At 39.3% G+C, this 117,838-nt stretch overlaps 1 protein-coding gene and 1 long non-coding RNA gene across 3 annotated transcripts; one reads left to right on the top strand and one right to left on the bottom strand.

Annotated features, from left to right (window-relative positions):
* Window positions 1-22,746: 22,746 nt before the first annotated feature.
* EIF3E (eukaryotic translation initiation factor 3 subunit E) lies at window positions 22,747-45,664 on the bottom strand. The gene is made up of 13 exons (XM_063171025.1): window positions 45,540-45,664; window positions 43,706-43,820; window positions 40,622-40,739; window positions 37,840-37,882; window positions 37,263-37,367; window positions 35,258-35,383; window positions 33,696-33,820; window positions 32,849-32,975; window positions 30,803-30,904; window positions 30,020-30,129; window positions 24,542-24,644; window positions 23,955-24,089; window positions 22,747-22,912 (listed from the first exon to the last, which is right to left on the bottom strand). Exons 1-13 carry the CDS (start codon window positions 45,627-45,629, stop codon window positions 22,874-22,876), a joined length of 1,338 nt encoding a protein of 445 aa, XP_063027095.1. The 5' UTR covers window positions 45,630-45,664; the 3' UTR covers window positions 22,747-22,873.
* Window positions 45,665-45,885: 221 nt separating this feature from the next.
* LOC134430473 (uncharacterized) lies at window positions 45,886-73,148 on the top strand. 2 transcript variants are annotated; one of them, XR_010030834.1, is made up of 4 exons: window positions 45,886-46,012; window positions 59,979-60,148; window positions 62,129-62,278; window positions 71,903-73,148. It is a non-coding gene; the product is annotated as an uncharacterized LOC134430473 (long non-coding RNA). The 2 variants fall into 2 exon arrangements; XR_010030835.1 differs by lacking the exon at window positions 62,129-62,278 and having other exon boundaries at window positions 71,903-73,146.
* Window positions 73,149-117,838: the final 44,690 nt, after the last annotated feature.

Raw genomic sequence — 117,838 nt, 5'->3', positions numbered from 1 at the left:
CAGAATTTTTTACTGCATTTATTGTATAATATTCCTCTGGAGCAGAGAAGGATCAGTATCATCAGTTTCCATACTGAAGACTGGCTTACAAAGGGGATGACTTGCCTGAAATCAAAAGGGTCATATGACAGTGTCCTGAATTTCCCAAGTTCTCAGATATTTCTGTAATCCCTGTGCTACACTTTTTATATTTTTCTAGTGTAGAATAGTAGCACTACATTAGTTTAATCACTACTATAAATTACAAAGATTTTTTAAAATCACATTCCAGTAGGAATTGGGTTAATCCTCAGCAATTTTGCGGAAGATACCAAGCTGAGTGATGCAGCTGACACACCTAAAGGGTGGGATCCATCCAAAGGGACTTGAACAAGCTCAATAAGCAGGCACATGGGAATCTCATGGGATTTAACAAGACCAAGTGCAATGTGCCCCCTGGATTGGCAGTACCAATATGAGAGCAGTCCTGCCAAGAAGGGCTTGGGGGTGCTGGCAGATGAGAGGCTGGATATCCAACAGCAATGTGCACTTGCAGCCCAGAAAGCCAAACATGTCCTGGGCTGCATCAAAAGCAGCATGGGCAGCAGGGCAACAGAGGCAATTTTATCCCTCTACTCTGCTCTCAGGAGAACCCACCTGGAATGCTGTGGGGTCCCCAGCACAGGAAAGACGTGGACCTGTTGGAGTGAGTCCAGAGGAGGCCACCAAGATGATTAGAGGGATGGAGCACTTTTTCAAGAAACCCCAGGAGAATTGGAATTATTCAGTCTAGAAGAGAGAAGGCTTTGGGGTGACCTAATTGCAGCCTTGCAATACCTGAAGGGAGCCTACAAGAAAAGAGAGAATTTTTACAAGGGGCTGTAGTGACACAAGGAGGGATGTCTTCAAACTGAAAGATAGTAGTTCTATATTAGTTATTAGGAAGAAATTTTTTACTGTGAGGGTGGTGAGACACTGACACAGATTGCCCAGAGAAGCTGTGGCTGCCCCATCCCTGGAAATGCTCAAGGTTGGATGGAACTCTGAGCAACCTGGTCTAGTGTCCCTGCTCATGGCAGAAAGGTTGGAACTAAATGTTCTTTAAGGTCCCTTCCAATCCAAGCTATTTTTTCATTCTATGATAAGAGTATTTTCTGATGTAAAATATTTATTTATTATAATGTCATGATGGGGTTACAGTGTGTGAGATTCCATTGTGCTATGCAGAACACCAGCATCTTTCAGTGTTGTCATAGTGTAAGAATTACAAAGGTGTGACCTGTCAACTAATTAACACAGATCTAAGAACTCTGTCAGTGAAGGTCAGTCTAGCTCAGTGTCAGTGGTATCCAAGCGGATTTGGAGTGGATGCTAAGGAAAAGAATGCCAAAAAAAGGCATGTGTATATATGGTTTATGGTCTTTATTTTCCCCAATCTACTTACACAAAGAAACTTTTCTGTAAAACCTTTCACAACTGATGTCATAATTTATTTCAGTCAAGTGTGTTCAGTGTCAACTGGAGCTCTCCAAGATGTCCCTGTATCCACTCGTGTTTCATGTGACATGTTGTGTACCCTAGACAGCTAAAAGTGAGCCTTTTTGCTCTAGTACTATCTTTAGAGTATGTGCTTGCAATTTTCTGATGCAGAAATAAGAATTGTACCAGCACCCAAAAGATCTCCCAAGTTTTAATGCCAAGGAGAGAGATTTCAAAGTACAAGAGGGGGAAACCAAACATAGGTGTTAACTACACTTTTGTGAGGACTCCAGGAACTAATCTCCTTTACTGTTTCATGTCTACAAACCCGTAATTATGTGTCTTTGACTCTACAACAGCTTTCTAGAGTTTTGGAGTCCTTTTTGCAAACAATGATATCAGGATCTCCTCACAAACACAGCTCCACTTCTGGAAGAGTCTGAAATAAAAGCATGAAAGGACTTTATGACAGGTGTCCTGCTGGCACTGAAGGTGACTGATGTCTGTCAAAGTGTGGTGTCAGTGGCCTGGAAGCCAAACCAGAGTCTGCAGAGCCCAGAACATTTTTACAGTCAGAGGGAAAAAAGTCAGGGGCTCCAAGAGATTAAAAATCAGAGGAAGGAAGAGTGCTGGGATGAGTTCTGTAGGGCATGGTAGACCTCTGTCTCTGCAGCTTCACGCCAGTTACCAGAGAGGATTGAGTGTAGGTCAATGGCACCTTGTGTACCATGGCTCTAGTGAGCACTGCACTCACTCTGAGGCCAGCTTTGTCACAGGCAGGAACTGGGAGAATTATCTGAGCATGTTCAATTAACAGTCATAGAAAGAATGCTTTAGGCAAGGCCCAAGTGGATGATGTGGCAATGATTGAAATATCAGATGATGACAGTCTGGGCAACAGCTTTAGCAATGGGGATAGCTAAGAATAGGTGTATTTTACATAGATCAGTCAAAACTCTAAGCAGCCAAATTAATGCATTTGAATAGTGCTGAGATGATTCATTACACACTGTTCAGAAATCATATTATTTTCTAGAACTAAATTTCAGTTACTAGAAAATTTTTAATTTTTATGTGTTGTGCTCCACAGAGTTTTCACTGACTGTAAAAGATCTTACCTTCTACATTTCAGCTGTATTAAAGCCAAAGCACTGCTGCTTTTGCGATATAAAGTAATTGTAATTGAATCTTTCCATTCTTTATTTGGCTCCCTAAGATTTGATCTGTAAGTATTCTAACTTCATCATCTCAAAATGAGCAACACTAAGGTTTATTTTAGAAGAAATTTCTCCATATTCTTATATCTGGGCAATTCATTGCTATGTGAAAGTCATGATCTTTCCTAAGACCAGAATCTCAGCAATAACATGTAAGTCTTAGCAGCCTTACATTGCAGTAGAAAAGACATATCTTTATTTTCAGTGAAAGAAATGGACGAATCTGACAAGCTTTATATCTAATCTTCAAAAAGAAATATATCTATATAAAATCCAGCTTCAAACTTTTTATTTCCAAGTCAATTTTTACCTTCTTTAAATTCTTAAAACACAATTCATTAGTTTTTCAAAATGTCATCTGAAATAATAATAACAATAATGGAATATTGTCTCCCCAAATCAGAGCAAGACAATTGGAGAACCACAATGTTTGGGGGCTGGAGCACTAGTCCTGTGAAGGAGAGCTGAAGAAGTTGGGCTTGTTCACTCTGAAGGAGAGGATTTAGAGGAGACCAAACAGTTCCTTTCCACACCTATGAGGAGGTTACTGAGCAGGAAGTGCCAGGATCCCCGTGGAGATGCTGGACAGAAGAACAGGAGACAGTGGTCATGTACAGGGGAGATTTGTGCTGGATATAATAGAAAATTATTTTTTCTGAGGATGAACAAGAACTGGAAGCAGTTTGCCCAGACAAGTTGTGGACTGTCCTTGCTACAGCAAGGCCTTAAGCAGCCCGGTCTGGCCTCTGCTGATTGTGCTTGCTTTTAGCAAGGGCTTGTACTCAGGACCCGCCAATGTCCCTGCCAGGGTTCATGATCTGTCAGTCCTATGAAACCCATGGGATCCCAAACCAGGCTGAGAGGACTGCCCTGCCCACCTCTGGACACCCACATCTCTTCCATCCAAACCCTGGGGAGATTGAAACATTGTCAGCCTCCTGAAACATGATCAAACTCCTCGATTTTTAACCTCCTTGTGCAGACTTTGCTCTTGCAAATCTTTCAACAGTGTCCATGAGTGTTTTGCCTAAAGATCAAATTCTTCAAGTCATCAAAGCTGTATGTTTTTATTAAGGGCTCAGAGAAGAAAAGATGGAGAAAAGGGGTCAACATCTCTAAAATATCAACATCTCTTCTGTGTCTCTCAAATATAATTTTCAGTTCTTTCTGAAAAAAAAAAAAAAAGAAAGAAATACTAAAAATAGTAAGAAAAATATATTCTAAATGGTGTGTACCCTCCTTTCCCAGTTTGGACTGGCACCACAGTACAGTTCCTGCCCGCCAGCTTTGGACACAGTATTTCTCTTGGAGTGTGCAAGAGCCAGTGTCCTCCTGTGTGGATGCTGCATTCTGAAGGTGAGAGTTCAAATTCCAGCCTGGCAGCTGCAGAAAATCCACTTCTTTTGGAGAATGGTGATTTTAGTTTGCCAGCATATAGGTCAGAAAATTACTGAAAAATTATTGTATACCAAAGTTCAGGCTTTCTGTTTTGCAATGCTTTTCATGGCGCTACAGCTACAGAGGTTGTTTGCAACACACATATATGGGTTTAAATTTGCTCTAATGTGACCTCAGCAAAATGGCTTCACAAGGATCTGGAATGCAAAGATGAAATGGTGAGCTGGTATTTGCATAGTTTTTTTACGAAGATTTTACATCATGTACCCTAAGCTTTATGCAATCACTGCTTTATCTCACTCCTCCCTCCACAAAAAATCGTAGAGTAGCTGAATTTGGAAGGGACCATGGAAGATCATCTCTTGCTCAAAGCAGAGCTAACTTCAAAGTTAGGTCAGGTTACTGAGAGCCTTATCTAGCTGAGGGTTGAAAAAGTTCAAGGTGGAAGATTCCACAGGTTCTCTGGGTGACTTCTTCCAGTGCTTGACCATCCTCATAGTGAAAATTTTTGCCCTATCTCCAGAGAAAACTTTCCTCATTGAAAGTTGTAATTATTGCCCTTTTGCTTTTCTCTAAAAATCCTATAAGCTCCCTCTTATACCTGAATGTATATATATGTTTGTAGATATATATCTATATATTGAATTATATATATATAAATATGTATAAAATTATATATAGTTATAATCTATTCTGTTTTAAATGTATGTTTACTTTTTATTTCTACTTTGCTTTTCCTCTGTTTTCTTTTCACTTATGCATCTAATGGAGAAAATATTTAAGATATTTCTTAAAAATTATATCCCTGAGACTAACCCCATCATCTTGAAATGTCTAGTTTGTTTTCCCACTCTTTCTGTGGGTTGCAGAAGGAAAGGGAGCAAAGACGATTGTGTACCTGTAAACACAGAATTGTTACCACAACAAGCAATGACAATCAAAAGTGGCTTTCAAAATGAGAAAAGTGATATGATGGAAACTTTTTTATTGAAATGTCAGAATTTGTGACTTATTTTGTTGTAACAGGAGCATTGTTCAGCATAGATATATGTTGTATTCAACATCTTTTCTTAATAGCCTTCTGATTTAGTAACTGGCTTTGGAGATGTCTTGCAAGTATAATTTAGAGATATTTACTATTTAATGTTAATAAAGGCTAAGTGTTAAATGTTGTGATGATAAGTGCATGTTTTCTCCAGCATATCTATTTAGCAATAAAGTGATTGCAAGACTTGTTGGAATATACAAGAAGTATCTCTGCCAAATGATAATAAAGAAGGGAGTTTTAAAAGAATTTTGGACAGTTGAGAATTCTTAGATAAAATCCTGAAATTTGTGTAGTTAATCTACATTGAGTTTCAATACTAAAATTTTCTCCAGTAATAAAAAAAACATGTTCAAGACAGTTTTATAATCTGCAAAATATTATACTCTTCCACTGTCACATCATTGCTTACTCCTTGTCTTATAAATTGAGCAAACAGCTCAGGAAAACAAATTAAAAGAGAACTCATGAGCATTCTCTCTGGAACACTGTCACCTCCTTTAGCCCAGCTCAGGAGAGAGCTGGAGCAGTAGGTGATCCTGCACTGAAGGAGCAAATAGTGACAGGAACAGGAAAGGGGAGCATGAGCTCAGTGCACTTGGGGTGCCAGTCCCCTACGTGACCTTGTACAAATACCTATACAGAAACCAAGGGTCTTGGTGGAAGGGCAACAAAAGAGCTTACATTCAGTTTTGTCAGAGGAATTGTACAGATGTAACCGAAGACATATTTTTAAAATGTGAGAGCCACAAAATACAGCTTTTAATTTTAAAAAAGTGCAATAAACCACTGTAGAATATTGTTTTGCTTGAGCTTTATACCCTGCCACTCGTGATGGGAGCTGAATGTCAGCTTTTACTTCATTGCAAGTTTTGGAGAAGTGTACCATATCTATCTTGTGGAAGCAAAATTAGATTGATTTCTTTCCTTAAAATAAAATAGAGATAAACCGTAAGGGGGGGAAAGTGAAAATTTGAGGTCATCATTCTTCAGAACGATTCTTCAAAGTAAAATTAAATTAGAGAATAGGGCAGAGAAACTGTGATGGCAGCCATTTCAACAGCACCCCAGGGGCTGAGAGGGCTGCTGGAGCCAAAAGCATGAACCACAGTACGTTAGGAGCTGTAGCCTATAACCATGCCTATCTTCTGATGATCAGCAGAAAGCCCATAAATCATCCTCCTTAGGGACTGAAAGGCTTAAATAAGTATTAAAGGGCTCAGTCATGCACTGGCAGAATAATACATATGATAATCTGGAGTATTTCATTTCTACTTTATTTTGGACATTTTTCTCTGTCCACTGAGCCCTTTAAAGCAGAGGAGTATGTGAGGCCATGCCAAATGCAGATATTTCACTCTCCTTTCCCTGAACTCAATACTGAAGTTTTTTATCATCACTTTGAGGGATATTTTCAGATCAGCTGAACCTCTGTGTTGATTTTCTTTATTTAATGTCGATTTCTCTCCTTGGGGGAAAATACTAAGTTAGGGGTTTTTTAAACTAGCATGAAAATTAACAAAGGGAATATTACAAATCACATGGTTTAGTCTAAAAACAGCTACTGATCATCTTCAATGCCCTCATGACTGTCTCAAACCTTCTTTTACGCCAGTGCTGGTTTGGCACACAGCTGGCAGTTGAATATCTTCTCACTGATAGCTGGCTTGGTGAGTACAACTAATAATATCCCTGGGCCCAAGTCCACTCCCTGCTGTTTTGTACTTCTGGGGAACAGCATCTTGCACAGTAAGCAATTGCTGAAGTATCAAAATCCACATTTTATCTGCCTCTCTTGAGGGATGCAGAGCGATGTAGCTAGGACAGTTTCAGGCAAGGGATTTTTAAAAGGGAATTTGTGTTGTGCTACTGCTGGCCCCTTACAAAGTGTCACCTTCAAAACTTAAAATTTTTTTTAATATTTTTTAATATTTAATATAGGGAAAGATGAGGTACCTTGTCTCATACCCCTTATACATATGGGATATAAATTAGGGGCTAAATCCCTGAAGAACATATTTGAATGTCTGCAACTAAATTTTACCTGAATTGCTGCACCTAAATACAAAATAGAAATAACCAAAAATAAAATAAAATAAAATAAAATAAAATAAAATAAAATAAAATAAAATAAAATAAAATAAAATAAAATAAAATAAAATAAAATAAAATAAAGCTTGGCTCGCTTCTCAGCTGGAGGTTTTAAACGCCATAGCACCATTTAGCTTGATTTCAAAGATCCTGGAAACTGCTTCTACCTCAAACTGGTAAATGTGGAAGTGTAGGATCCTCTTCAGCAAACATATTCTCAAACCTTAATTGCAAAGCAAACATGAAATGTGCATTACTATTTTCCATCTATGCCCCTAGGCCTCCCAGTGTAGTTTATCAGATGCATTCTGAGAAAATATCCAGGAATGGTGTCCTTGCAAAACACAGCTGTGGTGACTTTGTTAGACAGCAACAGTACCCTAACACTTCACAACTGACTATTTCCCATTTGCTTCATGATATCAAAACCTACATCTCTGAATGTATCCTAAGTAATTAGTAGTGGAAGGCAGAATGGGGATGAAGTGATCTAAATAATTCCAGGAAATCAGGATTTGTTAGACTAGAAAGAAGCAGGAGAAAGAAGCCCACATTCTAGGAAAGATCCATGCATGGCTCCCTGTTTTCTGTCCCCCAGAAGATTTATGTTTGCATTCATCCGTTACTGCCTAAAATATGACATGTGTCCCACTACAGAAAACCACCTTGGAATGGGGGGATGAGAGCCTTCAGCTATAAATTGCCTTTGGAGCAATCAGCCCATGACAAGCTCTGTCCACAAACATTGTCCATCAAGCATCTCTTGATGATTCCAGCTAGGGAAGCACACAGCTACCAGTGCCTGGGGAGCAGTAGATGTGGATCTGAATGTACATTGAGGCTGAAGACATTCTTGAGTATCAATATCACACCTCTTAGCTGAATGGCTCAGCCTGTAAATGACTGCACAGAATCACAGAATAAGGTGAGTTGAAAGGCACCCACAAGGATCACTGAGTCCAGCAGCCAGCCTTGCACAGCACCATCCCCAAAAGTCACACTATGTACCTGAGAGCATTGTCCAATGCTTTCCCTTTTCTTGAACTCTGTCAGGCTAGTGCTGTGGCTACTTCCCTGGGGATCCTGTTCCAGTGTCCAGCCACCCTCTGGGTTAACAACCTTTTTTAATATCCAACCTAAACCTCCCCTGACACAGCTTCAGGCCATTCCCTCGGGTCCTGTCACTGGGCACCACAGAGAACAGTGCCTGTCCCTCCACTTCCCCTCATGAGGAAGTTGTAACCACAGTGAGGTCTCTCCTCAGTGTCATGTTCACCAGGCTGAACAGACCAAGTGACCTCAGCTGCTCCTCATACAGCTTCCCCTCAAGGCCCTTCACCATCTTTGTTGCCCTCCCTTGGGTGCTAACAGCTTAATGTCTTATATTGTGGCACCCAAAACTGCCCTCAGCACTCAAGGTGAGGCTGCCCGAGAGCAGAGCAGAGCAGAGCAGCACAATCCCCTCCCTTGCCTGGCTGGTGATGCTGTGCCTGGTGCCCCCCAGGACACTCTTGATCCTCCTGGCTGCCAGGGCACTGCTGGCTCATGTTCATCTTGCCATTGACCAGGACCCCCAGGTTCCTTTCCATGGCACTGCTTTCCAGCATCTCAATCTCCAGCCTGTCCATACATCTGGAATTGCATTCCAGGAGCAGAATCCAGCATTGTCCCTTGTTGAACTGCATGTGGTTGGTGATTGCCCAGTTCTATAATTTGTTGAGGTCTCTCTGTGGGGCCTCCCTGCCTTCATGGGACTCAACAGCTCCTTCCAGTTTTGAATTGTCTATGAACTGGCTCAGTGTCCCTTCCAGTCCCAATAATTTATGAAGGTGTTGAAGAGCACAGGGCCAAGGATGGAGCCCTGCAGACCCACTAGGGACAGGTCTCCAGTCTGATATCACCACATTCTCTGTAACCCTTGGTACCCAACCTGTGAGCCACTTGTTCACCCATCACATGATGTGTTTATCCAGCTGTGTGAGACAGTATCAAAGAGAGACATGACCTAACAAGGGCTTTTTAAAAAGAAAATTGTGGATTTGGGTCTATTCTTTGACAAAATGGCTGTAGGTAAGTGCACATGGCGACTATATTTTTCAACCCTCTTCACTGGTTAAAGCAGCATCTCCCTTGCGGTGGCTCTTTGGAGAGGTGCAGGAACACTGCTGCCCCCCAAATATCTTTGATCAGAACATCACTGACAGGCAACTGTAACCCAGCTCCTGAGTTTCCTTAGTAGCTCCATGTGATGCCTTGGACGTGTGTCAGCTTTTGAGCACATGTGATGGGAGCAGAGGTGTATGATCACTGGCTTACAGCTACCATGGTTTCATGACTTCTAAAAAATGCCCTTCACTAGTCAAGGATGAGAATGTGATCAAAAAGTGGCCCAGCACTAGCACTGTTTGCTGAGCCTCATTCAGGTGCCTCAGACTGAGCTGTCTTCTCATCCAAGTTAAAGGCAACCCCTGCAAAAAAGCTTTGTGTTGGTATCTGCTTCTCTAATGTCATTTGATACACTGCTGCAGCCAAGTAACCGCTTGCTGGCTCAGCCGAGGAGGCTGTGGCTCTGTGAAAGGCTGTGTGAATATTGCTTTGCTACCTCAGCTTACAATTCACACATAACGCTACAGATTTTTTTGAGATGTTTGATGCAGGGATGCAGACAGGGAATACCACATAAAACCGGTCTAGCTAGGGTGGGTTTCTCCATGCTTTTCTTTTTGTAATAAGAAATTACTGCTATGTGGGTGCATTTGAATTCCCAAATCTCAATTCTCTCTGTGCTTGGATGTGATCTTGGAGCAAAAAGCAGTGGACACAGAAGATGTCTAAGACCAGGATGATAGGATCAGCATATATTTTTGTGAGGAAACTGTCTTGTTAACTTTATCCAAAATGACCACTGCCTACTTGGAAGACATCTGGAGAAAGGGAAATGGCATTATCCATGCAGGGGACAGGAGCAGGCACTCTTGCCCAGCCGGAAGCAGGGCATCCAGCAGCTGCCAAAACAAAGGAAACCACAGCTCACAACTGTAAAATCAGCCATTATTAAAAGGGAATATGGAGAGAGGGGAGAAGTTTTGAAAAGCTTATGTGAGTTTACAGGGAGGAAAGGTAGAAAATCATACTTACCAGTGGCAGTAGCAGCAATAGAGTATAAGCATAAAACTCTTGGCAAGACTTAGAGCAGATTTTTCCATTTCACTGATGTTTTTTTCACTCTCTCTAGCCATATATCGTTCTTACATTAAAGTTTGTTCCTGAAAAACATTTTGCTCCAAAAAAACGTCCTTTGCACCTGTAAAAGGCAAAATGCAAACTCTCTTTAATGAAGATGATTCCTCCAGGACTTCTTCCCTTCATGTTTATGCTCAGGGTAGGACTCAGATGTTCACATCAGACACAAGATATTACTCCATCTTCAGAGGACCCATCAAACCAAGCTTTCTTTCAGACCTGCATTAGAACTCAGCCCTGTCCTGTCCTGTTCCAGATTCTGGCCACAAACATATTGAAATTGCTGGGAGAAATGTATTTTGTACATTTCCAACTATTGCTCTTGTGTGTGTGGTTTGTACTAGGGGAGACCTTGGACCCATGCCATGCCAGCCTTGGAGAATACACTCCTAGCAATTTCTGATGCCTGATTTAGCTCTGGCACAGCTGCATAGCTGTGTTTTGGGTATTCCATCCGGGTGCATTGCAGTGTTTGGTACTGGCACATTTCCATTCAGTGGTCTCATGTACGAAGAAATTATCACAGAATTGCAGGATGGCTGAGGTAAGAAGGGACCTCTGAAAGTCACCTGCTCCAACCTCCCTGCTCATCTAGCAACAGCTGGTTGCCCAGATGGCTTTTGGCTATGTCCAAGGAACATTTTGGCAACCTGTGTTTGATCATACTCAGAGTAAAAAAGTGGGGGCTTTTGTGTTCAGATTGAATGTAGTTTTTTAGGTTTGTAATCACAAGCCTCTCAACTTGTCACCAGACCCCACTGGGAAGATTTGCTTTCTCTTTTTCATCCTGTCCCACCAGGTATTTATTTTTACATAGAAGATCCCCCTGTGCCTTCTCTTTACCAGACTGGACAGTCCCAGCTTTCTCAGCCTCTTCTCCCAAGTGAGATGCTCTAGTGCCACTCTGCTGGGCTCACTCCAGCAAGTCCATGCCTCTCTTAACTGGGAAAATGAGTGGTGGGTCTTCTGAGCTGGCACAGAAAGGCCAAGTGAGATGGACTCTTGTTTTGAGGAGTCGGGTCCGAGACTGCTTAGGAAGCCTGGGGACAGAAGATCTGAACCTGGCTGGGGACAGTCTAATGAGGCTGATAAACTGTCACGATTGTACAATCCCAGATCTAGCAGAACAGAGGCCATAAAAATTATATTGTAAACATTATTTTAACATCTAACCTGGTGGTGTTGTTTACGCCAGGCGAGAGATTTGGCTGAGGTAGCTGCAGCGTGTTTAATTAAATGCCAAATTGTCAACAACTGTTTTTCCATTTGACTCTGCAACACACACAACATAATAATTTTCATTATTTGCTTTTTTAAACTTCCAGCAAGATGCTCTGTAAGGGGAGAGTTTTTCATAAAAGCAAGTAGTACATTAATAGAGAAAACACATCAGAGTAGCTGAGGAAAAAAAACTTACTATTTTTAGTAAAAAAATATATGTTAAAACCCAAACTATATACGTCATATATAGTTGTGTCCAGTGTGAGACAGTAGACAAAAAAATCCTGCAATACTTTGTAACTTGTTCAAACAAGCAGTAGAAGTAAGCCACCCTTTGAGTAAACCACCTGAAGTAAGCAATTAGCAGAGCTTTGCTAAGAATAATTCCTGTTGCAAATATCTCTTATCTGTCAGATATCACTAGCTGATACCTCAGTTAATATAAATCCACTTTGTTTACACTGCTGGAGAGTTTTTGTTACACCAAAACCTTTCCATAAACTGCATCATATTGTAAACAAGGTATAGAAAGCATTTGTGTTGAGATTACTGGATTCTCAAACAATAGATTGTTTCTTTTTCTTACATATAGCTGGTTTGCTTTGAAAAAAGCACTTAAACATTGATTATATGGGAGCAATTATCAAATCTCCAGGGACTGACCTGATCCAAAAATAATTTAAGAATTGCAAAACCAGAAAAGCCTCCTAATGAGAGGTGAGATGCTGAGGTTCAAACCCTTGTTCTAAAATCAGGAAAAAGAGGGATGTAAGCCTGGTGTTAAATGTCCTGGGTATGCACTCAGGCTATACAGCTGACAAATCTCTCTTCTTGGTTTGTTTTCCTGATAGGACAGATCTCAGAGAATGCCCACCAGGTAGGATGGACTCCAGGAAAAAGAACACAACTTCAGCTCCTGCAAAGTTCAGCCTGCATGTATGAAATTGGGCATTTAGCCGTATGGGGAACTCACAAGTCTCAAGGGTTAGACTGAAGCTGTAGAAGGCATAGCAAGTTTAAATTTTGGATGTAGGCACCTGAAACGAAGTGATTTTCTATCACTGGTTCAGCCTGTGGGGTGATAACAGATGGAGCAATGGTTTTCAAAGAGATTCCCCACTAATTGCAATCCCACTATCTGGCTGAAGAAAGGTGATTGAATACTGTGTTCTTACACATTTCTGCCCATGAGACTTACATAACTCTCTTCAACTCCCTGAAGGGGGGCTGTGGTGAGCTGGGGGTCGGTCTCTTTCTCCGGGCGACAACAGACAGAACAAGGGGACACAGTCTCAAGCTGCGCCAAGGGAGATACAGGCTAGAATTAAGGAGGAAGTTTTTCACAGACAGAGGTCAAATACTGGAATCATCTACCCAGGGAGGTGGTGGAGTCACCATCCCTCGATGTGTTTAAAAAAAAACTGGATGTGGCACTTGGTGCCATGATCTAGTTGAGGTGTTAGAACATGGGCTGGACTCGATGATCTTAAAGGTCTCTTCCAACCTAGAAATTCTGTGATTGTGTGATAACCTTTCCTGCAAACTACCACATCTCTTCCTTCTGCTTTCTTTATCAGTGACTATTGTTGAAACAAAAAATTATAAACCACAAATCTCTCAGTTTTAGAAGATCTGAGTAAAGACTGCAGGAAACCTGTCACAGGCTTGATGCCAGATACAGAAGTACAGACAGCTGTGCTGTTCACCTGAAAGCAAGACAATTTTGGGAACACACACTGTGCCTAGGGCAATAGTGCTGTAGGAATACAGCAAATCCTTACTTTCTGATATTTACAGGGCAATCCCATTGCTATAGTTTAGGGGATTTTTAACACACAGATTAAACCTTTCCTGAAAGTGAAACTCCAAGGGTAAGCCAGCAGAGAGGTGCTAGCAGAGCACCAGTAGTTTGGGATTCACCATGGGCTGTGCACACCTGCTGGGACCTCCCAGACCTTCCTGGGCTTCTTCTGCACTAAGTCCTGTGACATAGCATCCTCATTGCTGTTCATATCTTTATGAGGTGGCCTAAGGCTATTTACTAAAACTTTTAGGAGCAGATCAGAAGAATGTAAAGAATAGGCTTAAGGCCCTAATTTTTCAGTGAACTTTATACTTTTTCCATTTATAAGTTTGACAGATGCATCTGGAAACACCATGTGGAAGTATCTTGAAAGCAGGTCTGGAGTTGGAAGCTCCTAACTAACACAGCAGTCACATTTCTACTTCCATATTCCAGGCCCTTTGACAGCATCAAGGCACGCAAGCCACCTATAGTGCTTGGAACAACTATGCTCTGGAAACTTCTATACTCATTTTAGATCAGTCTAGCAATAATAAATTGATTCTTAAGGTTCCTGGCAGGCTGCCCCAACATAAGAAGCCTTCTATCCCTTGCTGAAACACAGGATCCTTCAGCCAACCTTCTCTAGCTCAGGGAGGCTTGGACTGCAGTGGCTTCTTGCTCTCAGCCATCCCCACATTATGTTATTTATTTGTGGCATTTTGTATAAGAGCTCCTGTGCAAATTAGAGCTTGGAAGCTTTGTCCAGTGCATAGCAAGAGCTGCAGTGTGCCATTCCCCCAGTGGCAAGTCTTCTTCCCTGTCACTTCATAAATCACCCTTCCCAACACGAGAAAAAATATAAATATGTTGGAAATTTAAAATTGGATCTTTTCTGTCATTCTTCTCTCATCACAAATAAACCAAAAAGAAAAGAAAGATGCTTGTGGTACTAGAAGCCTTTGGATTGTCATAAATACTAACCAAAACCTCCAATAAGCTGCCAACCAGACTACTTCCCTCAAGTTTATTGTTCCATTTCTGTTTCTGCCATGAAACTCCTCAACTGTAATATTGCTATGCAAACAGCATGGTGTGTCCAAAATATCTTATCTTACGTTAGAGAGAAAACAATTTTTTTCAGGGAGAAGACTGTATCTTTTCCCCATATGGCTACAACTATGCAAATCCAAAATGGTTTCTCTCTTGGCAGGCAGGCGGGATATCTAATGAGCCAACATACAGAAAACAGATAAAATTAAGAGACAAACAGCAGAGCATGTTTCATCCTCTTTCTTTTCCCACCATGTTTGTCCAGGTTTTATGTCCCAGTTAGTACCCCTAACACCAACAAATATTTAGAAATTACATTTCAACCAATGTCACTGGCTCATGTGCCCCATGCACTGATGCAAATTTAATACTGCTCCCCGATATTCGTGGCTATCTGGAATTTTTATATCTTGTCTACATCTCTGTTCTAATTTCTTCCTAACTTTGCCTAGTACTTTTTGATTCTTCTTATATGACAGCTTCTTTTCTCTCTTTTTCATAACATGCCCTATGTTTTTTCACACCGTCCTTGTACTTTCCTCAGGCTCCTCCTCCCTTTGCCTTCTCCTGTTTCTTTAGACAAACCTTTCAAACACTCCTCTGGAGTAGAGCTTCTCCCATGACTTCCCTTCACATCCTTTATTCCCTTACATGGATCCATAAAAATTCCTCAGTTTGAGAACAATACAGATGGAAAAACCCACAGGAGGAAAACACCACATCTCAAATTCCCTGCTGCTCCAGAACTGGTGACGTTGAGTTGATGGTTCCTGCATCATGGATATTTAACTAATGGATGGATGCCACTCGTTACCCAGATGGAGCCTGCCAGCTGATGGATATCCCTTTTATAGCCTCTCTTATTTTCTCACAAGTGCAGCACTGACAGAGAGGGAAGGGGAGGGCTGCGTTGTCTCTCCCCATGGGACCAGCTCAGAAGCTGTAGGGGAAGTGAAGATAAAGAGAACATGGTGGGGTACTGGAATATGTGGCCTTAAACTAACACCACATATATCTCTTTGTGGCTCCCTCTGCCTACACATGCAACAGTCCTGCTGAGTCTGGCTCTACTCAAGAGCAAAGCATACACACAATAGCTTATTAATAATATTTAATATCTAATTTTTCCTTTTTTTCACCCCAGGAAAACACTTAGTATTTTATCAGATTTCAGTTCTGTTGACTTCTAACAAGCTTTTTAGGGGGATTTTTTTTTTCCTTGAGTTGGTTTTGGTGGTAAGTAGGAGTGAAGAAAGAAATTCAATAAGCCAGCAGGCAATTGCTGCATTGGCAGTGCGTATTGCTTTTCATTTTGGAACTGGCATGAAGGCCCTCCAAGTAACATAAGCTCTCGTTTTTGAGGGAATTGACAGATAAATTATATACACAAGATGTAGTTGGATAGTTTTTGGGGGGATGAGGATTGAGTGAAATCAAAATGGAAAGCTCATTTCACATCAGGGATATTCCTTCCCTGTTTTATTGACACAAGACACCTTTGATCCAAAAGGCTCCTATAGCACTCCACTAAATGTAGCCAAAATTTGAAATTATGTGGCTGTCTAAATTAAGTTCCTCAATGTAGAGTTGGCTATACTAGCAACAACTCAATAATCACAAGTGTTTGACCTCTCATAAATTCTGTTTACTTGGCGAGGACACTGCAAATTATTAGTACCTTTAAGATGTGTAATCATAGTTTCAACACTATATTTGTTGAAAACACTCATTGAATTTGTCCAGGAAACTAATATCTAATGTTGTTGAAAGCCAAGATAAATGAGTGCTCTTGTTACTTTTAACCTAATTTGAACCTCCTGGAACTCACAGAAATTATCTGACATTTCCTATTCTGGGTAACATTCGCTTTATGTTCAAATTATATAAAATATTGGATTATATTTTTACTACTAATAATTTCCAATAAGTGTTTTCAAAGCTTTGGAAGCTGACTGCCCTGAGTGAGTTTCAGACCCTTCAGGGAGGCAATGTGGCAATAAGACAATATGAAGTGTGGAGCAGGGACGAAATAAAATTGAAATAAGCCTCTCCCAACATATGCAGTAAGAAAGGCACAGCACCAAACAAATAGTACCAGATAGATCAAAAATAAACCCATGGAAAAGAAACAAACAGGTTGTTCTCTGTTCTTTACATTGAGCAAACTTTAAAATTTCCTGTATTGCAAACAAAATTTCTTCATTTAAATTCATTAGGAAAAGGGTTTTTACATCCAGGAAATCATACAACACAAGGTTTGTATAAGTGAGAAGGAGGAACTGCAGCTTATTGTAGGAAAAACTATTACTGACTAAATGTCATCACCTTTTCTCTCTTCAAAAATACCTCAATCTGGCATCATAGGAGGAAAAATGCACCTTAAAGCAGAAGAAATAGGGGGAAATGCCTAAATTATGCAATTATTATCAAATACCACAATGCATTTCTGTGGGTCCTACTGTAAAATATGAAAACATACAGAAATAATTTACACCCCAAAACTCCAAAGTACTTTGACTTCTAATTCCTAAGAGGGGACACAAAGCATACATTTCTTGGCCATGAGATTAAACAAGAAATCTCTGTCCATATGTAGAATCTTGATCCTTCTACAGGCAGCCTCACTGTTCAGTCACAAGGTGAATACTTTTACATGTTCTTTACAATGGCTCTTTGGCACAGCACAATATTTCCTTAAATACCACCACTCCTGATCTCTGCAGGAACACAATTTAGCCTTCTCAACATGGGTATAAAAAGATAATTGCCTTAAACAATTGCTTCTACATGCCCTGCCCAGGGTCCTTATAAGAGCAATATCATTTGCATGTTCTCAACTCTTACAAGCTCACACAGTGCAGTTTTCCAGCCTGTGGCCACTTCAGCCAAGGCAGCTGGAGCTGAGCAGCATGGTCAGCACCTTTCCAGATTCTACTGCAGTGTGTGCAAGCTCTCACAAGCACCTCATTTTTTTAAGGCAAATTCTTGTATTTACAGTAGATGTTACTGCAACAAGAAGTTCAACCTACTGAAACAAGTTAAACTTTTATGTTCTTTGCATTAAAATTTCTCCTCATTGCCAACTTGGTTGGTTAGCTCCAGAAAGATGAGATCCAACATGACAATAATCTAACTCATACACCCTTTAAATGCCTTAAGCTGTGGAATGTATGTCCTGCATTATGATTTCACCTCTTGCTAAAGCTCAGCTTTGTTCAGTGGCCACAGAGCGCATATGAACACAAACCCTCACACTGAAGATACTATGGGACACAGTGGATGAAGAAGTTTCGATTTTTCTACTGGCACAGGGCAGATGGGTGAGGCCTGCCATGTCTGGTCTAGTCTGCTACCATGCAGCCTACTTTTTTACAAGGAGAGATATGGATTATTCATACACTTCATTCAAAATATCATCCTGTCACTGAGGATGCACCGATCAAGAAACAAATGGACTACTTCTGAAGATGTGTGTGAAGTCAAGGAAGATGTCGTTACGTGGCTTATTCCTTTGCCTAGGCTGCTAAGAAACCATAGCCATCCTCTGAGTGAACAATTAATGGAGAGCTGTATTTTTGGAGAGCTGTACATCAGTGGTGGTTTTGGTCTTGGCAAAGCATTACTCATTCTCACACAAAATCAAAGCATTCATTAGGAGGCATGCAGATTTGTATTTCCACATCTTTACACTTTATTTAGTCAGGGTTGCATGACTCAAGTAATCAGCTGGGTACTCATACATGGCAAAGAATTTGTTTCACAATTTGGCTTTTAGTGCCAGTTGCCATCCTTTCTAAGGACACCCCATTCATGAATCCAGCTGCATGAATCACATTCACCTCCCAAAGTTCCTGGGTAGCCAATTCTTGGTGCTAATCACCTTACTGTGCTGTTACCCACAGGCCTTGGAAATCTTTTTCTACAGAGGAAGGCACCTACCTGTTGCCATCTTGTTTATTTACAAAGATAGTTCATACACCAAATCTTCTGCTGAGCTACAAAATGATCAAGGAAAGCCAAGTCCACTTTTCAGCCCCTCTGTGCTCTTGGCATTTTCTGTTGATCTCCTCCGTTTGCTCATTCCCCATTGTGACTCACAACAATTCCAGCAGTCAGTGCTCTTTGTTGGCACAACAGAGTCTCAGGCTATAAAACCTAGTGACAACTTGGAGTAGAAAACGTGTCTGCCTTTCCAAGCTGCAGGTGGGATTTAGGTTAAGCTTTTATTTTAATGTACAGCTTACACTCATCTGATTTTGCTTCTCTCCTGGATATTAAAGGTTATATAAACAATTGCAGAGAAGCGTGGCAGTCCCTCATGCAGTTCTTCCACTCTCACCTGCTGTAAAAGGAGCTCTCTACCAGAAGCAGCACTGTTAAAGCAGCACAACCCTCCTGTTAAAGATCCTTGAATGGCTTTTGCAAGCTTAATTTCTGATGGCATTTCTACAATGGGAACTGAGAAGACATTTATTGAAACTATTAAAATTTTATTAAAATAATTACAAACATGGCAACACATCTTCTCTATATAGGATAGATGAAATATTTTAACCCCCAGACAGTCATAGCTTTACATGTTACAGTTGCTTAAAGGGAAAACAACAATCTTTATAGTCTCCAAAAAGAGGGAAAACTTGATATTATAACATTGTATCTGCTCAACAAGTTTATGGAAAAAAAAAAAATCTTGATTTTAAGAGTTCTTGGAGCAGAAGTACAAAATTTTTTTCACCCTTCACCATTCCAAAACCTGAAGGAAAAAGCAAGTCTTAGAACAGTCTTCCTCTCCCCTTTCCAAATCTTCTTTTAGCAGTTACTACAAATATTTTTTTGTACAAGCAATGCCAAAACAAGAGACGAAGTAGACCTTATCTTCACGTAATTTAGAGACCTATTCTTGGATGTTTATAAAATATTGCTACTAATGAGATTGCTAAAGCTTAGTCAATGGAAAGTTATGACAGAATTTGCAATTGTCGTGCTTGAAGAAATCTTCATCTACTGCCAACCTACTGCAAACTCACGCTCTGGCCAGCATCACCTCTGCCTGAGAATAAACTTTGCCTTCCCCCTTATACTGTCCCCTGCCTGTGCAATTCAATCCTAACTCAGTTCTTTGTGAAGCTGTCCCAGATTGCCAGGCAGGGAAGGCAGCTCATTCTCCACAACCACAGGGACAGTCCCAGCCAAGCACACGTTCAGCCGCATGGAAAAGCCCTCGGGTGGCTGCTGGCAGAGCTGAGGGCTGTTGCAGCACCATCAGGAGAGCCCATGACAGGGCTTGTCCTTGGAGATGTAGATTCAGCCAAGCTTTCCTCTCTGAACAGCAGCATTGGGACATACAGAAAAAAAAATGAGTGAATTCTTAATGGGGTGCTGAAAGCACAGTGGATTTACTTCACCAAGAGGTACCTGGAACCAAAGTCCTTCATAGCAACATTTTGAATGAAGCATTTCCCTTTCAGCCATTGAAACCAGGTGAAATCTATCAATTTACAACCATGATTTTTAGAAACATTATTTCATACGTGTAGCAGCAGGTGGGCTTCAGAACACATACACCACTCTCCACTATACAACCACCCTTCTGTTTCATTTTTTGTTTTAAAGAGGGACAAGAACATTTTTTAAACTTTTAAGAAGAGATGAGGGGTACTGACAGAAGTACTAAAAATAAATCATTAGCTTAAAACCCCTCTCATCTAAAATTGCAATTTCAGAAAATGGGAAGTATTTGAGACGTCACCAGTGAATCTGTTCACTCTGAATCTTACATCCATTATATGATTTCTATTTTAGTAAACTAACTAGCAAATGTCTCTTCTGGAAATCAGTATGAATTATTTTGAAATCTTGTCCTGAAACCCATCTGTGTACTATAATTCTCAGTGGTGACAGCACCAGCATTTAAATGACAGTGCAAAACCAAGAAACTCCGAGCCTGCCACCCTCCTTAAAAACAAAAAAAAAAAAGCTTTGCATCCGCAACTTGAATTAACTCCACCCTTTGAGCTTCCTAAGGACCAAATAAAAGATTAATGATTGTTTCTTTAGTGAATGTCAGTCATAAAAGTGCTGGGGTTTGTGAGCTGGACTGAAATCTTTAATGGGAGATCCTCTGACACATACAGCATCATGATAGTGCAAGCATTAAAGGCTAGAGATGACTAAGGCATTTTGTTGCTCAGTACTTTTACAGAAGATATTGTTATAATTTTGAACCAAGGTTTTGCTTTCAGGTTTTCAAATTTACAGAACATTCTCAAGCCTAAAAACTTCATGGAACTGACATGACACAAAGTTACCAAGCATTTTCGTAGTGCTAAAATTTGCATGTACCTTTTCTGTGCCTAAACAGCTGGTACTTGAAGGGTCCAAAACACAGAGAAATGAATGCTAACACAGTATCTCACTCCTGGGATGAGATTATTTAAATCTGTACTTTTAATTCTTCCAGTCAAAGGAAAAACTGCATGTGGGCCCTTTCCCCGCTGTTTACAAAGAAACATTCCTATTTTATCTCATTTAAAAATTCTTTAATTATTACACAACTGCACTTCTATGATTGTGTTAACAGGGAACATGGCTATTACACAATCTGAATAGTTCTAAAGTAACTGCTTTGGGGCTGTAACAATATAGAGTGAACCTACAGATTGCAATTTAATCAATCCCTTGATAGAAAACTTGGGGAATAAGGAACTTGGCATAGAGCATGCTGAGCCTTATGAAACTGCTCTCCAAAAGCAACTTGCTAACTTCAGCTGTGTTTCAGACTCCTCATCCCCATCCTAGGAACCAATGTTATACATAAAGTGAATCCTTGTGCTGTAGACCAGCTTTCTTGGACCATGGTTACATACCAGCAGCTATCTACTTTTAACTGCTTATTGCCACCACTTCTTAAATTCCAGTTGCTCAGCCAAGGAAGGGACCTCTGAAGGCCAGAACTCAACTCCCTCCTCAAAGCAGGTTTAGGTCTATCTGGGTGCTGAGGTACTTAGTAAATCCAAAGGAGGAGATCGCATATCCTTTCTGGGTGACTGCTTCGAGTGCCTAATGATCTTTTAAGCAATAAAACAAAATATTGGTTTTCCCACTTAAATCTAACTGGATTTTTCCTATGTTTTGTGTCCATTGCCACTGATCCTGTCTCCGTGCAGCTTGAAGACTTGTCTTGTTGTGAATCTACCCAGTAATACAAGAGTAAAAACTCATCTTCACCTTAAGGCTGAACATCACTAAACTGTTTATCCTTTCCCAGGCAACATATAATTCCAGACAGCAAGCAGGAGTGTTGGCAAGCTGAAACGACTTCACACACATAGATGAATCCCAGAACTCAAGGAGTTAAGAGGGAAACAGGCTGGAACAAGCTCAAGGTGAGTCATTGGTGTTTCCCTCAACCCAAAACTGTGCAGTGATAATGCCTCTTCCTTTCCAACATCCACACTTCACCTCAGTGATCAGTCACTATACCTGACAGAACTCATAAAAAGGATCTGTGATTTTTCTTACAGATACTGAGGCATATTCTGCAGTGCAAAGTTACTAAGGAAATCCAGGCAAGCGTCAAACAGTAGTTGAAAACCCCAGAAACTTACAAAGCCCCTCCAAAATCCAATAGTTGAACTAGAGTTTTTTGGCTCTCTTATATTTGCATCATTTATCTTAAGAACTTCAAATTTCAGAATGAAAGTTTTAAACCATATGCAGCTCACTTGTCAGGCCTTTTGTAATCCTCCCTCTCGACCAAAAATATTCCAGAAAGTTTACAACACAGGGCAAGATTAAAAATGTGATTTCAAACAGGAAAAATTCTGAAGCATGAACACAAGAAGTCTAGCCAAATTATTCTACATGTAGATTACGTTAGGTTTCACAGAAGATACTGGCTGCAAGTGCCTTTGTTCTTCCATGCTTCTCCCTGTAACAAAAAAAACATGGAAGCACAGAAGATTTTGGCTTGATCACATATTCAAACATGGTCTATTTGTTTGTTCCACACACATCTAATTTTTTTAACATGCAATGTTTGCAATAGGTAAGAAAAATCTCTAAATCCCTGCTTCCAAACTCAGCTTAGAGAGCAAAAGCATCCTTTGGTACAAACAGACCTAACACAACTGACATCCTAAATTTTGCAAAATGTGATCAAAAATGCTGTAGAATACTATTATGTTAAGAAGTCCTTATAAAACAGAGGAATCTATTTAAATTAAACACACACAGACTGATAAAAGTAGCCAATTTTATTCAGATAACATAAGCGCTAACACATAATTACTCTTCTCAAAAAGGTTACGTATTTATGTGCTTTTTTAGTCAAATAAAGAGATTTGTCCCCACTGTAGAAGTGTTTCAATAGAATCCAGAGTCTTGAGTAGCCCAGTTGGGTGCCTAAAAAATGAATAAAGATTAAAAGAAATTACTATATTACTTAGTACTTACTGAAATGTATAACACATTAATTTAAACAGTGGGAATGTTGCTAATAATGAAGGATACCCTATAAGATTAAAGCCAAGTGTTCACATGCCAGACACACATACTGTAATTGAGTTGTACAGTTAGAGTCCTCCAAGCTAGTAGTTTCAAAAGGGAGAAATTCTGGAAGATCCCAATATAAATATAGGAATAATTTCTCAGCTATATTTTTAAAAGAAAGCAACGATATACAAGTTTCACAAAACTTCCCATTAACAGAATAGTGTACCACTCCCTGTCCAACTTCCACCAGTATTTCAGCCAAGCACTGAGGAAGCACAATAAAACTTATAATGTTTAAGCTCTTTTACTGCATAGCTTGTTCTGATTTTTGTTTGTTTTAAAGATGTATGGCTGGGCCTCAGAGCCATCCCCATTAGAGTGCTGTTCTGCCTCAGAGAGCTTCTCATATTGTAATATGGAGGGAAGCAAAACCAGATGATCTAGCCTACTTTCTTATTTTCACTGGTTCTACTTAAACCTTTCAATGACAACTACATTTTCTAGAATTTCACTTAACAGATTTAACAGTTAGGGTTTTGCACAATTCTCCCTCCATATTCCAGTCTTAAGCACCACTAATTCTCCTTTCAATACCACATCTGCACCGACAATACTTCTGAGTACAACTCACTTGGAAAAGTATTATAACTACATTCATAAGTGTCACACTTCATAATCTGCCCTTTCCTAGTGGTGAAGGACACCATTTAAAAGGAGCAGAGCAGCAAATGACAGAAACAGTTACGCAACAGAATAAAATCTAATGATGAAGAGAAAGGCTAAAAGAAAGCAAGAACCACTGTGTTTGTGGTCACTATGTCTTTTCCAACATAATTCCTAGTATTAGAAGTAGGAATAGGCACACCTGGTGAATTAAGGCATAGGTTAAAAATTATACTTAAAATTATCTCTTAAAAAGGCAAGAATTCAGAAAAACAAAACTTATACTGACCTCAGATCTACCACTCTGATTCAGTTTCTTCTCAATGTTCATAGCCAGCATTTGACTACGAAAAGACAAGCTTTTGGTCTTCTCAATCACTTGTTGATAAGGTGAGACTGCATTGTTGCCCATGACTACATGGCCCTAAAACCCAGCAAAGACGGAACAAATTTAACGATTGCTCAGCATGCAAGGATCTTTAATGTACTACTCTGCTTTCAGAACTTTCACAGGTCTTACAGACAAGCACAAAACACAATAAATGAAATCCACAACAGTTTATCCAGGAACAGAAAGTTTTGATTTCTATTGTTTTTCTTTGCCCATGAAGTAAAAGAAAATTTAATGAAAAACCCAACAAACTCACTTGGATCCATCTGGCTTTAAAATGAAAGAGATCAGGTTTAGATTAGATTACTATGAGGGTGGAACAGAAAAACTGTGGGTGCTGCATCCCTGGAAGTGCTCAAGGCCAGGCTGGATGAGGCTCTGAGAAACCTGGTACAGTGGGAGGTGTCCCTGCAGGGGGGTTGTAACTAGACAGTCTTTAGGGTCCTTCAACAAAAACCACTCCATGATTCAATGTGCAGTCTTACCAGCTTGGAATCCAGTTTGGCATCCAATCGTGCATTCCGGATCAGATTGACAATCCATCTTTCTGCTTCTTCAGGAGTCATGTTCAGCTTATCTGCCAACATACTAAAAGATAAACAACTTATTAAATGGCAAATTAAAACCTCTGATGTTGGTAAACATAACAAGAGACTATGGAATACAAGTCAAACCAACACAAAATACAGCACAGTCCAAGATTCAATAACTACTGCATAGCTGGGAAGCTTACTTTAATTGGACTGAAATGACTTAAAAATTACATACAGGCTCTCCTGCCCATCTCTACCTCCACTGCAAATAAGAAATTCATATCCCAAAGTGTATACTTACTCATTCTGAACTACACCACACTTCTTTTAAATCTTGACCTGCACAGTTTTCCTATGTTCCTATTAAACCTTGTCTACACAAACATTCTTGGAAAAACTGTCATTTAATTAATTTCACTATTAACATAAAACCACCACCACTATTAAAAAAAAAAAAAAAAGTCAACTGAACTCCTTTTATTCTTACTTAAATGCAATCAGCAGTCAAGAAAGTATAAATTACCTAGTAGAAAAAATACATTTAATAAGAAAATTTCTCTCCAAAGTTCAGGAACAAGACCCATGAGACAGAGCTTGGTATAGAAGATATGACAGATGCACTATGTTAGAACTTCTTGCAACTTCAAGGAAGGAAGGTGGGGGAAAACAGAGAAAGGAAAACTCTTAATCGAACAAACACTCTTGTCCAGGAATAATTGCTCCTAACAGTGCTTCCTGTGGCTTTCCAGCTAACTCCTCCAGCTTCCTGCTGGCAGTTGGCTCACACAGGGCATTAGTAACGCTCGTTCTTCCATCAGCTTGCAGACTAAGGTAACAAACATGAGGTAAAGGCTACAGGCATGACTAAAAAGCCAGCTGACTACAGTGAGTTGCACAAGAGGTCAATTTCTCACCATTTTACAGAATCTCGCCTAAACATCTTTTTCTCCACCTGAAAAAGTGATTATTTTCTTGATGATTATTTGCATCAAGTAACTACTTTACAACATCTACCTGACTGGACTTCTACATACACTTCTTTATACAGTTGTCTCTCCTATGTGGTCTTGATCTCTTACCTTTGTCCCAACTATAAAGGCAAATTCCATTTTTTCTACAGATAAACATGAAGTGAATAGAAAAAAAAAACAAAACCCAAAGTAACTTAAAATACTGAACTTACACAGACTCACTTCAGCAAAATAAGAACACAAATAAGTAACAAGTGTTTGAACTTGGCAAAGTAAGGGGAAGTAAAACCCAAACCCAGTTGCTACTGTTCCAGTAGACCTTTTAATCTGAGTTTGAATGAGCAATTTATAAAGGCAGAAGAGAGCAGAAGACATCAGGCATGGAAATTTTTGTGGAATTATCAGTCACCTGGACAGAACATGAGACACTTCAATACAAAAAAAGTAAAATAATTTTATTACCCCCAATCAGTGATGTTAAGCATTTGACTTGAAACTAAAGACATTTTAAATTGCAAGTACAAGGGGGTGAGTATAATTCTCACATTTCTCTTTTAAAAGCCTTCGTAAGATTTAGATAAAGTAAATTCCCTTCCAGATGACCACAAGAAAGGCTACTGCCACTACACTGGAGATTAAGCAACCCAGCTTTGGGATTACAGTGTGGAACCTCCATTGATGCAGACAGGAGGATTTACTTGTGGATTCCTGACTAAGCAGCATAATGGAATACTGCTGTGGGACCTGCTCAGAGCTGCAACTGGGTTCACAGGAGACCAAACCAGATCACTTCCAATCTACAGCACCTATAATTTCCTTTTTCCTTAACACAGTTCACGTGTAATTAGAGAGTAACAGGGCATATATGTCTAGAGAATCATTCCAAGCCAGAAACTATGAAGTATTTTGCATTTATTACTAGCAAATAATTTTACCTTTTTTTATTGTATCTACATTTTCCTACTAGCTCAGCTGCTTGAGAAGTGGATTTTTTTCAACTAAAAAGTGTTTTGGAACAAACATACAAAATATATGTAGCAACACAACAGAAGTAACACTACAAAAGTATTATTTTCCTGCACATGTATTTGGAAAACTTGAAAATCAGAGAATAAAAATGACAGAGTAAAAAGGATGTAAAATCTGTTTTATCTCATCTTGTAGCTTTGAGACTTACACAATGTTTAAATTTTAGTATAAAACAACTGATGTTATTAGGTAGCAAGTATCTTCCACTGAATAAGGAATAAATTTATTAAAAACCTAGAACTTGAACACATCCTGGACACAAGAGATGACCTTCCTCTAGTACTTGGGGCAACTGGATTCCCTTTTAAGAGTCTCTCCTTGCAGCCTACATTGAAGCAGCCAGGACCACCCAAAGTGCATGGATGTATAACATAGAGGTATTTCCCTGGTAAACTACCACACATGACCAAAAAAACATTCTCTATCTTTCCAGAGCAAAAAGCACAGAAGATCTATCCTGATTACAATTCTGTAACAAACACCACTATTCTCCTATCACAGTTAGAACATGTATTTAAAACTCTTGAGATACAAAATACAGCTTAGCCTCATTCAAGTTTGACAGCTAAAGTAATAGTGACACATTTAGATTTACAAATACATATTAACATCACTGATATTAAGGAAAGGATGCAACACAATCTGTATTATAGGTTACCACTGTTTATAAAGATTCCTGATATAATTCAATAAAAATGAAGTCAATTCTAATGAAATACTATTAAAATTTAAAGAATTGTCTACCATATCAAGTTAGAGTTAATTCCAAATGGCAAACTTTTAAATAATTTCTGTCCCCTAGTTATAGAAGGAAATTCACTTATTTGGATCATGCTAGGGCTAGTGTTCCTTAAGTTTTCATTTACTTAGAAGGCAAGCTGAATTCCCCACATGCTCATATATGAACAAGCCCATCTTATATAGTTTTCATGTATGTGCAGTACAAAAGAAGAATGAAGCATATTCAGCTCTCCAATTAAACACAAGTATATCAAACTAACTAAAACAGAATTAGCATCATCTATTACTTCTGATAAACATGATATTTCAAACAGCAAACCAATCACAGGGTTATTTAGGATGTGCGAACTTTAAGTTGCAACTGATACAACAAATATAACGAAGTTTCCTACTGCTTTCGAAACCATTCTGAATAGCTAAGCAGTACTCATCAAGCACTGTGCTACAATCACTTCGTTTTTTGCTCCAGGATTAGCAGTGGAAATCACTTGTGAACAAGAAAATGCAAGAACTACGTCTCAGCCCAACATTCATTTCAACTGGCTAATTTCCTCAAAAGCAATTCAAATACACTAAGAAATAATTATGTACCTAATTTCATCAGCTCAAATATAATCATTGTTACAGCCTGCAAAGAAATTTAAGGCTGATATCCATCATTAAACACACAATGACCTACTGAGAACCACCTCATTACTGATGACTGATTCCATGTGCAATTAACTTAGGGGCATGTGGTAGAAATGTCCATGTCACACTGAGATAAATGTCTCAACTCCAAATCTATCACTTGCCTCAGAACACATTATAATGCTTATAAAGGACACTGCTACCTATATTTAGGAATTACACATGACAAGGACAGCCAACTACATTTTTTATCATACCTAAAGTTGAAATATCATACACAGCACAAAAAATATGAACTATAAGTAATAAAAACAAAATAAATGGCAATTACCTACCACAAAATTTGATAGAGCTTGCAATTTTTGCCATAATGAATTATTGGTATGTTGCACACAGTTTATCAATATCTTCCGATACGAGACTTGAAAAATTCTTAACACCGCAGAGTGTTTGCTCATTGACTGGAGTCAGGTAAGACAGACTTCTTAGAAAGCCATCTAAGCCATCTAGTCTCTAGTTAAAAAAGCTTAAACATCTAATTTCATTGAGAACTTGTGCTTGAAGATGTGCAGTATTCACACCACAAAAAAGATTTCTAAGAAAGAGCAGGATACTATTGGGTTTTATATTCCCCAGAAACCCAGCTTTTAAGACCACTATATATATGGGGTTTTCCTTCTTTCCAAATACTTATTCAAGCCCCCTTTATGCCTAACCATGCAGTACTTCTGCTTTAAGTGATTTTAGACAAAGCATTAGCCCTCTTATAAGAACAAATATTAAGCATGGAAAAGCTCTGCTCACAGAATGCAGTTCCATTTCCTATTAGGACTGTATGCTTAAACCCAATACACTAGAGCTGACTAAAATGCTCAAATTCACCGTTTCCTTCTACATCAAAGCCACTATTTTAAGCTGATACAAAGGCTAAAAATTTTTCCAGAGGCAATGAAGACAAACATCAGCCAGTGACTAAAGATTAAAAGTATTAAGAATCAGTCCATTTTCCAACTATACCTCTTCATAAAAAAAAGCAATCCTTCGAAGAAGTTTGCAGTATTAGGACAATTTTCTCTAAAATCCTTTCCTTTGAAATCAGGCAGTGTTAAATCCTTTCCTCAGAGGACTAGATGCACTTATTTGCTCTGGATACAAACTAGTAAGAAGACTGCATTGAACTTGATCAATTCAACAGCCTTCATTTCTCCTGTCTCAAAGATCTCTGCAGTGCTCTCTACCAGTGAGATTTTTATAGCATTCAGAGTTTTTCACTTCCTCCTTTTTAATTTAAGGATGTGGAAATAAGGGAAATGTGGGCAAAGGCCAAGTGGAAAAAGATCTCAAGCATACATAATATCTTCTCATTTAGTTTTGTTTTTAAATATATATATATAAAAGGCATCAGACCTGATTCATTTGAAAAGCCTGCATTTATAAAATAAATCTGAATAACCAACAGACCTATTTGCTAACAACAATTCTTACAGCTGAATCCCTTTGTGTCACAGGGAATTAAATCCATTGTTTTCTATTTAATTAACGAAAAAGGCAATGTGATTCAATAAATTTCAAAGAACATATCTATAAGACACACATGGGTATCTGTATCTACCAAATAAAAATAAATTTAAGCAGTTATTGTATTTGCAGTTTGTATTTACTTAATATTAACACTCTATCTAAACATGTGGAATTGAGGCCCAAATGAGGTATTTCCACCAGGACTTTGGTGACACTGGGTATGAAAGTTCCCATTAAACTCAGCAGAGATCCCACTTAAAATCACAGCAGTTGTAGCTTGAAAGTACTGCTTGTCTGGGGGGGACTAGGGGTGGTAGAGAAGGGTTGTTTTGAAGTTAAACACAATAATTAAATTCTGAAGTACAATTATAATTCAAGTACATCACATTAGAGTTATAAAACTAGAAAGAATACTATGCAAATGAGATTCCAGTTAGGATTTCACCTGACAACTGAATACTTCCTGAAGTTTGCACTGTCTGTCCATCTGCCCTCCATGAGTGATTTTCTGAACTGCGGAATGAAGACATTCTCTTACCCAATGCTGATGCACTGATGGATGCGACAGAAAGTCTCAAATATAAAGAGACGGGCATTCTCAATGAAGTCCTCAAGGCACGCCACTAAGAAGAAATCATTCACAAGCACCTGCACATGTCAGCAGAAAGGGAACAAGGAGCAAACATGTGAGTAGAAAGGTACTGGTAGACACTGCCAGTAAATAATGCCAGTAACTACGAACAGCCCACAGTATACCTAAAAACATTATTGCTATGTTCAAAGATGTGGCAAAAAAGCTATGGACAAACAATATTCCTCATTGTTCAGCATCTTACTAAATTTAAATTGCATGCTAACGTGATCACTGAGGTCTGACTCAAGAAGAGAGTAAGGCTGTAACTCTACTGAAGGTCAAACTCTACTGCTGCCCTTACTACTGAAGATCCTTTCAACACAAAATTTGACTCGCCGCTCATCTTTCACAACAAAAGGCAAATCTGAGCTTTTCTTCAAGCATTTCTCAGAGTTTAATGGAACACCTGAAGCTCAGCCAAATGCATGATTACCTATTTGCTTCTTCTTCTAGAACTTCTTAAATATAACATTATTACAACATTAAAGCTATATTCTTAACAGTAAGTCCCGTGTGTTACAAAATGAGTTGTCATAAAACCCAATACCACTCAACCATGAATTTGAGTTTATCAGAAAACACTGGCAATGTAATCAAAGACCACCTCAAAGAAATTAGCAGTCCATTGTGAATTTTAGAGGTCTTTGCTTAAAGGAAAAGGAGTCTTAAAAATATTTTAAGTCTTACTGTTTCACACTCTCTCAGCTTCTTCTGCGCTCCATCAAAATCGAAGTTAACGTACAAGCATTCCACAAACTCTGTGATAGGGTCCCTGTATGTGTAGGACTCCTATAAAAAATTGGGAACATCAGAAATCAAGGCCATGTGGTCACTCATGCATTCCTTAGAGTCTTAAAAAAAATTAATAGTGGAAACAAGCCCATGTACCACCTTAAAAAAAAAGCCAAACTTCCAAATTCCTGTTATAAAAGCTACATAAATATGCTTCCTCCCAATAGTCTGGCAAAACAACCAGAGGTGTAGTTTCACCTTCAGCATTTAATGCTGCAATCTTTGGGCTAGGAAACCATCAAGAGATTAGAGCTGTCTCGGTATCAAACCTCCAAATTTCATAAAGATGGAATAGTCCTCCTAAATTCTGATTTCAAAGATGACTCCAACATCAAATCCTTCATACTTGAAACTGAATGATAATTCGATTTTCATAGACAACATAGCTAACAAAAATGCTACTTTCTATACACTAATTACTTCGGTATTACAGAAGTTACTCAACTTTCTCAATTACCAGGGAGAGAGACTGCTACATCTATATACAATTGTGTAAATTCAAGTGTAACAAACTTCCCTTTAAATGTTTCTAATGTTTCTAATAAAACAGCTTAAATCAGTATGTATCAGTATCCGCTTTAGCATACAGTAAAATCAACAGATTAAGGGAATTCCTAAGAGATATTTTTCTTTCTGGATCAGTTATTTTTTCCTTCCCCAAAGAACTGTACTTACAATCTCATTATTTAGATTTAAAATTCAGTTCTATACATGTCTTTCACATCAAAATTGCACTTGTTAACCATTATTTGCAAAATGGTCTTAGAACGAGCGTGTCTCAATTTCAATAAACAAACTGCATACCTATCAGTTCAATACTTGCAAAGATGTTGCAAGTTTAAACAATCTTTTACTGCTACTAAAGCAGCACCACGAGTTATTTCAAATCTATAACACCTCTACCACATCATCATTTAATATCATGAATCATACAGAGTTACAGGAGTACTAAGAAATCTGACAGGCAATTTCAAAACCAAAAGCCCAATTTGGTATTTTCAAAAGGAATTCCCTAATGGTGTGCAAGATTAAACAAAAGCAAGAAGTTGTAACATGTTACTTGAAGTATTAGAAATTCATTTTCTATTAAAAACTCAATGTCACAATCAGATTTTAGATAAAGATAAAAGCTGAGTCACAAGACTTAACACTGATTTATTGCTTATGGTGCCTTTTGTGAGCACTAACGCTTAAAAACAGATTAAGTGGTAGCTAAAATGTGATCTTTGCATTGACTGTGCTTTGCACAGGTAGTTTCCCAAATGCTTGAAGTGGTTAAAACTGACTACTAGCCTATAATAACTGTACTGTCATATTTATATATATACACACAGAGATACAATATTTATTACTCACAACATTATCAAGTATTTGAAGTGCATTGGTTTGTATACAAGTTGTTTGGTGATTTCAGATAAAAATCCAGGCCTTAAACCCCTGTTGATTGCTACCAAGCAACTCTTTTATTGCTTTTCTCTGTATCTCCATCCTCATGTCACTGTGACAACAGAACCATTTTCACGAGAATGCATGTGAATTCAAATCAACACACACAATTCAGTGATTTTGAAATGTAAGAAAGAACTCTTATTCATACAACAATTTACTGTACAGATAGTTGAAAAAGAATCAGATCCAAAGCCATTTCACATCTCACTGAATTTTCAGCATTTAGTGACACAGAAAGTAAGAACGGCATGCATATTTTACTGCATGTATGTGTAAATGCAGTAGACATGTACATGAAAGGAGAAAAAAGTTATTCCATCCTCCCACTGACTGATAGGCACTTTACTTCAGTAAAAACTTTCACTGACAAAAAGCAAGTATTAAAATACCTCAAATACTAACACAGTATTATAACCTTCTTCTATTACTAGAAGGTTATAATGAAGTCTTCTTAAAAAACAGGCAAAAAATATCAGAAACTGCAGTCCTTACCTGCTGAATAACCTTGACTAGATCTTTCAGCACTTGTCTACGTTTACGAACATCCTTATTTGTTATGACTGCAGTAGTCAAATATCTGAGGATATGTGGGCACATGGTCTGAATTGCATTGAGATACCTGGAAAGAAAAAAACATATGTAAGATTCAGAACTCAAAGGTATACTGAAGTTTGCTGATGACACTAAAATGAGAGGAGCTCTCAACTCCTCAAAGGCAGAGAGGCCCTGCAGAGAGAGCCTGACAAAGAAGTCAGAGGGCCGGACAATCACCAACTGTATTAAGCATAACAAGGGCAAGTGTCAGATTCTGCATATGGAACAGGGCAGCTCTGGATCTATGTACAGACTGGGGAATCAGAGGCTGGAGAGCAGAAAGGGATCTGGGGCTCCTGGTCAACAACAAGCTGAATGTGAATCACAGTGTGTCCTGGCAGGCAGGAGGGCCAACTGTGTCCTGGTGGACATCAGGCACAGAATCACCAGATGGGCAAGGGAGGGGATTGTCCTGCTCTGTTCTGCACTGGGGCAGCCTCATCTGGGTATTGGTTGTAGTTTTGGGTGCCACAACATGAGAAAAGTATCAAGCTATCAGAGAGCATTCAAAGGAGCAACAAAGAATGCTAGATCTACATGTAAGTCAATCCTCTCACAAATAAATAGAGTGTTTCAATTTTCATTTTTAGTCTGGGATTTCCCAAGAATCTTTTGAAATAGCTTTCTACAATCAGAATAGAACAATACCTTCACCCTGCAGCCCTCAGCTCAGCAAGCTTGCATATTTATCACTTGCCTTCAATTTCATTTAAAGACCCACCCCAGATGGTACAACACAACTTACTGTGGTTGATAGAGAAAAAGGTCAATGATGTTGTCTCTCCCTTTAGGATGATTAAAAAACACGAACAAAGACCAGTGGATGAGCCATGTTCTTTGCTGAAGAGACTGCAGTGGAGAGCTGACAGACTAGGAGAAAACATAACATTGGTTCAAGTCAAACACAGCACAAAGTTTGCTTGAATACTAATCCATGGAAACCTGTAATTGCCCAAAATTTTGTGATTTTGCATCAGCTCTTTATAACTGTCATCACTGTCAGGCTGAGTTTGACCTCCAGCTTTTTTGTCATCTCAATGATAAATCTACTGAAAGTTATAAGCAAGATGATTTTCCCATTATTATAGTCAAAACTGCTTTCTGAATTTGCATTTTTATGGTAAGAGCAGACATTTCAGCTCTCCAAGACCACCACACCAACCTAAGTTACTTCCCTTCTTAATTCTGAATTCCTTGTATTCCCTCCTCAGATGTGATCTGAGTAACTATTTACCTTTTTCACCTTTTCTGTTTTACTTCCTTTCTAAATCCTCACAAGACTTTTTTTGCCAAAAACCCTCAGACAATGATAAAACTTTACAATCTCTTTCAGCCAAAAAAAAAGTAATTATCTTTATTTAAACCTGCTGATAACAGACAAACAAGGGTTCAGCTCCAAGTACCTGTATTAGCTCCAAATTTAAACAGCACTTCAAACAGACTGCAAAACAACATATTGAGGATCAACTGACATGACAAGTAATCCTCCCTCTGAAGAGCATGACAACAAACTGCTCTGATTCAATCCTAAAAACCTCTTGGGAGTGTAATAAACAAGTCAAGTTGTCTATTATAACCATACAGAATCATAAAGACAACAAAATTACAGAAGAAATTTTTTTAACACTTATTATCTGCTACATAGACAAGGAACGACTGGGGGACAGAAAAAACTGTTTTCTCAAGACTCTGGTTCAGGAAAGTGAAACTTTCACATCTCTTCTGACATGGCCAGTGAATCTCCACATGCAAAGAGGAAGACTGAGAGGTCCCTAATCTCATCATTGCTCTGAATTAGTACTGCAGCCCCACTCACCCCTTAAGTTCTTGGTACTCATCTGAACTCAGAATAGCTTTCTTAACAAAGTTGAATTAGATGAATACTGTTTTCAAATATAAGCTGACTGCAGTATCTATCAAAAGCACTATCTTCATCAGATAAAATGGTTTATTTACATGCATTCTAATCCTTCCAGAAGATGAATAGTACAAGTACCCGAAATTTAAACAGCAGTTTCACACAATGATAGCTCGGCCTCAAACACATCCTTAAGACTTTTCTGTTTATTGTAAATATATTTGAAAATACAGATGAGAACCTAAGGTGTTAAGAAGCAAGCAATTTGAAAAAGAATGTTTCTTTATTTCTTCACTAGCATCCTTTGACTTTCTCACTGCCAATAAGAAAGTATGAAGTGAAAACGTGGTAATCTACTCCTAAATAAGACTGCAAGTGATTTATAATAAAACTTGAGTACTAACACCTCTAACCTCTCACCTTGCTAAGATGTCCAAGATTTTACTTACATTATTATCTATTGTCTCCTTTAGTCTTGTGAGATCTTCCATGGCTGCATCCCAATTCTGCATCAGGATTTCAGATGCCAGTTTTCCCCAAAGGGAACTCAAAGCATTTCTGTCTGTTGCTGGAACCTATGTTCAACAATAGCAACAAAGTCACACTCTTAGTATTTTAAATTATTGCTAAAAATTATTATTTACTTTTAAAATTGCAAACAGTATTTTCTGGCAGTATTTTTCATTTACAAGATACCAATTTTGCATAGTCCTAACTCTCCAGATTAAGTAGGGATTTTTTCCAGAGAAACAGTTTAGACATGTGAAAAAAACAAACCAGTAGTAAAATTTCTTAAACAGAAACTAGGAAATCCTGTCAAAAAAAGACAGATCCATGCTGTTGCTAATAAAACAATGTTATTACTAGGCAGGTTCCTAAAGAACTCCTAATAGTAGATAACCACCTTCAAAAAAGCTAGCATTCCAAACTCTTCCTGCTAATGCCTTGTCCAGAACTGTACACATTACAGCAATGTCCAGTGGAACTGCAACTTGGCAGCACTGAACCTGCTCCCTGGAAGGGTTGCTCTGAGGTCAAGCTGTGTTAGTTTTACACAGGAATGAGTTGCACTATGCCATTTACAATGTCAAATTCTGCTCTTAGACTGGTTACAATAGTTCTTTCACAGACTACGTTTCATCACACAGGGCTTTGAAACAAATCTTCTCCCATCAGAATCAGTAGCACAAGTTTTACACTAAGCTATTATCAGCACAAAAATCAGTACTCCATTTTTTGAGGTTACTGACATACAAGAACATAATGCTATGCCCAGAAAAAAGGCATGAAGAATTAAGGACAGTTGCCCACAAACCTACTTCCCCTGTTGGCACATAAAAAGAACCTGTAACACTGAAACTCACCTTTAGCATCAAAATTTAGACTTATAATTCAACTCATTCATACTTTAAGCCCCGTTCTTCTGATTAAAGATACATTTCCCAATTTCTCTTCTTTAATTACAGTCATTTACAGAAATTTTTGTAGTTTACTCTAACAGTATTTCAGAGAGTTAAGATTACCTTTAGATGGGAATACAAACTAGCAAGGAAGAGCATCAAGGTATGAACCACTACATGTTTTCAACAATCACTACACAAATGTATGAGATACACTGCTCACAAGTCAGTATCTTCCAGGCAACCCAGGTGCCAGTTTAGTAGATAGTGAGTTGAGAAGGTTCACATGCTCTGTGCTGGTTCCAAATCCCTTAATTAGAGGTAGCTGTTCACAATAACTGCTTTTAGGTACCACAGCTGTTCCAGCTCCATTATCAGGATTTTTGAGCAGTTACTCTGAATTTCCATTTGTTAGTAAAGCAGCACATTCACTGACCACCAACAATAAATTTACTGTGCTGGGATTCTTACAAGACATCAAATCTTTAGTCTCAAAATTCACTCCCACCAGTACCAAATAATATGAATTACAACAAGATGAAAAGAGTTGCTTCAGAGACGATGGATCTGGTTCTACATTTATCATGTGAGCTGTCTACATTTCATAGGGAGATGACTTATACTCTTAAATCCATCACAGAATTCAAGAGAGGACAGACAGATCAGAGTTCAGATAAGGAGCTGGCAGTTCCCCATTACCAGTAATTACATTCAACCCACCTGCAAGCTTTTCACTGCTGTTGACTACATCTGTGCACAAAACCAAGTATTCTTAAAAACAAGTATTCACTTCCTTGTATTATATAATTGAATGTTACATGACATACAAATTCAAAGAACAATTCTACTTGAGAATAATGGAATTGCTGAATCATAGTGATGATCATTAACCATTACTGTAAACTTTGGCATACAGTAATGACCTCAAAAACTATAAAGTATTATATGCCAAGAATGATATAGACAATTTACTGGTTTAAGTATTTCACTGAAAATAACACCAAATAAACAAACCAAAAACTAAACCCCAAACCAACAACCAATCAAAACTTACCAGAACCCTGAAGAAGTAGAGATATTCTGCAGCTCCTGAGTAGTTACCACATTCATACTGGAATTTTGCATACCTGTAGAGTGTATCTAGGTACTCCTGCCTAAACTGAAAAGGAATAAAATAAAAGCTTTTACTCCCTAGGAAAAAAAAAACCATGCTGTCACAAGCTGATTTTAATGGTAGAGTAAGATTTGAAATCTGTAGCTTTTCAAAAGACATTGTACATAGGAAAAGACAATAGAAAACTATTATATTCTCAATCCATGCCATGGAATGAATGTTTATACCAATACCAGAAAAAGGTGAAATCTTGCTTAACAAAGTAAAGCACATCTAAGTTACCAAGTTACCTTAGTTATCTAAGTTACTAAGCCAGCATTAATTTTAAGCTTTTTTTTTGTTATAAAAATTAAAAGTTAAAAGGCTTAAATATGCTAGCATTAGGAATTCTACCTATTAGCTACATTGACAGGAGACAGGACAAAATGCTAGGCCATGCTTGGTCAAAACACTGTCAGCTGTGAGGGAGTTTGGGCAGACATCCACAGAACTGAATTCCAGCAGCTACAACACTTACCCCGTGCTTCTCAGCTAAGTAGTCAAACAGCATCCGACCATCTCTATAATAAAGGACAGAAAGCACTGCTTTTACACAATAAATTGGTAGCCACCATGCAACACCACAAAATGCAACACAATTTTAAAGGTAAAAACAACAAAATGAGTATGAATTTGATGTAAAATTCTTCCACTTGTTCAAAAGCAGCTGCAGTCATCTATTACTGGTGTCATGCAGTTTCAAAATCTTAAAATTATTCAAATTTTAAGTAATGAATGCCACCTGCAACAATAACTACAGTTAGGAAAGAGTGGAAAGTTGTTTGATAGCATCCTTAGCTTTCATATGAAAGTTAAATTCTGAATTATAGCTCTTCCCACGCTCATGTTCCAATTTCAAAGCAATTACTCTAGACAACCTTGATTTTAACAAATGGGGAAAAAAATGGCAAAGACTAAAGTAAATAGAAATAGAACTTATCCTGTTAGCACTGAGACAGAGTGGGTCACAAGAATATCTCTACCACAGCCAATATGAGCAGAATACAGAACCATAAATCATAATCATACTACTAAGTTCTTAACTTCTATATTCATGTGATCACATCTCTGAAGACTGTTTTTTATTTAACATTAATACTAAAAGAACAAGCATTATTACCCATATCACAGAGAAGCCTCCAAGAGGCAAGCTGTAAATTCCCTGAGACAGACATAGTAAAAATAGTATGAGAGAGAATATTTTCCCATTTACTCTGAAACCAACTGACTGCAAAGATTTGAGTTTGTTTAATTGAACCTCTAGTACAAGATTCTACAGAAAAATGGCAAATTGCCAAGTGAGCCAAGAATGACCATCCTCAATCATACCTCTGAAAGCAATTACATAATCTCAAGGATTTGCTACAGTAAAACATACTTTGAGGATGAGGAATACTGACTATCACTCTCAGTAATTTTTAAGTCAATGTCCTCCAACAGTTGCTTAGAGTAGTGAAATGTTTTGGTTTATTCTTGAAAGAACTTCTACCTGCAAATCTCCATTACTCTTTATCTGCCAGAGCTGGATATTCCAAATAGTGCCATCATGGAGCAAAAGTCATCATCTAAAGTCCCAACAATATGCAGCTATCTGAATTTGATACAGTTTTAAAATCACCAGCAGAAATTCCCAAAAGAATCAAAACTTGTTTCTACTATCTACAGCACACTACTCAGGTCTAGACAGACGGGACATATTTCAGCCAATTCTATCAATTACTATCTAACCCAAATAATCTGGATCAGAACTACTCTTGCACCAATAACCAAAACCAGAACTTAAGAGCTGTGAAGTTTCCAGATACTTTACAAACACAAATCCCATACCAGTTCTAAATCAAAACTTGCTGCAGATGAGTAGTAGGGCTAATATTCTATAGCATTAGACATATGCATTTATATAGCATTACATATACAGCATTCAATAAATGCATTTATTGAATCTATTGTCTCTCTTGCTCCCAAACAAGGCATTTCCAATTTGAAGTCCATACTATTGACCAACTTTTGCAAATCAAAATCAAGTAACAGCACACTCCCCACGAAATGCTGCTTTTTTACTAACATTTTTCTAGGCTAATTATTATTAAAAAAACTGGCTAAAAGCAAAGCAAGAATTGGACAAGACCTCTGTAGATTCGATTAGATTTGAATAGTTTTAAGAGAGGCTCAATTGCCACAGTAACTGAGACTTTCACTTTCAAAACTGCATCACAGGTATATTCATACAGAAGATTTCTGCAAACTAGAAAGAAGAGTTTGTACATTCAATACTTTTCTAAGAAATTCCAGAAGCAATGTTACAGTCTTCCTACTGTTACAGCATCAGTGGATGCACAAAGCTTGCCAACAATAAACCCAAGTACAGGCTTCACCTTCAAATTCAAGTTAAGCCATAGGTTCTCTGTCTGATACATTATGCTCTATTTAAAATTTTAGGGCAGGTAAGGCTAAAGAAGGAAGGGATCCAATTATTATTCCAGTTTGCCAGACACATTTACAACAGCAGTAACAGTGACTCCTATCTAAAGGAAACAAGGAGTAATTTATGCCAAACAAATACCTGCCCACCTCTCTGCTGAAAGTGGAGTTACTCCTCAGTGACTACAGCTGAATTCTTCCCTACAGAGCCCAATTCAAGTTTAACCATGGTGAAACTCTGATAGATCTTAGATACAATGTGCAGACAAACTCATTCTACTTAAATTACTTCGTATAAGAAAATTAAAAAAAAAAAACTGGATGCATCTTAAACAGACTTGAGCACAACCTTACACCAAAACTTGGAATGGTTTAGGGGTGGAGAGAGTAAGTGGGAAAAGGATAGAAAACCTTGAAGAAATATGTGCTCTGAGGATGAAAGGATGCTCATCCATCAGGCCTCCCAGACTAATATGACACTCCGTAACCTTTTCTGGAAGAAAATATTAACTGTTTCAGCCTCTTTTCCTTCAAAAAACAAACCAAATCAAAGCCAAACAGAAATTAACCTGTGATTGGACTGCACTGGATGATGACTGTCAGTTGTAACAAGCTGATTCACAAACATTAAAAACAACAGATGTCTTTTGCACAACAGGGAAAAGCACTGAAAAGAGCAAACTGTGTCCAGCAATTTCAGCTACCTGACCACAAGCACTACTTAAATACTGTATGAAAATAAAAATGTCTTTCTTGCAGTTACTACACAGAATGCACTCCCAGCATCAACACTTGAGAGGTACCAACAAGCCATCCTGACAAATTATGTTACACATTACCTAGTGGACTGCATTTGCCTCGTAGTCTCTGGATCCTCAAACATCTTGACAATAGGTTCTGTTTCAGCTTGAAGCTGCTTCAGCTGTGCAACAACAGTTGTTCTCTTCTCACGCAAAGCTGAGCACAAACAAAAAGACTTGAATAGAATGCTTTATTTAAGCTTTTACATGAACCAGCCTGTAATTACGTGGTGCTGACACTTGAATGCATCTTCCCAATTCCTACCTCACCTGTCCTCTCAGTAAAGCCTCAAACCCAGCTGTGTATATCAATTCTGTAACTTAGTAAAAACTCCTAACATTTGCTTTTTTCCTCCTGAGTAGAGGCCACCAGAGAGCAGGTACAGCTGGAGCAGTCTGTATTAGACAAGGTCTCTTCAGGCTTCCATTAAGGGAGAAACAGCCTTTAACTAAGTTCACTTATTCCAAATAAACTTGCAAAAAAGTAAACAATCCAGTGATACCACAAAGATTGATTTTCTTCTGACTGATGATCAGGTTCTGAAAGAACATTTAGAGCATACTTAACTAAAAATTGACAGGAAAAACTTCCAAGCAGCTCAAACTGCAAAATTACCATTTTGAACATTCTGTGCTTAATGGAGACATTAAGTCCTTTATGAAAAGCTGTTAGGAAATTCAACTAAAAGTTTTAGGGTGATTATCTTACACAGACCCCAAATTCCTCACCAAGTGCAAGTAATGCAATAAAATGAAGACTTAAAATTTAGAAAAGTGTACATGTTTAAAAAAAAAGAAAAATCACCCTGACTTTGGCTATGTGAAACACATGGGATCAGAGAAGCCAAGACAAAACCCCAGGAGATAAATGCAGGAAACTGTGAAAGTGAGCCACACACCAGAACACTTAATGCCAGGGTGAACAGAGTCAACATTTCTTTCATGATTTGACTACACAGATATTTGAACAGGACATCCAAGGTGGCTAACACCATAATGGTGACCCAATCTAAATATGAGAACAACTTGCCTGACAGGAAGTGTTCCAATAAGGAGAAATTATCTCCACCTGCAGCTGACTCTTGAGATTATAAAAGAGGAAGAAAAAACAGATGAAAGAAAAACATTCAGTTGACTTACTAAGAACACGAAAATGTTTTCCTGCGACATCTCCTGGGTGTGTAATTGTAAGTTGATCTCATGGAAGACAAGACAAAAGCAACTATAAATCGTGCAGGGACATTTCTAATTATAACTGTGTAAGTGAACTTAGTTTTAAGTACTTTAAACAGGGAAGTCTTAGAAAAGGATAGGGCAAACTTCTAACGATGCAAGTGGTTCCACAAGTAAGAACGACCTGTCCATGCACACATTGTGACAAGCACTGCTACAAGAAGATGACACCAGAAAGATCTCAGAAGTGAAGGCCTTTGCATAGGAAGCTGTGCAAGCAAGCACCCTGAACAATGTGTGAAAGAACTAGCTCCGCTTATGTTAACTGAATAAAAACCACACATCAAACAAAAGTAAGTCATTATTAAAGTAAGTCATTATTAAAAAAAAAAAAAAATCCCAAAAAACCCTGCCAAAATGATGAGGTAAAATCCTAAGAGATGTAGTGTTTTTCTTATAGTATTTTCAAACAAGTGTGGAAATTTCTGATATTTCATGAAGGCAGATCTCTCCAAGGGAGAAAATTCATTCAACTTTCTTGCAGCTGTGACCTTATGAAGTTATACTCCGAGACAATCTGCTTAAGTAACTGGCTATGATGAGAATTCTGAAGACACTTGGAGTAGTTACTTTGTGGAAGTCTGCTAGAATTGCTGTTCTTGTCTTGCCTACTTCTTGAGTATTTTACTCCTTAATTACTACTGCTAACAGTAATATTCAACAGTTTAAAAAGGCTGAAGCAGGGAAAGAAAGAGGAATACCTACTCAGCATTGAGATTTTTTTTATAGCCTTGATGCAGCCTGACTTTTTTAATCAGTAGAACTGTTAAGTAACCTAAAGGTGAAGCTATTGTTACAACTGTTTCTGAGATGACAGAAGTGAAGCCCCCTGGTTCTCACTACATGTCACAGCACACATGCCCACAGCAATGCCCACCTAATGCCAGCACAGACTCAGCCAGAACACTGACTCCCATGTCCATCAGCCTATCAATTCTCCTCCTCCAAAGAGAAGAGTGGCCATCTCTGCAGCTTCAAGAGCCTGAAAAGAGCAAGACCCAGAGGAAGAAAGCAACAGCACCCAAGTCTCTTCCTCCTAAGATGCAGGCAAAAAAGACTGTCATCCCAACAGCTAAGAAAAAGGTGAGGAATTCACCAACATGAAAAACAGATGGAGAGATAGGAAGGCAATGGATATTGAAAGACTAGGTCAGGAACAAAATGAAACACACAACCCATAAAAAAAGAACTGGGAAAAACTGTTAAAATCAAAACATGCCTGAAGAATGGAAATTAGACAAAGCTAGATAACCTATTTTCTCCCCATTCCCAAATGCTCCTCAAGATGATAGAAATTTAAGTAGTAAACAGAGAAGTTATCAAAATCATGGATAAAATAGTAAAAGATCACATTCATTATAATCTTAAATTTATTTTCTCCTAGAGAATCAGCAATTCTTATATTGCCAAAATTGAGGAAAACACAGGAAGAGTTCCAGGAAAAATCTCTCTCAAACTCTAAAAATCAGCCACAGTCAGACAAATTAATGGAATTACTTAGAATGCAACTCTAGTCTTGACATACTGGATGCTTTAAAGAAAAAGTCACCAAACAACACCAAATCATTATGCACGTGTTTAATCTGAGAGATGAAAAGCTACTACACCTCCATCAGTTGCAGTGCAACACCTTTAAAGTGCTTGAAATTACCAAACCAGCACTGAAATACTCAAAGAGGTCACTCAAAGGTGAAGTTCCTGACAGACCAACAAACCCAAACTTTCCAGGATTAGGGCATTCTGTTTTTCTCAGTATTGCACATCCTTGGTTAATGCTGAAGTTAAACAGCACTCCAGTTTTTGTACACAACAAGCAAATACCACTAGTTATTTATTATGCTAGACAGAAAAGTTGAAAAACAAAGATTTACATTTAAATGAGCAGCTTACCATGAGGAATTTCATCAGAATAAAGATTTTTGTACACATCCATAGCAAAATCCACCATGTTGGTATCACTAAGGAGATCCAGTTTTCCTTGGAGCAGCTCTTTTTCATTGTATATCTGAAACGGGAATTATTAACAGATTCATCTGAATAGTGCTGAAGTTTCAATTCATATTATGTATTACTTTTGTGACACAGTTTATGGACTTCTGTACAACTGAATTGTTTTAAATATCAAATCTCACTGCCCTACCATTAAGAGTACTTACTATAAAGCCTCTCTGCATTTTCAGTCTTGACAAAATATCAACTATTTCCTGCTATCTATGGAAGCAGGTACTTCAAAAGTTAATTAGAAGTTAAGTAACTATTACTAGTCTCTTAACATAAACAGTAATTCCTATTGCAAAATTACACACATATTTAAAAAATTAAAGAACCTTAATCATACTTTTCTTTTAAAGTACTGAATACTTTCCACAAAATAAAATGCTGAACAGTGAGGACTAGTTAAATTATTTAAAGTGGATTTCAAAGAGATGCACAGGATTAAACTCACAATTTAATTGTAGGGCAGATTAATCTAAAATATGTTGCTAAGTCTATAGCATAAAAACAAGTTTAGAGCAGCTACGTAATTGAATGTGTACTTTTAAACTTTTCAAATTGTTTTTTAGAGTTCATATTCCATAATTTATCAGAGAGTTGCAAACTGCTGTTAGATGCTGAAGATGTAGGCAAGGGCCAAATCCAGTACATTCCTCAAAAACATATTTGCACAAGAGCCAAATTGCAACTCACCATACCACATTTGTGCACATCTCAGACACAGAATCTGTTCAAGTTTAATTCAGCTCTGAACACTGCATTGTTCAAAACTAACACCACAAAATTAATTGTTTAATTAACTTCAGCTGATACAAATGTGCTAATGTACAAACGCCCCCAAGATGAGAGGCATTAAGCAAACTCCACATGCTACACATGACAGCTGGCCAGGTCAAGTTGTCTCAATGCAAGCATGGTTTAACAGTTCCTATCTAAAGGCTAAAATAACACGTACTTTAAATTCAAAACTTACATAACTTTACACATTTCGCTCCCATTTTAAAATAGTTTGTACTGATTAGTTTAATCTAAAGTATCTGAAGTATTCATCTGAGGTATCTCCAGCATTACTATTCTCTTTGCAGCAATGTAACTTATAAATATACAGAGGAAGACCAACAAAGGATAACTCCAGAAGGGATTTATATTTGTTTCCAACACAAACTCGTGATGACACGGGTTTCAAATTAAAATTAGTTAGTATCATTGGCGTAACCGCACAGACGGCCCAGAGCTCCGGCTGCGGGACGGCCCGAGCACCAAAAGCTGCGGGGCCACCGAGGGTGTCCCACGCCGCGGGACTGCGGCTGCAAGGGAGAGCTTTGACTTCTCCTTTCTCCAAATAGAGGCGAGGGAAAGGCACCACGCCAAATCGGAAGGAGAAAGCGCAGCAAGTCCGCGCTGCCTCGCAAGCGAGGGGCCGCGGAGCTTCACGGCGTGATCATGGAGCGGCTCCCTCAGGCCTCCTCTCGGCCCTGCTGCCGTCCCTGCCCGGGCAGCCCCACACGCTTCGCCCCTGGACTCACGCAGCACAGGAGCCCTGAACTGCTCCCTACGGAGGCTCCGAATCCCCCACGGGCCGCGCCCGGCCCGCGCAGCGCCCAGGCCCGCGGGAGGAAGCCCCGGCCGCGGCACACCAGGCCCACGGGAAGCACCGGCAGCTGGCAGCAAGGCCTACCCCCTTCCCGCTCCCACAGCCGGCTTCCCCACCCTTAGGAGAGACACGCACCTCCTTGACAGAGAGGAATTCCAGCAGCGGGAAGACCAAGTGCCGGTCCAAGAAGTGCGCGATCCGGGTGGTCAGGTCGTACTCCGCCATCTTGGAGAGAGGAAAGGCAGAGGCGCGACGCGGCTCTTGGGGACGCTGCGCCTGCGCGGCCCCGCCCCCAGCGGCGGGCAGTCGGCGTCTGCGCACTGCGGGGGCCCCGGCCAGCGGCCAGGGAAGGGGCAATGGCCGCGCCCTCCCCTCCCTTTCCCCTCCCTTTCCCCTCCCGTTCCCTCCCCGCTCCGGCGCCCCGGCCGCTCTGGGAGCGCTCCGAGCGCGGCTCCGGGGCCGCTCCGAGCGCGCGGTGTGGGGGCTGCGCTTGCGTGGGGTGAAGGCGCTGATGGAGCGCGTGAGCCAATGCTGGGCGACACTTTGGGCACCCTGGGGCACAGTGGGATTTCGGAGGGGTGAACGTCTCCCGAAAGCAGCTGTGAGCTGTGAGTGCGGCCCCCACACCTTGTGCGATGCGTGTGAGCTTGACTTGGTCTCGGTCTAATCTGGTAGTGAGAATCTGAAAAGGAGCCTAAGCTGTCCTTGGCACCCAGTGAAATGTTTGTTAAGGGTTGGTCCATGTTGGCCGTGTTTCCAAGCTCTCCGTGGGGAGGCTGTGCCAAATGAGATGGAAAAAGGCTGGGGAGCTGCTGGACAATGGCTTACACAGGGAAATCCAAGCAAGTGCAGAAATGTATTTGCTAAGTTCAGCAGCAGAAATGGAAGAATCAGTAATACTGCTGATAGCTTGCTTATAGCTTCCTTATGGCCATTGTAAAGAAGCATTGGCACTGGCTGCCCAGGGAAGTGCTTGAGTCTCATCCCTGAAGGTATTTAGAAAATGTCTGGATGTGGAACTTAGGGACATGGTTTAATGGTGGACTGGATCATAGAGGTCTTTTCCAATTTAAATGATTCTGTGATTCACGATGTTGACTCACCAGAAAGATAAAAGGTTTCTTTTCCTGTCACACTTTGTAAGTTTTCTAGTGATTTTTGTCAGGACACACAGTTGAGTTCAGTAAGTCAAGCCTCATCTCTTCTCATAAAGCATGACTAAAACCTTTGTCATTAGGAAACTTTTCCTTTCATGAGCAGAGGCATAATAATTTGTTTAGTGATTCACATAACTACAGACTATGTCTACGGTAGTTACAAGAGCTGTTCATGTGGAATAGCAAGTTAGTATAGTTGTAGTACAGGTTAATTTTAGACTTGGATGGTTTGTTTTAAATGTAAATGAGAGGTAAGGAATAAGAGGGTCATAACACTTACTAAGCCGTTATTCAGGCAGCTAGTGATGTTCTCCCCACCTTAACAGAAAGATGTAAAGGCTATAGAATTAAGGATGTGACAGGCTGGTTTTTAGAGGTAAGACTTCATTGTACCTTAATGATGCCCTGTAAGGGAAAAAAAGTATGCACTATGAATGAAGTAATTCTTCATGTGACACTGAATTGTTAACACTTCCATGTAAGTCTGTGATATGTGTAATTTTGTATTAATAATACTCTTCTAAGAGCATCATCTGTAGAAAGAATCCCTTTTTATCTGCAAGATAGCCTAGTATTTTTCACAGTAGTTGTAGATACTGTTTACTTTGATACCTACATATCACTGATGACATAGATAATCTCTAATGGTGAAAACTCTCCTCCTGTATTATTTTTCCCATAATAAGTGTGGGTTTCACCAAGGCCTGTTCAAACTTGCCACTGGTTTCTCCTCATGACAGTCAGATTACAGAGCTGCCAGTGGAAGACCCTCAGCACTACAAAATGCTAAAGCATCCCAGGCCCTGTACAGTGCTTGGTTTTAGCTGATGAATTACTGTCTGAAACAGGTACAGTGATGAGTGAAAAGGTGTCAAGGACTAGCTGGGAAGAGCCTTTTACAGAAAGACCATAAGACTTAAAACAATACTGTGCCAAGGCAAAATATCAGGAAAACTGTTTTAAATTCCCTCAGTGAAACATACACTGTGCTTAGGATTACTGTTTTAAGAAGAGGGTGTTTAACTGCTTTGGCTGTATCATCTAGTGAGATATTCACCCTCTTGGTAAAATTTTTCTAAAATACATTTAAACTTTCATGGCAGAACAGTCTTAGCCAGTCTTAAATGAATAACAGGAAATGTGAGTTTATTTTGAACTGTTGCACAGACACCTGACTGAGGAATTACACAAAGCATAGTAGCTCTAGGCCAAATTTCATTTTTGACATAGAACAGGCATGAAACCAAAGTCCTCTAACCTAATGAAGTTCTTCCCTTCTGGAAATTTTTTACTTAAGGTTCTTAGCACCAATGTACTTAAGATTACGAGTTTGGTTAATGAAATAAAACCCATTTGGCTAGAATGATCTAGAAGATTATCCTAAATAAATCAACAGGAATGTATCTTGCTTGAGCTAAGTCTTTTGATTTCATAATTCCTAAATAGTGAGGAAATTTTATCTGAAGGATTCTGTTTACATAATTGGTTGTCATTTATCTCATTGTTAACATGACAGTGGAATCCAACATTCTTTGAATTGTTAGAAGTAAATAATCACTAGGAAATCATAATAAAGTATTTTTTGTCTCACATTATCAAAGGGAAATTGAATCTATTAACTTCTTCCACATCCTTTGAAATTATTCAAACCTTATGTAACTTGTCTTGGGCTTCTTTTTTTTTTTATTTGTAATTCAGAAATTATGTTTCTATTTTTTTTTTGTATTTGTAATTCAGAAATTATGTTTCTATCATTTTTTCTTTTGACTTTGTATCTGAAAACAATTTTTAATTCCTGCATTCCATAAATATTTTTACTCTGATTAAAACAAAAATATTTCTAAAATCAAGAATGTATCATCTAGAGGAATTCAGTGCTGTCAACTATTTCCGGATAGCATTCAAATTTACAAAAAGGGTATCTCATAATTCAGCTGAATCATCATGAAAACCATGATTATGTTGATGTGCTATTTAAACCAACTGGGAAGAAAAAAAAGAGGAAACACAAGAGTCCAAAATGCAAGTAGTGGGACGTGGTCCAGTGGAAAAGGACCTGGGGGTGCTGGTCAGCAGGAGCTGAGCAGGAGCCAGCAGTGCCCAGGTGGCCAGGAAGGCCAGAGGCACCTGGCCTGGATCAGCAGCAGTGTGGCCAGCAGGAGCAGGGCAGGCACTGTCCTGCTGTTCTCAGCACTGCCGAGGCCTCACCTGGGTGCTGTGTCCAGGTCTGGGCCCCTCAGTTCAGGAAGGACATTGAGGTGCTGGGGTGAGTCCTGAGGAGGGCTGTGGAGGTGAGGGAGGGCCTGGAGTACAAGGGCTGTGAGGAGAGGCCGAGAGAGCTGGGGGCTTCTGATCACTCTCTGCAGCTCCTTGACAGGAGGGTGTAGCCAAGTGGGGTTGGGGCTCTTCTCCCAGGCAACAAAGGGCAGGACAAGAGGACACAGTCTGAAGTTGTGCCTGGGGAGGTTTAGGTGAATGCTATAATATCTGAAGAATTTCATCACAGAAAGGCTGATGATCACTGTCCCTGGAGGTGTTTAAGGAAAGGCAGTGTCATGGCCTAGTTGACATGGTGGTGTTCAGTCATAGGTTGGACTCGGTGATCTTGGAGATCTTTTCTAAGCTGATTCATTCTGTGATTTTGTACCACATTATAACTTTATAATTATTTGATACATTATTTTCTGGTTTAAGATTATTGAAGAACTTGTCTAATGTAATTATAATTAACTTAGTGGAGTTACTCTGCATTTTCCTAGTGGAACTAGGATAAGCAGGTTTTCCTCACATGAAACTGTGAACATATTAAAAAGCCAAGGGCAGAAATGCTTACCTCATGATATTTTACCAGTGGGCTCTAGGCTGTGGCTCTATCCTCAATTTTCAGTGTGGTGTTTTCTGTCTTTTTTGACCTATTTCTCTTATATAACACCCTGAACAATTTATGTTGTGTTGCAAGGTTCACTGATGATTTTAATCCAGTGAAGTCAATCAGTTCTAATATATTCTCTGTCAAGATTCCAACCAAACTTATGTTTTTGTAAAATAGGTAAATAAAATACTTTCCCTTTCCCTCCACAAAGGGGATTGGGAAGAACAAGTCAAAGTGAAAAGATATTTATTTCATAGGGAAAGGGGGTTTATGTTTACACTCCACTTATAAGGAAAAATATTCTTTTCTTCATGGCTAATACTTCCAAGATGCCTGTTGGAATAAAAGTTTTAAGAGGTGAATCTCCTACAAATGCAGATGTCTCTGCTGATTAATATCCTCTTAAAGGTTGCATCAGGTATAATATACTGACACGTGATAGGGTTAAAATGATAATTGTTAAAAAAACCATCTAATATGGACTTGCTCTTGGTCTGTTACTTTGATATTGTTTTAGAGAATATAGTAATATGAAAGGAATGGGGAGGGGAACCTTTTACACAGGAATAGTTCCTTCCTTTCCACCCTGTGCTACAGTTTTCATTATGTTCTTCATGGTAACAAGAGAAGATAGAAGGAAGTATAATTTTATTTGAAAATAACACATGCATCTCAAGTGTTACCAGCTTGTCTAATTCTGTGCTTTCAAGAGAGACTTTAAAATGCTTGCTGTAAGGCAGAACTTCCCTTGCCTGGGAATTACACAATACTTCAGTGAGCTTTGCTGGATTGCTAAGGAATAAATGAATTTGGCTCTGTAAGTATGACATAGTGTACTTTAAATATACAAAACAAGGCAAAGGAAATTGTAAGTAAAGCTTTTTATCCCAGAGTATTGGAATCAATGACAAAGGGCATAATTTAATCTCAGATCTTTATTATTGGTGATGATGGAAGAGCATGAAATAAACCAGGTTTGCTTTCCAATCCCAAGTTGTTCACAGGAGAGAGATTTGAAGAAAAACCATTGCAGTTCAAGTGTACTTGAGCTGGAGATCAGAGAAAAAAAATGAGGCTTTTCAAAATAAGTGTGCTCTAAAGTTATTTTTCAAAACAGCTTTATACATTAAGAGGTACAATAAGTCATGCATTAGGTAACTGGAAATTGTTCCCTCTTTTGATTTATTAAAAAAAAAGAAGAAAAGGGAAATAAAAACGAGGAGGAGAAGTAAAATTTCCCAATGGGAAATAACTTTTAATGTTGTATCCCCAGGATATTTGGGAAAAATAATAGGCTATTATGAAAAAGCTTCAATATAATGAATCTGCAACAACTTGAAGTGAATATTATTTTCACAGAATCACAGAAAAAGCTGAGTTGGAGGGGACCCTCAAGCATCAAGTCCAACTCCTGGCCCTGCACAGGACCATACCCAAGAGTCACACTGGGTGTCTAAGAGCATTGTCCAAACTCTGCTTGAATTCTGTCAGGCTGGTGCTGTGACCGCTTCCCTGGGGATCCTGTTCCAGTGCCCAGCCACACTCCAGGAGAAGAACCTTTCTCTCATATCCAGGCTAAACCTCTCTTGACACAACTTCAGGCCATTCCTTTGGATCCTGGTAACTTCACATCTGGAAAGGACTCTACATGCCAGTGAAGAGTAAGCATGGCTTACTGTATATTCTTTTTCTATCCTGGACTGTTGGATCAGTTTAGGTTCAAGTATAAAATATTAGGCGGTTATAGAATTATTTGTACATGAAAATCTGAGTTGAAGGTGATACATATATCACTAGACTTTTTGAAACTATAATTTGAAAACCATCTGAAGTTGATGTAAATCTGGTTATAGGAATGAGTTTTGTGACCTCTGTTTCAGATACAGTTTCTGCCTTTGGATTTAAATATTTCCTTCCCTTTTCATTGTTCAGGAACTGAAGCTTGAAACTATCTTAGTTTAAGACGTTTACCTCCAAGTTTCAATATTTTAAAATCTTTTAAAAAACCTTTTTAATTCATAGAAAATTTGAGGATTTTTTTTCATGAGGACTTAAGTAAAAGGGTTGTAAACTTTAAGCTTTATGTAGCAAGTGGGTATATTTCTTGAAATGTAAGGTACTGAGCTTTTTCTGAGTAAGGGAGGTAAAATAATTTTTTGTCACATTCATGTATGTAGAACCTGCAGAAGTTTACCAGTTTCTGTGGAATTAATTTTCATTATGTTTTCATCTTTTATTATATTGTACACTTTTTATCACTGCTTTGCATTTTTATTTTATTACTGTGTTATTGGTCATCTTCCTTTCAGTAATTATGACACTTTATGGATACTATATTGCTCTAATAAGGGCTGCAAATGTGTAACATTCACAACTCTAAATTTGACTCCTAAGTACAGGATTCTGAGGTACCTAAGCAAAAGTAATACTCAAATTTAACCACTGTATTGCCCACTAGGTTCATTAGGATCTGGTCAGCTCTGACCAGAAGTCCACAGCTCTTAACATAAGCATGACACAACCTTCTTAGAAGCCTTGCTAACTGGAACACAAATAGATCAATCCTACAGTAAATTAATGCTCAAGTGAGCTGTCTAAAGAGCTTAGGGGAGAAACAGGGAGGAACAGGGAAAGGGAGATGTATAGTGCTTCATGCATATTCTGACTTTTTTAGGTTCAAAATCAATAGCTCTGTAATCAGGTGGTGGACCTGGCCAAAAACTTCACATCAGAAAACAGTTCAGAGTCAGAAAAAGGTTGAAGGGAGCTGCATTTCTTCTAATTATTTTTATTCTGTGTACAATTCTATTTCAAAACCAGCCCACCCTACACCCTGTCTTACCAAATACGTTATTTTGTCTGCATGGGCTAGCATTCTCATGCAGCAAGGCTGAATTTTAAGAGAAGAGAGACTTAGGGTTGTTGTTCAGGAAAGTGGACAGGGCAGATGAGGTACTGTGAGCATATGGACTGGACATTTATTTCAGGTAACTTAGGAAGAGCTGACAATTAAAAGCAGAGACAGTCTTTGTTTCCTGGCAGCTGCATATTTACCTGCATTTACTGAAGGAATAATTTGTCATGTAAGGATTGTTGTCTGTTGTCTCTCAATTTATTGGAGTCTGGGCTGGCCCTGGTAGCATGGAGGATGGGGTGTCAGAGATCACAGCCCTGTGTCCATTCTCCAGTTCTGCTGTAGGGTAGGACAGGGGCTGCCAGGCCATATCCTGTAGTAGTTTCACAGAAGTGAGTAGCTTGGAAAGTTGTGGTGGTGAATATTTGCAGGTAGTGCCAAGTGCCTTGCTGTGGGAGTCTCTGGACTATATAAAATGGATTACAGGGCAGTCTGGAGATGTCAGCTGAGCATGTTGTATAAACACAGGCAGTATATTTCACACATGGGTGAGGTTGTACCTTACTATACCTGTCTTCATGAGGTCAGGAGAATGGTCACAGTCACCATGGCAAATCTTACAGAAAAGCTGTATTCACAATGGTCTAATACATCCACAGCCTTGTGCATCAGTGTCAGACTGCATTTCTTCAGAAAGGATGGGACTCTGCTACAGGATTCATTACAGAATACTGCCCTGCAATGTTCATGGGCAAGGCAGGAACCAGCAGCCATGGTGGATCTGGTTACTTGGATTCGTTCAAGAACCAAGATCAGTTTTTTCACTCTATTAGATTATCTCACATGGACTTGCTCACCTCCAGCATTATATTTAGTAGGTCTTGGCGTCCCTTCCCAGCAGGGAGGTCATGGCTGGTCCAGGAAAGCTGGAGCCAGAGCCATGTTGGATCTCTGTGTGCCACTGCTCGTGGCTACTGGCCTCAGTCATTGCAGACCAAGGTCCCTGAGCACCCCCTGGCAGTTGTTTCCACACATACCCCCTGACCCCTGAGATCTTTACTCTGGCTGAGATTTTCACTGCCTTCTTTCTAAGCCTCTTTTTTTTTCTCTTCCAAAGCCATGCCTTTTTTTTTTTTTTTTTTTGGGAAAACCTTCTTTGAGACCCCTGGTCTCCCATTTTCTCAAGTAGTCTGTGTAGAAACACAATGCATGATCAGCCTCCTAATTGGGGGTTCTGTCTCTGTATTAATTGGAGGAGTTGGGATGTGCTGCTGTTCAGTCACAGCGTTATCAAAATTTATATCCAGACTCTACTGGTTGTCAGTGGAAGCTAGCAGTCTTCCTGAGGGCATAAAGTTCAGTTTCAGATATTCACACTGGTATAGACACATTCATCACCTGCTTGCTATTGCTTAATTTTATTTTTTTTTCCTGCAACAGCAATGCACCAAAGATGCCTGAAAATACAAAAAGAAACCCTGCCTGTTCTCGGGCTTTGTCCATGGGAAGTGGACTGCGTCACCATGCTAACCACAAGAAAAACATTCCAATCTTACAGTGTTCCTTGTACTCATCTCAAATTAACTTCTCCAGGAGGGATAACATTTTAGGCGCATTTGTTGAGGAGGAAAATTGAAGCAGGGAGATGATAAAGACTTACTGAGAGCTAGCACAATAGCTTGGTGGCAGGACCAGGAAAAGAGGAAGAGATCTGACCTCACTCTGGTCTCTTGGAGTACTTAATTGTTGTAGGGGCCTCCAGTCGGTAATGAGTCTAAGACAGTGGAAAGCACAATTTCTCACGGGGGCGGGGGTTGTGGTGAAGATGTTCATTTCTCTCCTTTTGTTTGAGAGCTGTCTTTGAAGGCATTGTTCTTCCACAGCTGCAGTAGCCTACATTCATTGTGATAATTGTGGGACAATACATAGAATGGATGATTGATACATGAGATAAAGTTGTGTAAGAATATTACTAGATGATCATATGGAGATAATAAATTACACAAAGACAGCTCAAAGAAATAAGCTAAGGACGATTTTAGTGGGTTACAATGTGGGAGATGGCACAGCAGATCCAAATAGGGATAAAATGAGTAATAGGGATAAAAATGAGTAAGAGAAACAGCAACCAAAACATTTGCTGGAACAAGTCATATAACAAGTTTGCTGGACACAAGTTAAAGTATTAAAGATAGGTGAGTAGCTCATGGGCAGAAAAGGAAACAAATTCTCTGTGCTCATGAAGATCTCTACTGCCTATGCACCCTGTCATCTTTTTTTCCATATAAGAAGGAGCTGGAAGTGCACTTCTTTCTTTTGGTAGGAAATCCAGGTTTACTTATGGGGTCTGGATTTTTAGGAGGTTGAGTCTGAGAGTCACCGCAAAGCTCGCAGACCAGTCTGGACATAATCAAAGAGTCAGTAAGGTGCCATAGTAAAGAGATTGCTGCCTTACAAAATGTGAGGTGAGGTCAATGCTTTCGAAGCAGAACACATGTCAGTGTTCCTATCTGATGGGTGTAAGATGTAGAAAGCAAAGAGCAGACAAAGTTTGGTTTGGATTTTATTTTATTTTAAAATTCTTTTTTGAGGCACCCTTTGTAAATTTATTGCCAGTTCCATGTTGAGATGTCTGAGAGACAAGCTTTCTTACATTTTCCAACTCTTCTAAATTCTCACTATTTATCAATCATACTGTACGGCCCTGACAGTTTGAACTCTCAATGAATATAGTTTTAAGAACACCTTGAAAATTTTTATAATGAAAAAGTAGATTAAAAAGGGAAGGTGCAATTTTTACTACTAAAGGACTATCTGAAATGAATATACTCACTTATTATTAACATTCCTCTACTGAGTCCACCACTTAAGTTTTTTAGTAGATATGTAATAAACATGGTTGTTTCAGGAAAATTCAGTGGAAGGAGAAATGGTTTAGGCACTTCTGCCAACTGATCACACTGTGGCTGTGGGCTTCTCTTCCATCTGAGAACAATAGCTACTCCATAATGCTGTGATTGCTGTGAATCTCTGCTCTTAATGCAGCCTCAGCCAGGAAGGTGAAGGGGAAGCTGGCTTTCCTTTCTCACTGTTGAACTTGAAATACAAATGTTGATCTCTACAATATGTATTACTGCTTTCAGTTTATAGACTATGGTGTCTTAGATCTCAATAATTGCACCCTCCTTGCCCAACATGACTGGTATTTCTAAATGTCTGGTATATCCCATAGATGGGTTGTCTGTGGCATAATGTAATCTTAAGGACTTTGATCCAAACTTGTTGAAGGCAGTGGGATGTGTCTGTTGACTTCAGTGGTTTTTAAGGGGTCTGAAAGAGATAGAGGATTTGGACTAGAGCATAACTTTAACAGCTAATACTGCCTGCAGCAGCACAGCATTTTCACCACAATGTTAAATCACCTTTAAGACATTTAAAGAGGTCAAATTTTTCTTCCCCTCTCAAAGTACTGAAAAGGTGTCAGTAGCCTATGCTAATCTTTTGCAATACTCTTATTTGAATATAATGAGCATCATGAGCTGCATAATGAGCACAGAATGTTGTGAAACTTACGTGTTTTAAATTTTGAAACAAGGTTCATTCATGACATCATGTGTTAAGTTTCATCCCCCAGGGAAGGTGCGTGTGTGGTTTTTGTTTTGCTTCTCTTGGTTGGTTATTTTTTTCAAACTGAGTTATTAGGCCCTGAAAAATGGCAGTGCTGATATAATCTGAAACAGTATTTCCTGAAGGGCCGTGTTAGAGCAATAGTCTAAAAGTATAATAAGTCCCATTGTGAGAGTCATTTGTCATTTTATCCCTACAGGCAAATTTTTAAAGGTTAGTGAGGGCTATTTATCAAAGTTAAATGCTGCTTTAAATTTTGTTCCCAAAAAGCAGGCATTTTGTGAATATTCCTAGTGGTCCTCTTCAGATTGTCTGGGTAAAAAAAAGTCTGGAATAGGATAGATGGGGAAGAAAGTGTCTGAAGCGAATTGCTTGTACACTTACTTAATTCTGAAGAACACATTTGCTGTACAAAAAGTTTCAACTGAGCCTGCACAGTTTTGGTCTGTGCCAATAGCCAATATGTGGAAAAATGCAGGTGTTTTTAATAGAATTGGTTTAAAAGGTGAAACTACTTCGTTAGTGACTAAAAGTATAGGAATCTTGCTGTTTGTTCTTCTCTAGATGGGAATGCTATCTTGAAATTCCAAAATGTTGTCAGGATAGTTTCAAGTGTTTATACTTGTTGATGGAAATCAAGCTTCCAGTCTAGTGAAATCCTTTTGCTTATCTCTGATAGGATTTAACAAAGTTTTGACATACAAACTATTTACAATAGTAGGGAAAAGGATACAAGAATGCTGCCTTTAAAGTAGTAAAATGATTCATGGTCATTGCTTTTTGGCATGTTGTTTAAAGCATAATGGTATGAAAATGCTTACAAATGAAAATTGTATTCCACTTGACTATGGCATTGGCATTTTACAGGGAGTTGGGTAAGAACCTTTCTCCCTTTAATTAAAGCAGTCTAGTGGGGATTTTGTATTTTTCATCAAGTTACTAGTTATTTTGTCTGACAGTGCAAAACTGGAGAGTTGAGATAGATGACTTTATAGTAAACATGTTGTAGGCTTATAGGATCTGATTTAAAGTAGCCCATAGAGAAGTGATAGTCCTTCTGTGTACCTTGATAATCAGATACCCCAACAGATAAAACAAAAACAAAAAAGGGAGTACTTATTTTGCTATAAAATAGCAAAACAAAACAGGGAGTACTTATTTTTCCTGATTTTTTAATCAGCAAACTCTTCCCTAAAGATGGATCAAATCCTCTTATTTAATTTATTCAGCATAAATGAATTAAATTGAAACCTGATTAGCCCACAGTTGGGAGAATCTCTCTGCAATGACTTGGAACACTTGCTAGGGATTAACCCCAAATCCCAATTCTTCTTCATTGCCTGTTCTAGTAGCATCATTTGTTCATGATTTTAGAGTCCTTGTTTCAGAGGTTACTGAAATACTTACATGCCTTTAACCTTTCACATTTTAAAATGCTTATCATTAACTTCATCAACAAGAATTTTCTGAGAATCAGTCTGTGATTCAGTATTTATTAAGCTGAGTGCACGAATTGCACTGAAGTATTATTTAACTCTAAGCAGTAGAAGAATTGCTGTGATTGTAAGTAGTAATTCCATTAGCTTGCTGTCAAGCTATGGATGCATCTTTTCTGCTAAAGACAAAAGCCCTTGTGAAAGTACTCGCTCATTATCCTGAAATAATAGGATAATACTATGCAGTTCAGTATGAAAAGTTTTATTCTTATATCAACAATATGTTAATGATAAGCATAACATTTTCCTATTGACAGACTGATTTCTTCAGAGCAATCAACTTTTACACATCTAATGTTTTTAGAAATTTTACAAAGAAGTTGAATTTTTAAGGCCAGATCATAGCCAAAAGGTGGCAGTATTCTATTCAATATTCATTTACAAAACAGTATAAAAATGCATGTATTTATTGACACTTTGCTTCTAATATCAGATCAAACTGGATAATCGTATCCTAAACATAATGTCCATTTATGAAAAGGACTTATTTAGACTGAATGTAGAAATTAAATTTGTTGCTTATACCTTAAAGTTTGCAAAAAAGAATCTAGTTTGTAAATTTTAATTATTAGGTGTTTAGTGTTTCACATGACACCTACATTGTCACCAAAAGAGAACTCTGTGGCCTGGGGGTTTTTATGAAGTGCTTAAGAACATTAGAACTTTTTCTGCAAGTGTTGGCAGAATTAACTCATTTTACCTTCAAAAAGAAAGAAACTAATCTCCACATGCTTTTAATATGAGCCAAAACTGCTGCATTAAAACCAATTTGTTTTATACACCCTAGAGATTGGTAATATTTTTCATTAAGTAAGTATGGGCTTTTTTGTGCTGAGACAACAATAACTTGAAGAATTGCTGAAATATTGCCTTTCCTGCCTGCCAAGTTGTTTAGCTGGACATTAGTGGTTTGTGTCAGGATAGATTGAGATTGAAGTTTGACTATTAGTAGGAGAGAATGCTTGCAAGTGCAATTATGTTCAAGCAAATATTTCCATGTAAATTTTGATCCATTGTTACATCAGATGTTATTATGAATTTACTGTAGTTATAGAGTAAGTTTAAGTCAAATAAAGTAAATATATATTCTATTTTAATATATGAAATACTTTAAAAAATCACTTCTTGTCACAGTCTTTTAGAAATATTTAAGAATGATCTATTCTCCAAATATTGGCCGTTCCAGTTTCTTGTTAATATTTTTCGTTGTTTTTTTCAGTGTTGAAAAGTTTTGATAAATGTTATATGTGAAATGGAAGAAAACTTGATTCAGTGGGCAGGACATGGGAAATCCAAATGAAATGGTACTGCTTTTTAATATGCTTTGGTATTCACCTCCTGTAGAGAATAATTCACACCTATCAATCTTTTGTAATGTCAAGCAAAACATGGTACAGTTCCCAAGGGAACTGGAATTAATAAGTCTTTTGATACATCACTGACTTCTCTGTTTTGCCACTTAATTTTCTCCAATAGCTCACTCACTGAATCTCTGAGGGCAGTTTCTTTTTCCAGAAAAAAAGGATGTGGCACATTTTTATTCAAGAATCATTTTGGTGTTCTCACGTGGACAGGAAGATGATGTGAAATTTCATTCTTTATGTAGTCAAATAAGGCAGAGCATTGTATCAGTAGCACAAACTCTGGAAACATCATGAAGGTAAAAATGGAGGTGTTGGACAAACATAGTTGAATACCACAGATATTACTAAGAAACTGCTCAGAAGACCAAAATGGATGATGTTATTTTTTTAACAACAAATCATCAGTTTTAAACATAAAGTCCTGAGGAAGAGCAAGTGTGCAAATGCTGACTTTGCTAATAATCTGTTTCCTGCTGGGCTCCAGTGTTTGTGATCCATCTCCTTCTAGAGTTTATTCCCAAAGAGTATTTTAGAAAAGCTTACTTACATAGAATGGCCTAGAAATCTCATGAAATTATTCTGGGAACAAATCCAGATAGTGAAAGCTGTGGGATATATTCTTGTTTATGGGTATTGAAAAGAACCATTGATTATGGCAGTGTGCTCCCAAGATACTGAATATATGTCCCTAGAGGAGTAGAGGGAAATCTTGTCAGTGATGTGTCACAGTTTAAGCAAATTTGGTCAGGAATCACAGCACAATTACAGCAATAATATTTTTTTTACATTACCCTTCAAATGATATGAGCACATCTAAAAAGAAGAGCATATGCTTTCAGTAAAGTCTAATTGTCCGAGCAGTCCTCATGTAGGAGAATATGCCTTATGCATGTGTAGTTACATAGGAGAGCAAATGATGCTCAGTGTTTTGTTTTTGTGATTACACTGGGAGGGATTTATGCGTTAAGGTATTAATCTTAAGGGTAAACTTCCTTGTGATAGTATGTAAATAGAGCTCTAGGTTTATGTTTTGTCTGCTAAGAGAAGGATGAGCTCCCTGAACAAAACAGAACAAAAAGTGGAAGGATTTGGAAGGTTTTTGTGTTCATGCACAGGATGAGGTTTTGCATCTGCTGAATGCAGGTGTGCTCTATACCATATATTTGCTGCTGTGCATGACCAGTGCCTGTGCACTTGCTCCTAGGGGCTGCTTGTTCTGTACTCTAGAGAGGCCATGGTTTCCTGTTGAGCCTCTGCCTTTGCCAACTCCCTGTTTTGTCCTGATGCCCCATGCAGCAGTGGGTGGAATGGGAGACACTGCACGAGGATGGCCATTGCTGAAGTGCATGTGTTGCATCACGTGTTGCTCATCAGGTAAGGGTTATCCCTAAGACTTGCTGGCATTTGAGTAAAAATATAACTGGCTTGAAAATTTTTGTCCTCTGTGTTCCTCCAAGAAAAACTTGTGATGTGCAATAAATTAGCAGTTATTACAAAACTGTGTTGGTGTTTCTGGACTAGACCTTTTAGGAGATAGATTCCCAGCAATGTTTCCAAGCTTCAGTTCTGATCAAACAGACTTGTTTAACTTTAATAGATTTAATTGGTGAGCAAAACTTGCCAAAATCTAGTTTATTACAGTTGTATGCCTCTACTCAGGATTGCTTTTGGGGAATGATGGCAGGGCAGGACATAGGTTCTAAGAAATTTTGGGCCTCTTAGGAGATTTGATATTATTTCACTTGGGCAATAAAGTGCAAATCAGTCTGCAAGGGAAATATAATTCATATGAACAGTTGCCAGCTCTCTTGGAAGTTAAAGAGAGACTTCTCAGGGACTGAAATGGAGTTTGATATGCTGCACCTCCTCGGAAGATACTATTAACAGTGCCATTGCTAAGAACATACAGACTGTGGCACTGATCCTGTGCTGTTTGTGTGCTCTGAAGTTGCTGTGAAATAGTAAAAACTCCCATTTTTTTCCTAACGTTTTTCTCAGGTCACACATTTTGGAGACATACATTTGGTGAATGTCATCATGCACTCAATATATATTTTTCTCTAGAGGATTTGGAGCTTTGTTTTGAGGGCTGTTTTTAATTATGCTATATGCTTAAATACAGTATTTTAAATTTCTATTTTTCTACCTAAAATTTACAATGTTTTCAAGACATTTTTATATTTTTGGAGAAATTCCCAGTTTTCCAATTTCAGTTGTGTTGTACATGGGATAAGTGTCTTGTTTAATTCATCACATTTTTCCTTCAGGTATGTATAGGAGAGACTTGAAAGAGGATTATTTCTTGCTGGAGCTTTAAACTGAGAGCCCATTATGGAACCTTTTGAGGTGGGCTTCGCTGGCTTTAGAGAACTTAAAATAGTAGAAATAGTAAGATACTAAGATAGGATTTTTAAAACTTAGAGCTACTTCTTTTGCCTCCTTGAGCATGATCTGATAAAACTTTAGTAAAAATGCCCAGATGGACAGCTTTTCTTGCATGCATCAGCCTTTATATCATATGTAGTAATGTCCAAGATCAGCTGTGAGTCAGTTTTTAGGCTGGCTCACTAAAGAAGCGAGGCTTCTGCTGTCATGCCGCAGGGACCCCTGTTCATCCCTTTGTAAGCTGCAGGTCAAATCAGTTTAAAGGTGGGGTAGAGATACCAGAAGGGAAAATCTTCTGCAGTAATTCCAGGGACTGAAGACAACCCCTGAACTTATTTGTTCATGTGCCAGAGAATGAGAGACTTGATTTTCAGGGAGGACTTGAAGATGTGATTTCAAAATGTGTGTGTGTGTTAAGGGGTAGGAGGGATTGTTGATGTTAAACCCAGAGTCACAAGGACAAAATCAGCTTTTCCTATTCAAAAAATATTTGGCTGCAGAAAATCAAGTGCAACAAACCTTAAACACTTATTATTAATTGCTATCTAATGTATCTACAGTTGAAAATGTGCCTCTCTACTCTGGCCTAGTAAGCTGGGCATCTGGAGTATTGTGTCCAGTTCTGGGCTCCTCATTACAGGTGAGACATGGAGGTCCTGCAGCTGAGGGTCCAGCTGAGGGCTACAAAGATGATTAAGAATCTGGAGCTCTTATGAGGAGAGGCTTAAATACAGGGGCCTATTCAGCCTTGAGAAGAGGTGACTGAGAGGGGACACCATAAATGTCTACAAGTATCTGAAGGGAGGATGTCCAAGGATGGATCCAGGCTCTTCTCAGTGGAGCCAAGCAATAGGACAAGAGGCAGTGGGCAGAAATTGATGCACAGGAAGTCCCACCTGAATTTGAGGAAGAACTTCTTTACTATGCAGGTGACCACATACTGAAAGAGATTTGCCCTCTCTCCAACAGAGAGATTGTGGAGTCTCCCTCAAGAACATCTGGACATAATCCTGTGCCATGTGCTCTTAGATGACCCTGCTTGAGCTGGGACGTTGTACCAGACGACCCACTGGGATCCCTTCCAACCTGACCCATTCTATGAATATAAAGCCACACAAGGTAAAGGAATTTAACATCCAAGAACTCTTGGAAAATTACTGTCAGTTTTGGGGATTTCTGTGCTGAGTCTCAGTCATCCTAAATTTTTCTGAAATTATTAAAAAATCTAAATAGTAGAACTTTAAAATGTTGAAAATCTTCAGGGAAAAATACAGCCTCTAAAAAGACAAGGCACATCCATATGGTTGATGAAGCTTAAAATACCTTACTTGATCTTTCTGGCAACCAGCCTATAATCAGTCTGCAAGAAGACCTTTCTATGTATCAGACTTTAGGAACTGCTGAACTCATGAGAAATATGAAAGTAGAAGTGAACTTGTTCATACTTCTTTTCCCATAGTGGTGAAGTAATGATCTAATACATGACTGAGAGGAAAGGTATGGGCAGTGCTGCTTGAAATCATGACCCCAAGGGCCTTGCTCTTTTGGGTTTAGGTCAAAGCTACAGCAAAGGTGGTGTTTTCTATTCCCTTAAAAGGATGTCTGTGTTGCTCACACAGGCCCTTGGAGGCATGATTAGTTACTCAGAAGAAAACGCTTGTCCTCCGATTGGCAAAATGTGTGTAGAAATCACAGCTGTTACTACCAATAAAATGAACATGCACTCAATAGCTGTAAACTCTGAGCTTGGACAAAAACTGTCTGGCTCTAGCTATTGCTGTTTGGGAAATCAAAATTTTTTTTCATCTATGTGTTGCTTTGTCCTGCCTAAGGATAAAAAGGTATAGATTTTGTAACGTTGGACTGCTTATATAGGTACAATATTTAATGATATTCCTTAATGAAAATGCTTGAGCTGATTTACTTAAATGTTGACATAAATGGAAGCAATATCTGATTTTCATAGGAAAGCTAGTAGACTGGCTACCTGCTTGAGAACAGAAACTCATGTGAAACTGCCCAAAGCAGAACACTTTGTAGATAGTGGGGTTCCAGAGTGTGCAATACATGTTCATTGACAGACTATAAAACGCCAGTAGGACATCTTACAAAGTGTCTTCATATTTGCATGTGTGTTATTAGCTATTCTGTCCCTCCAAAAATCAGTATACTTCTAGAGACTAGGAACAGAACTGTTTAGGCAGTTTCATGCAGGCTTGAAAATAAGGGATGATTCAACAAGCTGCCTTATAAACAACAAGTCTTCTCAGTTCACTAAAAATTCACTTTTCCAGGTTTTAATCATCAAAGTAGCTTGGAATACAATTCAGTGTATTTGTATTTTGATTTCACTGCTGATAGCTCATATGTCATCCTATTTATATTAGTTGTGCTGAAATTAAAAGAGAGTTGCAGGATCTGGATTAAGACATTATCTGCCTCATTAATTGTAGTGGAACTACTCACTGAATGAGTGTGAACAAGACAGATTAATGCACATTTAAATCCATGGGCTCAAGTGTAACAGTTTTCACTGACAAAGAAACTTATACAAAGTAAAGTCCTGTTCCTGCAGATCTTTGTATCTGTTGCAAACAAGGAATAGCTAACTTCAGGATAGGTTAATTAACGATTAAAATTATCCTGATGTATTTCAAGTCATATAGAAAAAAGAAATTTTCTCCTAAATTGAGACAAGGGAGTTCAAAATGAAATTACTACAGGAAATACCTTTTTGCTCTGATCATGCTAGAGATCGAATTCTGTGGCCATCCTATTTCATCATTTGATTGATTGATCAGCTTTCCCTTTAGTGTTCCTTAGATTTGATTTTGCCACTGAAAGCAAACATAATAAATAGAAATGCAGTGTGACATATACAGATCAATTATAACAATCCAGAATACTGATTTAGAAATTCACAGTTCTCCTTGTAGAACAACAGATATATTTTGTATATTGGAATATTTTGTATAGGAAGCACTTGCCAGTATTGCAGAAAGCTGCTCAGAGGTAATGCAGTAGATCTAGATTGTAGGAGCATCAGGGAGATGAGAATCTTGTCTTCCAGAGAATTCCAGCTGTTTAGTACAAGGCTTAGAGCAGATATCTTACAGAACCATCCTGAAGCATAATAGTAGAAAAAAGCATCTTTCAGATTTATTTTTCCTCTAATTTTAAAAGTCCTTTGTCTTTACTTGGCACACATTTTCAGAGGTGCCATATTTCTTCTTTTCAGGTCAGTATATATCCTGGAATAGGCTAATCTTTACCCAAGCCAAATCCAAACCTACCCTGTCATCAGAGACTGTAGGAATGTGACGTTGAACTTGGGGCAAATTGCAAAATGTCTCTTGTGTGCTTCAAGTACAAGATAGGTACAACTTACCTGTGGAAGTATGGAAGAGCAGTGAGATCAGATTTCATCCATTCCTTCTGAGTTTTAAGTGTTCTAATCACCTTGGTGATTAATAAGGTTGTTGGCACAATCATCATGGTGGGCTTCAGCAACAAAAGAACACCAAATGACTGAATTTCAACGAAACCTCAGGACCTAAGCTTGGGAAGTAGTGGCCGTCTCTGAAACCCTGTTTAATGTGTCACAGCATTCTGAGTTTGACACCGGTAGAGTAACTTCTCTCAAAAACAGACAGGTTTTTAGACATGTGTTTTCTGATAATACCATTGAGCAAGGAGGAGAAAAATTTCACTGCAGGTGTTAAACCAACTTTAGCTGTAACTTTGGGAATTTTTTCAGTAGGACAGAAAGTCAAGTGATTGACTAGCTGCCCCCATTGACTAATCTGTCAGATCTTCCTGCATGCCAATCAGAATTTTGCCTTTAAAGTGGAGGAAGTAGTTCTTAGGAGCTTAGTTTTAGAATTATTCATGTCACAGAATGGTAACCAAATAATTAGTTGATTGAGTAATTTCATTCACTGATGTGCAGAGATGGCATGTAGGAATTGTTTGAATCATAACTGGGTTACTAAAGACGTGAAATATGTGGCTGAAATGGCAGCTTTTAATACTGTTTGCAAGTAAAAGAACTTCATTTTCCCCATTGTTTTAATCTATATTTCATTTTACATTGTATTGTTCAAAGGAGGCATCAATAATCCAGTTTTTCTGCTGTCATCTGTGTGTCCTCTGTGGCTTGGTACTGCAGATCCTGATTATTGAATGTTCCTCATGTCAGTGCATCCATGCAGGACTGTAATTGGAAAGAGGAAAATCTGTGATGCTGCTGTGAGTTGTTCCTGAAGGAAGAGTTGCAAAACCAAGCAGTTCTCTGGGGTCTTAGACTGCAAGCACCATAATGCAGTGTGCCAAATGTGCATAGGAAAATTGTAAACTTTGGTGAATTTTCATCATCTCCACTGAAAAAAGAAATCTTTTTAGTGTAGGCAGTATGGATGGGAAGATTGATTAACACGTGCTGTAACTAAGTCCCCATATTGCCTAAACTTTACTTTAAGTGGGTAGTTAAATGTTGTTGTCAGAAGTCTGGCACAGTTCAGGAGCAGGATTCCTTCTGTCATGCATTGATCAGTTAGTTCTTATGAGGGGCTGCCAGGAGAGAAGGAAATCACTTGCTGTCTGTACAAAAGCAGGTTGGCCCTGGTGCCTGGCCCGTGCAGACAGACGTGGGAAAAGTGTGCCTGTACTGGGGCCTGGGGTGGAGCCTTTCTGTCACCTTCTCAGTCACAGTTTCTGTGTTTGCACACAGCTTTCTGTCAAGCTTTAAAATCAAACCAACTTTCTGGAATTCAGAACAAGCTCTGAATTCCAAAAACTTGGTTTGATTTTAAAGCTTGACAGAAAGATATGCCTCCAATAACTCATGAAGCCTCTTTTGAACTGCCGATGAAACCTTGACCATGTTGCCATCAATGGGAAGGTTTGAAGGCTGGAGGTTACAACTGACTTGACCAGGATTAGACTTTTGCCTTGTGGATCTGTGCATGGCTTATAATTAAATTTCCAATTATTTTTAAAGATGCTGAAAATATGTGGTGCCCATTGACTTTCTGTAGGACTTCAATAGGATGTTAACATTTCAAAAGACAAATTTTTTATTTACTAACTTCCAATAAGAATTTAAGATCAATTTTAGACTTTTAAATTTGATCTTTTAGCTACTCCATTAACTTAAGGAAGCAATAGTACCTGTCCTACCTGTAGCTACCACTAAGGTAGGGCATGTAGAGACCCCACAACCTTGCACTGCAATCTAGCCATTTGCTGAAAGTGCAAATGTTCTTACTTGCTTACCAGTGAGCTGTCGGCTGGGATTTCCTTTATTCTGCTGTATTATTGCTGCTTTCTGGTTTTGCTCTTGATGTTAATAAAAAGCTCAATATAAAAATAAAATTGTGAAAATCAGGACTGATGTATGAATATGACATTCAAGAGCTTTTTTTTGTCTTTCTTTTTAAAGAGAGGCAATATTTGCTGCATGTGAGCAGTATGTATGGCTCCGTGGGTGTGCATACCAGAGCATGTTTCTGAGCCTTTTTGCAATAAACTGCATGATCATACTTCAGCTTTTTTGATCCCAGAATCTTAACACCACCTTGCAGCCAGTGACCCTATAATGAATGTTGCATTTACATTACCAAATCTCATCACCATATGTCCGTGAGTGCTGTGGGGCTCAGATCAGTTGAAGACTGCTGAAGTTAGGTCTGTGAAATAAAATACAACTGCTATTCTTAGGTGAGGTATTTCTGCAAAAATTATGTTTAACAGTATGGATGCCAAGAAGAAACTAATTTGAACGGGGTTTTTAATGAGGAAAATAGTTTGTTAAATACTGACAGAGAGAATAAGTAAACTGCCTGAGGTTTAGTTTGAAAATGTGCATACAACAAACACAGGAAGATAACTGTACTAGTTAAGAGATTGTTACTAACTTCTAGGGTGCATTTTTTTCAAAAAAGTTATCCATGTGCTTTGAGGAGATAGTTCAGATTGTTTTTCCTTAGAATGATTGATGACAAAGGGCATAGAAACAGACACCCGGGCTGAATTTGAGGGTGAGTCATTCAGACCCAAATACCAAGTAAATCCAATTATTTTCATTGTACTTCTCTGAAATGATGGTTTAGTATATAGCTCAGCTGGGACAGATTTTTGGACTAGCATACATAGTGTCATTTTTAATGCCTGATGGGTTTCCTTTCTAATGTAGTGATTTTTTTTTTTATATCATAAGAAGACTTAGTGAAGATTTAAATTTAAAGACAGTTTCATACCTTTATAAATTTCTGTATGTTAAATATGCATATATATTTGCTCACCTGAAGAAAGGTATGACAAAGAACCATTTTTGTATATAGTTTATCAATTCTACTTAAAAGACTTAATTATTCATTGTAAAAAAGCTTTTTCTACAGGGTAATTTATTATTTATTCACAAAATTTTTGACAAATGAAGTTTGAAAGGTTTTAGATTATGACATTTCTACCATGATCTTTGGAAGACTTGATGATCAAAGAGGAACATCATTATGAGCTTTTTCCTTGATTCACAGCCTACTTTCAGTGCCCCTTTTATTTCAAATTCTTTAAGGAAAGAAATTACTTGATTCTAGTGCTCTTTTGTTCCTCTATCCTTTCATGTGCTTGTCTAACAATCCTCTAATAATTTCTGAACTGGCAGCCAATTTTAACCAAATTTGACTGAGGATTAAAGGTCCCAAAACTATTAAGGTCTTATACACTTCATGAAAATTGATACTAAAGGAGAGAGACTCAAGTCAGTGCCCCACTGAGCAAAGCTCACTCACAGCTTGCCATGGGGAATCTGCTTAACTGATTGCAAGTTCATGCTGGTAAAGTTAAACAAATGTACATATACTGGCTACTTCAAGCCCTGATTTTGTAGTGAACAACAGTACTGGGTTTTAAAGATTTTGTAGCAAAAGTTTTCCTTGTGCTTTTTGCATTTGGCCCTCCCTTGACTTTTCATCTTGGCAACTGATTTTTTGCTTCTTCAGCAGGAAGCTGCAAACGGCTTTTTAAAAGTGCACTTGAATCAACGTGTACTGAATTTCAGATGCTTTCAAAGTGGCAGCCTGTATGTCGAGCTCACAGCTCACGTGTTACTAGCAGCTCGTATTCTGTGAGTCATTACAAGGAATCCTGAGAAGTTATGGCTTGGTTCACTTCCATCTTAGATTGATCATTAGAACTTTTTTTGGACGACTGATACAATTTGCTTAAGAGAGATTAATGAAATCCCTTCTGATGTGATAGAGTAATTAAAGTTTGTTACTAGGATAAAATGTATTGCTTTAGATATTTTCAACGTAGTTTAATTTCCTTTCTTGCCAAAAACCACTCTTATTTTCACAGCATCTTTCACTTTGAATCCATAAATGCGCATGGCAGTGTAGCTTGGAGTACATCCTTACTCAGGCTGAAGTTCCACTCATTTAGGATTAAAATTTTATTCTTAATCATAATGGGTTTAATCTAGATTAGTCCTCAACTGAAATATAGACATAGACATTTGATTTAATCTCTTTACTAGACCACTTATTCTGTCAAAGTTGGAATATCTAAGAGATCACACAAAAGGCACCAGTTAAACATGATGGGTGCAAGCTTCCTGAGTGCCATGAGAATGCAGTATTTCTCACTCTGTACTCACAGGCTTCCAGGCTGGTACCCTGGTACCGCAGGTGAGAATTTATATTCACCTGGCACTGGAATTACTGTTCTGCCATCTTGCTTGGCTTGCTAGACTTTGACATATCACCTCTCCATAGGAGACCTTTATAGGAGTTCCTCTTTATAGTCTTCCAGGTCAAGGGGCTACAGAAATGGTCCACTGACAATTATTTCTCTTGCTTCCCTGGGAAGCTGTGCTACCATTTCTGGAAGTGACTCTGCTGTCTGTTCTTTCCACTGTCCACTTGGTGATATTACCACCAAACACTTTTCACTTCTCTCCACTGACATCCCAGATCCAAGAAGGGCATAGTCTATCAAGCTCTCCTCACTTAACTTCTATCCAGGAGTTTCCTGTAAAGAAACTAAAATTCACCCAGTACATTCATGCTGTAAAATGTGTCTGCTGAAGACTGTGATGCCTGGCCCACAGGCCACCTGGTGCAGGATGGTAACATCCATGCTTTACAGGGCTACTGCCCTCTGAAACAGACTGGTCATGTTCATAGTGTATGAGTTTTCTGAGCTTCACAGACTGGCCTTACAAGTTGCTAATTTTTATGTATTTTTCTGATCAAAGTGTAACATGTGGGTTGTATGTCAGTCTTCTAGAGTGGAGATTTCATTATATGAATCTTAAGGTATATGCTGCAGGGTATGGGGTATAGGCTGTGGGGTATGACAGAATGGAATGTGGGTTTATTTGCAATGGTGTTGGAGAACTACACTGAGCAGGACCCACAGAGTGTAGGCTGGTCTGTGCTGTCTTTTGGGAAGAGTTGCTAGTGAGCTACCCACAGAGCTGCCCTCCTGCTTTGATGTGAACAGAGCTAGCTAATTTCCTTCAAAGGAAAACTGGAGAGTAAGGTAGACAGGTGATCTCTGTCTGGGAGATTGTCAAGGAGCTAAGCACAACATGGACATGTCCACTGAGGTGCTGGTGGGATGCGGTTCATCTGCTAAAAGATATGATGTCATACTGGGGTATTGCAGGATACAAACCAGAATACCCAGCTCCTACAGGAGTTTCCTGGAGTTGTTAGTGCTTCCAATGTAAATCACCAGGTTTCACCAGGTCTGGAAAGTATAACTTTTGCTGTTTTCATGGCCTTGATCATGAGCCTATCCACAAGGAAAATAAGGCTTAGGACAGCACAAGAAACTTAAAGGACATTTTCCTTAGCTTGATATAACTTTTTAATAATGTTACTTTACTTTATAATCATCACTTTGAGTCATTTCACACTTTTCCAATTTTGTGATTTGTAATATTGTACTGAACGGCCTTCACTATTGATTTAAACCAAAACTCAGTTAATGTTTCTCACCATTGTTGAATGAAACTATTGTTTTGGGTGGTAAAAATAGGATTCATTTGGTATTTGGATGCTTCTGGATACTAAAATGATTTTGGTTGTTTCCAAGCGCATGACTAAGCTTCATACCAGGCTCTGAGTCATAAAGGACTACAAGTAATGTCTGAATTCATATGCACTTCCTTGGAAGCATTTCCAAAACTTTTTATTGAAGCTTTCTCAGCTATAGGTGCATTAATCTGTCCTTGCTGTGAAAGTAGTGAGAACTAGATGCTTTTTCTAGGGCTTATTCTTTTACTTTGAAAATACAGAAGGCATAGTTTGTGAGTTTAAGTTATCTTTCCTCTCCTTCACAATGTGTGCCAATGTTGATATTTCAGGGCAAATAAGGATTGCACTTGAAAATGACACTCCCAATTGTCCCTACTGACTGTTCCTTGCTTCTTGTTGTGGGATGGTTTTGGCACACATGTGCTAGATGCCTTTGGGTGAAACTAAATTGGAGTATGGACTCCCAGAGCCCATCTAATGGACTCCAGCCACAATAGGGCATTTAGTCTATGGGACCAATCTAGAGTTAGTCTAGAAATCTCTAAAACAACCCCCAAGGAAAAAGCAAGAAAAAGATCCTTTAAATGTGAGTACTGTGGGTTTCAAGTATTTCACACTGAGTGTTCTGCTCTACCAATGCTGTCTTCTTGGTCTTCTGTGGAAGTGGAAACCACGGCACACAATGCAGATGTTATGTGCTTTTGAAGAAGAGAATGTCTTGGAGTTATGAGAAGAGCTTCCTGATTCTTACAGAACAAGAATGTATGGGCACTATACTATCTGGGGTTTAGTATCTGGTTAACCACTACGGCACTGAACCTTGTCTAGACACAGTTGCATGTTGCCCTTCATAACGAATTAAAGTCCTCCTAATGTAAAACCTCTTTGTGTAGGGGGAGGATGGGAAAAGCAGACCAGTTTTTAGATGTATATTCGTGTTTTTTAACATTGATTTTACCTTTTTTTCAGAGGAGTTATTCTAGAGTTGCACTTTTTAACAATGGAAAAATTTAGGGCTATGACTTGCTGTCCCTATTTTATTTATGTGCCCAAAAATACCTTGGAGGTTATTCAAATAAATGCAATCCATTCCATTTACTTGCCTGTCTGATGGCTTAATCATGCAAATAAATGTGAGGATGATATTTATTTGACTGTCTGTCATGGTGTTTCTTTGACTGTACAGTAAAGCATACTTTCTTTTTCCCCAAAGAAAAAAATTAAATTAAATGTGTAAAAACCCACCCCATGTTGTAATGCAACAGTTCAGATTTTAAACACACATAAGTCAGGACATTCAGAGTTATGACTCCCTGGAGCTTGTAGCTCAGCCATGTTGTACATGTGGTGTAGATTAAAACAGTGATTTCCTCTCCTTTCTGTGCTCCTTTCTCTTCTGAGCCTTTTTTTCTTTTAGCTGTTTTTACGGTGTCTGTGCTGGAGTTCCTCCATGGGATGGGTGATCCAGCAAAGGCCCTGGATGACAGGCATGAGGGCAAATCCCGTGCATGCAAGACTGGTCTGCTCGCAGCAGTAGAGGAGCACAGCAAGGAAAGGAGGGAGCCCAAGGACCACTTCTGGGGAGGCCAGCACTTCCCTTCATGGGGATGGACCTGCCTCCACTTCATACTCATCTCACACATGCTATTCTGTGCTGTCCATTTTGAAGCATTTTCCAAATATTTTTCTCTTCTCCCAGGCAACTCGCAACAAGGCAAGCAGAGAAAGCCTCAAGCAGTGCCAGGGAAGATTCAGGTTGGACATCAGGAAGGTTTTTTCACAAAGAAGGCTGTCAAGCATTGGAACAGACTGCACAAAGATGTGTTGGAGTCACCACCCCTGGAGGTGTTCAAGCAACAACTGTTCATGGCACTGAGTGCTACGGTCCAGTTGACAAAGTGGTGACTGGTCAAAGGTTGGAATCACAGAATCACAGAATAAGCTGAGTTGGAAGGCAGCCACAAGGATCATCAAATCTGACTCCCTACACAGCTCCATCCCCAAGAGTCACACCTCGTGCCCAAGAGTATTGTCCAAATTTTCCTTGAACTTTGTCAGGCTGGTGCTGTGACCATTTCCCTGGGAATCCTGTTCCAGTGACCAACCACCCTCTGGGTGAAGAACCTTTACTAATATCCAACCTAGCCCTCCCCTGACACAACTTCAGGCCATTCCCTTGGGTCCTGTCTTGGATCACCACAGAGAAGAGATCAGTGCCTGCCCCTCCTCTTCTCCTCACAAGAAGTTGTAACTGCATTGTTGTAACTCTTCTCCAGGTTGAACAGACCGAGTGACCTTAGATGTTCCCCATAGAGCTTCTCCTCAAGGTCCTTCACCACCTTTGTTGCCCTCTTTTGAATATTCTCTGCTGGTTTTCTATTTGACTTCTATTATGGCACCCAAAACTCCCCCAGCACTTGAGGTGAGGCTGCCCCGGTGCAGAGCAGGACAATCCCCTCCCTTGCCTGGCTGGTGATGCTGTGCCTGGTGCCCCCAGGACACATTTGACCCTTCTGGCTGCCAGGGCACTGCTGGCTCATGTTCAACTTGCATTGACCAGGACTCCCAGCTCCCTTCATGTGGCACTGCTTTTCAGTCTCATTCCTCAGTCTGTACATACACATTTGAAGGTCTTGTTCAGCCTAAGTGATTCTATGAAATAAAGCTTTTTTTTTTTTCAACAAATGTGTACTTGTCTTGAATCTCTTCCTCAATGTGCTTTATTCGTGCTGGTCTCTGATATGGGGGGTGGCAGGGAGGGGGATGTAGTAACTTAAGAACAAACCTTTAGGTCCTCATTCTGTGCATGTCACAGATATTCTGTTGATAAGAGAACCACACGGTGTGATAACATTTCTCCAGAGCCATATGTAGTCTATCTTGACAGACAATGAAAGATGGATGCTTCTCAGCATTCATATTGGTAAAAATTATCTGAAAAGAGAATGTGAGTTCCAACAATATTTATTTTATGGATCTTGCTCTTTCTCTGTGTTACTTTTTATATTCTGTATTTCTACATAACTGAATAAAATATTATATGCTCTTTTATGTGGTTACTGTTTCTTTGCTGGTCTCATAAATAACTTGCAGTGTTTTCTGATTTGGCATAGTAAAACTCCCAAATTTCCTCAACAGTATAAATTTCTGGAGACCAATAGGTGTAAATTGCCCTGAAGAGAATGCTGATTTGTTTGCTCTTCTCTAGGCCAAATCCTGTAATGGAAGAGCTCATCTGTCCAACTGCTTTCTTTTCCACAAGTGCATATCATTATATCAGTCTCTGGATTTTCCAAAGAAAAAATACAAATATTTGAGACTGTCATTATTAGTAGTTTCTGCTTTTTCAATTCTATAAACATTAAGATAATTAAAATATTATTCTAAATCCTTTTGAAATAATAGTTTTGGTTTAGTTATTGTGTGTTAAGCACTTACTGAAGTAAAAATAAACACATTTCTATTTCAACTTATACAAGCAGGATATTATTTCCAAGGTCCTCAGGGCAGGGATTGTACTTTTCCTTGTATCTGCAAATTATTTATTGGAAGAGGGGCCCTATCCTCCTTACAGCTTCAGCATTAATACTAAGTGATGATCTTCATATGGAAAATATTGAATCTGAATACACAGAATTTTGTAAATACCAGCAACCTATTGTACAATCATGACAGCGCTTTTCTTTTTCAGCTGCTCGTATTTCTCTCCTTGGTTTTCCTACATCTCTTTGTTTAACTGACTGGAGGAGAACAAAGCAGAAAAACAAGGGCCTAAAGTTGATATCTGAAATGCAGTTGCTTGGAGAGATCTTTTTCTGGTTTTCTATGAGGTGCCTAAAGGATTTATGTCGTGGTATGTTGAGCGCGATGAGTACACGCACTGCTGACTTCAGGAGGAATTCTGTCTCAGGTCTAAATCTTCCCTCTGCTTCACAGAGCAGTCCCCACCGAGTGCCTGCTGTGATCACCCATCTTCCCTCGGGAACAACGTTCCGGTGTTGCGGGACTGCCGTGCTTGTGGCAGAGCTGGTTTTGGCTGCCCCTTTCCAGCCAGCCACGTGCACAGGGGCAGTCATGGTTAGCTCTGGAGCTGTACCCCTCCTTCTCGTGGCTCCAGGTTACTGGGTTCAGACTTGCCTCCTTTCCAAAGATGGCTCTTTCCTCAGGCACATAAGGAAAGCTCACCCAGACACAAAGTCCGTAACATGCTGCTTCTCACTGTGATCGTGTGACAGTACAGATAGTGTGACAGGAATAGACTGGCTCCTGGTTAGGGATACCAGTCAAACAACAACTGTGATTCGTGTGCTGGAGCTGTCTGTACACAGGGACTTTGTGTTGGTGCCGTGCTAAGAACATTCCTGATGAACTCTGCCTGTTCCTGCAGGTTGATAGCTTCATCCTTCGCAAAATTCTTGCTTACTTGGTACATGGAGCTGAAATCTGAGGAAGGTTGAAGAAGTCCAAGAAATAAAAGCAGATGCAAAGGAATTGGTTTGGATATGTGGTTTTAGTGAGTGTTGCCAGCTTAGTTTCTATTTTACAACAAGCTTTAACATTGGATATATGTTGTATTTTTAGAAAAAGAAAATATGTGCTAGTACAAAAGAAAGTATTCCACGATTCAGTAGAAATTATACTACCTTTTCTTCCTTGGTCTGAAGAAAGAAATAAACTAAAGTGATTCAGGCCTGGTTTTGATAATATAAGAGAAGAAATTCAGGGCAATCACAAAATGGGAGAAAGTAACAGACATTATGAAAAAGTATTGGAAGGAGCAGCAGTCATTGCCAGCACTACACTATAATTGAGTGTACTAGGTTATTTGGTTTGTTTTTAATGAAATGCTGTAAAAACCAGTACCTTTTGTCCCTGGTTAAATATTTACAGATTATATTTGGAAGCTGCCATCAGAGTTGAATTAAAAGATCCTACTATTCTGTATCTCATATGTTTGCATAGACCATATCAGTTCACATTTAATAAGATTTGCTATCAAGAGAACCACAAACTGTTTAAATTCTTAACATCTGCAGCTTTGTCAGGTTTTCAGGGGTTGCATGTCTGAGTAGACTTCTTTAACTCAAATAAGGAATTATGGAAACAATTAAATTTCTTCCATATTTTCATTTCAGTGACAGGCTTTCAGTCCAGCTTTACAATATGGTACTTCTTTGCATACAGCCAAAACGAGACATTCCACAGGAACAGAAAAATTGCCATTTTTCTTATCACCACAAGCATATGATATCTGCCATCAGCAGTTGGGAAAGCTTCCATTAAAATAAATATCAGAGAAATAAATATTTCAAAACACTTTTAAACTAAGTCCCAGTAGGTGTATATTGCATGAGCACACACCAGTGTAACTTGGGATTTTATTGATTTTCATTTTTTTTCATTCATTGGGGTAAGCCTGCATTAGATTGTTTGTTTAAATGTGTTCATGTATTTACACGAAACTGCTCCACTTATGCACAACACGCCTGCCATTAAAAGTTAAATATTGAATGCATATTGGCTTATGAAAGATTTAAAAAAAGCAGCACGTTTCAACCTGCAAGTTGTTATCAATGATGCATTTTTAAAGGGTAACCATGCACTGTTTCTTTATTGAAAGAAGATTATATTCTCTGAACTATTATAAATGTAAGGTTATTATAAATGTGAGGCTGCTGTCCCACAGCAAGGATCTACCTGGCAACCTAGACTGTTTTCAAAAGCAGTAAAAGACATGCATGATAAAAAAATTACTTAATAGTTCACCATGTCCTTCCAGCTTCTAATGAAAAATTGTCCAATACAGTGTATTTTCTGTTACTTTGCCCTGTCCACTTTTTAATAACACTTTTTAATATGGTCCTCTATAGTTTCCTGGTGAAGTCTACTCTTACACATCTAGTTACAACAGTATTTTGTAAGTCTCTAAATCCTCCTACAAGAATCTCTCTTTTCTCTGTTATGTGCTCTTGTAGTGCCCTTCACAACTTTTCCTGGTGGTAGAGATTCTGAGCACTTGCCACTGTCATGACATAAGAAGAATTCACACTGCTCTAATTGGCCTAAGAGGAACTAGGCCTTTGTAGGCTGCATAGGGTCCAGCTGGAACCAGTTAAATTTTTTAAAGCTTTACTTTTACACGCAGATCAGATCAGCTAGGGAAAGAGGAACGTTTGTCCTCTTTTTCATCTCATTAGCACAGGGCAGCATATTTGAAATGTATCAGACAAAGCAAGAATATTAAAACTCTTTTGTCTATTATAGCTTTTTCCTAATCATCGTCTTTCTATCTGTCAGCCTCTATGGAAAAAAATGCACTATCCATTGTCTTGATCTTGAGAGAACTGCACTGCCTGAGCAGAGAAGAGAAAAACGGAAAAAGAAAACTAGATTTGATTTGGAGCAAGTTGTCAATATTTTTAATACTGGCATATTGTTACTGTGTGTTGTATAAATGCACATTTCCAGAGCCAGTCAGCTTTTGGATATGGGATTTACAGCAGTGTGTGGAATGACAGAAATGTATTCCTGTGCACACCTGTCTTGCACATTGAATGGCTGACTTGGACTTCCGTTATAAAATTAATTCCTTCCAGGACATTTCTCCAGCTGTCCTTGTCCTTCAGAACTAGTCTAGAAGGATATAGGATTATTGGTTATGAAGAAACACCTATGACTAATCTGTAAGATTAGAACATAACTCAGAGGTTGTAAGTGATTTCCAGACTACCACAGGAGCCACCACGCCTGGTCAGACTACAAACCTGTCCAATCTACTTACTCTTCAACTTCAACACCACTGTCTTAGAAGTAATGTGAACATCCATCTCAGCCTTTACAGAGTCATGGAATGACCTGGGTTGGAAGGGATATCAACGACTTACTTCCACCCCCTTCTGTGGGCATGGTCATCTTTCACTAGACCAGGTTTCTCAGAGCTCCATCCAGCCTCATATTGAATGATTCCAGAGATGGGCAATCCACAGCTTCTCTGAGCAGCCGGTTCCAGTGCTTCATCACCATCACAGTGGAAATTTTTTCCCTCATATCTAATCTAAACATACTCTCTTCAATTTGAAGCCATTCCCCTTGTCCTGTCACTACATGCCCTTGTAAAAAGTAACTCTCCAACCTTCTTGTAGGCTCCCTTCAGGTACTGGAAGGCTGCAAGTAGGTCACCACAAAGCCTCCTCTTTTCTCACATTGCTGAGAGCATTGTGCACAATGCTGAGAGCATTTCTCACAATGCTGAGAGCATTGTTCTTGTTCATTGTGCTGAACAAGCACAATGCTCTCAGCCTTTCCTCATAGGAGAGATTCTCCATCCTTCCAATCAATTTGGTGGCCTCCTCTGGACTTGCTCTGACAGGTCCATGTTGTTGAGGTACCAGAACAGGATGCAGTTCTACAGGTGGGTTCTCCATGTGGGAGGACAGAGTAGAGGAGCAGAATCTCCTCCCTCGCCCAGCTGGCTGCATTGCTTTTGATGCAGCCCAGCAGCAGGAGAGGCTATGTTTGCCTTTCTGGGCTGGAAGTGCAGGTGGCTGGGTCATGTGCAGCCTCTCATCCACCAGCACCCCCAGATCCTTCTCAGCAGGGCTGCTCTCTGTCTGTTCATACCCCTTACCCTGGATTGACACCAGGGGTTGCCCCAACCCAGGTGAAGCACCAGCACCTGGTCTTGTTAAACCTCATGAGATTCCCATGGGCCACTTCTCAAACTTATCCAGGTCCCTCTGGATGGATCCCATCCTCCAGGTGTGTCACCCACACCACTCAGAATGACTTGGTGTCATCTGCAAATTTGCTGAGGGTGCACTCAATCCTTTATGTCATTAATAAAGATATTTAATAACATTCTAATGCTGAACCCTGAAGGACACCATTTGTCACTTGAGTCCATTGGGACTCAAAGACATTGACCACTGCCATCCTGATGTGACTGTCCAACAACTTATTCATCTAACAGTTCACTCATCTGTGAACTGTTATCCATCTCTCTCCAATTTAGAGAGGATGTTGAGGGGCTCTGTATCAAAGGCTTGGTAGAAGTCCAGATAAATGCCTTGTGGGTGGCATGAAAATTTAAGAGCCATCAAAATACAAGGGCAGCTGTCTACCCAGTTTTTCACTGGCTTGAAAACTACTGATAATCATAAAAGAAGTTAAAGTCTGCTCAGTAACCTCAGACAGTGGGAGGTTATTAGCTTGAAAACATGCCAGTTTGAGCATTTTTTGAAGGGGGATAAACTCAAAAGGTCTCATCCCTTTGTCCCTGCTGTTGAACCTGGCATGCATGATCCAGCACTAGGAAACAGCTGGAGGACTGTAGGGTTGGGTCACTCCTCTGCTTTGGCCTGGAAACACGCAGAGGCACATGTCCTCCTTCAAGCTGTCAAGTGGGAGTTTTGCTCCAGAGGGAAATATTTCTGAATTAAAATATACTTGTTCCCACCTGAACCAAAAAATTTATTTTTTTTCCAAGTGGAGTTTATTCTATCCCCCTGGGTCATTCCCTGTCAATCCTTTGTGCCAAGTGGAGGGCAGAGATGAAATACAGTCTGCTGCTAGCAGCAGAGCTGAAGAATATTGCCTGTGTAGGTGAAACAATGAACAATCTCAGCTCTGGACACTGGTTCAAAACTGGTATAATAACAATGACTATCACATATCCTTGATGTGAAGGACATTGCCATCATCAGGAAAGGCTGTGGAGGAGCTGCTGTAGCCAATTGGAGGGACCCTCTGTGCAGCCTCTGCAGCAGAAGGACAAGGTATTAGGGCTCCTCCCAGTCCTCAGCAGCAAGTGAGAACAAGTTAAAAGAGATTTATATCCCATTTTTAGCATAAAATATTTTTCTGCTTGTTTTTCTCAGAGTTTCTACTGAAATTCAGCAGTTTTGGGTATGCCCACGATGCCTCCCACCAGCCATGATGCTGCCTTGTGAGTGGAGCTGCACCTCAGGCTCCTTTGTCTGCTTCAGCAACTGAGAGCTGTTGCTTTGCTTCAGCATGATGGAGTGGAGTTTTGTAATGAAACCAGCCCTGGTGGGTCAGAGGAACATTTGGCACATATTCCCTATTTTTAGTTTTCCACTCCTTTTGTCCACAATTAAGTGGTGATCAAAATCAAAGCTGATTTAGTAATGTTTAAGATAAGTTGCTCCAAACTCAATTACAATTAAGGGGAGTTTTCTATTGATTTTGTTAATTTATATTGTTCTGGAGGACTACAGCTCAGATCCAAGTGGCAGATAGGAGAATATATATCTGCTGTTTTTTCAGAAGTCCTGGTGAAGGAGGAGGCCAGTATGTCTGTGCAGAGTATTTGAGGCTCTCACAGCACACAGTCCCTCCCTGTCCCTTCAAATTAAATTTGCTTCCTGCCAGTCTTGCCTTAGGTTTCCAGGTGTAGGTGGGCTTGGGACTCAAAGCAGCAGCAGAGGGGCCAGACCTTAACATGATTGCTATTTTCTCCACTAACAGAAAGCAGACTTCCTAACCTTTTTTAAAAGCCCTTTATCAGGCCAAAATTCAGAGGAGGCATTTATCAACATGCATAATGATTAATTAAGAGGAATAGAGTTCATCTGTGGTCCTTAATCAGATTATTTCTTATAGCAATATGTTTCCCAGACAAATTACCAGATGTGGGAAGGAGTCATTCTCTTTCTACATGCAAATTTAATTCACAAAAACTTCATAGAACTGAGAAGAAAGGTGCAGAAATGCAGAGTTTCCATCATTCTGCAGTAACATTAAGAGTCAGAGAAATTTTAGTCGTCTTTAAACTATTTAGCTTCAGGAGGAATTAAATTTCCAGGAAGCTGGGTTTGGGGCCGGGGCAGGGGCATTGGAACAGAAGTTTTAAATGAGGAAAATATCATAAGTAATTGGTTATATATTAAAAAAACCTTTTATTATATAATAATGAGTAATAGATGGAAATTTTTTAGCACATGTAGTACTATTATAGGTATATACTTGTAAGACAAATTTCCTTTTTTTTTTTCAATTGAAAAAGCTACCTCCACTTGGTTGTTTTTCAACTTTTCTTCTCCTTCATCTATGTTCCTGTCTGGCATACCTTTTGCCGACAGAATTTCCACTTCTGTTTAGGGTTCTGCAATCATCAGGAGTTGATATTGGGAACAAATTATTACTACATTGGCAACCTTTTTTTTTTTGTTTTTTAGAAGACCTAAAGAAATTAGAAAGAACTCCTAATAAAATTGTTTAAGTTTTTTTTGTTGTTGTTTGTTTGTTTCTCCAGCAAATGGGACCCAGAAAACCAGAAGTGATGTATTTCTGTAAATGAGGATTTTGTATATGATAGACCTAGAAATGAGGTAAGGCTTTCAGCTTGCCAACTGCTTTGAGCTATTTTGTCAATCCACCTACCTAATCCATTACAATATTTTCCTCGAATTTAAAACACTGGAAATTGAATTTAAGTTGCTGTGGCCAGATGCTTCTCATTACAAAAGAAATGGTCTTGGAGCAGAACCTTACCTCTGTATATGACTGTCCAGGATCCAGATCAGGACGGCATGGCTCATCTCACCTCAGGAGGGATTCAGAACTGTCTTTTTTGATTTTCCTTTAAGCAGTGAAGTGGAGACTAGAGTCAGAGGTGAGCCTTTATGAGGTCAGCCCTGGATGCCAACACACACACTATGGTCTTGTTTTCATGGTTCGTTCTCAAGGCTTAATTGAGAGATGGTAGCACAGAAACTGTATTTCTCTGAATAAAGCTTTAATTGTACTACTATCAGGAACTGGGTGTTCATTGAAATATCTCTCAACCCTGAAAAAGTTACATTTTTTTCTTTCTTTGTCTTTTTTTTTTTCCTTTTTAGGGGATATTTCCCCCCTGATATCTGAAGAAAAGGTGATGATTACAATAAGAGAAATTTAAGAGGTTTTCCCTATCTAGGGTCAGTGGTGACATCCCCATAAATCATGGATAACTCTAACGGAGTCTTAAAGAGGCTTAGTTGTCATACATAGGTACAACTGTTCCCATTATATTTATCTTTCACTCCACACCTTATAGAAACCAAATATCTGTCATCAACAATTATTAATCATCCATTTACCCTGCTGAGATATCTAATAAAGCATGAAACACAGCGTTTGAACACTAGAGAGAAGGAGAGAAAATGTAATCCAAATTTTCAAAAGTAAAGGGAAGAAAAATCTCATGTAACATCTGTGCACCACATGTTCATAAATTACAGCAGGCCTGTGAACAATTTTTCTCTCTTCTACATGTCATACAGATTTAATAGTTCATCATTTCACAAAAACAACATTATTATGTGCCGTGTTTAAAAGAAGGTGTGATCATCTCTCCAGCAGCTCTGCTGCAAGCTGCTCTCCACTGAGGATGAGCTGCTGTGCTTCAGCACCTCATGGTGCCTCAGTCTGTGCATGCAAAGCCCCTTCTTCTTGGCAACACTGAGGGGAAGCACCTGACCTGCCCCTCAGGAGGCTGGGCCCAAGTGTGATAACCTGTGACTCTCCAAGGAAATTAATCTTTTTTGCTTAGACCACCAAAAAATGTTGTTGGAATGTGGGAGCTTAGAAACACGTCTCACCCAGAAGACACCTTTCCACCAGCAGTGCATTAGAGAAGAGGCCTTTTTTCGCTTGAATGAAAAAAAATGAAGAAAATGTTACACACTCGAAGTATTCTACAAGATTTTACTCAATGTTGTATTGCAGGTTTTAATCTAAATATGTGTGCTTTCATCTACTGAACTGAGGCAGGCAAATGGGTGTACAAAGGAATATGCAGGTAACCAGGTTTGCTCCTGCCTTTTATTTCTGGTGAAATGTATCCATCTCTGCATTCAATCTATGTGCATCATTAAATCCCAGCTCTTGGGGTGAATCTGCACATCCGCAAGAAAAATCCAAGTATTGCGTCTTGTAAACATTTATTCCAAGTTTTGGAGGTTTAGATGCAGAGCTAGAAACAAGAGTGCGAGAGAGAAACAAGTCTGATGAAAGGAAATTGTGCTTTTATATTATCTCCCATTCTTAAAATAACCTTCTTCCCCACCAACAAATTTGAACATCTTAAAGAAGAGGTAGAACCTCAAATATGCAAGGGTTTTCCCCACATAGATACGGTTAAGAGGCAATGAAGAATTTGGAGACTACAAGCATTCCAGGAGTGGTGTGCTAAGCACATTGGTAGGTTTGACTCCTTACAGTCTAAAATATTTAAACCTAATTTAGTTGTAATATACAACTTTAGAATCATGTTCAAGAAAAAGGCAGTTTTGAAACACTTTTCAGCTTGAGAAATTTCCATAGCTTTTCTTTTTTTCTGGAGCTGATTGTTTTGATTTGGGAAACTATATAAAGAATGTAAGAGGTGCTAACCCAATTTAAAGCATTTCAAATTGTTATCCCAAAGAGTGCACAAAGGCACTGTCTTCCTCTGCTTAAGTCTTCATTTAAAAAAGTGCTTAAGCGCAAGCTCATAGAATGATTTAAGTAGAAGTTGGGTCAAATTAGGTAGGCATTTTTGTTGCAGCTATCCAGTCCTACCAGGGGATTGATTTCTATGTAATCAAATTACTTCATTAAATAACAGCCTCATGTTTCTCTTCTGAACTCTTGAGACAGCTACTGAATTTAACAAAAAGCCATTAGCTGCAGTGCAGGGCAGGCAGTGCCTTGCTGGCACAAAGATGACTTTCCTGGCTCACTTCTCCAAAGGTTCTGAACTGCCAGGGAATTGAAGTGGATATTGCATGTGATGAACTGTCAAAGCAAGCAAAACCTGTGATCTGCACTGGGGCAACCAGCCAATGGACTGACTCCCTCAAACCAGGTTAAAACAGGAGGCAGATGTTGGAACCAGCCTGTTGGAAACTGGGTTTATCTGCAGCTGCACAGTGGAATACTTCCAGTTACTCCAAATGCATTTTTGGAAAGCATTTTTGGAATATGAATTTAAAAGAAACTGTGAGGCCAGAAATCCTTAGCAAGCCAAATTTCAGGTTTAAAGGTCACTGTAATTGTTGGAACAAATAATAATATTTTTTATTTGCCTTTTGCTTTTCAAAGATGGAACAGACAGTGGCCATGTTTCCATAATGAGCAAAGTGAGGTTGTCCCATTTCTGTTTTCCCAGCAGGAGCCATCTTCCTGTCTCTTTTTCCACTGTACTCTTGACAGGTGAGGTGGGATACTGCTGTCTCCTCACCCTCCAAACACTCAATCCTGGGACATGTCCCGTGAGTCTGCAAAAATAAACCAATTGGGGTTTTATTCTGGGAAAATACAGAGTAGAAATCAGCTCTGTGGTGAACATGAAGAACTTCTGACTCATGCCTAATTTGATCTTATCAAAAGCTTACTGAGTTTAGGAGAATCTAGGCATATGGTCCCAGGAGATCTACAGGATAGGAACGGTGTGTTCAGGAAACTGATTTCAAATAGGAAACAGAAGCTCGTTGATACAACTGCACTGGAGATAAAACAGGTGGGAAAATATCCACGTCCCTGGATGTGGCTTTGTTCCCAGTTTAATTCCACGTGCAAGAAGTTTTGCAGTTGGTGAGTGACTGCAATTCCTGCTGTTGCTGGACAGTCCAGCCCTCCTGTCAGCATCATGGGAAGGATGTGGCCGGAACAGATTTACTCTGCAGGAGATGAGTACGAGTAAAACCCACAGCAATTCAGCTGTTCTGATTTCATTGGTGGAGGACTACAACAATGCATTTCGTGTGGATAAGGAACTTTACATAGAAAATCCTGAGCAGAGCTTGTGTGGAGCATGGACTCACTGAAAGGCTGAGAGCTGCCTGTAAAGAGGAGCTCTGAATGTCCTTTCAAGAATTGCCCACAGTGTAACTCCGGAGAAGTTCATGCCTCTTCCTGCTGATGTGTCTCAAGGCGGCATTGACTCAAAGCCAGTTTGAAGCACTTTGTGTTCTGCAGCAGCGAGTCCCTCCAGGAGAACATGCTGGCTCCTGGGATGCGCTGTGCTGGAAGGCTCAGTGTGAGATTGAAACATTGCAGACATAATCACAAGTGGTCAGGTCAAACAGCAGGGTGGGAGAAGCCTTTAGTCTACTCCTTAAAACAATAAAATGTTTCTCTGCAGCCACGGAAAAGAAAAAAGGATCAGATTAGTACCTGAACACTTGTATACTAAGCTAAAATGCATTAAAAAAATCAATGTTTCATCACACCTCTGTAAGATGAGACATGGAGATGAGTGAGCAGCACTGAGGTCTCTCTAGCTCAGTGGGGTCGAATGCAAAGTTTCATCAAATAAAAGTTAGAGCTTTAATTTTCCTGCAGTGCAAAATTTTCCAGCATTCTGGAATCTCAGAATGGAATTTTGAGCTGTCATTGTACTCCAAATGGGTTAAAAGATTTTCCTGAGTGAAAAAAAAAAAAAATTTAAAAAACTCATCTGTGTTTCTGTATGTCTTTCAAGCCCCAGAAATTCTAGATTTTATAATTTACTAAAAAAGTTGTATGAAGTTAAAATATCTCCTTCAGTTTTATGACACAATATTTTAAATTTTTATATATTTATTACTTTATACAATTTTGCAGGAAGTAAAAGTGAAGAACGTCAATTTATGGGAATTCATGTTTCCAGATAAATAATAAAGGAGAAATAGATGTTTCTGTCTCCTAATTCTGGGATGAAGAACTAAGTTTATTGCATGGTTACTGCCTATGCAAGGGAGTAGGGATTTTTCACAAAAATATTTTTTTTATTAAAAATTTGCTTTGGATTATTCCAAAATACTTCCTTTATATTTCATTGTGATGAAAAGGATATTGAAGGTGTTGTAAAATTTAGTGTAAATTATGAACATAATTCTTGTATTGTAGTACATTAATTTTAATTTTTCTAAAATTTTTACTTTTGCTTTATTCACATATAGTAATCATAATGTCCATTATGCAAATGCAATATCCATATGTCCAGCTATTTAATTATCAAACACAAGGTCTTTTGGCTTAAGAAGTTGTTTCAGTTGGTTTAAAAGATGTTTCAGTGAAAACTTTGTGAACTTGATCATGAGATCTTTAAGGATTCTGAAAATGTAAAGTAACTATTCTGCTTTTAATAAGGCTTAATAAAATAATGTAAAATAAAATGCCAAAAAAAACCATCACAAAATACTGTCTTGAAATCCTCTAAATGCAGATTTCTAGCAGGAAAGCAACTGATTTGTAATTGCGGGTTTTGTTGATTTTTGTCCAGTTGAGTTTTCCCAGATATGCTGGTGCAAGAAAAACAGCATTTAATTTTGTGTGAGTGTTAATAGAAAAATTCATTTTTGAAATTCTAAGTCGAGATTGGGGAAAAAAAGTGCTTTTTCCTCAGTCTTGTTAGGCAGTTTAGAAAAGGTTAACTTACCTCTGTCTCTTGTGAATTAACTTCTTGATCTTCCCATCAAAGCAACTGCAGCACTACCAAATTTGACACTGCTGCATGTTGAGTGATGATTTGGGGTTTGGGAGAATGGGGCCTGTGGTGCTGGGAGAAATGTGTTTTCCCAGAACCCAAAACTTATACTTGAGAAAGCTAAGAGACCTGAAAAAAAAAAAATCAAGAATTTGAAGACATCTGGGATTCCTGAATTTACTGTTCATCCTGCATTTTTTTTTTTTTTGTTTACTATTTTTTAGATATCCATGGGCACACACATCAGAGGAGTGAAAGGAATCCCATGGAGAAGGCAGGAGGGCAAGAGGTTCTCTTGAGCCCTGGATGCTCAGCAGAAAAATTCCCAAACAGGCCAGGATTTATCCAGGATAATATTTTCTTCCATTAATTTTTGCTACAAATAAGGGAGTTGAATAACATGGAAATACTTGGTAGAAGATACATGGCTATGGTGACAGGTACAGAAAGCAATCTGTAACTTTGTTATGACTTTTTCCTTACTTTTAGGCTTGTCCAGAGAATTCATTAACAAAGGAAGAGCAAATAGGTGTGAGAGAAAGAAAAGCAGGAAGAGGCAACATGTAACATCACAGAGCAGGACCATTTTCTTGCTGATATTTCCAGTTGGATCCTCAAATCCTTGTTCCAGACATTCATTTTTTAGCAAATATCCCTATCAGAGAAGAAAGATATGTGTGACTATAATGTGCAGGCAAAACTGAGCATAGCTGAGGCATAAAACGATTCTGGATTTTAAGGTCTATCAAATCAGTTGAGTTTTATTACAATATGTATTTTTGGTTTATTTGTTCAAGAGGAGAACAGATATTAAATGTGAAGATCATGTATATATAGAGGAAAATAATGGGGTTTTTAGTTAAAAATGCAAGAATAACACATAATGCCCTAGTATTCCTTTAATCTGCTTATCCAGTGCTAGTGTAATGTGTCTTCTTTCTTTAAGCAGGCTTCTAAATGGATGAAAGCCCCAGTAAATTAGTGAGGCCCATCCACCCACTTTACAAAGATTACATCATGCAACAACGATTAAAAATAATATGTAGTTCAGGACAATGAAATTCTAAATTTAAAGGAATTAATTGACTGACCTCACTCATGTAAATTATACCATAAAGTTACTTACTACTCCTAAGACAAAAATTAATTCAAAAGAATTTTATAGCACTTTCTCTGTAGAAAATTGCTGTCAGGGAAAAGGGCTGAGTTAACTGAATAAATACAATACTCATAATCCTTAAAATAAAATACATTAACTAAAGATATCTTCAAATTGTTCTGTTGCCAGTCATGCTGACTTGCTTATTTTTGTCTGAAGTATAGGTTTTAAAGCCATCACTGACATTATTTTTCTTTATTGTAGTCTTGGGTTGGACTGTGCTGACTCACTATAAGTGAACATTAAATACTGAATTTGAATACACTAAAAAGAGTTGAAAAGCCTTCCAGATTACCCAACTTTCAACAATTTCCATTTTTCATTATGGATGTAGCAAAGTACTGTTTTAATTAATAGCCGTGAGTAATTTTTTGGCATTTCACAGTTTTAATAAAAAAATGAATTAGCAGAAACTTTGAATAAACCTTTCAGTAATTTAATTTTTTGCATTTAATGTTTAATACAAATTTGATGTTGAACAACAGTTCTGTCCCATACCGCCTCTGTGCTTGCTCCCCGTTGCTGAAGCACAGCTATGAGTCACCAAATTGTGGAGCTACCACATGCTGTCTAACCTGTTCAGGAGAGATGAGCTGATTCCCAGGGTTTCACAATTCCTTTAAAAAGACATTTGCAAAGGCTTTCCATCCCTGGCACAAACAGAGGCAGGTGTCACAGGATCTTTCTCAAGAAATGATCCAGAGATTTTCCCTTGCAGGAACTCATGGTGGGGGCAGAGATTTGAGAGTTGTGTGGGAAGAAGTTGCCAGCCTGGCTGAGTTTGGGTCCCCTGCAAGGGGCAGGTGAGGCACGGACCCTTCCTCCAGCAGTGCTGTGGCAGCACATCCATGGGCCTGGCCGAGGAGGAAGACTGTGGGAGGAAACACCTGCTCACCCCTTGGAACCGTGGCTTCGGCTGCGCGGAGCTGTCAGAGGCTTTGCAATGCATTTGGTTGATGCTGTATACTCACAAATATTGCTGCTGTCTGGGCTGGATTTAATTTGGGGGGGATTGAAAGAAAGTACCTTGGGAAGGATTGTATGAGGAGAAGACACATAAACCTTTCTTCCTGACTCAACTTTGTTATTTTCACAAATGTGGAACACATTTGGTCTGGCATCCCACTGATCTGTTTACTGCTTTTGTGTTCCACATTTACTGAGGCTTTCCAAACATAGATATCTCTCTCATCTGGCCTGGCTCTGACTACTGCACTGAGAACCCAGCACAGGAGGTGGAGTACATGTCCAGGGCATTTGGGTGGGCATGAAAATGATCACAGTGAACTTTTGAAATAACCTAGGCTGTGCTTTCAGGTATTCCCATGGCCCAGGTGTAAAAATTATTTGGTTTTTTTAGGAAATGATGTTAGAGTATCAGCTATAAGCCCTTACCTTGGGTGCATGCAGCTCTCTGTTTATGTGCTCTGCCCCTGGATGTGGAATGTTACAGCACTGTTACGAATTATTCTGTCTTTGTGCTTTGGAAACTATGCAGCATGGCTCGCTTTCAAACATTACTTTTGTTATAAAAATCAGTGTCTCCTGCAGTGACCTGAAACTAGTCAGGTAGGATTGAAAGGAGCACGGAATTTCACAGATGGCTGACTTGTTACTCCGTTGTGGCATGTGTATATGTTCTGTGTTTCACAAAAATTTTCCCCCTTTTGTTTTAGATAAGACTATTAATAGTTTTTCATACAACAATAGGGATTTTTTTTTCCACAAAAAACTGTGATTCCTAGTTTAAGTAGGGTGTATTTCAGTCCAAATAAAACTGAAAAAAAAACCGACTCTTCCTTCTAACCACCATCTCAGCTGTACAAAAGAGGGCAATAAATCCTCTTCAAACATGCTGAGGAGTTAAATATGTATTAGCTCCACCGCCCTGACACCTGACATGATCTGCCAGACCAGCTGGGAGATCTAAAGAGGGTTTCTTCTCTGCAAATGCTTTGAGGCCTAGTGTGCAGACCCTGTTATACTGCAGTCTTTCAGAAATGCACTGGCTTCTTTGAAACGCCTCTGCGTGGCCCAGAAGAAGACACTTTTCCCAGAAGCAGTCTCCTAGCATGCATCATTCTTGGCAGTATCCGTAAATAAACTTCTTGTAATTGATTTAATAATTTTCAAATAAAAAAATTATGATAGCTGTGGACAGCTATAAATAACAGAAATGAAACACATTATTTGCACTGCGCCTTCACATGCACTTGTTTAGCTCTTTTTGCTGTTAAGTTAAAACATCTGTTTCTATGGAAGTGGAGCATTCCATGCAACAAACGCAGCACTGGAAGTGACCCACATATTAAATGACAACATTTGACAAATTCTAGCAGTTGATTACTGGGGAGGAATAGACTGTGGTTATAATCAGAGTAAACCAAAAAAATGTGTACCTTTATAAACCTAGAGTTTAAATGAAACATCTGTACTAAATCATGTTTGTAGAACTGCACTGTAGCCAACTACCAGACCATATGATAATGGGGTGTTTTTAACGATCCCTATTTCCATCGCCGTCCTCCAAATCAGATCCAGACTGTGCCCACTGGCACGAATTCTGCTGGAAACCAATTGGGATAGTGTCAGGCTACAGTGAATGTTGTAAGTTTAGATACAGATACCCATAAAATGTAGTGATTCCAATGCCTTATGGAGATTATAAGCACAGGTAGACACTCAGGTGAATATTAGCTGTAGCTTTGTAGGCTACAGACTTCTCCAGTCGTGCCTTAACCCCTGGCAAAGAGGGATATGTTGAAATGACTACAGAATCTTATTCATAAGGAAATAGTGTAGAGCAAGAAAGTGGCTATTAGAATTGCAGCAGCAGGTCAGCTGGTGATAAACTGGGAGTGCTCAGGCTGGCACCAAACCAAGTTTGGCAGCTCACTTAAACATAGTTCTTTGAAATTGGTCTGTGAAATTGGTATACAGCAGCCAAGTAAATACAATTGTCTTTGACTGTTTCCTGTTGCTGTTAAGAGGAGACAAAGCAAAAGAAAAGTAGTTCAGTCCATCTCTTTATGTAGATTCTTAAACTGGTATTCATCTGAACATACATATCTGAACATACATTTTCTTATTACTGCAGAATATTCCCTGAATTAGTTTAAAAACACAAATGCCCAAACATTGCATTAGCTCTACATAGTCCCCACAATTTTTCAAAAACAGAAAAAAAGGCATACCTAGCCTGCAACAACATTATTAGTTTTAGGTGACCTATAAAGAAAAGGTTGCTGTTTGTTAGGAAGACTTATTCATAATTCCTTAACCAACACAAGTAATGCTTAATAAAAATCAAAATATTAAAGAGTGAAATATTACTGAAGCAATGGCAAGAAATAGTAGTTTATTGGGACATGTAAGATCCTTATTTAGATCAAGTAGGTGAGTGTTATTTGGCAGGAATAAAAGTATAGGCTACATGGAACAAATGATACAATGAGTGCTAGGGTATAAATTTACTGTTAGTAGGTCACATCAAAAATACTGCAATAATCAAATTAACTCATTGCTTAGAGATAAACTGGCAGGGCATTATATCCATCAGGAGTTGTGATTTTATTTCAAAGAATCATAGAATTGTAGGATGGTTTGGGTTGGAAGGGATTTTAAAGATCACCTAGTGCCATCCCCTTTCCTTAGGCAGCAACAAGTTTGACCTGGTTGCTCAGAGCCCATCCAGCCTGACCTTGAAAGATTCCAGGGATGGGACAACCAAAACTTCTCTGTCCGACCTGTTCCAGTGCCTCACCACTCTCACAGTAAGGAATTTCTCCTTCCACCATAACCTAAATCTACTCTCTTTCAGCTTAAAGCCATTCCCCCCTGTCTTGTCACTACCTGTCCTTGCAAAAAGTCCCTCTCTAGGGAACTGAGCTGTCTTCTACACTCCCATCAGGTACTGGAAGGTGCTGTAAGGACATGGAACAAGTTTTTAAGATAACATGGATGTTCTATAATGAAGGGATAGAGAAAAATCTGTACAGTATTCATTTGAAATATAAACTTGAGGACTTGGATTGTCTGATACTTTATTTTAAGCATCCTGTTTAATTGTGCAATGAGTGTATGAGAAGTTTAAATACTTAGACCACTGCTGTAGTAGACAACCAGTCCCACCAGTGTGCTTAAATATACAAGAGGATCTGAGATAAAAACCTTGATTGCTTTGAGATAAGCACAAAAGGTGGGGGTGGGCGTGGGTGAGGAGGAGAGAGATAAGGGAAGGAGGAGATGTTAATCTTAAAGACTTAGAAATATCACACTATCTTTGAGTTTATAGTTTATTTTAAAATTTTCCTAGATTTATAAATATTATTGTCACAATGGATTATTAGATCATCTTGCCTGACTTGATCTTATATAAAAGTAGTGTCTAGAGAGTCCTCTAAGAGAGCTCTTCTTCATTTAATACTTTAAAACTAACATACAGTGCCTTTACACAAAAAAAAAGCTTTGCCATATAGATATTCAATTAAATAATTCTCACAATTTTTTTCTTGCATACCCATTTTTATAATGATATTTACTTAAAAATCTAATGCAGAAGTATTTATTTGAATTTCAGTTCAACGGGTTTGCTTCTGGTGACAGCATTCAACAAATAGAACTGCTTCATCAGGATCATCTAAATTTTCCTTATTCTTTGGCCTCTTTCAGCAGCAGGCCATCAGTAAGTGTGTTAGTGTATTACTTTCTCAGTCATTTGTAGTGGCACAGATGAAGCTGAAAAAACTATCTTTGAACCTGCCAACACCAGTGTCTTGTTTCTTAAGCCTAACCTTCTGGTTTGGAAGACGTTTACAATGGTTGTATGTCTGACTAATGAAAGTTGTCAGCTTGATCTGCCCTGTCAGATACACTACTAACCAAAGTCTACTTATACTGAGGAAGAGTGCTAGATGAAATCATTCCAAATTCTATATAAAGGCAGTTTCAGAGGGTTTTTTCTATACCACAATGTGGAGGTTGCAAGTTACACACTACAGTTCATCATGCCTGAACAGAAGAGCTTTATATGCACAGTAAATAACAGCTAAATTAAATGGAAGGGGTATTTTGTCCAGATAAATTTTGGGACACCTTTCTTAAAAATACTTTTGGCAGGTAGAGCTACTTCTCTCAACAAATGCAGCCACATCTTGACCTCAATATTTCTAGAACTGTCTGGTATTAAATTCACTCCAGCAGAGAAATTTTGAATTTTGCAAAGCCACTGAGCACGACCACTACCATTTTGTAACTTGTGTTTTTCTTCTCATATTGTGTACCATTATTTAATTCTATTCTGCCATTTGTATGTTGTGTGGGATCCTGAGTGCATGGCATGACAGCTGGAAGTCTGGTGCACACTCTTGACAGCTGTTTTGAAGTGAAGGCTGTGATGCGTGCTACATCTGGAGGTGCTGAGGTTTGAGTGCAGACAGTGAAAAAGTCCAATTTCTCTTTAGGGATGACTGGGATAGATTTACAATATCTAAGCTCTCATTCAGGAAGGGGACTCCATAAGGATCTACTCAGGCAGTTGCTGTTGCAAAATCAAAGCCAAAGACTCCATAGCATATTTTGTGATCCTACAAAATAAGTTAAATAAAAACAAATTAAATATTGAGTCAGGGAACTCATGGCATTGCCTATACTATCCTGAAATGGCAGCCAAAAGGTATAGGTTTTCTGTCTCGTTTTCTTCTAGTTTTTTAGATATGCTTTTGTTTACTTTTACTTGTAAAGTTGAATCTGGACTTCATAGGAAGCTTTATGGATGACTGGAGAATTGCTAAAATGGTAATACTATCCACCCCAAGAAATTCAAGTCTAATTAATTAAGATGCAGTGTGCCTTAAAGAAGTGGAGTGAGAGGTAAGGGGCTTGGCAGGTTGTTTTCTGGAACTTGATCTGTTGCCATTTTTGTTCTGGTAAAAGTATAATCCTTTATGAAAGACTTCATGTTCTTCCCAGTCAAAACCTCTTAATTCACACATTTGTGTCACATAATACCAATGTGTTCTTATGGTTACATGAAATCTTCAATTTTTAATGCCATTATAAAACCACAATCAATATTGCTTAATTCCAGAGCAAAGTAGAAATTCACTTTGTACACTCAGATATTTAAAAACACTAAAGGGGCCCAAGTTCTTCTACACATGGAGCATTCAAGGAGTGATGCATTTTGGTAAATTCAGGCCTTCCACCTGCAACACTTAATCCTGGGAGTAGTACTTTCCAAATATTTCTGGCTTCTATTTATTAATCCAGAATGTTCCTCCTAAAATGAAAGTATCCTGGGTATTTTATAATGTATAAGGAGGTGACAGGATTGGCGGGAAGGTCATCGCTCTGGTTATTGGCATTTCCTTGGTTTTTTCCAAAATGTTTTCATCCTTCTGGCTTTTGGAGACACAGCGCTTCCAATTAACTGAATGCCAGCCTTGAATACTGGACATGTTTCTGGAGCAGAAGTGGGCTCAGCTGGGAGCTGAGGATGATTCATGTCCACGCTGCGTCCTTCTGCAAGCCTCTGTTGTGCCACACAACAACAGTTTCACCTCACTGCAGCACATCACTCAAGGCCCAGATGGAGTGTTCCCCAGTTCTGCCCAGTTCCACAGGCATTCCTTTGGAGGAGCTGGCAAGGCACTGAGATGGCCCTTTCTTCTCCAGCACTGGGTCATCGGTGCCCAGGAGAGTGAAGCTGCACTAGGTCGGGATGGAAGAACAGAACAATTGATAAAGGCAGTTAGGGATGCACGAGGGATGTGCTTAGAACCTTTGCGGATGGTTTTTACAGAAAATCCAGACTCATCTTCCTGACTGTAATTAAAGCAGTGATTCCTACTGAATGCTGCATTCTGTGGCTGCACCAGAGCATATTCTTGTTCAAGCATAGCATCGTGCTCACACTTCGCTTCCAGTTTCAAGGTTGTATTTTCATTTGAAACCAGGGGGGTTGTGTCAGAAATGCTGGAATCCTTGCCAGAATCAGTCAACTAAGAACAAGGGGTCATCAAATAAGCTTCCACTCATGTTATGTTTTAAAAAATTCAGTAGAACTTAGGACAGCCTGAGAACACCTCAACTCATGTCCTAGAGCACATAGTATACAAAATGTAATTGTTCAGATTATGAGAATGAAAGCCTACCGAAATCAATGCAGTACACAGAAATGTGCAACTTTGATAGAAAGACTTTCTCCCTCTGAAATAAAATATTAGTGTTGCTGTTGATATGCTTGTTTTCCCCAAGCAAGCTCCATCAGGAGCTGGTCTTAACTGAGCTCTACACTCAGTCTAATCAATCTATATTAAGGAAATAAAAAAAGAACTTGACTTTAGTTTTGGAAAAATTACATATTGAAAGGATTTGAATATCAGCCACAGAGTGATTTTAGATGAAGTGAAAGCTATGTTGGGAAAAGAAAATCGAGAAAATATCAAAGCTACTTAGTCAACTCCACTTCTTGTGAAAGAGGACACTTAGTAGCATCTAAAACATTAGACTGATACCAGCAAATCCCTTGATTATTCACTGCAGCTTCCAGGAGGCCAGCTGCTACTTCTGCCACTGAGTCATAGGTATGAGACTTCATTACACTTGAGTACACATGATGCCTTGCTTGGCATAGTCACAGCTATGTCATGAAAATTAAAAAAAAAAAATATTCTTAGATCATTTATTGATTCACTGATATAACTTATTCATTAAAGCTCATTAACTCATGTCTTTCATGTTCTTTGTCAATTTTCCTAGTTAGAATGAACATACCAGCTTTGCAGAAATATTCAAATGAATCTTTGGTTCTGATTATAAAAGACTGTCTCTGTGGGTAGGTAATTTAAAAGTTGCTTTACTGAATAAAAGACTTAGACATTGTAAACCCTTCCCAGCAGCTCTAAAAGAGGAATTGTGCTTTTCCACCGTATTTTTCCACTCCAACCTAAAAAGATGTAGCATACATCATATTTGTAGTTTCAAAACAGCTGTCAACAATGTGTGCCAAAATCTCAGCTGCCCTGGCATTTATATGGTATTTCACAAGACATACAAGTGGCAATACCAAATTAAAGGAACAAACAGTACTGCAGAAACATTTAATGGATTGAAGAGTAAAGATTAAGAGTAAACCAGATTGGTGGCACTCTTTTCTGTTTACCAATTCAACTGAAGTGCTCACATCAAGGACTGTCTTTCCCAAAAATATCTTCCTCCTCTTTTTATAATTTTGGTATTGTTGAATATTCCTTTTCTCTTTGTTTTGGTATTAGATTATGTTTATTTCTTCAATTCCTATTTCAAAAATTATATCCTAGGTAGGATTATTTCTTCAGTCATCTACTAAATTCAGCTTCTTCCTGCCTTCCCAGAAGCCACATTGATCAAAACATGAACATTGTGATGGCCTAGCTTGTTTGTTATGTATCTGAAGGAAGACATTTATCATTAACCATGTCAAGTTCTGAAACAGCCTCTCAGCTGAAGTGGAAGCAAACAAGGGAATCTACTCTAATGTAGCTTTTGCTACTGAGCAGGAGTTACTTCCAAGACAAAGAGTCAGGAGGCTACTTTGAAGGGTGTTTGTTATGTTTCTGTGTTATTTCTACATGTATATGAGCAAAATCAATCTGCATGGAAGAGTTTATTTCTATTTGGCATCTGGGTATGGCCTAGCTCCTCCAGTGCAGAGCTGATTAGCCAGACTTACCAGCCAGAGACTGTTGAAGAGCTGAACTTCTGTCATCTTTAGACAGATATTGCAGGATGAGTCCTGCTGAATACTCTGCAAATGTTGTATCATGTAAATTAAAAATGGCTTGTTAGCTTGAGGTCATGGACATGAAGCAAAAATCTGATGGTGATCATACCAGTGTTTAAAGTCCTCCAGAGAGCAGGCAGTCACACAGCTCTCTCTTGTCCTCCTGCTTCTTCCTTCTTGTGTGTTGTGTGTAGTCTGCATTCAGTCCGTGGTCCGTCTCCCCCTCATTGCTCCACTGGTGCCAGCCAGAATCCAGCTGGCTGGTCCACCCTTCTCCAACTCAGAGTTACATTGGTGAGTACCAGAATAAGACAGAACTCCCTCCAAGAGGCCCAGTGGCTGCCTTTCTCTAGCCAGGCATATAGGACCTGCCAAAGAATCCAATTCATATCTTGTTTTACAACCACAGAATGAAATACAAATGCCAGAGCTGATCTGTTGATAGTTTTTATTGACAAAGTCTGTAAGACATGGCACAGCTATCTCCCCTTTTCCTTCCCCTGTTGTCTCTTTGCTGTGTGCACACCATGGAGCAGGAAAATTGTGCAATACATCTTAAGGTACTGGAGCTCACCCAAATGCTCCATAAGGCAGAAACTGAGGACAGGAACGAAGATTTGGCAAAGCAAGCTTTGGAATCACCATTTGTGGAGCCAGACGCTAACACAGAGGTGCACAAACTGCCCATGGACCTGAGCAGCTCACCATGTGGGCAGCAGTGGGTCAAGTGAAGGTTTCCTAGTGAAACTCACAGGTACATGGTGCAAGGAAAATGCTGCTCTCAATGGAAAAACCAACCATGGACTTACCAGGCAACTCATATCAAGTCTAAGAGCAGATGAAAAAGCATATTCATAGAGGAGGAATGAAGATGTCTTATATCATGGATTCCAGCACTTCTGCTAGATGTCCTTTTCTTTTGTCCAGCAATATTCTGGTGACTGCCACAGCAGTCAGAATAACTCACTGAGCAGTTTCCAATACTGCTTAATATGAACTTTGGAGTGGGCAGGCTGGTTTATGGCTCAGTACAGCCTAATGTGGCCAGGAAGGGCTGGTCCTTTCCCACCAAATACTTGGTTCCAGGATCCAATGCTCAGTTATAGCTGCAAATCCGGGGTGTTACTTTATGATTGCTGGTTGCACTTACTTTGAAAAAGGTGTTGTAACAAGACAAGTGTCTAAGATAGTTGTGCTGCAGTTGATGGTCTTATGGTGAGGTTTGTGAGAAGGGAGAGAGAAGGCTGTTCTCAGCCAAGATCCATGGCCAGAAAACTCCTTATTCCAAAAATTCAGGACAGGGATGAACAACAGCAGCACATGAAATTAGCATACACTTTGAAAAGTGCTTTAAAACATCTTCTTGTAATGAATTGTTTTCTCAGTTAGGCTTACTGTGAAAAATCTAGAGTTCTTTCACCTTTTTCTACCCTGACAAAAGCTTTACATGGGTTTTAAGCAGTGATAAATACTACAGTTGCCATAATCCCTTAGTCTTGACTTATTGCTATGGGGTACATTATATGCTGGCTTTCTGACATTGGTTTCCTGTCATTAGTCAACTGTCATTTCATCTGGAGGAATGGATGAACTTCCAGATGAAAGGTAGAGACTGATAAAAAGGACAGGCCAATCATATTCTCCCACTGGTGAACACCAGGAGGAAATTCAATTCAATATGATTGCTCTACATTTACATCGGTGCCAGTTAAAGCAGAATGTAAAGCTAAATACAAATGCACTGCTGGACAGTGGTAATTTTGCACACTAATAAGAAAAAATGAAAAAATAAAAAGTCCTCTGTTACACGAGGATTCTCCATAATCAGTATTTCTGGTTTTGTATCAGCTAGTTTTTCTAATTCTTAGAAAATAATTTCTCTTTTACGTTTTACATGGTTTAGCAGAGAAAATGGCAAAAGATGACACCTGGGACATCTCCTACTTTCTTGATGTTAAGAATTTGGAAAACCTTTGGACAGGAAGTCATGAAAGATGGTGTCAGAAAAGTTTAGAATTATGAAAAAAATGCAGGGTAGAATATTTGTCTGAACACACTCATAAATCTAATACCTTTAGCCCTTTAAAATAATGGTAAGAGTCAAGGGTCTAGTTAGAAATACTTGCTTAAATACATTTCTTCCTGCCAGACACAGTGATTGTCAAATACACAGAAATGTGAGTGCTTTCTGGGAGGACACTAGGGTGATCTGAAAGACTCATTTTACTTTCCCATCTGGCACAGGGCTCAAGGGGGTTAAATGCACAGCCCTGCTGAGCCCAGATCAACCCTGTCCGTGACAGTAACAGCTTTGGTCTGATCAGCCTGTCAGTGGTTGTGGTGTCACAGTCACATTCCAACGCTGTCATCCTGCCCTGAGGAGCAAACTGTTGACAGAAGTCATAGGAGAAAAGGAGTTTGAGAGGATTACATCTGATTTGACTGCAGGGACTTTTTATTTTGTTGATTTTCATCCCATTTTAAAACTTTGTGTGTTAGAGAAAAGACGTTGAAAGGCAAACAAGTAAATCAGATTCTGTGCATGAACTTTTTAGTGGAGAGACTCAAATCACTCCTGCTGGGGTTCCCTGTTACAACAGATACTGACACTGATACTACAACAAGTCATTCCAAAGATTTCTCTAGCACAGGCATCCCAGGGAGCATGGCGGTATCTGTGCCCAGGAAGGGTTAAAATAGCCTGGCATAGCTAGGAGGGTAAATGAAAAAGAAAAGACGATATTGCAGGCTATGGCAATAGCTGGTGAGAAACTCCTTTCCTGGAGTGTGCTGGAAGTCATGAGGCCAAAGGCCAAGTGACTTCATTCTTCTCAGAAGAGGCCATGACACACATCCTGGAATGGGGCATGGAAATCTCAAAAACATCTCACATGGACAGAGGCCTCCTACAAACATCACGGTGAGCTCCAGAACATTTTTCACTTATGACTGTCATTTCAATATCCTGACATATCTTTCTGAACAATTAGGGGTTAGATATTCAGCTAATACTTGTAGGTTGCTCCAATACAACCACATAGTTTCATGCCTCTTTCTACACCCTATTTAGATCATCCAACCAAATATTTTTACCCATTTAGTGAATTCTAAATGTCAACCTGTAGAATCTCAAGTCTGCTTCTTGATAACCTTGATAAACATGCACATCTTACACAAATGAGGATTCTTTCTTAGAATTGATGTTTAAAGATTAAGTTACAGAGAAATTGCACTCCATATGGGCAACACAAAATAAAACCAAACACAGCCCAAAGTGCAATAATGTCAGAAGAGAAATAATTTGAATGAGGTGGCTTGTTACAAACTGCAGTCTATTTGGAACAGAAGTCCAGTCCAACATCTTTCTCCCAAGTCCTGGAAGGTTTAAAGGCTCAATTAGTTATGGTCTGCACAACACTGTGAGATTCTCTTGTAGGGCTCTGAAACAGCAACTCTTTCATCTTCTACCACAAAATCATGTATTTATGCTTGTCTGGAGCACAGAAATTATGAGCCACTGGAAAAGGTGAGAGGGACAGCTAGGATCTTGGGTATTGGTTAAGGTCAACAAGTAAAGAGTATATTATACAGTTATTTCTTTCATAACATACCTCTACTTTTAATGAAAACAGGGTAGTGTAGCAAATCACTTTCTTCAGTGGAGTTATGCCATGTTGTACTAAGAGAAGTTGATGGACCTACCTTCTTAACAAAAAGGCATATTTTCTTGTGAATTCATAATCTGCTGATTTCTAGGAACAATAAATGCATTTTCTTTTCAAAGTCTGTCAGTATGACAATTGCAGTAAACCAAAACAATTATCTAAATGTTATGGTCTCAGAATGTAATTCATATACATCTACATAAGCATTTAAAAAATAAAGAGAAAACGAAACTACAAGACTCCATCATGTCTGTACAGAACTTCCATATAATAACTTATTAGCTTTGGAAAGCATAGCAGTCTGTACAAAGGATAAAGTTTCTGTTGGCTAAATTCCTGGGTTTTTTTACAAAACTTGATAACAAAGGTATGACCTACATTTTTCTCTGTTTAATAGTCATCTAATGACTAGTCCACAGAAATCCATTTTCTGTTCTGTCAGTGCTAAGTGTGCTCATTGGCTGGTGAGAGCCCTGAAGCTGTAGCCCACAGTGTTTGAGAAGGCTCTTTTTGGAAGACAGACAGATGGGAGACAGCTCAGTAAGGTCCATGGCAAATTCTAGAGCCCCTCTGAGTCTTTTACCTGGGAACAGTTTTGTCTGGAAACTTGGAATCTGGGTGTACCACAGCGGAGAGCCTGGCACTAGCCGTGTGGGACTGGGGACTCGTTTCTCTGGCTCAAGGGCATAAGGAAATCAAACTTCCACTGGGAAAGTATTTCTTAGCTCTCGAGAGCCTGGGGGGTTGGGGATTTTTGGGGTTTTCTGGGGTTTTGGTGGTTTTTTTGTTTTTTGTTTTTTTGGTTTTTTTTGCAGTGGTGGCGGTTGGCTTTGTTTTTTTTTAATTTATCTGTATATTATGTCACATTTTTCAGAAATGCAATTACATCTAAGGAGAATGAGCATAGTGTCTTGTTGTGTTATACAGATTTTGAAACTGTGTGAGATTTGTAATAAAGTTGGAAAACAGTGTGAGAAAATTACCTGTAAGTACTTGCTCACCTAGAAGAAAAGTACTGTCAAGTCTGGCATAAAGCAATGTTGCAGTGTTTCCAGAAATACAAAAAGCATTTATTTTGCCTTGGTAGTGGAGCAGCAGCCTAGGAGTGAAAAGCTAAAGGGAACCCTCAACTACTGGCAGATGTTACACTTTGATGAGTCCAGCAAGAATTTAAGGCAGCTGAGGGTTTCCCACATGGGTCCTTGCTCCCTACTGACTTGCTGTACTGACAGTCTCAATTTACTAATTTGTGAAGAAATGGCTGCAGTAGTATTTTTTCATGATTAATCAGCAGTTCCCAAGATACTTGAATATCATAGTAGAGTAAAGCACTAATAGTTTAGATCAGTTTTTGATGTGGTACGAAAATCAGGATGTTAATACTTCTGTTTCAGATAAGTCTTACAGTTAAAATCAAAAGAACGTGCACTACCATCCTTCCTCTTAAGACAGTCAAATGTATTCACCTCTACTTGGAGAAAAAAAACCATGAAATAACCATAAATTGCTTCAGCAAATTACAGTCTAGACTTGCTGATTTGTTTTAACAACACAAGATATCAAACCCATATGCAAGCATTATTGTAAACTGCTGTTCCCAAACGCCTGTAAACGCATTGTCCCATGGACTAAGTATCACTGCAGCCAAATAATTACTTAGATTTAATGTGGAATTTGTAACAGGAAAGGAGTATTCACTGTGTCATTTGTAGTAGTCTGGTTTTTCTCTTCCCCTGACATCTTTAGACAGTGTGGCTGGGTCATCACTGTTGTTTGACAGCAATGCAGCTCGCAGAAGATGAGAAGGCAATTTGTGGTTACATAACACTGACACAGACAGTGAGCTGTGTACCTTCAAAAGGGAAAACGAAACAGGAGTCAGGCTGCCTTTCATTATTAATGCTTTTTTGTGGTTGTCCAAGTTTATCTTTGTAACTCGTAGTACCCACAAGATGTACTCATTTCCTGCAGAACCACAGCTGTGGAACGCATGGAGGATTTACCTTTGTGATTTCCCAGTGATTGAGCTTTGCCTCCATCTAGAAGATGGGGAATGTTGCCCCGACTACAGTGGTCTTTTTTCCTTTGATAGGCTGCTGCGTTTAGCTAAGCACATGTACATCAAGCACAGGGCAGTCACAAGTTCATAGCAATTTCCAATGAAAATAACATAAAATAGCAGTGAAAATAACATATGAAAACTTTGCATTTCATGGGCCAAAGATTTTTTACAAACTCTTCATTATAAAATAGATTGGTACAGCTCTTCAAGATTTTCAAAGCTCTGGGTAAAGTCTTCCAGCTGTATTGTACCTGAGACACTGTCTTCTTTTGCTGGCTACTGGTTGCATCACTGGCTAGTTAATTTTGGGAACTGGAACTATTACATGCACAGAGTAATTGGGATACTGAATTTCTGTGGTAAATTAGTGGCCTTTAGAGTTCAAAATGAAATGAAAAAATGTCACACATACACAAAATCAAGTAAATTTGTTCCCTACGAGTGAAATATTGCAAAAGTGCATTGCAAATATGGAGCAACTGCGCCTGCAGACAAGACATGCCCATTCCCTGCCCTCTGCAGTGTGGAATTTGTGGGATGTGTTTATTTCCCTGTGTTCTGCATACACTGCTTTCCCAGAGTGCACAGGCAGAATGAGGCCAAGGCGATACTCTAACCAGACTGCTTCTTCTGCATACTGACCTTTTAAATGCACACTGAGTAGTCTCACATCTGACTAACTGCACTTAGCTCATACAGGAGTTTCCCCTCCCACCCTCAGGATAAGGCAACACTTTTGGGGAGAACTTTGTTCTGAATATAGCAACAAGGCACTTGCAGTCTTCTTTATACAATCACTTTTTCAAACTCACTTGGCTTTATCAAACTCAGCAGATAAATGATGTATGTCCTTCCCATTTCCTCTGTGAGATTGTGAGTGAGGAGCTGCTTCTTGACAGATGTCCAGTGAGTATTTTCAGAAGTGTTTTTTCAGTCAAATGTAACCATTATAGCCGTCTAGTCAATTTAGCACTGGCATCTCAGTTTTCAAACTTCAGCCAAGTTTTCTCATAGCTATGACTAAAGAGGTTCAGTTAGAACTTCCTAACAGAACAAAAGGGCTCTTTTTCTCTGCTTAAAATTACTTCAACACAGTATTTTTTCACCTACAGAAAAGTAAAATGTGATGCCTCTCAACCAGGGAAGGAAAAAAAAAAAGAGGACATTTTAATAGTCTGAAGAGAGGAAAGTAAAATGAAAGTATGTATGGCACAAATCCTAAGAACTTTGCTTAGAATTATTACAGACATTGAGGTACAACTTCTTTTGGCATCCATGGGACATCAGGATTTGGAGCAGATCCTTTCCTGCAGAAACAAAAGGCATTTGTGTTATTGAATAAAGATGGAAAATGAGAACAGTAAGAAGGCACTGGTAGAATATGTATGCATATTAGGTTTGACCCAGATTATGAATTTCAGTTATGTTTGCTAAGAACTCATAGCATTAACTATATGTAAAACTACAAGTAGGAAATCCACACAAATTACAAACCAAGAGTTACAAATCACCTGTAGTACTGTAAGCTGTAATTTCTAAAGAAGTCAGATTTTCCTTAATTTTTGCAATTATGAAAATGTCAATTGTCTTGCTTAGTAGCAGGAAGAATTGAGACATTATAACACATATTCTATCTAAACATTGCCCACCTTTAATGTAGGTTTGACCACTTCCTTGAACTTCCTGCAAATGCCTAAATATAACTTTCAATAATTTTATTAGTATATAAACTGTGCTCTATGCATAAGAATCACAACAGAACACGGTGTGACCCACAGGATCACCTAGGAAACTGCTTGTGTTGGTAAAAGACCATGTTCTCTCTTCCTAACAGAAGTATTGAATGCAAATTGTCTGAGACATAAAATGTGCACACTGTATTAATATATATATTCATGAATATATATATATATTCATGTCCACATGAATTAATATAACACTTGGGCAGTATTAGCATATTGACTCTTGCTTCTGATTTACAGGAAAAATATACTGCAGTGTGTTGCAAACTCCAGCAATTTATAGAAATACAAATTAAATTGGATTGAGTAGCATCAAGTCCAGTAATTGCAGGACCAAATAAATCCCATACATTACCTTAGGATCTATTCAATACACTGGTGAACATCAACTACTTTGTGAGATCTTACTTACCAGTTTGTCATGAGATCACGAAACATTTTACCTAAATTTTCAGTAAAATGTAAAACTAGGCAAATACTCAATAAAATGAAAGATTATACCAAATCTAATGATAAATTCCCTTTAATTAGGACTTTCTATCTCACTCTGATTTTCAGAAGTAAAATATATTTTGAGCAATAACCTGAACTCCTTGTGTAAAAGTGATCCTGTGACAATACTCAATATATGGTGAGATTCACAGTAGCTACTTTTTGTCAACATTTGCAGATTTTTAATTCAGAAACAGCTTGTAGTTCATGTAGGGGAGTAAGTTCTTGTTCCTTTCCACTTAATGTCCCTGGGGTTTCAAGTAGTGATACCTTTGAGAGGAATGCTGTGGCCAAAACTTTTGATTGTTCTACTAATGTATCTCTGGTACTCACTGTAGAACTTCTGTGCAGTTGAGGGGAAAACAGTAACAACTATTATTTTTAGCAGACATCTATCTGACAAGAAAAGTGCTGCTGACTAAATAATTTGTTGCACATGCACTGGTCCAGATTCTGCTTGTCTTTTGCAATCAAAGCTCTCCTTGATGCGTCTAGGAAAACTGAGAGTGCACACATAGCAGATTCACTCCCCTAAATATTGAAGGACACATTTTCCTACTTTTTCTTCCCATTAAGCATGAGAATACTCTGAAAATAGTACTTGTAGGATCAGTCATGTAGTGAAAAAACATTTAATGAAAGTGAAAAATTTTCCTTTAGATTTATAATAGGCTCATGCAGGCAGAAAAAAAGAATGAATACTCAAAAAAACCTCAATGCAGTGAAAATCCACATTATAATCTAAAAGCAAGGATGCCATAAATCCTCTGCCATTCACAGGTCAGTATCTGAATTCCATTCCTTTTATCTCGGCCAAATCCTTCAATGCATATTTTCTGGCAGTCTTATTGACTCTTTTAAAGGATATTCAGTGACTCCATCTAGGTTAGTAAACCAAATGTTTCCCAGGAAATTAACTGCCTCCACCGTTAAATTGCCAGGAGAGTCCCTGTGATGGCTGTGCCAAGGCTAGGTAGCAGTTTCCCAAGGAATTCCTGGATGTAGTTCAGGAGGAGGCATAGGCCAGAGACCATTGCTCTTTGGATGTGGCCACCATGTCTGACTCCATCAGACCTGACCTAGGGGTAATGCAGCTCTTTCACTCACTAGGAATTTCAGCATATGACAGTCTGAACAGCATCACCTACAGCCATGGGCTTTTTTGTACTACTAGAGAAGTACATGAATTTTCAATAACCCTCTTAATTCTCACTATAAGGGATCTTTCACCAGAAATCTCTCACTCTGGCATTTGGGTCCTGGGATTCATTCACTTGAAGCAGCTCCACTGTAGGAGCATCATGGAGACTTACCCCATAACATCCAGATGGTTGTTACTATAGGTGATCTAGCCATCAGCTCCCACTTCCATTTCTATGATGCTAGTTCTTCAAGAGATGTTGTCAATGTAAATGACACAGTGTGATTTCTTACACCAGAGAGAGGCTGTTAAAATGTATATATTCACAATTTTTTCCCCTCTTGTCTGAAGAACTAGTCTAAAGACATATGCACAGTTTCTTTGGGTTTCCACAGAAAGCAATTTCAGCACATAAGCTGTCCTCCTTCCTAGTCAAAGCTTCCCTCTGTGACTTGCTTTCAGAAGCTCCAAGATAAGCAAGTTACTGCAAGAAAGGGCTGCTGATATCCAGCTGTGTTTGAGGGAGGTCTGGAGTGCATCTTGAGATTATAACTTCCCTTATTCTTTGGTCCTTTTTAGAAAAGTTAACATTAAGACAACATACAATTGATTACTTAGAGAAGATTTTGAATTCCCTGATAAGTCTGTATGCATAACCACTCATACTTCCAGCACAATCCCATTAAAACCTAGGTAGGTCTTGGTCATATATTTGCTTGATCTTCTCACAATGATATTAATGCAATTAATTTTTATTACTTAGGACACAAAACGAAAGTAGTGGGAGTGTGCAAATATCTGGTTAGACTGTGCCCTTGAATTTCCAAGGAAGTTGGCTGTATGCTTATGTGGTTTTGGAAAGGCATAACATTCACTTTAACAGTGTGCTACTGGCTTTTACCAAAAACTAGTGAGATGTGAAAAAAGACCAAAGAAGTGCTTGCAGATATATTTCAGCATAGAAAGTAGCTTGTTACAGAAGTTAGGAAAAACTTTCTCATGCTTACCAGCCTCTACAGAAAATGTCATAATATACATCCTTTTAAAAGTAGCTTCCAAAGAAGTATACACTAAATACATTAAATCAGCACCTCATACAATTTATTATTATTGAAACTTGGCTGTTATAAAGTGGGGCTACTGAAAGCATAGTGTGAAGAATAAAGAAGGCAGATTTGATTCTGCCTTCTTGATTTGATTCCTGGCTGTGCACACATAGTAAGCAATGAAGAAGCTAGTCAGGCCACATTTGGGATGCTCATAGGATCACCTCCATAGGAGTAGAGGGGATTCATTAACTGCCCTCAGGATTTAACGCAGGAAAACTCTGTATTGGAAACTTCAGGGGACATAGAAGAAAGTATTTTCCTTTTAATAACAGGGTCTCATCATAGAACAGGCATGAAATTGAGGTTACCAGTTGTCCAGTTTCATCCTCAATCGATACGATTATCATGTTAATGTTTTTGTGGAAGCAAAGCTCTGCAACTTTTAGATTTGCATTGTCAAATATTTTATTTACATAGTGAAACATTTATTTTGATGCAAGGAGACTTTAAATTTGTCAATACCTGAGTCCTCTAATTAAGGGTAACAACAGGCAGACAACAGAAAGATGGAAAGGTTGTAGTAGATCTGTTTTTTATGGTTGCTGTGGTGGTGAGTTTTTTACTTTTAAGACAGAGAAGACAGTAGCTGCTAGAGAAGTGGAAGAGATCTAAAAATTTGCGGAGAAAAAGGATTATCTGCACAATACAGTTGTGGCTTGATTGTAACTACTGAGCATTCAACAGAAGTTTGTGCCATATTAAGTCATATGATAGGCCCCGAGGAAGAGAATATCCAGAAATATGTCTGGAGTCCATAATGAAGTCAAGAGAAGCATGCAGTGGAAGGGGAGAGGAAAAATCACCTTTGTAGATATGAGCTTATGATTGATCTGTGACTGTGTAAGCCATCACATGATCAAATGAAAGAAAAGGTGGAAGAAAAAGGAGATTCTGTATCAAGAAGTAGAGAAGAAATATAGTGGGGATAGTGAATGGTCACATCTTGAGTGGATATCTTCAGGATATTTAGGAGATCATCGGAAAAAACAAAAGACACGGTGATACTGAGAAAAGCTGGAAGAGGAAAAAGTGAAACTTCAGATACAGCCTAAAAGAAGTTAGATCTGCCCTACAGAGGAGTCCTTGTTAAAGATGAATAAATGTGCAATGGCAGATGGCAGAAAGATAGAACTGAAAGAGGAGTACAGTGTGAGTTTCAAGCCTCAGAAGAGCAGACAAAATTATCCCTGTGGTACCACAAAATATCCCCAACCCATTCATCAATTTTGGAGTGCCATGACAATGTTCATGTATAGGAAATGATTGTATTGACTTAAAGAAAATATTCATAGAAATGCTGTAAATAATAATAAAAAAGCCTAGTCATGTAGCATGAAGCAACCACCACACCGCTTAGAATGTGGACCAAATGTTTGTTGGGCAGACAGACGATCAGAGAGCTGCATGACTCTGGTGAATTTTCCAAGATGTTCAGGTCAGAAGATTTGCAGCACAGTGACAAAATGGGAGACATTTGGAAAATGCATTGTCCAAGATGATCTCCTATCCCTTAGTCAACCTGAAAAGCCCACCCATCACTCTGTTATTGAAGCACACAAATTAGAGAGCTTATGCCAATAAAAGATCATGATCTAACAGCCAATCGAGAGTATCATGTCTTCTTGAAAATCCCTTCCATGTTTTTGTACAGATTTGTGATGCCTGTTTAAAAGTTTTCAACCTCTGTGTGGTAAGTACTAGAGTCTGGCTTACAGAGAATGGGGCTTACAAACTGCAGTAAAGCAAAAGATGGCACAAATATACTCATTATTTGTCCTTTCACCAAGGAGGTCAGTGTGTAAGTGAGCCTTAAGAGGTTCCTTAAGAGCCCTGAGGACCAGGGAGAAAGCTTATGAGCATCAGCCTGGGAGGCACTGGCAAAATATGCAACATCTGTGCTTGGAGCAGGTAAGACACACAGAACCTTGGACAAGCTGAGATCTTTATTCTCTCCCACTAATAACATTCTCAATAGGGTGCAGGTGCCTCCTGTTATTTTGAGGAATTCCATCTAGCTTCCACTGCCAGGACTAAAGAAGCCAAATATGCACAAAGTGCATCCACCCAGTGCACACTATTACATCTCGTAGCAGTTGCAGAATGGTGGTGGATAATTCACTGGGAAAGCTGGAGGCAAGCAGGCATGGTTTCCAGAGTCACTCAAATGCCGATATTATAAATACTATACATATGATGATGATGATCTGCTTTACCTATTTACAACATATGAGAAACTGGAGGTAATTTTGTTTATTACCACAATAATACTGGAATACTGATGAACTTATTAGCTGATCTGAAAATCTGGAAAGGACTCCCAAAAGCAATGGAAGTCCCTGTTCAAGACACTAGAGAAATTAGGGAAGTCACACTGGAAATTTAGTGTAAAATAATTACAATTATTCTGAGCATTTTATGGTCAATAGCATTTTTATAGCTCCTTTTGTTATTGAAATTCTTCACATTTTTTTCCTGCTTACTTTTCCTGCCTTCACAGAAAAGCAGGAGAAGGACAAAAAGTGTTCTACAAAAAGAAACAGCACCTGTTTTATTATATGAAATGTAACACTTCTTTCTCCTCTGCATACATACACCAAATAAATATAGCCCATATGGCACTCAGAGTATGCATGTGCTCACATTCATGCCACACATAGTTATCCTTTCAAGAAGTCACCTGCTAACTTGTGTTATTCTGCAAACTGGAAGTGCTCCTACTGCTGCAATGCTACACTGAAGAAGATGCTGATCTGTAGGACAGATGTTATCCCTGAAAAAATTCTAAATCTGGTAGTGTATAAAACATTGATTTTTCTGCTGAATTAAGTATTGATTTAATTGGAGCTTTTTCTGCCTCCAATTTTGAGATCATGGAACACTTTTTCTAAGGCTTGTATATATTGCTTGGTGGTTTGCAATATTTCAGTAATGCCTTGAGGCTTTCTGTTTCATTGCAATTGCATTTACAGCAATAAACTGTTCAACAAACATTGAGTTTTATTAAACTGGCAAAATATGTGATAAAGAAAGCTAAACAAGCCCACAGTCAGCTGTGCCAAAAATAGGCAAATGCTTTCTTTTAAACGCTAAAATAACAACAAACAAGGTTCAACAAAACCAAAATGCAGAATAATTCCAAAAGTGAAGTGTATATAAAATTAAATTTCACAAGAAGAATAGTCACACTATGCAGTTCCACTACAGTAGAGATTCATCATTCCATGTGTAAGGAAATCCTTAGCCATTTTCTCCTATCCATGGCCACAGTGTATTGCTCCTTCAACTTAACCGAGAGACTGGAGTGCCATCCCTGAGCTGGAGGAAACAATCTTCCTTTTTGAAAGCTTTTTTAGGGTTAATTTTCACATGTCTGTATTGACTGGTTGAGAACCAGAGATCAGTTGTACCAGCACTACTGAGGATACTTGTGTTCTCAGGATGACAGCTGGACAAGGGAAGCAACTCTTCCCACACGCCTTGCTGCCTAATCTTACCTGTGGCATAAGTATGGCCCCCTAGGAATGATGCACTCTACAACCTTTTCTCTTTGCTTTCTACTTTCCCTTCCCATCTTGTATTCCATGAACAAGTGTGCAAGAAGTAGAGGAAGCCATGACCTTGCAGCTGCTGAGCTTCTTCAGCACCCATGGAATGACCCTCAGGGTTCATCCTCCAACCATCTGGAGCAGCACTGCCATATTCCTGTCGAGCAGCAGCCAACTCACCCCACACGTGCTTTCAGTGTGAAATAAAATAGTTTGTTCAGTGTTTTGTTTTCAATTGACTACATACAGTATCTCCTCATTTCTTCTTGTATCCTGTCTTGAGTATTATAAAGCTACAGTTTGCATTTTATGTTCCATCAAGACTAGAAATATCCAAGATGGGTAATGCAGAGGTGAACAGTGAAAGGCAAGTCAACTGTTGTCATATTCGAAGGCAAGTTATTGTCTTTTCAGTCAAGTAATATAGGCAGTCATAGAAACATAAGATCCATCCTCCTCACTCCTATTTTGTCTGTTCTTAGTACCCTTCACTGACAAAGACACGATAATTTGCCCAAGCAGTCTCTTACAACACCTAATTACCTTCCCCATATTTTTTTTAACTAGGTGGGTTGTAATTTTTCTGCAAATGGAACATGGACATGACTGATACAGAAGATCTCTTTCACTAGTCAGGGCTCCATAGCTTTCTTTTAAGCTGATCGTCTTGTTCAGAACATGCATATTTCAGAGGTTCCTGACAGGAAAAGCATGATGGGTCTTCATACCAGTGAAAAACTTTCTTCAAGGACACTCTTTTTCAAGTCTGGTGACTGCAGAAGATACACATAAACTGAGGAGCATGATAATTTCTTTAACTCACCCCTTAATAAAAACTGGCAAATGTCACTTTTTTACAATAGCTTTAGAAGAGAAGAACATCACCAGTGTGAAGAAAGAAGATGCTCAGGAGCTTTGTGTTGAGAACTTTAACAGCCTATTCCCTAAAAGAGAGAGATCTCCTAAAAGCGGTTTCTTCTGTCTCGTTTTCAGTGGCTGTAGCAAGGCTTAAGAAAGGACAGCATATACCCCTCTAGAACTACTTCATCTAACTAAACACAGACATTGTCAATGAAGACATCTGCAGATGAGTTATTCTTTTCAATTCCCTTCACAGTTAATGGAAAGAAAGAGTTGCATTTGGCTGTGATTCAGCTTATGCCTTGGACACCTTCTGTAGGATGAGATGTACCCCAAAATGCATAATTTGCTCCTCTGAGTACAAACTGAACCTGAGATAAATAGCTTGAATATAGACATCTAGACTGTATGGATTTAAAGCAAAGTGAGAGGAACCCTTCTGCTTCTGCTGCTGGCTTTTAACAGGAACAGTTTCCATGGATGGAGTAATTTTATTTGCAGGCAAAATCACAGCCTTGTTTTGATTAACTTTTTTCTGGAGCTGCAGTCCATTAACACTCACTCATGCAGATTGTAATGATGTATTGTATATTCTTTTAAAATCTTATATAACAGCTCTAGTGTGCAACAATGTCACGGTAATTAGAATCACAGTTTTGACTATCATGAAGCATCTTCTGCTTGTGGTTCTAAAATATAATTTCTGTCATTTGGCAGCTACACTGCCAAGAATGTAGCAAGGTGAGGGAGATGTGTAAACAATTTACTCTAGCTTCCATTTCAAATCAAAGCTAATGACACCCCAGAAGAGTCAAAATCATCTGTTTCCACTATCAATCCATGGGAAAACTTCCTCCCCTCCAAAATTTTTCTTCCAAGATCAAGCAAAGAAGGCAAAGTTGAGCCTTCCTAGTAGCAGAGGGTGCAACTTAGGCTGCACTACAAAACGCATCTGTGGAGAAACTCCCCTGGCCATCTCATGGAGCAGGCTCAGAGCAGAGGTTTGCATCTACTGAGGGATACCTCCTATTGCAGTGTCCATGTTCTACTACTGCTCTTCTTCTGTTCCTGCCCCCACAAAGAAGCCCCAAGTTGAAGAACTGAATGAAGCAAAGAGTAGGTTAGCATTGAGAGAACCAGCAAGTGTCCAAATTCAGGATTTTGTAGCAGGGTAAATAGTGAAGACATTCTTGGCCCTTTAATGAATTTCATTTGATTCCCAGCTGAGCTGTTTCAACATGTGTGTTGTGCTTGTGGCTCTGGTATAGCAAAAAACCAGCTGAGGCGGCTGCTCTTAATATTGACGTGCTTTACTACTGCAATGATTGTGCTCACTGCAGCTCCCCCAATAATGCCCTACTCTTTGGACTCTACTTTTCTAACCTGCGACTTGAGTATGAGAGCAACTGGTTGGACTGGTAAAACAGCAGCTAGCTGGCAGTGTGGAAGCTCGTAAAGGTTGGCCAAGCAGCCTCCAACAGTTTGTAAGGAAAATGAGGGATTAAATTACAAATAATGAGATATATATTGCCACTAAGTTTCTAAGAAGTCAAGGCAGGAGAAGGGCTGGAATACCTAGAAAAAGCAATGTTGAAATTTGACACCTCACAAACTTACCCAAACTGCAGCAGGACCTGGCAGTGCATGAATTGAGTAGCATGTCAAAGGAATGTGTGTGAATACTAAATAGCAATATGGTCAAAACCAGGAATAAGGACTTTCAATTTGGACAGTTAGATTATGCATAAATTGGGAGTAAATACTTTGTTTTGCTTTAGGAGTTTAGTTAAGTTACATGAACTCCCCGTATTTTAATTTTCTCATCTCTAATACTGAGATGAGAAACATGTATACAGAATCCAGTTATTTTTCTCAGTATGAGGCGATGCCTTGCTCAAGGAACAGCATGGAAATAATTTCTGCCTCTGCTGAAGCAAGAATTGATTATCTAACAGTGACAAACTGTCACCATCATTTTGCCTTGGCAAGTAGAATAACTGAGTCCTCTCTTTCTTTTTAGGATAAAAACACAAATCACTTTATACATGAATAAAACATGCTATCCTACAAAGAGATCATTTCCTCTCCAAATCCAGTGGTTGCCCAGACAAAATCATCTCAGAAACACCACAAAAATAATGAGATGGATCTGAACAGAAGGAGAGAACACGAGAAAGGGAACAAAGTTAATAAATAAGGATGGGGAAAAGCACAGGAGAATTCTTTTCTGTGAGACAGACACGGGGTTCAGAAATGAGAAAATTTTTAAATGGTCAGGATGTCAAGAGGGCGTTAAAGAAACATTCAGAGAGCAGACTTCAGTCCAGAGAGAGTACTGTAATTCTCTTAACTTCAGTACAATTTATTTCGAGTCAGTCAAAAAAGATCCCAAATGTATATGACACACTACTGCAGCTATGAGGAGATGAGTGACTGGGCTGGGAGCAGTAGAGGTGAACGCAGGACGGAACATCAGACCCTCCTCGACAGCTGCCTGCTGTGTCCCCGCCATCCCTGAAGGAAATCCATGGGACGTGCTGAGCTGTAGAGCCCCAGATCAGAGCCCCTCCTGTCCCTTCCCGGCTGGCGGCTCGGCAGCTGGCACGGCTGCTGACCCGGGAGCGAGGCGTTCTCAGGTCCCAGCGCTGCTCGTCCTCTTTTCTTGAGCAGGAGACAAGCCCTCGTCCCCGCCGCCACACAGGCATGACATTTCTTCTGCTCTGCCCTCTCTCAGAGCGGCACTGCCGCCTGCAAGCACGGAGTGTGAGCCCTGGAAGGAGCGCGGGGCCTGGCCCGGCCCGGGCGGTGGGAGAGAACTCGGCGGAGGGCGGCGGCAGCGGGGCCTGCAGCGTGCCCGGACTGCTCCGTCCCGCACCCGGACTGCCCCGTCCCGCACCCGGCACGGCTGCAGGGATCGCTCCGTGCCAGGCCCCGCTCCCTGCCAGGCCAGGGCTCCCTGCCAAGGCCCACAGCGTGCTCGGAGCGCTCCGTCCCGCACCCGGCACGGCTGCGGGGAGCGCTCCGTGCCAGGCCCCGCTCCGTGACCGGCCCCGCTCCGTGCCAAGCCTCGCTCCGCGGCAGGCCCCGCTCCGTGACCGGCCCCGCTCCGTGCCCAGGCCCCGCTCCGGCCACCTCCGGGCGGGGCTGGTCCCGTGCCTGGCGCACACCGGCAGGGAGCGGGGGCTGCCCTGGCCTGATGTCCCCTCCTCAGCTCCCGCCTGACCCCGGCAAAGGCGTCTCTTAACTACAAATTGTTTCACTTTGATATAAGGAAAAACAGCTTCCAGCACTAAATTTAAGCCTCGGCAACATATTACGATTCGAGAATTCTTACACCTCTTTAATGCCCGCAGGCACAGTTAAGATTCCGCAAAACCTCTTAATTAAGTATGCAGAGAGGTGTCTTTAGGAGAGCTATTTCAAGCTTTTGTATACTCAGCTAGTAAACACGAACTTACACTACAGTAGTCTGTGGAGTCAGAAACTTGGATCTGCAGTGTTCGTTCGCCTCGCTGCCCTTTTAGAATCAGTCTCAGAAGGCTCTCAGGGTAGGGTTTAGAGTATCAAGCCATAGAGGAAGTGTTGTTTGACTGGCTTAAGAATCACTAACATTGTCAATTCATCAAGTTGATTTATATTTCTTTTCTCTAGCTTTCCAAAATTGTGTCCTCTTTGCCTTTTCTCACGGCACACTGAATGATGTGATTCTGACATGTTCTCCATTCGTGATTGTCAATAGCCAGGAAGATTTATAGCCTAAGGTTAAAAAAATTCCTCTGGCTATGCTCTCCTCTTGTTCTTTAGCTTAGGAATCCAAAACGGGGAATTAGTTTTAAACTGACTGTAAATACTAATGCTGGATTTAAAATTCAAAATGATACCACTTTGCTATGTATGTTTCAATATATAATATTTTGTGTTGGTCAAAATTATATGAAAAAGCCTCAGATTTTTCAGGATGACTGAAAAAATTTTACTTGCCACTTTTTACTGTGGTAAAGCTGTGATAAAACCTAAAAGTATGTTAACATGTTCTGTATATATTAATCATCATAGTAATTCTTTTAGAGCAAATGTATTAATTTAATTTTTACCTATTTTTTTTCACTTTGTTAAGTTTTAAATTTGATGTAAGAAAATATCTGAAGCTCTAACATTAAGAAATGAATGCTGACTAGGATCAGACTCAAAGTCACCTACATTAAAGCACGAAGCCCTTTAATTGCATTATTCACATTTTTTTAATTCCCTATATTTTTCATCCACTTATTTAACTTCTGGGAGTGATCTTTAGCATCACTAAACAGTACAGTAATATCTTTAAAAGCTTCTCACATAAAATTAAGACTGTCCATATCTTGCATGTGAACAAGCAAATGAATCATTGATTCACACAGAGGAAAAATTCTCACTTTTTTCATTCACAACATAAATGGATCCTACATGTGTGCATTCTTCCTTGTGTCATGGCTGTCCTGGAGTTATTTCTCTTATGTCCTACTTTCTTGGAGGATGCCACCTTTGTTACATTACTAAACGAATCCCCCAACATTACTGAACTAAAATGGGTCCTAGATTTTATTTATTAGATGGTGAGCCCAAATGTCTCTATATGCCCCATATCTCATCCACAGGATGCAGACTTCCATACTTTGCTTCCATTTGTGAGTATCACTTGTCTGAACAGCAATTCTAACTGGATTATTATTGAACTGACAGACTAATTTCACAATAAAGAGAAAGGTTTTTAATAGCACACTGAGAAAAAAAACCAACCAAAAAATTACTTTTTTTTTCATTTTCAGTTGTTTAAATGAAGAACTAGCTGTGGTACCTACCAAATGCAGGTGGCAAGATTTCTGTGCTTTAAAATAATGCCCTCAAACAACCTTTGCATTTACAACTTATTATGTGAAATTGGGATCCCTACCTTCCTACTTGGTTCCCATAGAAGTGGCAGAAAATAACAGATCCAGAAAGGAGATTTCACACACTGTTCTCTTTTTAGAACATTTTAAGCTTTATTAACAAAACACTTTAAACTTTGAATTAAGTGATGAAGCTCCTTGGCATCAGAAAACAGCTTTGAAAACCACTTTTTTAGTTTCCAAGAAGGAAAAGCTTAATACCAAAACCATTTCTGTTTCCAACTATAACAGTATCTGGCATAATGTGATATTGTAACAGCAATTCCCGTCTCTTGGTGAGTGTGGATGGCTGTGTGTTCCACAGTAAGAGCAGAGGTATGCAGTGCAAGGGTCAGCTTTGAGCTTGGCAGAACACAGCATTTGTGATTTTAGGCAAGTCGTTCAAGACCACGTCCAAGAAAGGCAGCAGGCAACACTTACAGTGCATAACTTCAGGGCCTGGTCTCCTCTTACAGCTCAGGTGAAGGACTGCACAACTGGGGAATTGTCTAAATCTGGCTAGGACAGGGGTCACTGAGAACAGTAACTGGACTGAGTGCCTGTGGTGTGCCATTGCCTGCCCCTTGCCAAGACAAAGTCGTGGGCAGGTGCACGAGCATGGAGCACAAGCACGGAACCAAAAGTCCAAACCCCTCCCAAACGCTTCAAACACACATTTCTGAAATTTCAGCTCCTTCAGTGTTAGATGATAGCTGATGGAGCTTTTAAAAGGATAAAAATATTGGATTTATGTGCCTAAAAGTTCTGTGTGTCCCACATTAGGCATTCCAGCAGCACTGAACTCTCCAAGTTAATTTCTCTTTTTACCTCAGGTACTTTAGTGTTACCCATAATGTGCAGAGCCATGTGTGTGCTAAATTCTTTCTGCATCTGGATCATAATCATTCTGTATTCACTCCTTTACACGTGGAACAAGAATATCAGTTCCCTACTCATATACTATGAGAACAAATATATAAATATTTTTGTAAAGTGTTCAGATAATACAGACACTGGCATTTTAAAATTAGATGGAAGTACAGCTATGCTGTATATATGCTTATACTTCCATCTAATTTCAGATCTAAACAATGTAGTCAGTTAGAAGATCAAAAATCTCTTTAGAGGGAAGAAAAATCAGGCACTTCCCCTCTTTCTAGGCCACCATTTGAATTCTAGATGAGGCCTTTTAGCTATCCAAGTTGTGATAGGTAATTACACTGTAGATAGTATTAAGAATTACTAGTTTATTCTACTCAGAAGAGGAACATAAATGCAGAAAGCATTCTTGATACTAAGGTTCATTTGTTGATGGAGCTAAGGGATTGATTTTGATTTTGACTGAGAGATTTCCCATGAAAGGTCTTGTCAGAATTAAATGTCAGACAATTAAGTTTCTGGTGATATTTGCTAAACCCCAGTTTCTTTAGTATACATGAAGTTAAAAATCCATTACCTTTTTTTCCCCAATATGTTCAGCACAGCTACATCTATTTCTTACCAATGATACAGTATTGAAATCAGGAGCCTTGTTTACTAAGAAACACTTTTATCTCCACAGGAGAAGCTGTGATGCCAGAAGGTAAATAGTGGAGAGGACACAGAGGTGGGCACAGCTGGCCCCACTCCTGTCTGCAGATACCTCAGAGCTTCTGACCATGGTTGGAAATTATCCCTATGGTGGTTCACTGCCCACGGGGTGTCTGGGGCACATGAGTGTACTGGTTTTGCACAGCCTGGTTTCTGGTAGCAGAGGGGCCAGAGGTGGCTCCTGTGGGAAGCTGCTGGAAGCTTGCTGGCCAAAACTGGGCCAGTGAGAGAGGCTGGTAACAGCTCTGTGATGACATATTTGAGAAGGAAATCACAACAAAGTCAGCTTTTTCTCCTAGTCAGAGAAAGAGAGGAGGTGAGAACATGTGAAGGAAAATGGCATGGTGACACCAAAGTCAGTGGAGAAGCAGGGGCAGGAGGTGCTCCAGGCACTGGAGCCGAGACTCTTCTGCAGGCTGTGGTGCAGACCATGGTGAAGCAGCTGTGCCCCTGCAGTCCGTGGGGATCCACGGGGGATGCAGAGATTCACCCACAGCCCCTGGGGATCCACGGGGGATGCAGAGATCCACCCACAGCCTGGGGGATCCACGGGGGATGCAGAGATCCACCCACAGCCTGGGGGATCCACGGGGGATGCAGAGATCCTCCCGCAGTCCGTGGGGATCCATGGGGCATGCAGAGATCCACCCACAGCCCGTGGGGATCCACGGGGGATGCAGAGATTCACCCACAGCCCGTGGGGGAGGTGGCCATGCCGGAGCGGGTGGATGCCTGCAGGAGGAGGTTGCGATCCCATGGGAGACCCGGCGGAGGGAGAGAGCCCTTGCTCCCAGGCTGGAGCAGCCTGTCCTTGGAGGACTGCACCCCAGGGAAGTGACCCACACCACAGCAGTTTTGGGAGGATTGTCTGCCTTTGGAAGACACTCACATTTGCAGCAGCTGTGGTGGGAATCGACCCACGCCGGAGAAGTTCACGGAGAACTGTCTCCCGTGGGAGGGACCCCACGGCCTCACAGGAGTAGGATTCCTTTCCTGGGGCAGGATGAAAATCTCGGTGATGAATTGACCAAACCCCCACGCCCTGTCTCCCTGGACTGTCGGCGGGAACGAGGGAGGAGCTGAGTGGAAAAAGTTGTTTTAAGGGCTTATTTTACGTCTCGTTATCCTCCTCTGATTCTGTTGGTAA

Source organism: Melospiza melodia, chromosome 1, assembly GCF_035770615.1.
Source record: "Melospiza melodia melodia isolate bMelMel2 chromosome 1, bMelMel2.pri, whole genome shotgun sequence".
Lineage (NCBI taxonomy): Eukaryota > Metazoa > Chordata > Aves > Passeriformes > Passerellidae > Melospiza > Melospiza melodia.
The sequence above is the reverse complement of the archived record's forward strand: the minus strand, read 5'-3'. Positions and strand labels throughout refer to the sequence as shown.

What these genes read in the sequence shown, in the direction of transcription:
- EIF3E (XM_063171025.1), bottom strand. Translation starts at nt 45,629, where the DNA reads ATGGCGGAGTACGACCTGACCACCCGGATCGCGCACTTCTTGGACCGG. An exon ending in TTCTGATGAAATTCCTCATG is followed by an intron (nt 40,740 to 43,705) that starts GTAAGCTGCTCA and finishes GTTTGTGCTCAG; the next exon opens with CTTTGCGTGAGAAGAGAACA. An exon ending in AGGAGACAATAGATAATAAT is followed by an intron (nt 33,821 to 35,257) that starts GTAAGTAAAATC and finishes GTTTTCTCCTAG; the next exon opens with TCTGTCAGCTCTCCACTGCA.